At 36.0% G+C, this 144,179-nt stretch overlaps 1 protein-coding gene across 1 annotated transcript; it reads left to right on the plus strand.

Annotated features, from left to right (window-relative positions):
- Positions 1 to 4,313: 4,313 nt before the first annotated feature.
- LOC138832857 (uncharacterized) lies at positions 4,314 to 116,025 on the plus strand. The gene is made up of 13 exons (XM_070030973.1): positions 4,314 to 4,417; positions 9,078 to 9,169; positions 11,556 to 13,856; positions 19,448 to 19,639; positions 29,626 to 29,793; positions 36,309 to 36,410; positions 45,889 to 45,999; positions 58,688 to 58,866; positions 98,291 to 98,448; positions 100,606 to 100,648; positions 102,433 to 102,619; positions 112,046 to 112,181; positions 113,477 to 116,025. The coding sequence occupies exons 2-13, from the start codon at positions 9,112 to 9,114 to the stop codon at positions 113,574 to 113,576; spliced, it is 3,735 nt and encodes a 1,244-aa protein (XP_069887074.1). The 5' UTR covers positions 4,314 to 4,417; positions 9,078 to 9,111; the 3' UTR covers positions 113,577 to 116,025.
- The last annotated feature ends 28,154 nt before the right edge of the window (positions 116,026 to 144,179 follow it).

Consider the following 144,179-nt stretch of genomic DNA (forward strand, 5'->3'; position numbering starts at 1 on the left):
TCATGGCCAACCTCTAGGCCTCCTCCAGTGCATCCTATTTATATCCTCCTGACTTCACCCACAGTATCCTCCTACTCCTGCATAGATGGAGATACAGGTGTGTACTATTCCATCTACAATTATTTCTTGTTATCACTGAGATGGGGGTCTCACTGACTTTTAGGGAGCAGGGCTTTACTTCCTTTGAGCAGAAACCTCCCAAGTATCAGTAAAATATTCCAACTCACTCTTTTACTATTTTCTTTTAAAAACTTGGTGATGAGGAAATAACATATTACTTAGGCTAAAATGAGCAATGCATAGCCCTGATTTTGGATCAAGAAGTATTTGAATATTTATTAAGATTTCCTTGATATTTTTATTATTCTTTTAAATTTGGCAATGTAGTTATGTATGAGTTTCCTTGAGCTAGAAAGGAATGAAGATATTACAGGTTCTGCTCTGAGTAATTGAAAGCTCTTAGCTGTAACAGAATTGTACAGAATTTTCTTCTGAGCAGTAATATAACCTCATAGTCACAGAGGTTTCATGTTTTGGAAGAAATACAAAAGTTTTTGTATGAAGATGGAGACGCAGGATATTAGAATATTACTACTTTAATAAGGTTGAATATTTGAAAATGAGGAGGCTATCATTTAAACCCAGCAAGAGTTGACAATTCACCAATTATTATGTCTTATCAAAGCTTCTATTGTTTGGTTACTGAAGTATTATGACTCCACTTCAATAAGAGAAAGAAGACAGCATGAAAAAGCATTCTTTAATTAATAACCTGATAAATTCTTTAACAGAAAACACTAATATCTGTGACTTATTCAATTAGGTTTTTGTACCAGTTCCCTTTACAAGGTGTCTAGTAATATAGGTAGGAAGCAGGTATGTAGGTAGGTAGATAGATAGATAGATAGATAGATAGATAGATAGATAGATAGATAGATAGATAGATAGATAGATAGATAGAGATTATATGTGGGTATGTATATATATCAGTTCTTTTTTTAACTTTTTACTATTTTAATTAAGTATTGAAATGCAATTACCTCATCCTCTAGACATTATAGTCAATAGAGAATATGTAAAATTTGATGGAGGACTGAGTACATTTTAGGAATGGGTTTCTCAAGGTGCTTTCAGAAAGTCCTTTTACTGGTCAAGATCAGGGTAAGAGAAAAACTATAATTACAGATTTTTGCATGCAGTAATTTAGAAAACTCTTCAGAAGTAGCTAGTGTTCTAGTTGTAATCATAAAGTGATTCCTCCTTAGTGTGATGTTGTTTAATTCACACATCCTTCTGCATGTGAGATTAGCTAATTTGCACTATACTAGCCACTCCAGTGCCAGAGAGGAAATGAAGCAAAACAAAGTACAATTCTCTGAGACTTGCAGTTTAATAATGGCATGCTGATCTAGTATTTAATAACAGCAAGTACACAGACTATGACTCCATTTTCCAAGTAGAGAGATGTACTCTAACATTGATAAGCAAAATGATTTTGAGTAGTACAAGGTATTTTTTTATGATTATCTTGGTTTAATAGACATTATATATAAATCCAGAATAGCATATTTTCTGTCACAAAACTAAAGTAAAGCATTTAATGAACTGGAAAACTACCTAGCAAAGGATAGGGCATGGCTCACACAGATGGAATGAAAACATATCTAAATTAAGGTGAACAAGATCTTAGCATTCATGGATCCTCTACTTTGGCCTGTAATTCCAGTAATTCCTCAAAAGTTTGGAATAAACTAAAGCTGTCTACACAGGGCTGTTTACTTTGTCACACCCCAAAGTATTTCCCCTTTGAATTCCCATTGAATCGAGTCAACTGTGAATACTCAGGGATCTGGTTCAGTGCTAGCAAAATACTCTCTTTGGAGGTGCTTTCTTAACAGCATGGAGAACTAAGGAGATGGGTAGAAAGGTGTTCCACCATTAATAGAAAAATCAAAGTTTTGTTAACTCATTCATCCTTTCATCTTTGTACCCTCTTTCCACTAAACTGTAACTTGCCAAAATTTCAGTTCTCCCTTTCACCTAAAACCAATGTATAGGAGTTCTTTGAGTCTGAGTAGCTCAATATATATCAACAGAAGCACTAAAAAGAAACAAATGATTTTTTTTCCCTTCTAGCAAGCCTAGCCTGCTAATTTGGTTTGTTGGATTCTTTTTTTTTTTTTTTTTAATCACAACTCGTGGTTACGAAGAGATGAATGGACACTGGGGAGCTGACACTTAAGATTAAAACATTCTCTTTACATTGATTGGGCTGCAGAAAAAATAAAATGTGAATACTCACTAAGATTCTTTTTCTAGAAGCTTGTTTATATAGGAAGAATCTTTTCTTAAACCAAAGCAATAAAATATAAAATCCAAATCTTAGCATGCAGCACTTGTGCAATGAGAGTAAGGAAGCAAGGTAAAATTAAGTGAAATTGAATTCATAGTATATTTCCTAAAGTCTTAAAGCTTTCAAATATATTTAAAAAAAAAGCTTTCGAAAATGTTCTGAATGAATTTTCCTTCTGCCTATCCAAATGTGTCTTCAGTGGCAATTTTCTCTCCTTTTATGACACTACTGAGGCTTGAGCTTAGAACTCTGCATTCTTCATTAAAATTGCATTCTATATTAAAATGTGTGTACCTGGATCCTGAATATCTAGGATGAGGCTCTGTATCTTCATTTTTAACATATGGCTAACTTTTGGAGATACACTCAAATATGAGAATTCCAGAACTGTAAAATCCTTGAAATTTGTGTTACATTTACATTTTACATCAATCCACTTAGAACCTAGTGTATAGTTTAGCATGACAAATGTTTAGGCTTCCTCTGTTAAAAGTACGCTGTGTTTTCTATATTATAATGAAACTTCTGTTTCCAGAATCAGTCCATCTTAAAAAAAAAAAAAGAGGAAAAAGAGTGCTCCTGCAATTCTTTTAAATGTGGAGGGAGACTCTATATATTTATTAGAGTGATTTTCAAATAAATAAGAAAATTCTTTACTTTCAGAAACTGAAATGGTGGAGACAAAACTAACATTTCGGTACCTTGCCTCTGTGAATAATTTGCTATATTTCTTATTTTCCTCTGATGAGAAGTGAAGGATTAGAAGCTGTCTCTGTCTCTGTCTTTTTCTCTGTCTGTCTGACTGTCCCTCTCTCTCTCTCTCTCTCTCTCTCTCTCTCTCTCTCTCTCTCTCTCTCTCTCTCTCTCACACACACACACACACACAATCACACACACACACACACACACACACATCTTTATTCAAACAAAAGAAGATGCTTTGGAACCATAGAGATTTTCATTTTTGATTGATTCTTTTCTTCCTAGTATTACCTAATATATCAAATGCCACTAAATATAATCCTTATTTTTTACATATATTAATGTGTTCTTTAAAACATTTATATAATAAGATTCCTTACCTTACATCTTTTTTTAACCAGCCAGCATTTTCTTCTTTCCTAATCAGATATTCTGACTTAATTTACATAGGATAGGCTTCTTATCTCCAGAATTAACCTCATCCAACTAAGTTATATTTAATAAATTATAGGTCAAATAAGATGATAACATCTCAACAATTGTTATGGTATTGAAGTACTCTCTAGACTTAAAATATTATCAGATTTATGTTCCAATGACCAGCAAAGGTCCCTTTTGCAGATAGACATAAGACATACAACAGTATGTCTGTTGTATGTCAATTGTATCAGATATAAAGAATGACCTAGTGATTATGAACATTTTATCACATAACTGTATATAAACACAGATGTAAATAAATTCACTTCAGTGTTTTTCAACTAAGGGTAAGAAGTAGAATAAAGGAAAACATTCAATAGGCACTGAAATCTAAGTTTGCATAGTTTCAAGACACTAGAAAACTAAGAATTATGTCGTAGCCCCTAAATTTGAAACATTTCATTCTTACAACCCTATACAAGTTGAATGCAAGTCTGAAGTGATATATGGGTAATATTAAAAACTTATTTTCCAGTATAACTCTTCTTATGCACGTAAGTAATGGTTTTAAGAACAGAAGAACATAGTTTAAATTTCATGCTAGTCAAAATAGGAACTAGAAAAATTTCTACAGTCTAAGCATACTTTCAAAAATAAGTGAAAATTTTGGAATAAAAAAATTAGAACAGTAGAAACAATGTACTCAATACGTTTCTCACGTAACTGTAACCCCTCTGTACACTATTTTTACAATAAAAAAGCATTAAAATATTTTAAGCTTAATTTTTTTGCTATTTGTTTTACCTATTTGAATTTTCTTTTAAAATTTAGTGCAGAGGACATAAACCTTGTGTGGCAATCAAGAAAATAAAATAAGAAAAACACTGGTTTCTTTCCAATTCTATAGAAAACTGAAGCCATCTGGATTCCAAAGAACACTGGGTGAGGTGCTACCTGGAAAGTTAAGCATTTAACCATCTGTATTTATGTATTAGAATTTTAATAATAATAATTATCTACCTTTTGTGCATCTTTCTCCTTTGTTGTAATAGAACCTTATCTTTCAATATTTCCAGGAAGGTGTTTCAGCTCAGCAACACAATAGAGGATTTTTAAGCAATTTGTCAAAAACATGGCACCAGTAAAATTTTTTAACAATTCCTTTTATAAAACCTCTTTACTCCCCAATAGTTTTCTCAGAAAAAAATGGTACCACTATGTAATTCTGCAGTAGAAAGATATTGTTAGTGCTTCCTATTTACATTTTCCTCACTCTTCTCTGAATTATAGTAATGAGTCAAAGCCCACTTGGAAAAATCCAATAAAAAAGCATCAGATGTGATAGTATTTTGGTGATTTATAATAGCAATCATGGTAACTTCCCTGAGCTTTATTGCCTATTTTACAAAGAACAAATAAACATTTATTAAAAATATAAATCCAAGAAATCTGTTGTGGAATGGATCCCTTAATGTATATCCAAAAGTCTGATATATTTCATTTGTCATTAAAATTAAATCTTAAGCATATTTATAATAAAGTAAGGTGTTTAGAATTTTTTCCAAGTAAAATGAGAAGCTTTCTGAAGAGCTTTAAAGAAGAAAGGTGACAAGACTTTTAAAAATTACTCCAACTACTACATAAATTCTCAACTAACATTAATATAGAAAAAACAGGTAAAATATTTCAGTAGTCCACATTTAAAACTGTGTTCAAATGTGTGGGGGGATGGAAAGAAGAGGGACTTGACAATTGAGAGAAAATAAATTTACATGTTTATGATAAATGTTCAGAAACACATCAGGGCAAATTTGCTGATGGGTTGGATGAGGAAAGTTAAAGGAAAGAGATATGGATAATACCTGGGATGGTGTCTAGGTGTCTGATTTGAATTGATTGAATTTTTCCTGACTGAAACTAGTAGGATGCAGGGGAGAAAAGAACTAGAGAAAGTAAAGGTTATAAACAACTGCAGGCATGTAAATTTGAGATTCCAATTAGATATCCAAGCAGACACACACATGTATATGTATATACATATACATCCTTCTGGGTAGTTCCTGGAATTTGGAGTTTATACAGTTACAAGTATCAATAGTAAAATAGTGAATTTTAGAGTCATTTTTGCAAGTTATTTTATAGCCATGAACACAAGATTTCCTAGGAAGAGAGTTGATAAAGAATTGAAAGAACCGTGCAGATAGCAAAGTTTAGAGACTTGCCAAGAGAAAAATGCATTAAGAATGGCTGATGGTGCCTGGTGCTAGTGGTTCATACCTGTAATCCTAGCTACTTAGGAGCTAACATCTGAGGAGTCTGAGTGGAAGCCAGCCTGAGCAGGAAAGTCTGTGAGATTCTTACCTCCAATTAGCTACCAAAAATGAAGCTGTAGAAGTGGGGCTGTGGCTTACGTAATAGAGTACTAGCCTTGAGGACTCAGACCTAAGAGAAGATATATACAACCCTGACAAATGTAGGTTAGCATTTTAGGGTAACGAGGGATAAGGAAATCTCCTTCCCTTTAAGAATAGTAAACACAAACTCTAAAAACAAATGGAGATGGTTTATATGTTCTTTTTAAAATAATACTATTTCTGCTCCATACCTGTGGCTCATGCCTGTAAATCCCAACTACACAGGAGGCCGAGATCTGGATTGTATTTGGAAGCCAGACCAGGCAGAAAAGTCTGTGAGACTCTTCTTTCCAGAAGTAGAACTGAGGCTTAAGTGGTAGAGCTAACCTTGAACACAAGAACCCAGGGACAGTGCTCAGGCCCAGAGTTCAAGCCCCAGAACTGACACAAAACACCAACAGCAACAACAACACAAAAAGGCTAACAGAGCAGAACAAGGACCAGGACAGTGTGGCTCCACAGAATTAAAAGGAAGAAATGGATGCAGCTTGAATTGAGTGGTTATATTTTGTAAAACTCAAAAAAGTTAAAAATAAACTATTGGCTTTAGAAATCTGGAATTAATGGGCCCTTGACCAAAAGATCACTCAGTGGACTGGACAGTGTTCATAGAGTGGTTCCTGAAAGTTGATGACAGAAAGTTGATAAGAAAGTAGATGTAGAAAATATAGATAAAGCCTTTAAGCTGAATTACTGCCACAGTGAACAGAGACACGTGACCATAGATGGATTGATAGATCAGAAGACAAAAATTAGTATTGCATTAAAGGGAAGAAATTATCATATGTTAATAATAGAAAGGATGTATTGTATAATTCCTTACAGGCAAACAGTGTACTTTGAACACTTTTACTTCTTTATATTTCCATTCTCCCTCCCTCTCCTTTCCCACAATTTTCAAACAGTGGTAAGATTCATTATACATAAATATATATAAAGATTCATTATGCCTGTATATAATTATGCATATGTGTGTAATATATGATATTCTTTGGGGTTTTGTTTATTTTATTTTATTTTTGTGGGTCATGGGGCTTGAACTTGGGACCTGGGCACTGTCTCTGAGCTCTTTTGCTCTACTTCCATTTGTGTGTGTGTGTGTGTGTGTGTGTGTGTGTGTGTGTGTGTGTGTGTGTGTGTGTGTGTGTGTGTGTTTAGGATTTGTGTGTGAGTGTGTGTGTGTGTTTGAGGCATTAATTGGAGATAAGAGTCTCACTAGAACTTTTCTACCCAGACTGGTGTTGAACCATGATCCACAGATTTCAACCACCTGAGTAGCTAGGGTTACAGGCATGAACAACTGGTGCCCCTCAGTTTTCTATCAACTCTGTATCCTGCTTTTCCCCTGCTCACTCCTGCTAATCAACTCCCAACAGACCAGGCCTTTTGACATTAATACCCCATTTTAATTATTATTTCTCTCTTCACCTTCCTATTCCCATTTAATTTAATATGACTACAAATCTGATTATATTAAATTTATGTCAACTTCACAAAAAATTACACATTTCTATAAAAATATTTTTTTAAATGACCAAGCTGGGCACCTGTGGCTCACACCTGTAATCCCTAGCAACTCAGGAGACTGAGATGGGAGGATCACGGTTCAAAGCCAGTCTGGGCAGGAAAGTCCGTGAGATTCTTAACTCCAATTAACTACCAGAAAACCAGAAGCTGCTCTGTGGCTCAAGTGGTAGAGTGCTTGCCTTGAGCTGAAGAGCTTAGGGACAGTGCCCAGTCCCAAGAGTCAAGCCCCATGACCAACCAAAAAAAGACACAAAATCAAGTTAAGTTACATGATTTTACAATTTCTTTTTTTGTGTGTGTGAAAATACTGTACAGAGGGGTTACAATTACATGGGCAAGATAATGAGTACATTTTTTACCAAGCATTGTAGCCTCCTCCTTTGTTTCCCCTTCCCATCCCTTCCCATTCCTTTCCATCCTCCTCCCACCCCCCCACCCAATCCTCCCCCCCCACCAAAGTTGTAAAGTTCGTTTTCGACATAACGACTTGTACATCTCATTGTTGCAATGGGTCCACCTGTATCCCAATTTATTTTTATTGTAAAAATTCTGTACAGAGTGGTTACAGTTACATGAGTAAGGTAATGAGTAGATTTCCTATCGAGCATTGTTACCTCCTTCTTTGTTTTTTCCTTACCATCCCTTCCCTCCCCACCTCCCCAACTACACCTTCCTTCCCCTCCCACAAGTTGTAAGGTTTGTTTTCAACATAATGTCTTGTACATCTCATTGTTACAGTGGGTCATCCTGTATCCTTATTTCAGCTTTTTGTTATTTCCCTTCCCACTCCCCAAATCAGAAAAACGTATATACAAGATGCAGGGCACCTACATCAAATACAGTGAAAAAAGGGGTTATACTGTGAGAAAAGAACATACAAGATAATTTTAAAATACTTTCAAAAACAATAGCAAGAAAGAAAAAAAACACTTGTGTCCCTATCTTGGGGTTTATTTCACTTAACATCATCTTTTTGTTGTTGTTGTTGGTGGTGGTGGTGGTGGTCGTGGGGCTTTAACTCTGGGCCTGGATACTGTCCCTCAGCTCTTTAGCTCCAGGCAAGCGTTGTACCACTTGAGCTACACCGCCACTTCCGGTTTTCTGGTGGTTTATTGGAGATAAGTGTTTCATGACTTTCCTTGCCCGGGCTGGCTTTGAACAGTGATCCTCAGATCTCAGCCTCCTGAGTAGCTAGAATTACAGGCGTGAGCCACTGGCGCCTGGCTATACTTAACATCATTTGAACATAGCTTTTGACTTTTTCTGCTTGTCCTAAACTTGGAAAGACTTGGAAAGGATTATATTAAGTGAAGTAAGCCAGGCCCAAAGAACCATAGGTCCCATGGTTTCCCTTATTTGCAATAACTAGTATAAGTCTAGGAAAACTTTTATCCTAAATGTCACATATATTATTTACAAACCTGTATATGTGTATATCTACATGTTGAAATGCACATAAGAATGCATTAACTAATTGAGAGGTAAATGAAAAGGAAAGGAAAGGAAAGGAAAGTACAATTATGATAGTAAAATATTTGAAAAAATACAGAGAGGAAATCAGAGAAAAGAACTATGCTGATGAGATAGTAGATGAGTTCATTAGTAGTTTGGTCAAACCTAAATTTCTGTGTAATATGGTTTCAATTTTTATGCTTTCCAAGGTCAGTCAGAATTGAACACCCATCACTCCCCAAAATGAGGAGGAAGAGAAGAAAAGCATATAGAAAATGGAAAATGCTGAATGCCACAGCATGTAAGTCCATTTAAATACCTTCAGAAGTAAGCATAGAGTGAACTAACATCCTACCTACCTTGTCCTTTATCCTGTGAAAAAAGAAGGTAAATACATGTAAATGGTATAGAAGCATCTTGAACTTTGACTTGTTGTTACAAATACACATTCTACATTATTGGTATTATGAATAAAAAATAAATGTAAATATTTACATATTTAGACATAGTATCACTGTTCTAAGGATCTGTTTTTAGTGCAGTATTATCCACCTTTTTCAGTTCCATGTTCTTTTTATTTTATTGTTTTTATTTTTATTGTAAAGGTGATGTACAGAGGGGTTACAGTTATATAAGTCAGGTAATGAGTACATTTCTTTTTGAGCAGTGTCACCTCCATTTCCTTGTGTTCTATCCATTTTTCCCTCCTGATCCCTTGCTCCCACAAATTGTATAGCTCATTTTCAACATAGTGTCTAACGCTTATCACTTCTGCAGTTGTTCACCCTTTCTCCCACCATTTCTATGCTCCCGCTAATACTCCCAAAACAGATAAACTTTCATACAAGACAAAAGATAGACAAATTTATGGTCACATTCTAATTACTACAAATGAGAAAAACTATGCAAGCTATGTTTCTTGGGGTCTCTTTTACTTCAATTAATACATACATGAAGAAATGTTCAACATCTCTGGCCATAAAAGAAATGCAACTCAAAACAACATTGACATTCTATCTCACCTCAGTTATAATAGCCATTATAATAGCCATGTGCATATGATCATATAAAATAATGTTTATCCAAATGAACTCCAAGAAATGGAAACAGGAAGTTTTTTTGTTACTTTGCTTTTTTCTCCCCCTCCTTTGTCACTGTTTGTAATTTGTGTACCTTTTGTCTTATATGTAAGTTTATCTGTTTTGGGGAGGTTAAGGGGGAGCACAGAAATGGCTATTATAATAATAACAGATGCTGGTGGGATTGTGGCCAAAAGGGAATGCTACTACATTATTGGTAGGAGTGTAAACTTGTTCAGCCACTCTGGAAAGCAGTATGGAGCTTCCCTATGACCCAGTAATTCCACTCCTGGGCATTTATCCAAGTGACCACAAAAAAAGCCACACTAAAGCCACCAGCACTACCAAATTCATTGCAGTATTGTTTACCACAGCCAAGATACAGAATCAACCCTAATGCCCCTCAGTGGATAAATGGATCAAGAAAATGTGGTATATGTTCACAATCAAATTCTATGCTTCCATCAGAAAGAATTTAATTGCATCATTTGTAAGGAAATGGAAAGACTATATTATATAAATACAAAATTATATTAAATGAAGTTGGAAAAATTATATTAAATGAAGTTCCATGGTTTTGTAGATATTAAAGTGTAGTCAGTTGCAAAGTGCTATACAATGTAATCAGAAGAGGCTATGACTTAGGAAGAGGCTATGACTTAACAGCTCTTGGCATGAAAGTGTTATTTTAAGAACAAATGGTAAGCTCCAGTCATGGAAGGAAACTTATTATTCCATAAACTATTATCATGGTAGTCCTCTGTTGCAACGGAGCTTTAGAGAGGTAGGTTTCTATGTCTTTCCTCCTTGATTTACACATTACAGCTCTCAGATTTTAACAAGACTCACTGGAACAGCCTGCCAGTGAGAAGCCTTTCCTTCAGGCTAAAAGGGAAGCAAATTGAAATGGTTTGGTTCTCTAAGTACTTGAGTATGCTTAGTATTTTCCTTCTCCTGTTAAACCAAATATATTTACTCTCTATACAAGTATTTACAGCATTGTTTCTTATATTATATATACATATATCATATTTAAATTCATTAAATTTAAAATAAATTGATGACATTTTACTTTATTGATTTGTATGACATCGTAATTGTTCACAATTTCCATTTCCTTCAATCAGTAACCTTCAGATGCAGATTAATCTAGAAAAGTAGAGCTTTATCTTTCATTCTCTGTTATCCTCTTTCTGGTACAATCTCAAAGTTACCTGGAGTTGAAGTAGCCTGTAGAATGCTGTACTATCATGCTACAGTCTGATACTCAACCAGTCCTGACAAAGTGCTTTTTATCAAGAGTGTGCATTTAAACTAACTTGCATGTTTTTTAAACTCTCATTTTGCTCATTTTAATCATTTTATATAATTAAATTAAATTTTATTTTCTAAGCTAGTAGATGATCTTCTGTGCTCTTACAGAATTAGTTTAAAATGAAAAATAAACACGTGTGGAAATTAACTTGTCATACTAGAAATTAATTAAAACTGTTAACCTCTCCCCCCAATTCTTACAAAAGATATTCATTGCATTCCATTATGGGGTTTGGAGTATCTGCTATTTAATTGGATGGTAGAAACTTTTTTTTCTTTTTCCTTCCTCTTTAGGTACTTCTCAGCCATCTGGTCAAGCAGGTCAAAAAACCCACAAAGATTTTGACAAGGAAGTAAAAGGAAGCACTTCAGAGGCTGTGTTTCATCCGGCTAGGACGTTAGGGAAATCTAAGGGAAGTGGCAATGAACCTACATCTGCTTCTATGGATGGAAAGCAGAATTCCTCTCTTCTCCCTAAAGATAAGAAACAATCTTCATCTGACAGCAAAATACACAGCAGGAAGGAAAATGATGTTCCTTCGTTGGCTGTCTCCCATCAGCTAGAGAACATCTTACCAATGGTCATGTTTAATGACTCTGAAAAATCGTTATCAGGAAAAATTATTATACGGGATTGCCCAAGCACAGTAGAAGCTTTTAAACCTGCAAAAGGAAAATTTATTACAGAAGTCAACTGTGGGGCTTTCAATGTGCAAGTAGAAATCAATAAAAGCATTTTCTGTAAAACAGCTGCACAATTCCCAACAAAAAAGAGATGTCCAACATGTCAGCAGCATTACTCCGTCAGGCGCATTAGGAGATGCTACACGTGTAAGCGCTGCTTTCCGAAATACAAGAATATCTCAGAAGTTTTAAAACCTAAGGTGCCATTTGAAAATGAACAAAAAATTGCCAGAACTGAGAGCCCTTCTCTGAAAGTAAGCATTGTAGAAAAAGAAATAAAGGTCAAATATATGAGTAAGAAACAGAATATATTGATTAATATAATTCTTCCCAAAAGGAGGAGGAAAATAATGAAGTCCATGTACACATCCTCCAATCACAACACTAGAGAAACTTCCAGGTTCTCTCCACCGATTTGTACTAACCACCTTGAAAACCAGCAGCTCAAAAGCAAGCACCAGTATTTAGGTTGTTCTCATTCCTCTCTTCCCATTGTGTTTGCTCTCCGGGAGGAGAATTCTGACACTGATGTTGTTGCTCTGACCTCACGTCTCAAGAGTGAGAGAAATAAGCCCAATACACATTCTTCTGTCTCAGACCATATGCAGGGAAAATCTGCCATATCTCAGCAGAAGGTCTTTAAAAGTAATCAGGACACTCCAAAAAGGAAACATTCCCCTGTAGCTGGCACTGTTCTGGAAAATATTCCTGCTACTTCCTGTGACATCCTGAAGACTACAAGTTTAAGTAATACAGATTTAAATAAAATGCCATTTGAGGACGCTAAGGATGTGCATCCAGAGAGAAGCAGCAACTCCAATGTCCAAGAAATCATCACATCTGACTTGAATGTACAACCAGCCACAGAAAGAACAGATTATTTACGAAATTCTGTTACCAGCAATACTGCTCCCATGCAAGATGACTCATATTCTGATTTCTGCTCTCTGTCTTTTCTGAGCAAGCAGCTCATAGGAGAAAAAGCAGCCAGCATCTATTGTAAAGACAATAAAACGCCACCTACTGAAGACAGTGAGAATACAAATTCTCTATCTATCCCTTTCAGTCAAAATGATATACAATGTTTTACCTCAGTCAGCCCATCTCACTGGATCACTAGACATTTAGAACCTATAGAGACCTCTGGTAAAACATTTTCCTTTACCCAGTGTCCTGAATTTATGGTTGGCTGTGAGAAAAGCCATGGTGATATAGCAGGCAAAGACATTACTAGCAAAACCCTTATACATGGTGACTCTTACGGAAGCACACAGCAGCCATTGGAAAGGAAAAGAACCCAAAGCCCAATGCTCAGGCCTGCCTCCTCTAGCAGCCATGGGAGCCCACTGCATCACATTAGTCCCAGCACTGTGGAATGGAATCAAACAGAGATCCAAATAAATCATCTAGAGATAGAAACCCCCAGAACAACAGAAGTACCAGTCATGACCTGTGAAAATGATGAATTCGAGCAAAGATTAATTACGCAAAATGATAAAGAAGGCACAAATGACTTTAATTGCCCTGTGGGAATGAGAAACCCTACTGAGTCACTCCATTCTCTGGAAAAGGTTGAAAACACATGGCAAATATTACCAGTGGTAAAGAATAAAGAATTTGAAGAACCAACCAGGATAAACCATATAGAAGGCACTACTGAGTCCAGCTGTGCAGTATGTGTTAGAGAAAAACTCTTTCTGATTGAGGAAACACTAACCAGTGGTGCAGGTCAGTGTGAGAACCAAAAGAATAAAAGCCTTACATTAACCAATTCACAACCAGAGCCTGCAGAATGCCAAAGGACTGCATCAATAAGACCGAATTCTGAAGAAAACAAAAATGACTCAGATGAAATTTTCTATCACCACATTGACATATTGCTTTCAACCCCAAAGCAGAAGGCTTTGAAAGGTATTGTGAGCTATATAGAATCTTTGACTTTCATTATTTTTACATGTTTGAGCTTTGGAAAGTCTTAACATGAAGCTTTTTATATTGCTTCGGTTTTTTCTTTATTGCCAGATATATTGAGTATTAGAGAATTAGATGAATATGAACAAGCATATATCAGCCTGCTTCTTTACATTATCACCCACTCTACCCATAAATAGTGCATAGCAAAATCACCAAGGCTGCAGTTTAATATAAGTTTTAAAAAATCAATTTCTCTTTACAAGGTTGATGTATTGCCAAATCAATTTTGTAGGAAATTTAGCCTTTTGCCACCCTTAAGTAACCCACCATTTCTTTCCTTCTTACAGGATAAGCATGTTTTTAATAAAATGTGTTTTTAAGCTTTGCTGTGATGTTGCAGAATCATAGCTATGTGTATCACAGGAAGCCATGTGGAATAACAATTAAAGCAAAGGACAAAAAACAGAAATAACCATAGCTAATCCTGACTGAGCCATCCATGGAGCTTTGACCTCTAGCAGCCCTCTGACCTCACTTATGCATTGGTTGGCCCCATTCAAATAGTGATAGAACCCAGAAGCTCTCCAGACACTATGGATGTCTATGCAGGAAGTTCTTTCCTAAATATATAATACTGTCTACCTGCTTTCAATCTTGGGGCAGCATAATATTGTTCTGGTCACTTTGTAAAAAGCCCTTGGTTTTCTCAAAGAGTCCAAATAATATCTAATGTTAGCATTATTCCCTATTGTAAATGAAAATATCTCTTGAATGAGTAAAAATTGCCTTCTAAGTTTACAATAACATTCTCAGAATGTTTCAAAATGATGAAACCTATTGCAGACGCTATCTTCTTTGTTCTTGTTCTCTCTCTAAAATTTTAATGAAAAAAATGTAAGCTAGAGCAAAGATTGTACAAAACATTTCTTTAAAAATGTAAGAGTGGAAAAAATTAAAAATAATCTGTTGCATAAATGTTGGCATAAAAGGTAAAAATTTCTTTTATAAAAATGTCAGCTAAATAGTTCAAAAATAACCAATCACCTCCATATAAGCACTCTAAAGACCAGCCATCATACCAAATGCTTTCCACTCCCTACATACCTTTGATACAAGGAGCAGCAACATCATTCTCAACATTTGCCTAACTGCAGTTATTTAGAAAAGTAAGGGAGCCCATAATAAGAGCAATAGTATCTTTTATAGCAGATATTTACTCACCCTAATGAATACCTCTCTCAGATTTGTTCTCATTCTTTCAGGGATATGTGCCTTCCTATCCTGTCTCTCTCAGGAAGACTCATTTCTCTCTACAGCAATTAATAATGCAAATCAGAGTCCAACCAAACCTGAGGTCACAACTCAGTAAGCTGAAATGATCTCATTTGATAAACACTTCTAGCAACTGGTTCCTTGTATTATGCTTCATCATGTTTTTAATCGGTTGTGGGGCTTGAACTCTGGCCCTGGGCGCTATCCCTGAGCTCTTCAGCTCGAGGCTAGTGATCTACTGCTTGAGCCACAGTGCCACTTCCAGTTTTCTAGTGGTTTATTGCAGGTAAGAGTCTCACAGACTTTCCCTGCCTGGGCAAGCTTTGAGCTGTGATCTCAAGATCTCAGCTTCCTGAGTTGCTAGGATTACAGGCGTGAGCAACCAGCACTTGGCTGTATCAAAAATGTTTCCCTACAGGTCTTTCCCCTTGATTCTTTCTTCTTCTTCCCCCTCATCTCTTCTAGTCACCTTGCCCTACTTGGACCCATAGAAACTTTCCAGAAAAAAAATCCCACTTCAAGTGCTCTGCATGAGCTTATTCATGACCTTAAAAAGTCTTTTCTCTTATGTCCCAACGTTCAGTCTTTTCTCCATGTCTGCTTTAGGATTTATAGTGGCATACCACCGTTTTCAGTGAGTCCTTCTCAGACCACCAAATTTAAAACTGCACTTTGGGCTGCCATTGTCCTAGCCCAGGTGAACTTTATCCCTTTTTTATGTTTTGCTTTTGAATAGAGCACTTTCCTTTTCTAAAATGCTATATATTCTACTGGCTTAGTATGTTTGCATTCTGTCTTTTTTTTTCATTCAAATGTAAGCATCATGAGGGTCTGTATATTTTCTGCTTCAATTATTATTATATCCACAGCATTAGACAATGCCTGTCCTATACTAGAGGTACTCATTAAATACTTATTGAATGAATGCAGTGAAGTCACATCACAGTTCTCTTTCTGCCAACATATACAAAAAAATCAACAGTAAAAGAGTTCAGCAATTAAAATATATTCAGAAAATGATTCAGCTGCATAAACAACAAATATTTGCATAGCTTGCTTATCCTAAGGTTGTATTTTTATACTTTGTTTAACACTATTTTTTGCATACTGTTGACACCCCAGTGAAGGACTTTATGAATTTTTCAGGGTACAAATGCTTGAGGAACTTGAACACCTTTAAGCTATTCTACAAGAAACCATGCAGGCAGAAATTAGTCTGTATTTCATTTCATCCATGTACCTCAGGTAGGACTGGGAGTGTGGCTCAGTGATAGATCCTTTATACACGACCTAGGTTCCATCCTAGAATGATGGAACAAACAAGCAAACAAATAAAAAGCTGTGGCATGTATACAGACTGTGACATTGATGTAGTAACTTCTAATATGAGTGTCCATTTGGGAATTAACTGTAGCAGATGGCACAACCTGGACTGTTTAAAGGAGACAAACAGACATGTAAGGGAGCAAAACAGGCAGCATGGAAAGGAAGGTGGTATGTTGGTCACCTAGAGATCATCCTGAGAAAATGAGAATGTAGTTCAGTATTGGAAGGCTTTCTGAGTTTCCAAGATAGCCAGAAAAAAATACATATCTATGGATCTCTTGATTATAAAATTTGGAAATTATATTTCAGAGTAAAAAAAATGTGTGCCATATGAACAAATTTAAAAATTAAAGAGGATAGGTTGAGAAATGGGGCAGGAGGTGACAAAGCCAGTGTGGAATAAAGAAAAGTCTGAATCCTTAAGAATTAAATATTGAGTTCTTTCTATTCCAGGTAATGATATACTCTTCATTGAAGAGGTTTTTATTCAAGGACTTCAGCTACAAATGAACTAACATATGTGTACAAGATCTATGCCAATCAACCAGAAATTCTGTACCACACATACACACACAAAAATTAATGAGGAAACCAAACCTAGGCCACCCTGAGAAAACAACAGATAATGAAAAGAAATAAGTGATATTTTAAACATATTCACATTTAAATAGGTTTATATTATATGACACAAAATTTACATGAGGTAGATAATTTATTTCCCTGTACTTCAAGGGGAAAAAAGAATGACAAATTCCAAAAGCCCATGCCTAGGCAGAGAGGTAGAGAAGATTATAAATCTGAAAAATGTTTCAGGTCTCAAGCTCTGTATCCAAACACTAAGAATAAAAAAAAAAAAGAAAAGAAATAATAGAAAATGATATCTTTGAGAAAATGGCAGCTCTTGAGATAACTTCAAACACATGGACTTTTTATGAATCTAGAACTTGAACACAATTCCAGTTTTATTATCTTTATATAGTTGTATGAAGGGATTGCCGTTTTGTAAAGCAGTATATGAATACATTCTTGGCCATCCCTCCCAACTTCCCTTCTTCCCTTCTCTTTATTCATCACCCATGACCCTACCCTAGTGTTAATTTTCAGGAACTTTGACATTACTCATTGTAATGTTTCTTCATGCATTCACAAACCCAGTGTCCCAGGCCCAGCTGCAATGCCTGTGCTTTCATCCAGTGGGAAACCTCTCAGATCTTCTGTTCCTGCATCCTCTCACATTCTGGACCCTGCGCTGGCTTTCAGGATGGTAGCTTTCCACTTTGACACCATTCTTGATCAGTCCAGTCATGCTGTTATATATAAGTGACAGGGTAATCTTGAAAAAGTACAAATGCATTTCTTACAACTCTACAATAGGATAAAATTAGGATCAAGGTGCCAACATTTGTTGTCTAGTGTCTTCCTGCTGCCAGGATTTCACCTTATTGATGTCCTACCATGGCATAAGGCAAAAAGATAGAAGGGGCTTTCTAGTCCCTTCCAACTTTGTTAAAGGGCATCATCTCATTGATGAGAGAAAGATTCACGAGGCTGAGTCACCATGCTTTCTAACGGTCACACTGGATTGTACATTTTAAAATTAAAGGAGGGACACATTCATTCATACCGTAGCATTTGGTGAAATATTTGCATTTAATAAAATATACAAACAAAAAGGCTAAGATTGTTGCTCAAGTCGGGGAGCATTTTTCTAGCATTATTGACTCTGAGTTCAATCTCCATCCCCATCAAAATAAAACAATAGTGAACACTAGATATAATAAGATATATATTGTTTTGCTAACATCTTTTATTTCCAAAGTAAGAGTAAGAGTCAACAACAAAGGTAAGGAATATTACAGGAATTGGGTAATGATTCTTCTCTCTCCCCATCAATTTAGCCTAGAAAATTTAACCAATTATACAAATGGTTCATTAATAATTATGAATAATACAAAATACTATTTTTCAAGATGGTTCTGTTTATTACTTATATAATTCTGTGAATATTTTTGATATTAATAAGTTAGACTTTTTTAAAACCAAATTGTTAAATCCCATTTGTTTCTAGGAGTAAAATAAAATCAATGGTGAACCGTTGACCTGTAATGAAATCTATGCTTCGTTTTGTACAGTATCAAACACTAAAATCTTAATTCTATATATTATGTATATTCTCATTTGAATATTATTTTATCTTACTTTTTCAAGTATTTTGGGGTCTGGTTGTCATCATATATTTGTAATTTTCTTCTAATTCTTCAGAGTCAACACTTTGTGAAAACAGAAGTCAACAGTATAAACTACATAAAATATTACATGTTATTTAAAGTCTATGCATTTTTTCAATATTTTCTTTTCATCATTTTGAACAATTAAAGCCTTATAAAATTGTCTGTTTATGATTAACACAATTCAAGCCACAGATAGTAGAGCTCAAATGTACGTATTTTCCTGGGTTTTAACTGAACTAATCTAGGAATCATATTTTCTTAAAGACAATTTAGTATGTGTATATATATATATATATATATATATATATATATATTATTTACTTTGACTTTGCCTCTCCACAGAAATGCATATAGTATAAGGCATACTGCTGATATGCAAAGAATGCATGGTAAATTGAATCTACTTAAAGCATTCTTCATTTCTCTGTTTCTAATATGAATGTCTACCTGTTCATCTGCTTGTTTTCCTTTTGTCTTACTCTGTGTCTCTCTGCTCTCTAAGTTTCTCTGTCTGTCTGAGCATATCTCTCTCTCTCTCTCTCTCTCTCTCTCTCTCTCTCTCTCTCTCTCTCTCTCTCTCTCTCTCTCTCTCTCTCTTTCTCTCTCTCTCTCTCTCTTTCTCTGATTAGCAAGTGGTCCATGAAGGAACTAAATGAATTTGTATTCATTCTAATCTATGTCTCTGTTTCAAAGACTGAGTATGTCACATTCTAACTTGAAATGTTGTCTCTCATTTCTATTTAATGTATTCCAATCTAGATCAGAACTTGGAAATCAGTAGCCTCCGAAAGTTATCACAGGAATTCACTCTCAAAAGTGGAAGAGGAAGTGATGGTTCCCAAGAAGAAGCAATAGACCAGTGGGCCAGGAGGAGGCAACAATTCAAGGATGGCAAGAGATGCAGTTCAACAGGGGGCAGTTCCTTTGCCAGCAACATCACTGAAGGATCCAGTGAGTAGACTACTATCTTTCTTAAGCCACAGAAAAGGCAGCACTTTGCTAAATCTTAACCAATTTCCCTCCCTTGATTTTCAGATATATACATGTGATATATACATGTGATGGTACAAGGTTTCATTATGAAAGGTATTTTTAGAGTAATCAACTCTTTCTTTTATCCATTACAGGAAATCCTACTTGGTAAATTATATGCTTCACTAAAAGCATCTTGATAAGTTTCCTCTTTGCTTCAGATACTAAAATAGCTAACTCTAAGGCTTATCTACTAAATTAAATGTATATTCATCATGAAAGGATTAGTGTTGTTTTACAGAAATATATATGTAAAAGGAAACCGTGAACATATTTGATTAGAAGTAATGATTTTTCTTTTTATTTTAACATTCCTGAAAATCTATTTATCTATCTATCTATGTATATATGTTTTAATGAGATAGCACTTTTCTTGCTACAAGAGTCTTATTAAACTAGCATTACCCACAATCTACAATCAACTGAAAATGGAAGATATATAGGTTATCATTGAGGATATTCAACTGAACTAAAAATATGAATTAAAAATTATAGGGGGAAATGGAAGCAATGGTTCCAACCAATAATCATTGATACTTGGAAAGTTAAGACCAGAAGATTTGAGGCCAGCTGATGAAAAAAATTAGTGACTCCCCATCTTCACCAATAAAAAGATTGGCACAGTGTTATTTGCCTGTCATCCTAGCTATATTGTAGTCATAAATAGAAGGATTGTTGTCTGAGCTGACCAAGACAATAAGCTAAACTTTATTTGAAAATGAACAACAGTAAAATAAACTGAGAGCATTAGTCAACAAGCATAGACCCTTAGTTCAAATCTTAGTATTTCAAAAAGAGAGGAATGTTTAGTACATCTAATACATACCAGCCACTAATCTGGACCAGATACTAGCAATTAAAGTTAAAAGTTATTTACCCCACTAATAGGCTTTGGCTATCTACACATTATTAACAACCACAAACAAGCAAAGTTTAAAATATCCATAGCAATTGGCACTGCACTGGTGATTCAAGTTTATAATCCTAACTACTCATGATGCTGAGATCTGAGTACTGCCTTCCAGAGACAGCCTGAGCATACAAACTCAAAAGCCTCTTACCTTCAATTTAACCAGAAAAAACAATGCCTGATCTGATAGAATGGCATCGTAAATGAAGTCCTTGAATTTAAATTCCTACACCATCAAGAAGGAAAGACAGAAAAAAGGAAGGAAGGAAGAAAAGAAGGAAGGAAAGAAGAAGGAAGGAAGGAAGGAAGGAAGGAAGGAAGGAAGGAAGGAAGGAAGGAAGGAAGGAAGGAAGGAAGGAAGGAAGGAAGGGAGGGAGGGAGGGAGGGAGGGAGGAAGGAAGGGAGGGAGGAAGGGAGGGAGGAAGGGAGAAGGGAGGGAAGGAGGGAGGCCAGGACAGAGAGATGGAGGGAGAGAGAAAAAAGAGAAAAAGAAAGAAAAAGGAAAGAAGGAAAGAAAGAAAGGAAAAAAGAGAAAGGAGAAAGAGAAAGAAAAGAAAAAGAGAAAGAAAGATGGCATTATGATGAAAAGAATGTCTTTAGGAAAAAGTTAATAGTGAGTGCCCAAGGTAATGTCCTACATCCAGGCTGATAAGAAATACAGTTCATGAAAGGTAGTAGTATAGTTTACCCATAATAACTAGAACTTGAAAACAACTGTAAAAGAATTTGGAAAAGGTTCTACATAACTTAAACAATGTACTGTACTATCACCAGTACAACATTTTTCACATTCATGTGAAAAATAAAAAAGGAACTTTAAATAGTATATTTTTCCAGATAATTTTTATTCTTATTCCTTAATCAGTGCTCTAGTCTTGCAGTTCCTTCTTTTATTAGGCAGTAAGGACCAATGGTCTCAAATCCTAACTTGTTATTTTCACATATCCTATTGTGTAGGGACTTTATATTACCCTTTTATTGTCATACACCTTCAAAATACCTCACTAGTCAATCTATTTCTTTTAGACTTCCAGTAAAAGAATTCTATTGTTTCACCCTTTAGGCCTCAGGGGGAAAACAGCAATGTTAAATTCTTAAGCATTTGTCTCAAGCCAGGCTCTTCAATGGGAGATATCAGTTAGAAATGGGTTAGAATGATTATTTAACAAGTTCAGATTGATAGAATGGCAAAGTGAGGGCTGCAAGAAAACTAAAGGTGCCTGTTCATATTTTCTCTCAAAGAATTGATGGTTTGTCCAGACATGGTGATTCGTAACTATAATCCTAGATAGTGAGGATCACAGTTGTAGGCCAGCACAGTCAGAAAGCTAGCTGTTCTCTTCTCAATAAACAAGAGAGCATAGTGATGCACTTTTATTATCCCAGCTATGCAAGAGGTATAGATAGGAGCATGTCGAGCTAAGACCTGCTCAAGGTAAAAGCTGTGAGGCTGTGAGGTATAACCACCACCAAAACAGGCTGGTAGAGTGGTAAAACACCTGCTTAACAAGCACAAACCCAAGCACTACCAAAAAACATGTACTGTTTTTGAAGTTTATAAAATAAACAATAAAACATTTGCTTGGTCAAGAATCTCCTGGGAGTGTGACAGCAGAGTAAAATTGATTGGAATACAATGTAAGCTTGGGGAAATAGAATCATAAAATCCTACCTCCTTGTACAACTGATCTAAGCCTAAGGGGGGGAAAATCCCCTGGAATAGTAAAACTCTGCTATATCTGTGGAATAAAGTTATTTTCATCAACACGGGAGGATGAATGATAGTAAATTTTGGTTTTCAGTTTCCAAACTGTACAAATACTTTCTTCTCAATAATCTCTAAGTAAATACCTGAAATTTTATTCAGACATGGACCTCAAACTGGATTTCCCATATATCTTACACTATCACTCATATTTTCCTGGCCTAGCATTTGACAGACTTTCAGTCGTTATATATTTTGGTTTTCTTTTCCATATAAAGTTATAAACTTTGTGCTATGTATGTAAATTAAGTATCAGGTTCACTGTTTCTATGTTTCCATGTCCCTCAAAAGTATACTCATACAAAGGCATTAGTAAGAAATACAGAATTTCCTGAGGACAGGGAAAAAGAGATACTGGAGGGTTTATACTATATATCCCCAGGCAAACAACTTGAAATTTCTTTTCTATATTACTGTGCTTCAGAGGTGTCTGTGTGTCTTGCAGTCATCTAAGGAGTACCTTTATAGCATTGTTTTCCTTCCAACTCTCTTATTCATAAGTTTTTGTTTCCTTCTGTCTGACTTATTTTTTCTTGAACCTTGAAATTCTGTTTTATATCACAGAGAAACACAACTGCACTTCACACCTCTGAACTTGTGTAAAGAAGAATTACAAAGGCACTCAGCTGTCAAAACTACAATCGTACTTATCTTTAAAACTAAGAATAAAGAAACTGATGGGTGAATACTTGGATTATAGATATAAAAAACAGAAATAAAACTTTACATGTAGGAATAAAAATTGACTACATATAGCAACAGCTTCCCACTAATGCCTGGAAATATCTATTAAATTTATTTTAAAGGATACATAAAAACATCTTTGTAAGGCACCATGTATACATGAATATGCACTGTGCTATATAAATCATGATAGAGACATAGACTTCTTTATTGTGTTTATGGCAAAAAATATTCAAAAATCTTTTTCTAACTTTATATGTATATACATATATATATGTATATATATATTACTTATTTCTAATCTGTAATCATCCCTCTTTGGAAAAGCACACCAGATATTCTTACATTTAACAAAATAAGAAATCAGGTTAAATAGAAACTGTTTAATTTGATTACAGATAACTGTCATAAAGATTGAGACCAGTACTTTCTGCTTCACTGTGTCCTTCAGCTATCTAGACTCTGAGTAAAAGTCTATTTTGTCTGTTGTTTTATGGAAAAATCCCTAACTACCAGTAGTCTTAGACATCATGTTTGGTCTGGATTTCTTGAAAAACAATCATAGCTGTGCTAGCCAGCTCCATCGCTCAAAAAAACCAACTTGCACATTTTTCTCTCACTACAGTCCAGGAACAGCAGGTTGATAGCTTGAAATTAGCTGGAGTGAGTTTTAATATGACAGAATCTGGCTAACACTGCAAAAAAGTTTCTTGTTTTCCTTTTGGAGAGTCACTTAAAACATTTACCATTAGTCCATTTGAAATAACACAGGAATCCACTGTATAATTTATAGAAATTCAAATCTTTTGCCACAATAATATAAGTGATTTAATTAAATAATGATTGTGTTTTCTTTTGACTGGATTTTTGTTTTGAATGAAAACATGCCATTTTTTTCACATTACACACTAGAGAATTGAACTGTCTGCTATGTCTAATTTTCAGTTTATCCAAGGTATGTTATATTTCTTTGGAAACTTTTTGGTAGAGACGGCAATTCACCAAGAGCTGCTGGGGCTAGTATTGTTTAATGTGTGGTTTAAATTTTAACTCATTTATAGAGCCAGGATATGCTACTAATCCCTGACTTAAAAACTGACAGCTTTATTGAACATCATTATAGCTGGTGTTTTTCACTCTGTTAATCTCACTCATCTCTGACTTCCTACATAATAGCTGGAAAAGACATTAGGACTGACATGTTTATGAGTGTGGACACAGCCGATCAATCCATCCAGGCTGTGAGGAATGCTGACTAAAGCACACAGGTAAATAACTTGAAGGCTATAAATGAAAGGAGGAAGAGCCTGCAAAATGGACCTCCGAGTTGTATAATTTCAAATGGCTTCTGTATCACAAACACATGTGACAGGAATGTGGGTCTAATCTTGTGGATACTTGATAGCATATCTCTTCATTCAGCTATTAAAATTATTATGGAAGTGTATTTCCCAAGTATTAGTTGCCATGTAAAAGAAAGAGTGACAAGAGAAAAGAGACAGAGGAAGGGGGTGGAGCAAAACAAAAGAATTCTAACTCTTAATAACAAGAACTAATGTTTTTGGTGGTATGTTTGTTTTATACCAGGTACTACTATTATCCAGGATGTATTGTCAATTTTCCCAGTAGCAATACAGGCTAAGTACTGTGTTTTCACTCTCACTTTACTAAATAAAGTTTATGAGTCATGCAAAAGATAAGGTCAAGTGTTCAAGGTCACTAAACTATAATTAGCGGTGGGCTATGTTTCAAACTCAGACAACCAAACTGTCGTTCAAGCTTCTAAGCACTACAATTCACTGAATCTGCAAAACAATTCAAAGCATCGGTCTCTTTCTAGTAAAGTCTAAACAAGGGTCCTGTTGCATTCCATACCACTTTCTAAATCATCTCCTAATTACCTCTCTCATCACAAAGGTCTTCTTACTATATTCAAATTGTCCCTTTTCAACTCTTAAGTCTCCTTTTTGTAAATTTAGCTGTCACATGAGAAAAAAATATCGTATTTGTTTTTCTGAGTAGCTGGTTTTGTTTAACATGAGGATCTCATGCAAATGGCATAACTGATTTTTTTTTCTTTTGGATAGAATGAAACTGCATTTTGTGTGTGTGTGTGTGTGTGTGTGTTTGACATTTTGTTTATCTTTTTTTTTTCTTGGTCCCAGACTGGGACTCAAACTCTGTACCTGATATTTTTGCTCATTACCTAGCACTTTACCAACTGAGCAACACCTCCAACACCTTTATCCATTAATTTGTTGATGACAGGCTGATTCTATAACTTGTGTATTGTGAATGTACAATGAATGTGGATTTTCCTACATCTATATTGTACGCATTCCTTTGGTTATATGCCCACAAGTGGTATAGCTGGATCAGGTGGTAGTTCTATTTTTAGCTTTTCAAGGAACTTCCATGTTGATTACCATAGTGGCTGGACTAATTAATATTTCTAACAAAATATGTAAAGGTACCTTTTCCCACACTCCAGATCCTCATCCACCCCATATTTGTTGCTGATTGTTTTCTTGTTGGCAAGTCTACATTCTGACTGGGTAACATGCAATCACAACATTATTTTGATTTGCATTTCCTTGATAGCTAGAGATGTTGATCATTCTTGCATGCATTTATTGGCCATTTGTAATTTTTGTAAGGACTATCTGTCCAATTCATTGCCCACATGCTGGCTGAATTCTGTATTTTCTACTGTCTAGGGTTTTTTTTTAGTTCTTTATATATTCTGGGTATTAAACCTTTGCCAGATGAATAGCTGGGAAAGACTTTTCTCCCATATTTTGGGCTTCACCAGTTTTCTGGGCTATTTTCTTTACTTTGCAAAAAGCCTTATAATTTTTTAATTTGAAGCAATCCCATTTGTCTTTTTCTTTTTCTTTTTCTTTTTTTTGTTGGTCCTGTGACTTGAACTGAGATCCTGGTTGCTGTCTCTGAGCCTCTTTTTGCTCAAAGCTAGCATTTTACCACTTGAGCCACAGTATCACTTTCAGCTGTTTCTGAGTAGTTCATTGGGGATAAGAGTCTCATGTACTACTCTGTCTGGGCTAGCTGCGAACTGCTATCCTCAGATCTCAGCCTTCTAAGTAACTAGGCTTGAGCCACAGGTGTCTGGTTCTTTTATTTGTCAATTCTTAGCAAATCTAATTTTATTGAAAAAAAATTTGTGACAGATACATTTGGGCCTTCTTTCTCTTTGGCTCAAGATTCTATCAAGATTCCACAGCGACAGATGTTGAGAAATCTAGAAACTACAATTTTACAGCTGATGTGTGGCTTGTTGTATCCATGGATTTTAACACAAATTTTATGTCTCACTTTATATAAGAGTATGCTGATTAACTCCATCTCGGTAACCAAACGCATAGAGAAGTACTCATCCACATCTTGGTAAATAAATGCCCTGCTCTAAGGCTTCATGTATGCCAATGAAAACAATGCTCATTGTAATTTAACAAGCCACCCTCTGATCTTTCCATGATAGGGAGATAATTGCAGATCTAACATGGATATCTATTGCTGAGAGAAAAATTAGTAAAGATAAACCAATAGGTCAAGTAATTTATGTAAATTATACTTATAAATATTAAAATATAACTGAATTTTAAAGCAAAGCATATAGAAAATAAATCCAACAGGCAGTTACTTAAATACTTGGAAACTATCACTGCTGTAACTTTAGCAAATAGTACTGTAGCAATAAGATTTCATATAGCTACAAGGCTCAGAACAATGAGTGAATACATTGTTACAAATTCTTGGTTTACTTTTCCTTCCATTTAAAATCAGATATCATACATAAGCAGACTTACCCAGAATACAAAGTTTTTAAATTCTTAAAGAATTTTTCAATATATTTTGTAAAAGAAGACATACTAATTTGAAGCAGTCTCTTCTAAACTTTTCATAATTTTAATTCCAATGAGCAATACACCCCACAAAATTCTCATATCATTTACATTCCAACTTTATAATTGTTTAACATTTCCATGTTATCTTCCTCTTTTAAAAAACACAGTTTAATATTTTTTGTGTTTGTGCTGACATGGGGCCTGAATTTAGGACCTTGAGCTCATTTTATTTTTTTTTCTAATGGCTGGAATTCCACCATTTGAGCCATGTATGTAGCTCCCGTTAAATATTTCTTAATTGAAATGCTTAAGACCAACAGTGTTTGTGATTTCTGGGTTTCTTTTTTGATTCTATTTTGGAGAATTTGTATATACATTGTATTTATATGTACTTTTATTTTGGAGTATTTGCATATACATAATACATAATATATTTGGATAAGATCTAAATCTAAACATAAAACTATTTTTTCATGTATGTGTTATGATTTTATACAGTATTTTCAGTGCACCTTTATTTTGATTGAAACTACCAATTCAGTATCAAATGTGGAATTTTTCTGCTATTATGTTGTCATTCAAAAGGTTTCAGGTTTTGCCTTCTAAATTTCAGATTTTCTGGACAAAGTTGCTTGTTCTGCACCTGATTTCCCCCTCCACAGGTCATATGTCTGTGCCATGCTTACCTCCCTCTCTCATACCCCATCTTCTCAGAGAAAGTTGGATCCCTCCTTGGGTCAGGCTAATGATATTCTTTCTTTAGCTTTACCCCTCCCGCCATCCAGATTCACGCTGTCCTTTCTCTAAACTTTTACTTCATCATGAGCCCTGTCTAACTTATTGTCCTTTCTCCATTGTACACAAGATTACACCTGTACATGAGAGAATATTTGTTTTAAATCAATTTAATTCAATGAATGAATAAATGTACTTGAAGCAGCTTAAGCCACAGAATGAGTAGGATGATTTCATTTGAAGCATAAAATTTAAAAGGTCGGGCATTAAAGATATTTGAGAATTGAAAAATAATGACATTTGTATATCTTCTTGACTGCAAGACACTATATTCTTGCATACTTTGTCAAAATATCACACCTAAAAATTACTATACAAGTCAAACTTACATATAATTTGGAATCCGTTGTCCAATTTATGTGTCAGGAAAACAACTAACATTTACTCTTGTTAGTTCTCTATTAAGAAAACAAAATGAAACTATTAGGGTAAGAATAGGAACCATTAGTAATGATTCTCCAAAGAAAACTCAGTGATAGCAGATGAATGCTTCCATAGAGAAGCAGAAGTCCCACTGGGCACTATGGGATAGGCCCAAGGGCAAAAGTAAAGTATTTTCCATAGAATTTTTCTGAGGAAGGCACAGTAGCAACTTGGATATATAGTAAGTATGTGAGGAGAAATGAAAAAAGAGAAGAAAATAAGAAGATATTCTGGGAAGTGGCACTGTGGCTCAAGTGGTAATGCTCTAGACATGAGCTGAAGAGCTCACAGAGAATGCTCAGGCCCAGAGTGAAAGCCCCATGACAGATGTCCTCCCCCCCAAAAAAAAATGAATCAAAGAAAATATTCTGTTGTATATAAAGAAATATTGTAGTTATCAAGTCCTGCGCTTTCCATGGCATTTAAGAAATTCATGCAATGTTGGGCAATGTTGGATCATGCCTGCCTGTAATCCTAGCTACTCAGGAGGCTGAGATTTGAGGATCACGATTAGAAGCCAGCCTAGGCAGGAAAGTCCACGAGACTCTTATCACCAATTCAACACTTTGAGAGACAGACTTGAGCGACAGAGTGCCAGACTTGAGCAAAATAGCTCACCCCCATAATTGACAAAAAAGAAAAGGAGAAATAAATTCACACAAATGGCTCTATCTTTTCTTTATATTGTGGTGTTGCTTCTTTTCTCTTAAAAGACTGAAAGGCTTAGAACATAACATTGTTTAGTTTTACAAGCCACAAAAGTAACAGAAATTCAGTCTTACTTCTCCAGCTGATCCAGGTTTCCACACTATCAAAGACATTTCGGCATAGAAAACCCAAATTGCTATGTTAAAACAAAACAAAACAATCAAACAAACAGCAATACACCAACAAAACGAAAAGATCAGTTGAATCAAAATTTACATGACTCCTTGTTATTTATCTGCTTTTCTTTGTCTACTTCATTATTTATCTATGTTTGTGTAAGAACACAGTGAACTTTCTAGGAAATGCTTTTGCAGTACATTTAGCCCAAAGATAGGGATGGATTTCCCATTTTGTTTCCTCCATTTAAACTTAATCCTTTTTCTTATGCTTGATGTTTTAAAAAAATGTAACAGCTAATTCTTAGATTCATATTGTTTCCTATTTACTCCTAAATACTAATACATAGACTTTTTTTTTAAAATGTACCTTTCCATATGATTCCTCTACTGAAGGATTTATCATGCAGCCTCTTCATGGTGCACAAACTCCCATGCCTTAGGCTTATATCAGTACTGGCTTAGATTTACTTATATTTTTCCCAAGAGAAAAGCCCACAAATTTAGATGCTTGTCATGAGGCTTACACTCTTCATTAACACCATCTTATTGGCTGCTCTCTCACTTTGCTCAACAATGTGCTGAATCTTCTTTCCAACTAGTGCGTAATTTATACTGTCACATTTTCTGCTTCTCAGTCACGTCAGATGATGGTCGTTCTATGGATTTTGGCTCTCGGGTTGATATTCAAGACAAAGGATTCTACACAGAGAATTTTCATTCGGCAGCATGGGTTTTCCGAGGGGATGATGGGAATCCTGAAGATAGTCCCAGATGTCTGAGTAAAAAACCACGACCAACAGCTGGTAAGGATGCTACAATTACTGTAAAATAGTGCAAGTCTCTGAAACTGTTTACCTCTAGTTAAAACTAGGTGGAGAGTTTGGGGAACTGAAGTATGTATGCAACAGTACACTCATACACACAGATTTATATATGTATGTATATAAACACACATATAGTATATTTCTTTTGTTTGCAATACTGAAATTTGAAATCACAGGCCTTATGCTTTCTAGACAGGTGCTCTACCACTTGATCCATCCCCCCAGCCCCATATAATATGTGTCTTAATATCATGAAGATATCTGAAACCATTAAAATGAAAACTTTTAAAAGGTACTCCAACAGGATAATAATTCCAAAATTGGAAAAAAGATTGATGTTAACAGAATGAAGAGGAGTTGTCATCCTACCAGTAAAAAAATACTTACTAATTTAAAAGAATATACTTATGAGGAAAAAACAAATATGTCATATTATCCTGACTGCTCTAGATAACTATTTTTTGTTTCTGCATTATCTTTTTATTATGCATACTTCTTATTTTTAATATATAAAATATGTATATGACATGTATATTGATTTTGATATATGTAACATTATATTGATTTTGCAGTATGTAATTTTATATGCTTCTGATATGTATTTATATAGATTTCAATACATGTTATTTTATAGCCAGCTTTTTTTTTTTCTGGTCATGGAGCCTGAACTCTGGGCCTGGGCCTGGGCACTATCCCTCAGCTCTTCAGCTCAAGGCTATGCTCTACCACTTGAACTGGAGAGCCACTTCTGGCTTTTTCTGCTTATGTGGTGCTGAGGAATCGAACCCAGGGCCTCATATATGCAAGGCAAGCACTCCACCACTGAGCTACCTTCCCAGCCTCTATAGCCAGCTTTTTATTTATAAAAATACAAGCACATACTAATATACCTTTACATAGTAATGTAATTATAAGATTTGAAAACTTCACTAGTATTTTAAGGTTAATGTTCCATGATATTTCTATGAGAGCAGTTTTAGTAAGCTAAAAATTAATTGATTGTGACTTAAAAATATAAGAATATCAATTCTAGCATGTGAAAGATTTATATTAGTCTCAAACAGGTGCCAAGCTCACCTGGATTCAAACTCAAAATCTTAGCTACTCAGGTGGCTGACATCTGAGAATCAAGTTCAAGCCAGTCCAAGCAGTCAAATCGAAGATACTCTGACCCAGCAAAAAGCTGGGACTGGAGGTGTAGCTTAATGGTAGAGAACTAGCCTTGAACAAACTAGCTAAGCAAGAATCCAAGGCCCTGAGTTCAAGCCCTAACACTAACAAACACACAAAATACTTGGTTTAAGTCTTTATTATATAATTTAAGGAATAGAGCTTTTGTGTGTTTTTAACTTATGGATACAAATAATCTTGATAAATAAACAATTTCATTCAACAAATCCATGCTCAAAGTATTGAAAGATAGTTGCTAAGATTAAACAGAAGTGCCCAGATTGCAAGTATGGCAAGTTATATCAAGACACATATTAGAGTTTAAGCATATTAAGTACAAGCATCAGAATATGCTTGGTTTTAACTTATCTCAAATTATGTAGAAAAAAATGCAATTATTGTAACATTGTTTTATTGAGAGTAAAATAGAACTTTTCTTAGTTCTTTTCTTATAAATATTATGAAATTCAAGAAATTAATAAGGGAATATTATAAGTCTAAGTAATTTCTATGCATAAGAAACCATGAGTTTTATATTTCCACACTTAGAATATTTATTTACATCATAATATACTCAAATTAAGTTTAATTATCCATCAATAAATAAGGACAGCATTGTACTCCCATCCTTAAAACATTGATATTAGGGGTTTTGAAAATTAACATAGTTTGTGAGCCTTAAAGTTTGAGTTAAAAAAGATAAATAAACTTGATAGAACTGCTATGCATTGAGCCTATTGCCAACAATAGTCTGTTGCACAGTTTAAAATGTTTTTGCAAGAGTAAATCTCACATCACATTCTTACCAGGCTAAAATATTTTTTTCAAAAAGAAGGAAAACAACAGCAATAAAAGATTAATGATAAACATATAGAAGTAGCCTTGAAAAATACATTTTCTATACTTAAGTTTTGAATAATGAAATAGAACAAGAATCTAGAATGGAAAGATATTTTTAGGGTCAGGAACTTTATTAGTTCATTGATGTATCCAAAACACTTAGAACAGAACCTGTTTCATCATAAGAAACTAATACTTATTTGTTGAATAAATGATTGAGGACAAGATAATAAGTACTACTGAAAAAATAACTAGCTGTTAATCTCCACCCTGACATAAAATATCATAAATAATAAAAAAAAATATAAAGGGCTCTTTCTGCCCATCTTGACTAATTTTGTCTTCCTCAATTACTTTTCTTAATTTTTATAAAATTTTGCTTAATGTTAACTAACATATAAATAAATACTCAAATGTATGACTATGTATTCATACATAATTACATAGAAATTATATACAATTTATGTAATACACTTCCAAATCAACAAGAATTAAATGTTTCCTGTGGAAATCTAAGAACATAAAGATTAATAAAATACAATTCTTGTCACATTACTGTAGTCAAAACCTAGCATACAATGTCTATGAAAAATGAAATTGAAATGACTAATATTGTTAATAGTCATTCATAAACAAAGATTTTACTCAATTTAGTATCATTTACATTGGAAAAATTCAAATAGAATAGTTTTCTTTTGTGTGTATAAATATATTTGCATACACAGTGGATATACATATATTAATGTATTTGTGTATATGGGTATCGATGTGAAAGTGTTGTAATTTTACAAATGAATTTCATGATACTATTAGTTGTATGAAACCAAGTTCAAAACTGTGATCCATGTCCTTTCTTATTGCTGTAAAGACTTCAAGTATTATATACAGCCAATGCATGCATTCTTGACTATGGTATAAAGAACAATAACCAAAAAGAAAAAAGAAAAAAAAGAAACTTGGAGGAAAAGTGAGCTAACGCAAATGTACCTTTTTAAACTAAAAACTTTACTAACTAAATACCAGATACTATTATCTGCTAGAATGTATTTTGTGAAGATAAATTTGGCATTGTATAAAGAAAAATTCCAATCCTTAATTTCCTAAGGATTCTCTTGAGTTGGAGAAATAGTCAAGTAAAGGCTCCATCACTACAAAAGGTATACATGAGTTATATGATGTTTATGGAAATATTTGCTCTTCATTTGAATTTTTACAACCAGCAATATGATTCTAAGAAAGTGTTATCAATGGGATAAATTACTTGATACTATACCCTATGGTCTCTGAAACAACAAAAGTATTCATTTCTAGTTTTTAAGCAGCTGTGTGGCACTTATAGATTATCCACTAGAGAGTGTCAAGGGGAAACAGGACTATAAATCCTTAAAATCTGAGAAAATTGTGTTCAGAATGGGAGGGAAACATGTTGCAAAACATTTTGATTGTGTTTCTCCCCCAGGAGAGCTCTACAGTTGAGCCTACCCGTTAAAGACTTTATTGAATTGTTTATTCTTTCATAACATTGTTGACATTCAATTTGTCTGATTGAAAAAACAAAACCAAAGAAATACAGCCTCGAAAACAAAAGCTATCTTAGCAGTCCCAAGCAATAAAAAACAAACAAAACAGCAAACATGATTTGATTTGAATCAACACAGTAAAAATATTCTGATAAACAAATATCTGTTGGGTAATCAATCTGTCAAAAGCAGAAGATAATATCAAGAGAAACCTAGAGGGAGCAAGAAGTCTTGACAAGTAGAGATATTAGAAATTATTTTTCAGCAGTCAGAAATGGGATTTCTGGTTTTCTTTATGTCGTGATTAGCTGCCAGCCTATAACAAACTGCTGAAATATTAATTCCAAAGTCCTTAAATTTCCCTGTCTGCTCCTTAAATTCTGATACCCAGTAAGTGGCAGATCAGTCATACCAAAAAAGTTTGTATTAACAAACTGGAAAAATTATTCTAGAAGAATAGAAAGAGGACTTAGATTTTAGAGATGGAATACATCAGACATAGTGGGGTTTTTCCCCAAATAATAATAATATAATAATAATAACAACAACATAATAATAATAATAATGCAATGTATTTTCTTCACATATTTTATTAAGTCAAACATTCCTTCAGGAACTCACAAAAAGAAATTTCATCCTTCCTTTCAAATATTTGCCAAATTTGCAGCTAATATCTACTGCATCAAGTCCAGGTGAAGATGACCTCTTTATCTGTTTTTTGCTAGAGTCCCTGAATCTAGGAAAACAACTAGGGACATATTAAGTACCAAATAAATGCTTGTGAATGCATGACTTCTGCAATCAGACTGAAAATGACCCTTAATGAGATTAATACCTGTTTGTTTTGCCAGAATTTTTTGCTCACTATCTAAAGGAGTTGACTTATTTCTGATCATGTTTGAGTAGATGGATTAACCTGTGTAATTTCTGCCATTCTTCATTGGACATTTAATTGGAAAAGTATTGATTTACCTTATAAAATCTTGTAGAATTTTTAGTAAAATAAAAGACAAGTGATCTTACAAATGCCTCAATTTTCATATATGGCAAAATGAGGCGGAAGGGAGAGAAGAGAAAAAGGGAGGGGAGGAAGAGGAAAGAGGAGGAGGAGGAGGAGGAGGAGGAGGAGGAGGAGGAGGAGGAGGAGGAGGAGGAGGAGGAGAGGAGGAGGAGGAGGAGGAATTATTTCTCCAGATGTCAAGCACACAGTCACCTATCTCCTCCTATCAGATGGTCAGGGATTCCACATCAAATGGGAGACTAGACTGAGGTTCTTCCCCACCCCGTTAATATCATTGTCCAGCATTTTAAAAATTTCCAACTTTCTATTAGTTTCTTAAATTAGTTTAGTTCTGGTATATTTTGCCTATATTATGGCATTCTATAGCAGACTCTGAATATAGACTTAAAGAGACAATCCCTGCAATGAAGCAATGCTTTTGATTTTCAATGTGGAGAGCAATAGCAATATCTCTGAGAAATAAAAGTGGTAAGATATAAAAGAAAAATTGAAACAAAGCACCAAACATATATTATTCTAACATATTTATATTCTAATATATTTATATTTCAGGGAACTCTATTAGATTTTAAGTTTAAGGTATTGATTTATCTTTCTCCTTTTAATAGGTCGGCATTCTTATCTTATAACTAATTTTCTGACTTTTTCCCAGAGAACTAATACTACACTTATCAAACATCTACTGATGGATATTGGAAAGCTTATCATTATACTTTATTATTATATACTCATTATTCTCTTAGTATTATGTTAGCATTTTGCTCCAGTGGACTTGTCCTGAAGTTTCACAAAATACACATAATTTTGGAGCCTTGGTATAGTTTTTCACTCAACATGTTTATTAGTATTTAAAAGTGAATCTTGTGAGATCAATTACATTCTTCAGGGGTTTTATCGTAGTCTTGAGCTATGGCATAAATTGAGTTTATACTTTTTTAAAATAGGAATTGAAATGCAATTATATTTTAAAAGACAAAATACTTACTGGGAACATCTCACTCTATAGAAACTGTCCTTCCAAAAAAGAAAGGAACAGGTTTTAGACAGTTCTGTTCTACACCTCTGAAGAGTAATGACTTAATAGAATTCTGAACATATTTGTTTTTATACTTGTGAGGCTTTCCCCTTCTAGAATTCAAACTGGGAAATTGTATTTAGGAGTGGTTAATCAGATGTTAAAACATCTCAGGACAGAGGAAAGTCAAGAAGACTCACTAATGAGCTGAAGTTATGAATAAGCTGAACTCACTGACAAACACAAGCTGTGAGAAAGCAATACCGCTACCACACCTCCTGGACACACATATGCATGCCCCTATACACACATGTACAGGGAATGAGGTAGCAGGAAGAAAAGCAGATGGAGTCTTACAGAGCCACATTAATTAAAGATTGCTAGCCTAGTGTAAAAAATCTGTGAATACTTGCTGTGAAGTTCTTGGAACTCTATGACTTCAATCCAGAGCAATGCAAAACTTAGTTTCTGCTAGACTGAATTTCCTTGTTTCCTTCTGAGAAGACCCAAACTTCAGTCTTACTTAGGTTCTGATGAAATCTGAATATATGAATACAGATTCAGTTTTCTCACTTGCATGTATAAACTTTGACTATAAGTGACTCCAATGTGTACAGCTCGGATGCTTTCAGGTAGCTATGACAGATTGGATAGGAAAGAAGCCTCAATACCACGCTAAGAGTAGTAAGTACTATTTCTTAGTCAACTTGTAACAGACAAGTGTTTAACCTTCATGAATAAGTTTCCTCCCGCCATAGGGGAAAAAATAGTAGATCATTGTGAAGATAAATTAGATTGTACTTTCTTCACAGTAATTATGTCTGGCATGTAATACACAGCAAGTGAATATTATCTATGTCCTAAACATAATTAACTTGTACCACCTAAAAATTAACCCAAAACAATGCTCTCTTTGCTTTCTTTTCAGTTCGTGAGCGAACTGTGAGACTATTCAAAGGAACTGGAGATTATCCCTGGGGATTCCGAATTCAGTTCTCCAAACCAATCGTGGTAACTGAAGTAGATACCAGTAAGTGGTCTCACAATAAAAGATGTAACTCATACCAGAACAATCATCTCAACCTTAGCAAAATATGCCAAATAGCCTTCATTATCATAATTATGTAAAGATTATATATGCAATAGAAGCTTCCTCTAAACCTCAATTTACCAAAAATTCATGATGATTGAGAACTGCTCACATCCTGAAAACTTACTTTTTTCAGACTGCTTTCCTGATGGAATTTACATCTGAAAAACGTGGATATTAGTTGATCTTCCTACTACAGAGGCCTACTTGTACCTGTAGAACTGAAACTCAGTTCTGGAGATAAGAAGGATCTTTTAGGCATATGCCCATTTGTCAGTATTTAAGAGTTGCCAGGAGGAGTCATATTCTCTCTAAACTGTTTTCCCTATGACTTATCAAAAATGATTACTTCCTAATATGAAAATTAGGAATTCATAAACATTTGATACAATGTGCTTATTTGCTAATATGCAAATTAGAAAGTCACTTATATAATGAAAGGATTTTTGTCCTTCTGATTTCTTATATGAGAAGAATCTGAGATCAATGCTTTGAAAAACTCATAGTAAGAATAAGGTTGGTAAGAGTAAAAAATAAGTATATCATAGCCAGTATGATGCATTATGGGAGAAGTAAAAGATAATCACAGAAGAGACACGGGGCCACTTGGGAGCATTTGAATTACCTTATTACTAGTTATTTTTCTGTTTTCTTCTCTGGTCTTAGTTTCCCAAAATCAGACCATGCTTTACCTGCCATTTTATCCTCAATGCTTCATGCAATGTCCAAGGAAAACATTGTCAGAAAACAATGTCTGATGAGTAACTGGAAGTATATCGATTGGTGAAATGTAAAGGTTCAGTTTCCTCTATGCTGCAGAGGACTATCTGAGTACTAAGAAGATATCTATTTTATATTCATTTGTGTTTGAAGGATAAATTTACTGATTGATAATATCAAGTAGGAATCAATTATTTTCACATGGTATACAAAAGTACCACAAAGATACCTATTCTAAAAAGAAAACATTTGAGATTTATTCTTTTTGGTCATCTATATAACAGAACTTTAAAACCTAGTATTTTCACATCTATTCAACAGAAAAAAAAACATGCTAAAGATTACAAATTGCTTAAGTTGTTTTAATTTTTTTAATCTATAACCATGATGACAACAAGAATCAGATGTCAGAATTTCTGCCTTAAAAACCTGAGTTCTAGTGGGGAGAGGGTGGGCGGGGGGGGGAGGGAGGGAAGATGGGAAGGGATGGGAAGGGGAAACAAAAGAAGAGGCAACAATGCTTGATAAGAAATGTACTCATTACCTTGCCCCATGTAATTGTAACCCCTCTGTACGGTATTTTCACAATTAAAAAAAAACTGACTCCTATCACAACAATTTATTTCATTCAGGACTTTCTGTTGCAAATACTGTAACATCTGACTCAGAGTGTTTTAGGTAATGAAGGAAACTAGTTAACTGACAAAAGTAGAAAGTTCTGAGATGACACCGGCATATGATTTATTTCAGTGGTTCAGCTATTTTATGAAATACATAAATTTTCAGACCCTTCTTGTGATGGGCTTCCCCTTTGGGTCCAAACAATCTCAACACTTGTAGCTCTCCTATTACAATTCACAGTGTTAAAGAATGAGTAGGGGGAAAGAGACGTGAAGACTTCCATACAAATATCCTTAGCTTGCTATGACTCCTGTGGACCACGAAGGCCAAAGGCAAAGAGAATAAGAGCATTTTGACTGAATTTCAGGAAAAGCAGGGTGCTCCCTGGACCAGAATCTTTACCTTCCACAAGCTTTCATACAAGGCAGTAATGTGAGATCTAATGGAACTCTATAACCTCCCAGCCTCAAGCCACACTGATTCAAGTTACGCTCCGTACCCAGGGACTCAAAAACAAGAATCACACAGATAAGCAAAGCTTCAGTAGTTCACACTGAGGGCTCTTCTTGATCTGCTAGTATTTGACACCGAGTGGTTTTCTTTAAAAATCCTTCTGTACATTTTTTAATGACTTTGAATTTGTTTAAATTGTGTTGTAAAGGTTATGATGTACACAGGGGTTAGTTACATAAGTAATGTAATGAGTATAATTCTTTTTGAACAGTGTTACCTCCTTCCCCATTTTTCCCACTTCCTGCTCCCCAGCTCCCCTCTCTCACATATTGTAAAGTTCATTTCCAACATAGTATGATCTTGAATTTTTATGGCTTGATTTTGGCCTCATTTTTTCTCAAGCTAATATTAAATATGTGAAAGTACCACGTGGATTCTTCTTAGCTACACACTTGGATCACTTTGTTTTTAATACTAAAGTGTTTATAGGATAAGCAGAGCTCAGTCATTTAATGATATAAAATAACATTTTCAGTTGTCTCTATTCAATTTACCTTACCAACATATCTTTCCCTCTCACATTGAGTTCTGAATCAAATCCAAATTTTTGTCTTCTTTCTTAGCAATAAAGACACCTGACCTTTTGTTTAGGCACTGTAAGTCCAATCCAGTCTAATAATCATAAACTACAAGTTGATCCAATGTAATCATCAAAATTTTAGAATTCTCTTCCAATCTACTTTCCTACCTCAGCCTCTCTCAGACTTCTAACAATAGATCATCTTTACTATTTTCTGTTTTCCAGAAATCCCATCACTGCACTTCCAAATGTACTTGAGCTTGTATCTTTTCTTTTTTTCCTGCTCCTCTTTAAAGCCAGACCTTCCTCTGTGTTGTTGATCCCTTTAGTTCCAATTAGCTTCAAATACACTTAAAATAAATGTGCAAGAGTTTGGAGGAAATCATTGTGACCAGACAAGGAAAGAGAGTGTTCTGAGAACAACAGTCTTCAGATCATGCACCTGAAAGATGAAAATAAGCAGGACTGGATAAAGGAGAGGCTCAAACTTCACAGTCCAATTGTGACAAATTCTGAGGCAGGTCAATTAGGAACAAGTATTTGGTCTAGAAAAGCATATCCATTGAAGGACACCACCCTCCCCTTCTTTTCCACTTCCCAATTAGCCCCAATACCCATTCTCTGCCGTCCCTCCCATGGGTAGTCTCTGGCTGGAAGCAATCCTGTGGAATATGGTCTCAATTTGAGATCAGATGGGTTAAAACGGGGGGGGGGGGCAACTAAAGGCTGTATGTCTGTTCTAGTCCCCACAACAAGTATTTCTGGGCTATGTGTGGAAATTGTCATAAAGAATATGGATAGGAAGCCTTGGGGAAATATGAGAATTTATAAAATAATTCCAATAAAATACAAAGATTAGTACTTCCAAATTTTCAAGATAAAAGAAGAAATCAGAGGACACCTAAATTAACAGAAAAGCGTTGTCTTTTTTTAAAATGTCAGTTATTTCCTAAATTTATCTATAGGTATAGTCAAAATAACAATTCTAAAAAATTCTAATAGTTGTTTATGTTTTAGCACAATTTTTTTAGAAAATGTAATCAATTATATTCAAAAGCCAAGGGTCAAATTTAAAATAAAAGTTATTTTATTCAAGAGAAAAGCATTTTATTCTATAATGAGATATTCAGATGCAAACACATGTTATATTCTTCCTTTGGTGTGAATGAGTTTCAAATAAAGTTTAGTGTATCATGTATAAATATATGAAATATATGCGATACACATTTATACATATTTTATACATAGTTGAGCATATATGCATATATTATAACTATAATATATGTGTATTTTTATTAAAAAGATAGTAACTAAGGAAAGGATCTAGTCTTCCTCCACCATTGTTGGGATTCAGGGCTGAAAGAGTAAACCCAAACAAGTGAGCACTGAAAGTTACAGAAGGACTTGGTGACAGGGCTCAGATGTTAAAAGATAAAAATTGTCCATTTTGTTTAGGGTCAACTTGTCCCCTTCGTGCCCTTCAAATAAAACAAAATAATTGTGCATTATCTTGCTTATATTTTATACACACAAAGACAGGCAACTTTTTAGCATAATGTGGCTTCAGAATGCTTTACTATAGTTTTAAAGAAATTGTCTTAAAAATAACGAATGTTTATTCATGAAGAATGTATTAATAGACCTTTGACAGGTTCAATTCTACTTTCCACATCCTCTCTCCTCTCTTTTCTTTTCCATTACCAAGCTTTACCCCTCATTTCACTCTCTAACTTGACTAGATTAGTCTTCCAAGAAACAAAGGAATTTATAAGTAATATATTACACTTTAAAAATCAAATAGGCCTGACATTATAAGTTCAATATTGTTTTATCACAAACTTATGTGCGCTTTTTATACCTGCCTTTCTATAAAAATAAGTAAATTTGGTTTAATAAAATGTATGACTTAATTTCTGATCCTTTATATTAATTGTTCAGCTGAGGCACTTAGCTGTATCTCCATCATTCAAATGTGAAATAAGTAATACAGGAAATAGTTGTTTTGTTGGGAGATCTTGAGGTTTGTGCAGTAGGAAAAGCTGAGCACATCTTTACTCTAGCAAAAATGGTGCAATACATGAGGTTTTATTCAACAGAAGAAAGTGCAGTCCTGACAAAGTCTCACATAGCTGCTGAGTCTACTTCTCTTCTTTAAATGTAGTCTTCAGTGATGAAGAGCATCCTCTGAAACGCATTGTCTACTCAAATCTACTAAATGAGGGGTTAAGGGACTTAAAAATTATACATATTTTCAGCCCTTCTGAGGATCTTATTCACACGATAAAACATTGTTCTGGATGCAGTAAAGAGGCTTAATTATACACTGTAGATAAAAGATAAAGCGAGGAGACCTGTAGGTGGGATGGAAATGATTATCTGTAAGTATATAGAGACTGAGCTTGCTGTGAGCTTACATAACTAATTGCCCACACCCGGCTGGCATTTGCATGAACATTTTCTATGAAAACCTAAATGCTTGCGATATCTGTTGGCACAAACAAAAGAAACAGATGTTTCAACTTTGATACCAAGCAAACTTGAAAAGAAAACTATACATTTAAGGAAAGACAAACCATAGAGGAAATTATAACTGAGTCCCATCTTTTTAGAAGCCCTAGAATTTAAAATGCTACTCTTAAAGTATAAGTGTTTTAAAATAGAAAGTACCAGCTCATTTTTTTCAATCATATGGTTTTCAGATTTTTCATTATATGCAAATACCATGAAAAGATGAAGTAACAGCATTTAGATCTTCATAGTAAACTTAGACCTATACACTTGAATAGTCTTTGTGGAGAAATGTAAAATTACAAAACCATTGTCTTGTGTTCTTCCAACTACATTCATTCCTGAATGCTTCTGTCTGCTTCCAAAGCCAGTACCAAAAATAGCAAACATCTGTTTGGTATGTTATAGTATTATCTTGAAACACTTCCTCAAAAAGTTATGTTTCAAAGTCCAACTATAATTCATAGGTAAAAGAAAATTTTGTAAGTTGTATTACAAAATAGAGTAACATAATCAGCTTTATCTATAATTAAAGTTAACATCAATTCTATCCAGAAGAGTTACACTTCAAGAATAATTTTATTCACATAACTCAATAACATAAAGATACCACAATTATAAAATGAACAGAATCTTTGATTAACTATTTTTTGGAAGAATAAATACAAATAACTAATCAACAAATGAACAATATTTGACAGCAGTTGTCATCAGAGGAATGTTCATCAAAACCACAGAAATGCCACTTTATAACCACCGAGATGCCTATAATAAAAGGCCAGATAAATTCTGGCAAGAGTAAAATTCTGATGATAATATTATATTCTATAAACATTTTGGAAAATAGCCTAACTGTTTTTTGAAAACTTACTTCTAGTGTTTCCATTTGAAACAGTAATTACATTTCTAGAAACACAGCCAAGAGAAATGAAAATATATGCCCACAAAAAATGAATCTAGCCAGGTGCCAGTAGCTCACACCTGTAATCCTAGCTACTGAGATCTGAGGGTCACAGTTCAAAGCCAGCCCAAGCAGGAGACTCCCTAAGACTCTTATCTCCAATAAACCAAAAGTGGCACTGTGGCTCAAGTGGTAGAGCGCTTGCTTTCAGCTAAAGAGCTGAGGGACAGCACCCAGGCCCAGAGTTCAAGCCCCATAACTGACAAAACAATCAAAAATTTAAAAAATCCAAACTTTTATAGACATTTATAAAAGATGTATTTCATACCCAAGAAATAGAAATAAACAAAATATCCATTAACTGATGAATGGAAACAATATGCTATATTCTTACAAGAAAATATTGTTCATCAATTAAAAGATAATATAGAAGAGATGACAACATAGAAATATGGAAACCATTATACAGAATAAATAGAACAAAATACAAAAGACAGCATATTTTATGAATCCATTTATAAGAAAACTCCAGCATAAGCAAGTCTAGAGAGACAAAAAGCAGCCTACTAGCTGCCTGGTACAGAGTACTTGGAGGGGAAATAGGGAGTGAACATGACTAATTATGGACTTTATTTCTGGAATAAATGACAAAATGTGTTCTAAAATTAGATTGGGGTGGTGATGATTGCATAGCTCTACAAATAAACTAAAAACACCAAATTGTACAGCTTAATGGGTGTAATATATGATATGTAAATTCTATAAAATTCAATAAAATTTTTGTAAAGAAATACTTCCATATTGACAGATCCTTTGAAGAAATAAAAACTGCTTAAAGGGAAATTTTACAAGGGAGAGGAAACTACACACATGCAATGAATAATTTATAACTTTAATCACCATCTAACATATTGATCGGCACAACTGTTCAAATTGTCTTGGATTAAAAATGCTGTTATTATCATTACTTTGGTGACCCCAGTAGAGTCCTCTGGATATCCTCTTTTAGTCAGAAATTTTTCTCAGTAGCTGATTTTAAACTCTTAAATCTATTATCTCTATGATCAATCTGTTTCTTCTTTATGTTTTTTGTTCCTTTCCTGCCTCCTCTTTTTCTCCATAAAGGTGATTATTCCTCAGCATTTTGTCTTCAGTAATCTACACTTCTCTGCTCACTTTCGTGTTCTCTTCCATAGTTATTTTTGTACATCAAAAACAAACACATATATCCAACCAACTTTTAAACAACCAACTACCATATGTCAGAGTTTATGCTAGCTAAGTATGGGAAATTCTAAAATAAGAAACAAATTGTATTGTCTATGAAGTGCTTCCAGTTCATAACTACAATGAAATATTTCAGGTCCTATAACCAATGCCTGTGCCTTCTCCTCATTTCTACTTTCCATTTCCAGAGTCATACTATATAGTTCCATATCAATGCAGTAGTAACGTCAATGATGCCCTGCTTATATCTCTCCCTATTTTAAAACCCATAGCCTCTGTATTTCTGTTCATAATCATTAATGGCTCTCTATGGTTGAAGAAACAAGTACAAAATCTGCATTTACACTTTTATATTCCTTCTACTTCTGCAACATTTCCTACTTATCATAAATGCCAACTCTATTTGCCCACAACCGCTGTTCAGATTGAACTGAATCCTTGACTTTTCGACATTCTACATCCTTACCTTTGCTCAGAATACTTTTCTTGCTGGACTTGCGGATTGTTCTATTCTAAATTGATAACAAAAGAATATTGAAGACATAAGGTGAAAAAAAAGTTATTAATAGTCCAGTATGGATGTTCTTGGTTGGTGTGTGATTTTTACCTCACATTTTTCATGATTTAATTTTTTTCTTCATTTGTAAAGTAGTGATCCTTGATGTGACACACTTCACTTCTAGTCACAATCCAATGGTTAGCAAGCATTTATAAGAGTCTGAAAATAACTGTCTTACTGTGAGCCTGCATAGAAGAGCCTTTTGTAACTATTACAAATGATAGTGGAAATTTCCTTTTTGGTATTTCATAATACTTATTGTCTTTGTTGTTTATTTTGCACTTGTCACTTGCTGACTTACAAATATATTTTTCTTTTGAGGTTACAGACATATTTTCCTTCTAAATGGGATTTAAAGTTTCCTAAAACTAGATATTACAACATTCTCTGCATATATGTTGTCGTTTTAGAACTTAGTCCAAAAAGCATTGTCATAGCCAAGTTCTTTATACCCTTTGAAACTATGGCAAAAGCCTGGTGCCAGTGGCTCATGCCTGTAATCCTAGCTACTCAGGAGGATGAGATCTGAGGATTGCAGTTCAAAGCCAGCCCAGAAAGGAAAGTCCTTGAGACTCGTATCTCCAATTAACCACCAGAAAACTGGAGGTAGCACTGTGGCTAAAGTCGCAGAGCGCTCACTTGCCTTGAGCTGAAGAGCTCAGACACAGCGCCCAGGCCCAGAAGTCAAGCACCACCCCCCCCCAAAAAAAAATCAAGTATTCAACCATACCATGAGACTTTACTAAAAATATGATATTATGTAAACAAATGGAAATATCAAATATTACCCTTTATTTGCCTTCCTATACTGATGGACCATTGCTTGTCAAACAGAGCCTTTTTTCCTATTGTTCTCCTCAGACGAACTATCACCATTACTTAAAATATTCTAAGTCATGTTACCTCACCAGTTGAGTAATGCTTAAAACTGATTTTAATTTTAACATTTTCTAAAATTTCTTTGAGGTTTATGATATTCTAGAAAATGAAATTCTGTAATCGCCACATTGTACGCCAATGAACAGTGCAGTACACCTGCATTCAACATTATTACATAAGAAAGAGAAAATGGCTTACATCTAAAGGAAAAGAAAAGAAAATATAGATTTAACTTGTTGCAAGAGGAATGTTGGGCAAGTGTATAGAAGGCCTGAATAAAATTAATGCACATTCAAATGGCTTATTACATCTTTTTAATCCCTAGAGAATATTAGATGTGTTTCAGGAAATCAGTGTACATGCTAGAAATCCAAGGGATAAAGAAATAACCTCTGGGAAGGTCCTCCTCAGCTTCCACAGCCCAGGTCCTAGGATTTAAGTTATTTTTGGCTTCCCTTCTGAAAAGGCTCAGGAAGACTCTAAACAATGAGAGTAAAAGCTGCTCTTTATTTCTTTTTTTTCCCCCTCTGACCACCCTAGATCTGTTTTTGCCACAACTTCATAAGTATTTCAATTACTTGTTCCTGCAACAATCCTGCAAAGAAGCTCTGCCCCACCCTCTTCTTACAGATGAAGATACTGAGGTTAAGTGATTTTCTCAGGGTTACAAAGATCCTTAGCAGCAATGAGGGAATGAGAACTAACGGTTCAACTCAATAGATTGGGTTTCTGAGCAGCTTGACTATTATATTGCAAAGGGGCCACTCAGAGGCCTGGCTGAATGTGTGAGTCCTGGGAATGAAAAGGAGGCTGAGAGGAAAGCATTTTCCTTCTTATAAATGACACAGGCAATTGTCTAAAGTTGGAAAGAAAGGCCCTTTAGAGAAAGAGACTTTTTTAAAGAATACAAACAGCAGGACACTCAATTCGGGACCCTCCTTCAATGAGACCATTGTCTATGTACTTGCAGACAGTGCCGCGGAGGAAGCCGGGCTCCAGATTGGAGATGTGGTGCTCTCTGTCAATGGCACGGAGGTCACCAGTGCAGAGCATGCAGAAGCGGTGCACCTTGCAAGGAAAGGTAGGTGGAGCCAACAGACAGGGTCCAGAGCCCAAGCATGCAGGAATTTCAAATGTGAGAGCAGCACAGCACAGAAAAGCTACAGATGTCCTTTTCTCCCCAGTATCCCTTTAATGCATTGTTATCAACAAAATTTGCATAGGAATTAAATCACATTTCCATCCCATATACCTTTTGTTTCCATGGTCAACCACAATAATGAACCCAGAAAAATGGTAGTGAGCAAAACATAGTTTTCTATCAAAATAGTTGTTTAAACTCCTTACACAAAAATACATGTTCTCCTTACAAGAATGTATTTATTTTGTCTCTTCCTTTCTCCCTACATTCACTCCTTCTTCCCTCCCTTCCTTTTTCCTTGTCTTTCTTTCCAGAAATTTGTAGAGTTAAGAGCCTCAGGTTTTAATGTGAAAAAGTGAAGGGGAGAGGAAAAGTGGAAGAAAGGCCGAGTAGTGAATAGAGAGAAAATTTTAAAGCTTGAGTCTAAAGCTTCTACAGATCCTCTTACATCCACTTGAATCTTTCCCTTAAAGCAATTTTAGAACGTTTCTTGCCACCACGAGAGCAAGCAATAATGTATAGCCCTGCATGCTTGCACCCCTTAGCGGTAAACTTTGGAAAGATTAATACCATTTTTTTTTTCCTCTGGAAAACAACTTACTCTCTTTGTCACAATGTCACAAATCCTTATCTCCCTGTGGACCTCAAAATATACAGCTGGTAAACACTATGCTCCATCATAGGATTATTTGGTATAGTATCTTCCTATCCTTGGCTTCCTGGTGACCGAATGCATACTGCAGTAATCTGAAATATATTATTGGACAATGACATTTTAAAGAATGGACCTTTGGGATAGGCCACCTGTACCAAGCAGTAAGTATAACTTGCTGAACAGTAAGTTATCACTTGCATTTTCTCAGGCTTAATGATTAGCAACCTGGGAGCACTTCTCTAGTGGAGACTAGCATGAGAAAATCACTAAGAATGGTGTTCCTTGGTAAGTTTTTCTGAATATTTTCTAAAGGATCTGACTTGATAATTTGCTGCTCTAGAAAACTTGTACTAGGTACACAAATATTTAAGACATTGTCAGTCAACACGAACAACAACTGCTTGTAAGTCTCACACAAACATTTATCTTTGTGCAGTCTGACTCACAAACTGAAGTAATATAGCAATGATTATAGTAATGACCTGGTTTTATCTCAAGCTTAGGTATTACAACATAATTCTTTTACTGTTTTTTTTTAGTTAAATGGATATATAATGATTTTTTTCTGTTAACACTTTTATTTTTCCTCAAGCTTAGTGTTCTTTATAATATTGAGCCATTTGCCTTACTAAATCAGTTAACTGAAGGCAAAGAACACTTCTAAAAGTTGAATAGAGAAAATTCTAACTTGTGATAAAATGGTGAAATCATATTAGGAGATAACTAATTCAGCATAATAGCTTGAGCTGCTTCTGGGAGTACTTATAGAATGGGTTTTGTTTGCTGTTATAATCTGGGTTCAACTACCCCGTGTTTTCTGCCTTTAATCCCCTCCCCAGAGGAGACCATGACCCTCTGTCTTTACAGATCCTCAGCCCAACATAGAAGGTGCCTCAGAAGTAGAAACTGAATTCTAGATCTGAGATGCTAAAGGATAGAGAAAGACTTTTGGTAAACTAAAATCAAGTCATACTTCTATTTGTTGAGGAGAGTGGTAATTACAGCCAAAAGAAGAAGAATGAATAACATGCCATGTAAGAAATATGCTAAGGGACTTGGTTTTATCATTTTCCTCACATGCATGACCATGAGTGCCAAATTCTTCACCCCAATATTACTGAAAGCTAGGAAAATGGCAGGACGCATTGTGGACAATCTGTACAATGAGCCCAGGTGGATCAAGGAGCCGATCATTCCTTACTTTGACAGTCTTCTGAGAATCCCTAGGACTGATTAAGTATAGCAAAGCTGTACAAGACAAACAGACTCCCTGAAATTCAGTCACCAGGTCAAAGGGTAAACAAAGCAAAAATACAGTGTCTGCACCAAGAGGGCAACCCAAAAGGCCCCCTCCCTGGTGAAATTACTCTCAGCACCTTCTCTATCCCCACCAATAGGGGCAGCAGCTCTGATCTGCATTTCAAACCTTCACCTTTGCACATTATATGTATTCTCTGGGATTAAAAAGCAAATTCCAATATAAGAGAATTTACCTAGTAAAAACAAGACATCTGAGAAACAGCATTGCAGGTTAAAAGAAAAAAGGATGTTCTATGGTACAATTCATAATAAGAAAATAACTGAAGAGATTTGAGAGAACAAGCATTTGAAATAAAATCAGCAAGTGTCATAAAAGTGGTGAGGGTAGACATTTATAGAATATTGGCAATGGAACAGAAAAGCCAATGTAAAGAGGAACCAATGATCAGTTGGAGGTATGAAGAAGATAATAGTTGAAATAAAAAGTATGTTAGATAAGTTGGATAACAAAGAAAATATAGTAGGAATAAATGTAAATTATCCAAATTATTTCATATAAAAACTCTCATAACTAGATACCAGTGGCTCACATCTGTAATAGTACATACTTAGATGGCTAAAATTGGGATAATTGAGGTTTAAGACCAGCTTGGGCAGGAAAGTTTTTGAGAACACCCCCTCCCCTACCTTCTGAAATTTAGATGTAGTGTCATCTACCTGTTATCTTATCCATAATGGTAGGATACAGCCCTATAACAGGATATACCTTGACAGGAAATGAGACTCTGTCTCAAAATAACCAGTACACCAAAGAGGGCTGGGAGTGTGGTTCAGCAGCAGATTGCCTGCCTTGCAAGTGAAAAAGGCCCTGGGTTCAAAATCTAGTACTGCCAAAAATGGAGGAGAGCAAGAAATCCTCACAGAAAGTATCAGGGAGAAGGGTAAAAAGAAAATATATTAAACCATTAATAAGCACAGACAATAACATCAGAAAAACCTGGTGATAATGTAATCAAGTGCCTAGAAAATTAAAATCAAATAGGAAAGAAAGTTGCTTTAAATGACTTTTCTAGAAATAATGAAAGAAGAAAAAACTTTAAAAATTCAGATTACCAAATGGATGGTAGCAAACCCCTCAAGTTGGCATATGATAATGAAATGTAAGAATATCAAACATGAAGAGAATTATTTTTATATTTCAAGAAAGAAAAACCATATAGCCTCTAGAGAAAATAAAATCCAATAGACATCAGACTTGCTAATAGCTATACCAGATGCTAGGGTAAAATGAAGTAATATTTTCAAAATCAACATAATAACTTAAATGTAATATACCTCAAAACTTTTACTTAAATAGAACTTTACAATAGATTAGTTTCATTTATATCTTTAGAAAAAAGATTATCTTGACATATCAGATAGATCATTGTATCAATAAGAAAATATAACCCAAATGAATTTTTGTTAATCATAAGAAATAAAGCTAAAGAAAAACTACCTTAAAGTTTTTCTGTTGTATTTATGAGCCTCTCCCCAGATCAAAAATTCAACTCGGAATTTATCAGTCTTAAAAAGTGGTTTTAAAAAGAATGTTATAAACTATAAGCATCAGAAAAGGATAATGTCAGCAAGTTTACAGAGTAGGAAGACCTGGATCATCCTCTCCCTTCCTCTGATATAAAATTTAGCAACAATTCACCCTTAAGTTTCTTTTGTACAAAGTACAGAAACTAATGGAAATACTTCACATCCTAGGCAAATAATAAAGTAGACTCCTTGAAGCCAGAATCCTTATACTCAACATAGCAACGAAGAGAAAACCCATGTCTACCACTTTCTCTGAGATAAGGGAAGATGCTGGGGCACACATCCAGCACTTCATGTTTTCTACTTGGGTCTCCAGAAGATTGGTGGTGATTTTCAAGTCTTACAGTTCTCATGGAGAACAGAGATGGGAGTTTGGGATGTTGAATGTCACGATTTCCTCATTCTCAGCATATCATAAGAAGACCAAAAGAACAAGAAGACAAAAAAAAAAAAAAACCTAGCTCAAAATAGTAATTCAACTTCTTCATGGCTGGCAGCTCATTTTCTAGACAGGCACCTCTAAATCAAATGTAATCCAATTCTTCCTATTTGTAGGGGACATGATGTTATATAGAGAAAAACTAAAGATCCCCAAGACAATCTTTTTAAACTAATAATTTGGTAACATCGCAGTCTATAAAAATCAATACACAAAAGTTAACTTGCTTTTCTACACACTATCTGTAAAACAATTCAGGAGAACAATCCCACTTCTCACAGCAACAAAAGAAACAAAATACTTAGGCTTAAATCTTACAAAGGAAGTGAAAAACTTGTATACCAAAAGCTAAGAAACATCAATGAAAGAAATTAAGAGGATACAGTGAAAGATACCTTATGTTCATGAATCAGAACTTGTATTACTATAATGTTCATAGCACCCAAAGCAATCTATAGATTTGATGTTAAGCCTAAGAAAAGTCTAGTAACATTTTAACATATCTGGAAAAATGATGCTAAAATTCATATGGAGCCACAAAAGACAACAAACAACCATATCAGTCTTGGGGAAAAAGAGCAAAGGTGATAGTACCACACTTCTTTGTTTCAAAATCAATCACAAAATTACAATAACAATAAACAAAATAATATGGCTCTGTCATTAAGGCAGAGAAATAGGCCAGTGGAACATAATAGCCAGATAAATGAATGCATGTAGAACCAACTCTTCTATGGGGGTACCAAAAACTCATAATGGATAGGGGACAGTGACTTCAAATCTAGTCTTGAAAAAGTATGTGATAGGATCCTTACTTGGCATCATACACAAAAATTAACTCATTTTAACATTAGTAAACCCATAAACCAAACCCAGAAAAACGAAAGGGGTTGGTTTTAGCAGTAATTTTTGGATATGACCCAAAAGCACAGTTAACAGCTAGATCATACCAAACTAAACCACTTCTAATAAGGAATGTGTCTTTAAAATATATTTAGAACCACAATTTCAAACTATAAAGCCTAATAACACTCTTGAAAAAAGGGGTTAAGGAAGAGACATGTCTCTAATGATACAGAAATAGCCAATATATATATTAAAGTTGCTCAATGTCACTAATTATCCAGGAAAATAAAAAGTACAAAATGACTTCAAATTTATCAACATCACTGTTATCAATGCTAGACAAGTTGACAAGGAAGTAGAGAAATTAGAACTCTTATGCACCATTGGAGGAAATGAAAATGTATACCTGCCATAGAAAAACCTTCAGAAAACTTAAGGAAGAAAAGCTATGACCTAATCACTTGTGGATATTCATCCAAAAGGATTGAAATTGGGATCCCAAACAGCTGTCTGTGATTCCATCTTTACTGAAACACTATTCATGAGAGACAAAGGTAGGAACAATCTAAATGTACAATCTAAATGAACTGATAGATGAATTAAGGAAAATGTGGTGCATCTGAACAACCAAGTTCAATTTAGTTTTAAAAAGAAGAAACCATAAGATTTAGTGGAGAAATATTAGAAATATCTCTTTTGAGAAGGAGATGATCTATGCTGTTTTTCATGATGTCAAGGTCTTTACTAAGCCAATAACAGGAAAGAAATAAAGGGACACATTCTGTAAGGAAAGAAACACAGCCATCCTTATTTTTAGATTCTATGACTAACAGAATCAGCTAACCAATGCTAGCTCCAGAAAAAAGACTTGCCAAACCAAGTTCTTCTTTTTAAAAAAAACACAGGGAATTTACAATGTCCTGATTTTATATATGCAGCATTTGTTTGTACCAGCAATAAACTACAAATAATAAAATTATAAGGCAGTTAAGAACCAGTCTAAAAAAGAATGCAAAAGAATGTCATAGCAAATATTTGTGACTCCATCAAGGCACATGAATGAACACTTAAATGTCTACTCTCCCCAAATTAAAAGCTCAGTGTACCAATAAAATTGTTTAAAAATATTTATTCAGAAATATAAAATAATATGTATATCAATATTTTTACAAATTAATACCTATTTGGTAATACATTTGACAAGTGATAGCAAAAGAGCTCTTTATATTATTTATTAAGGCATATTACAAACCCATAACAATAGCTTAGTATAAAAATGTGGTTCTTCCATAGGTACAGATATTACACGTGTCCAGGAGTGATCTAGAGAACTCAGAAACATATTCAAACATTGCACTTTCTATATAATAACGTTAGAACCACAAAAACAATAAAGGACAATATGTTATTCCTTTATTTTTACAAAACACTGGGATGCCTGCCTTCTACTTCACATGACATACAACAAATGCAGACTTCAGCTGTATTAAAAACCTCAATTTTAACGTGAAAAGAAACATCAAGAAAAGAAATTGGAAAATAACTTTGTATGTAGTTATCAAAGAAATACAAATGATAAACAAGATGACATTTTAGATACATTATTTTAGGGGAAAAATGTCAGATAATAAATAGCTTTGACCAGCATATAATGATAAGGAAATGAAAATCATCATCTACTCTCATTGGGATGTAAGTATTTCAGAGAGCAATATGATAGTTCTTGTAAAGTACTAATAAATCTCATGTCCTAGCAGTGGCACTTTAGAGCAGATAAGCCCAAAAACTTCTTAAGAGATATATACAAGGACATTTGGAGCAGTCATCTATGTGTTAAAAAGGAATTAGAAGTGGTGTGGGTGACCATTACTAGGGAAATGGAAACTAGATCATAATAAATAAACAGCCTGAACTTATGCCTCATTTAGAAATTATGTGTGTGTGTGTGTGTGTGTGTGTGTGTGTGTGTGTGTGTGTGTATCACCATGGATAGATTTTTAAATTGTTTTGAGTTGAAAAAGAAAAGAGGAGGAGGAACAAAAGGCAGAGAGCTAAGAGAGAAAGAGAAATAGAATTCGATTTAGCAGAATAGAATGTATGTAAAACAAGACACATAAAATAGGGTAGTCACATTACTATACAAAATACATTTTGTGGATATACACAGTAGGGGCAGAATGCATAAGGAAAGATAAAGCAAAATAAAACAAAATGAAACAAAACTGGGTCCTTGCACTCCAAAGATAATCATGTGCCAACATCCGTGTGATATGATCTGCTTCCTGCATCTGTGTTTAAAAGCTACAAACAAAAACTTGCAAACAGGACCAAGCATTCAAAAAATGTATAGGCAGAAATGGTGAAAGTAGAACAGAACAAAACAGGACTCCTAAGAAGCAGTGGGTCTATGAAAAGAATATGAGTGCACATGAAACTGATTTAAATTTATAAATGTCAAGTCACTTTTCACAGGATATTGAATACTAAATCAAAGTGTATGTCAGACTCACCAGGATATTCTTTTACATATGAAATTTGTAGTGGTAGCCTGCACATTTGTAATTTTCATCAACTCTCCCTGGTGATTTTTTCACAACCAGCCTGGTGTTAGCACACAGCCCAGCCACTTACAGATATGCTACAGATACAGCACTAAAATCGGAAGTCTGATTGTTAGCCTCCAACGTAAATACTATACTATGCTATGCCAGACTAGCATAATAAGTCACTCATTACAGCATCTAATGTGAGTACCATTACTATTCAATAATAATCAAACACAGCTGTACAAAGTAGCTTTATTCTATTGATGGGAAAGCCAAAACACATTTTTTAAAGTACTCTCTATCAAATTAAGAATGACAACATGTGAGCCTTTGGGGGTTGGGGAAGATTGTTGATGGCAATTTTTAGAGGTGGAGGTGGTATGATTTTGTTGTTTAAGAGAGCACATGAGTGCATGCATGTGTGTGTGTGTGTGTGTGTGTGTGTGTGTGTGTGTGTGTGTGTGTGTGTATGTATGTATGTATGTATTTCTTGAGACAGGATCTTAATATAGAGCTCAAGCTGGCCTGGAGCTGAAGATCCTCCCAACTCAGTTTCCTAAGTGCTGGGATTGGAGATGTATGTTACTACAACCAGCTGAATCTTTGTTTTAATGAGGGTTCCCTCACAGCCTGGTTTTGGTGTTTATAGGACTGAATATTTGGAAACCTAAAGAGAAGATTTAATTCCAAGTGAAGAGAGTAAAGGGACATAGTACAGTTTGATCAGCTTAGAAGTCTTTTGCCCTATTAGGATGTCTTTGCCTTACTAAATGTAAGTTTTACTAAAATCAAGCACCCCAGAGCCTCCAGGGGTCCTGCTCTCCACTGCTGAACGCAGCGTGTGCCCTCTGGGATGAATATGTCTTGCACATTTCTTGGTCACATTTGTGAGGGTGGCAGAGTTTGTCTGACAGCAGAGGTGTGACTCTGAGACAGTTTAAGATTGGTGACATAGGAAGAAAGCAGTGAGCCAAGGAAAGAGTGTGAATTAGAAAAAGAAATTATTTTTCTCTTTCTTGAAGCTGTAAATAGCCTCACCACAACTCCTTACTTCCAAACCTCCAGGCCAAAGTATTTGGGAAGAAGTGTTTACTGGCTTCCTTTTGTTTTGAAGGATGCTATCACCAAAGAATTAAGTTAAACATGTAGGTCTTCAAACTCCTTCATCTCATGAAATGCACCTCTGGCAGTAGACGTCCATCTTTCAGCTCCCTACATTTCACCTTTCCTCAAAAGCAAGCAACATCCAGTAAAGGAAGGCAGTGTTTATGTATTTCCTTCCTCCAGGGTGGGAAGATAAAATAAGTTATATGAGGGAGGGGGAAGTAATCATTTTATTGCCAAGAAATGTCGAGGTAAAAACTAAAGCCAGGAGAAACTAAATCATAGTCAAAGAAAGGAAGAAATACCATAGTTAAAGGCAAAGACTGTAAACTAAGTAATACAGACTCTTGAAAAATGAGAGAGGCCTAAGGACGTGGAATTCTAATTTCTATCCAACATCACCTGAGCACGTTTTGCTACTGTAGACTCTGAGACCACATGCCAAAACCACTGAACAAGGCTATACAGTTAAACAGACCAGGTGATTTGCATTCCTATTTAGATGGAGAGGTATTGAACTAAGACCCTTTATAATTTTAGATCCTAGTAAGTTCGTAAGTCATAACAAAAATAAAGTTCTAAATATTTGTATTTGTCAAGTTAATTTATCCAACAAACACTTAGGAAAAGTATAGTGACTATACAACTAGTATTTTTTAAAGATTTCACCCAAAACGTACATATCAAATATGAGCACTGTCAAAATTGGTTAATCACCTGTAGAAAACTAAAGCTAGATCCTTATATATCACCCTGCACCAGAATCAAATCCAAATGGATCCAAGATATGGGAGTCAAAGCAGACATCCTGAAAACAGGATGGAATAGGAGAAACCCTAGGTCTCCTTGGCACAGGACAAAATTTTCTTAATAGAGACCCAGAAATATAACAAATCAAAGAAAGGTTGGACAAATGGGATTGCATGAAGCTGCAGAACTGCTGCATGGTAAAGGACATAGCTAGAAAGATCAATAGAAAGCCCATGGATTGAGAGAAGATCTTCAATAGCCAAACAACAGATAAGGGTCTCATATCTAAAACATAATTGGAACTCAAAAAAGTAAATCCCCAACAACAAATCCTCAAAGAAGCAACTGCCCGATAAATAAGCGGACTAAAGATTTAAAGAGAAACTTCTCTGAAGAGGAAATAAGAATGACCAATAGACACATGAAGAAATGCTCAAGCTCTCTAGCCATAAAAGAAATGCAGAGCAAAACATTGAGATTCCACCTCACCCCAGTTAGAATGGCTATAATCAAAAACTCTAATAACAACAGATGCTGGAGGGGATGTGGACAGAAGGGAACCCTACTGCATTGTTGGCAGGATTGTAAACATGTTCAACCATTTTGGAAAACATTATGGAGGTTCCTCAAAAGACTCCATATAGAGCTCCCCTATAACCCAGCAATCCCACTTCTGGGCATTTACCCGAATGATCACAAACAAGGCCATACTAAAGCTACCAGCACAACTATGTTTATTGTAGCATTATTTACCATAGCTCAGATATGGAACTAACCCAGATGCCCCTCAGTAGATGAATGGATCAAGAAAATGTGGTATATGGAATTCTATGCCTCCATCAGAAAGAATGACATTGCTCCATTTGTTAGGAAATGCAAAGAGCTGGAAAAAATTTTATTATGTGAAGTAAGCCAGGCCTAAAGAAACATAGGTCCCATGGTTTCCCTTATTTGCAATAACCTGTATATGTCTGGGACAAGCAGAAAATGTCTAAAGCTATATATATATATGACCAGATAAGATAAAGTTAAGTGAAATGAACCCCAAGATAGGGACACAAGTATTTTTTTCTTGCTTGCTATTGTTTCTAACATATTTATAAGGTACCATGTGATTTTTTTTTGTTGCTTTGTATGTTCCTCCCCCACGGTATAACCCCTGTTTTCACTGTATTTGATGTTGTTATAATTTGGGGAGGGGAAGGGAAAAACAAATTGTTTAAGTAGGGATACAGATGGACCCATTGCAACAATGATATGTAGAAGACACTATGTTGAAAAATGAACTTTACAATTTAGGCTGGGGCGGGGGAGTGTAGTTGAGGAGGTGGGAGGGAAGGGATGAAAGGGGAAAAACAAAGGAGGAAGCAATATGCTTGATAAGAAATATACTCATTACCTTGCTCATATAACTGCAACCCCTCTGTACAGTATTTTCACAATGAAAAACTTACATTAAAAAAAAATGAGCCACTGTGAACGTAAAGTAACCCTCTGGACCCTGGTAGGACTTTGTAATGGATAAAATACCACCATTGCACAACAGCTATTTAGAACCCAGTAAGTCCCAAGGCAACAGGCTCATGTCTTCACCCTGAATGTGAAAAACTCTTCGCTAATAAGATAGATGATACCAGCAGGCTACAGCAGGGCCATCTGTATCGCTGTCCTAGAGAGCTTTTTTTTTTCCTCGTGCACCAAGTTATGTGTATAGCCATGCTGAAACACAAGCTTTGCCTGATCAGTATCAGAGAAACCCACATGCAGTCTGTGTAAGCAAGAGGAAAGTGACCCCGGAGGCGTCCCCCCGCTGCAGCGGTACATAAATAAATTGGCAGATGTGTCAACTATGTATATTAGTCCAGGAGTACAGTTCTTTGGGGACTGAAGTGCAAAGACAAAGACATTTGTGGGTTACTGGTCAATCTGGAGTATTTCTTCTAATTTTTTGGGATGTGTTTTGACAGGAGCTTAAGGGCAGTTCAATAAATTAAAATGTATTTACATGGCAATGAAGAATTATCTTGACACACAGAGAGTTATTTAATTACCAAGGTGCTTTGCGTGCTGCTAAAGCTAAGACTGTGTCAGCCTTTTCTGGGACAAATCTTTATTTTCGGGGCCATGTGGCTCAGCCAGGAATGATCCCTTGGGCTGGTGCTTGTCATTTATAGAGGAAGAGTCTCCCCCCTGACCCCCATTTCCATAGACAGCTCTAAACAGATCGGTAATCTCAATGTCAGACATCATGATGAAGTCAGGCGCTGCCAAGTCAGGCCAAATGTCCCCCTTCAGGGATGTGGCCTCCCTCTCAGAGGAATTGTAAATGAAGTCATACCCCATTTGCAGTCTTCAGAGCATGGCAGGGTTGCTGTCCATCTGAGTGACATTCAGACACTTGTTTTAAGCCATCAGAAGGTAGGTATGTGATAAAAAAAAAATCTGTGTCCATGCTGGCAGCATCAGAACACAAGTGGGAAAATAGTGACCTCATATTAACAGGAGCAGGGTCAAATTCCTCCAAGATATACCCCATGCCAGACTTAAGGGAAAGGGGAGACCACTTAGGTCCAGGCAACAAAGAGGGCATTCTCACATGGAAAGGAGGGGAATCTGGAAGCCCAGTGTTAAACTCACAGCCTAAGTCAGACAGACAGAAGAATTCAAGTATCTCTGCACTTGTGGAACTTCTGTCTCCTTCTAACTTCAAGAACTGGGGGAACTGGGAAGGTGACTCGGTGGTAGAGCGCTTGCCTTGCATGCATAAGGCCCTGGGTTCGATTCCTTGGCACCACATAAGCAGAAAAAAGCCATAAGTGGCACTGTGGCTCTGTGGCTCAAGTAGTAGAATGCTAGTCTTGAGCTGAAGAGCTGAGGGACAGAGCCCAGAGTTCAAGCCCCACGACCAACAACAAATAAAACAAAAACAAAAACAAAACCCTGGAAATTGAGTTGGAGAGAGGGGCAATACTGACAAAAAAAATGAGCAGTGACTTAGATCCTGCCTTGGCTAAAGAGGCTAATTATTTTTAAACTAAAGTGAGGTAGAAAAGGCAAACATTACTCATCCTTTATTTTAGGAAGTAAGTCACTGTATGTTTAAAAGTACAGCTTCTGATTATTACACCCAATAAAAATGAATGGACTTAAAGGGTGCATTACTAGAAAACATATGGCAGTATTGGGTAAGTAAAAGAGCTCTCCACCACGAATCAGAAAACCTAGGTCCCAGTTCATCTCCTTATAACTTTATCCCTCCAGTTTCTATTTTTTTCATAATCTCAAGGTTTTGAATTAGTAAGGAAGTTGATTTAGTCAGTACTAGGATTCTATTTTATCCCATTTCTAAAATCTGTAACAATTACTCATTCAGTCTTCATTCATTGCCTGTGATTCTAAGAGTCTTTGAATCACTGAACTAGCCAAAACTCATGCCTCTAGGTCCAGACATCTTGACTCTGGTGGTGGGATCGGACATCAGCCGCTGCCCCAACACACCTTGGCCCACCTGCCGTGGCTACCTGCATAAGAGGACTCATTCCGGCTTCCTGAAGGGTTGGAGGAAGAGGTGGTTTGTGCTGAAACATGATGGCTGCCTCCACTACTACAAACATAAAAAGGTAAACTGAGGGAAGGGGATACACACAATAAACCTTGAGAAGAACAGTCCCAAGGATTACTTCATGTCCCAGAGGGTGTCTAGTATGGTGCCATGTTGAGGATTCTGGAATCTCTCTCTCTCTCTCTCTCTCTCTCTCTCTCTCTCTCTCTCTCTCTCTCTCTCTCTCTCTCTCTCTCTCTCTCTCTCTCTCTCTCTCTCTCTCTCTCTCTCTCTCTCTCTCTCCCTCTCTCTCTCTCTCTCTCTCTCTCTCTCTCTATAACTTTTCAGGAACTTTTCGTACTCAGGGGGTTTTATTTTCTCTTCTACCATATTAATCAAGACTGGTATAAGTTTCCATCTCCTTTCTATTTTCAATTCCTCTGTGAAATCTTTCATATCAAAACCAAGAAAATAAGAACCAAAGTAAATTCCTGGTACCAGAGAGAAATCAAGGTGGGCCTAAAGCAGCAGGGCTGCACTGACTATACACTATTTCCTGAGTGGCAGGATTCAGGTCTAGTTTTCTTAGGCACAGTACCAAAAAAGAAACCTGGAACAGTTCATTGCATTTCCCAGATTTTTTTTTATTTAAGAATAGTGATCTAACAGTAAGTGAAGGTTGCAATCTCATAGGAGTCTTATGAGATAGCGTCAAAATCTGCAATCAGTACTCTCCCCAGATGGGTCTCTTTGGGCCTGTGTAATTGGGGAAATCTCTTCCAGTGATGTTAATATCTCACAAACTCACATGTTTCCTTAGCCATGTGCAATCCAGTACTATGTTGTGAATCAGATGCAAACATAATTGAATCAGAGATTTCACACAGAAATCTCAATTTCCGACCTCTGGTTCATTCGGTAGCAGCCGGAAGCTGGTGGCTCACACCTGTAATCCTAGCTACTCAGGAGGCTGAGATCTGAGGATCATGATTCAAAGCCAGCCTGGGCAGGAAAGTCCATGAGACTCTTATCTCCAATAAACCACCAGGAAACCGGAAGTGGTACCGTGGCTCAAGTGGTAGAGAGTGCTTACCTTGAAGAGCTGAGGGGCAATGCCCAGCCCCACAACCTACCCCCCAAAAAAATCTGTAGCAACAGTTTGTAAGCATTCAATAGACTCCCTCTCCCAAGGAACATATGCATCTGCCATCTAACTGAGGACCCACTGTGTCCCACTGACTTCTGCCCTAGTGGCTTAACTGTTAACTGTGAGCGTATTTGTGACCTCTTATCAAGGTTCAAAGCACCAGCTTTCAGTCATTAGCCTCATTCATGATGCAATCTTATTTTCTGGCCTTCATTTTACATTTCTCTAGTTTCTTAATTTTAACTTTAATAAATATGTATGTATGCAAGCATATAAAAAACCTTAATCTCTTTCTGGAACAAGTCAATAAAGAAATCAATACACTTTAAAAAAAAGAGGAATGATTTTGCATAGTGAATTATTGTGAAGAATTTCTGTTCCTAGATTATAGAACATTTATTTGTGACACGGACCATGGAATGCTTTGTCTTTTATAGCAATGGAGCTGTAGAGCTACTTGGAAAAACTTTGTCTCCCCCCAGTGCAGGAAAATAGGATTCTCTCTAAACAGAATAAGAAATCATAGTTTGTCTATGATTTCTCGTTCTGGGGATTGAAGTGGAGCAGACCTGAATTTATAAACTAGATTTATTTCAAAAGCACCAGAGGAGTTTCCTAGAACACACCTGCAAACCATGTCCTTTGCTTTACCTCCTGAATCTCCAACCGTGTGATCCTGCAAATTGTGTGTGGTTTCTTTAAGCTTTCAGGATAATTCTGATTTGTAACCCAGTGAATTTCCATCTAGTCAAGAGACAAACAAAAAAATAATAATAATAACTAAGATAAGCTAGATTTTTCTCGAGATTGGTATCTTGAGATTTTTGTCCTTCCTGCCTTTCACTGAAAATGGTTGTTACCTCTGTGAAACAATGATAATAGTAGATGATGGCTTTATTGTCCTTGAGTAAAAATAAATAACCACTTTTAGTCAAGCAACTTCTTGTTTTAAGATTCCTGGTCCTTGAAATTTAGAATGATCCTTGGAGCCAATATTTTAGGTATGGGTTTGCCAGGCAGGTGACATTCAGATGAATGGTGCTGCCTCCAGATGTTGTGTTTGGCTCATATGGTATTGTCATAATTTTTAATTAAACATATGCAGGTAAAGCATGCACAGCACAATTTTTCATAATCCCCACCACTCCTCATTTCCTAATACTGAGTCTGGTCATTGGAATTACAGACCAGGCCTGTTAAGTGAAATTTATGTGAAAAACTAGAACTATAGTAGTAATTCTAGTTAGTTTTTAAATATTTGCAGCGGTCTTTAAAAAAGAAATATAGATCAGGCTGGGAAGGTGGCTTAGTGGTAGAGTGCTTTGCCTTGTTCAATTCCTCAGCACCACATAAGCAGAAAAAGCTGGAAGTGACACTGTGGCTCACGTGGTAGAGCACTAGCCTTGAGCTGAAGAAGTGAGGGACAGCGGCCAAGCTCAGAGTTCAGGTACCACGACGACAAGAAAGAAAGAAAGAAAGAAAGAAAGAAAGAAAGAAAGAAAGAAAGAAAGAAAGAAAGAAAGAGAGAAAGAGAGAAAGAGAGAAAGAGAGAAAGAGAGAAAGAGAGAAAGAGAGAGAGAGAGAGAGAGAGAGAGAGAGAAAGAGAGAAAGAGAGAAAGAGAGAAAGAGAGAAAGAGAGAAAGAGAGAAAGAGAGAAAGAGAGAAAGAGAGAAAGAAAGAGAGAAAGAAAGAAAGAAAGAAAGAAAGAAAGAAAGAAAGAAAGAGAGAAAGAGAGAAAGAGAGAAAGAGAAAGAGAGAAAGAGAGAAAGAGAGAAAGAGAGAGAGAGAGAGAGAAAGAGAGAAAGAGAGAAAGAAAGAAAGAAAAAAAGAAAGAAAGAAAGAAGGGAAGGAAGGAAGGAAAGAAAGAAAAGAAATATAGATCTTATGATTTGGCCATAACTAAGAAAAGAATATTCTAAGTAACTACAATTGTGACCAGGATTATTATATATTGTTTAATATGGAGATGGTAAAATATTTTTTTAAAAACATAGCTTTGTTTTCAAAGAGCTAAAATCAGATGTGTGTAGTACTTCAAATTCCAGAATATATTATGTCTGATCTTTAGAGTAGATAGCAATGAAAGAAGAGTTAATGAGGCACAAGAAGAACATAACAGAATAAATTAGCAGAAAATGAACTCAGACATACAGTAGCCATTCATGCAATAAATACTTATTGAATACATTTTTATAAGCCAGGCACTCAGTAAGTGCTGGAACGGCAACAAAACACATGTGATGCCTGCCCTGTTTGTACATACAGTCCCAGGGAGGAATGAAATGAGTAAATGAATTTACACAAAACTACATAATTGTGATTCTAAAGATGGAGCATGATAGCAGTCTGGTTGGACTGAGAGGTAGAATCACATAACAGGTTGATTAAAAAAAAAACATTAAATTATATTTATTGTGAAAATACCATACAGAGGGGTTACAATTACATGGGCAAGATAATGAGTACATTTCTTATCAAGCATTGTTGCTTCCTCCTTTGTTTCCCCTTCCCATCCCTTCCCATCTCCCCTCCCATACCTCCCCTCCCACCCCCGCCAAAGTTGTAAAGTTCGTTTTTCGACATAATGTCTTATACATCTCATTGTTGCAATGGGTCCACCTGTATCCCAATTCAAACGGTTTGCTTTTGCCCTTCCCCTCCACAAATTATACCAACATGAAATACAGTGAAAGCAAGGGTTATATCGTGGGGGAGGGACATACAAAGCAACAAAGAAATCAGCTTATAAATATGTTAGAAACAATAGCAAGCAAGAAAAAACATTTGAATGTTTATCTTGGGGTTCATTTCACCTAACATCAATTTTTTAAAAAGTGACTATGGCTATGGCATCAGGAAAGCCTATTCAAGGAAGGAGAAACTGAGAAAGCATACCCCTCTCAAAGGCCAGGAATTCAGTTCTCATGGAAGAGACTAATCTGGTGGATAGAAGAACAACTCACTGCTTTGCCAAGTTAGAGTTAATCCATGGTCACAGGACAACCAGGAAGCAGCACTTTGGGGTACTAGTGGGGCAAGGAAACATCAGCTGTTTGCTGAAACATAGTTATGTTATGAGAATGAAGAGGTAGAAGGAGGCCTTGAATAGGAGACATTCCTCTCTCAAAGGGCCTGGCAAAAGTGATGTAGAAAGCACTGTAAGAGAGGAAGGGAGAGAATAGAGAGTCAAGGTCTCGGGATGGGCAGGAGGACCTGAAACTTACAATGCTTATATGGAAAGAGTCACAGTAAGATGCTGGGGAGGCCATTGTAAGGTTGCAAAGGCTCAAGGGAATACGTGTTCTGGGTACATGTCTAGGTCAAATCACCCCCTGATGTTCACAGACCCCCCCACCTCCACTAGCCCTCCCTGTAGCACTTGGAAAACACATTTTTGCTCACTGCAGTGTTCCTTTAGCGCCCTCTACTGAGAAATCTCAGCACCATGCTTACTGTATAGGAGGACATACAGGAATGCAGTTTGTTTCTACAAAGCATTTGCTCAGGAGCTGAGAGATACTGAGAGCAATAGGTTGCTAACTGGGAAAAGAATGAGCCAAAAGTTTTAGGAAATTTAAAATTAGGAGGAGTGTGTAATGATTTCCTTTTCAAGGAAGTAATATTTTAACAAAGACCAGAGGATTGAATTGAAGTCACCAGATAGAAAGCTGTGATGCGCACTTATGTAAGCAGAGGAAACAGCATGTATAAAATCTCCAAGCTGGAAGAAAAAAGGAGTGTCACATTTGAGGAAATTACAAATATCCATTATGGCTTAAGTGAGAGTGAAAGAGGAAAGCAGAGATGGAAGGAGTTTATACCTAGAAGGTAAACAGGAGGACAGGATTTGGGATCTAACACAATAAGGCCCTTTGGGGTGTACTTCTTACTACAGTAGAAAGCCTTCAAATGTACTGTTACATTAAAATGCGAGTGGAGAATGGGAATCCTACAGAGAGTGGTAGGCCCCTAGTCTGACAAGACTAGGAAATAGTCCTAATGTAGATGAGAGTAGTAAACGAGTACACTCACCTCCAGGTATGTTTACACACCAGAATCAATAGATTTGTGTGAGATAGAATTTAAGAGAAGGTGGTGGCCTTTAGGGTTGCGTTATAGCAACCAAATGCCATAAACTGCATTATAAGCAATGGATATGTGTTTCCCACAGTTCCGAAGAGAGGGAAGTTCAAGAGCAAAGCACCAACAGATTTAGGTCCAGTCTGTGCATTTTCTGGTTCATAAACAGGCAGACTTTCACTGAGTTGTCACACAGTGGAAGCGACAAGACAGTATTAGAAGTCTCTCCTTTTTAAAAATTTTATTTTATTGTAAAGATGCTGTACAGAGGGGTTACAATTACATGAGTAAGGTAATGAGTACATTTCTTGTCGAACATTATTAAGGTCTTACCCCTTAGAGATTGCTTCACCTTCCTGAGCCCATCTCCAAAAATCTTAACTTCAAGTGTCTTCACATTAGGTATTAGATTTCAACATATGAATAGTGGGAAGCATAAATATCCAGTCTACAGCACAGAGGAAGGGTAGTAATGAGAACTCTGAACTTTTTGGCCAAAGTGATTGCTTATGTAAGTCATCATTCACAGAAATAGGAACAGATTATAAGACAATAGAATAGAGAGAAATAAGCAGTAAAGTCGGAACTAATATGAGATTATGATTGATGATGTGATTGGGATTTCTCTGTAAGCATCTGGATATTTATTCAGGGTTGGAGTAAGGATAAAAATTGAAAATTGATTTAAATATGTATAATTGTTTCATATATATACACACATATATATTCTCCTTCCTTCTTTCCTTCTTTCCTACCTATCATCCCTCCTTCCCTCTTTCCTTCCTATTTCCTTCCTTTCCTTCTTTCTCTTTTTTCCTTTCTTTCTCTTTCTCTCTTTCTTTCCTTTCCTTTCCCTTCCTTCCTCTCTTCTTTCTCTTTCTTTCTTTCTTTCTCTCTTTCTTTTTTCTTTCTTTCTTTCTTTCTTCTAGGAAATCAAACCCACAGCCTTTTTCATGCTAGTGAAATGCACTACTGCTGGTTACAGTCCCATTCTATGGATTTTTTTTAGTATGACATACAGTAAGAACATAAAGTCTTTAAAGCTACAAAAATTGATAAAATTACCAAGGGACAGAATACAAAGGAAGACAAAGACAGTCTTTAACCAAAGCTCTGAGGATATAGAGGAGGAGCTCAGAAATGCGACTAAGTGGATTGACCAAAGAACTATAAACAGAAAACATGTAAGATGTCATAAAGACAAAACAAAAGTAACATATTTTATTTGAGGTGTGGGCATGGCCAAGGTAGTAGAGAACCTTCCTAGTAAGTGTAAGTTTTCAAACCCCAGTACCATCAGTTTAAAAAGTTTCACAAAAGAAAGTGGCTAATTTCCCAGTGCTTCTGACAGTCTATACTATGGTGAATATGACAAAGAATCCTTTCAGTTTTGCATCATGGAGGTCACTGGTGACTTTGGCAAAGGCAAATCCAGGCTACATAGAACAAGTTTAGAAAGAAACAACACATCAATGTGAGTTGAAAGTTAAAAGTAGTTTCCCATCTTTTGGAGACACATTATATGGTTTTTAAAGAAACTAGAGAAAAGAAACTGAAAAATATATAGTCCATTTATAATTAATGTGATTACTAATACCATCAAGTCTAAGTATGGTATAATTAAGTTTGTTTTTAATTTATCTCTGCTAATTTATTTTTGCGATTCCTTTTATTTCTTTCATTTATAAAGTAGATCCATTATGTTATGTAATGGTTAGCTAAAAGATTACCATGTGCATAGATTAGAGTCTGAGATAAAATCATACATGTACTATGCTATTGACATTATAGCACCTAAACAATGTCCAATATGTTATGCTCATATATTTCAATTCTATAAAGATTGTAAAACTATGAGATAGTATTACTATTCTTTTATACATTTGAAATTCATTTGCATTTACATACATATTTGTATGAAATTATACTAATATTCTTATCTTTCTACATCTTCAACACTTAATGTTGGATAAGTTTTCTCCTACCAGAACACTACTAGTGGCCAGCTTAATGGTGATAACCTTCCAGTTACCATTAATAGATATCTTCATCTCTCCTTGATACTTTAGCTACAGCATTCTAGACGTGTTTGTTGCTTTGCTTCAGGATTTTAAATGTATCTTTCCATTCTCTTAGACTTTTAATTGTCATAATAAAACCCTCAGCTAATGTCTTAACAGAAACAGTGAAAATAAGAACACACTCCTTGTTGCTCAGGTGTTATATATCTTATACCTCCAACTGCAAATTTCCTCTACAAAGTTGGTACTTTCGCTACTTACACTTTTACTTCTACTTTCTCATGTTAATAGTATCCTGTTGATGCTGAAACTGTCCATTTCTTTGAGTATGTTAATCATAAGCATATTAAAATCCATCTCAAATGATTCCTTTACCTGCATCTCCTATAGATGCAGATACTCTGTAATTTCTGCAATTGTTGTTCATGGCAGAGAATGCATCAAGGTCATTCCAGTTCCATCAGTGCTAAAGTAATGATGTCAATCTTCAGTCCCTATGAGAATTGCTCTTTGCCCCACTCACCTCCTTCAGGGTTCTAATCCGAATCATTTCTTTGTTTTGTTTTGCTTTTTCAATTGTAAAGGTGATGTACAGAGGGGTTACCGCTACATAAGTCAGGTAATGAGTACATTGCTTTTTGAACAGTATCATCACATCCCCCATTTTCTCCCAATTTTTCCTTTCCCAAACCCCTCCTCCCCAAGTTGTATAATTCATTTCTTTGGTGGAATCTCCACTGCCTGAATCTGTTTAAGGCTCTGCTCATTTCTCAGCCTCTTGCAGGTAGAAGGCCCCCATCTTGAGCTCATTTTTTTTCCTGAATTTTAAACTCAATAGTCTTCATTACCCTTCTCGCCTGGTGATGTATTCCAAGAAACATTTATATACTTACACCTTTCCATTTTTTTCTCAGCAGTAGAGTTAATGCTTATTAGCTAGGCTTCCGTCATCAGAAGGAGAATTTCAGTGGCAGCTGAGAAGGAAGCTGTTGAAGGAAGAGTTGTTTTTGTCACCGATTTATAAGATGTCAGGTAGAAGTACAAGTGTGAATGCTTGAGGGAGACAGAATGAAGCAAAGATTAAAACTTAAAGGAAGAGGAATCGCTAGTGGATATGTTTGCATCTGTCATCAGTTTAGTTTTCCTTAGCCAGTCAACGCCAGCAGCAGATTGAACTTTAGGAAAGTACAACCAGGTTAAAAACAAAAAGAGGCATTCTGTGTATTGCAACAGAACAAAGCAGTTTTTGTTCTGTTCTATGAACCTTTGTATACAAGAACTTAACTGTGGGTGCGAGTGTGGGAGTAAGAGGCACTTCACACACTGGGCTGTACATATGCTCAGAGAAAAAGGCGGTGTTGTGCTCAAAATGCTTGCTTCTGTTTCAAAAGTTTTTGTGTTTACTCTGCTGTGAAGCCGGAGTTCAATGAATGTCATGGCACACAGCCAAGAGAGAAGACCTCACTTTGAACACAGAGGCGTATTTGGAACATGAAATTGTATTATTTATTTCAGTCCTTGATCTTGAATCTATTTTATTACTATGACCTGTTCATCTTATTACCTGTTATCATAGAAAAGTGAGGAATTTTCCCTTTGAAAACTGCAAAGACGCTAAAATTCACTTATGGTTTTAGGTATGGAAATCAAACCAAGGGCCTGTAAACTTCTAGGTAATTGCTTTGCCACCGAGCCTCATACCCAGCCTACAGTTTGCTTTTAAAGCTATGAGGTTCTAAAACTAGTCAGAGGCAGAAGGAAGAAATGCGATAGAGTGTGGCTTCTAAAGGTCAATCTACTTCTACTGCCCAAATCTTAGAATAAAGATTTATGCCACATCTTTGCTAGAAAAATGGGAATGATTCTTAGGACATGTAGTGAAACTGATCCAAGAGACAGAGGAAAGCCAATTCCAAAGCATGACCTTGAATGGTAAGTAGAAGGAAACAATATAGTCAATTTCTGAGTGCATCTCTGCATATTAACCTAATTATGCCTACTAGATTCAAAGATGATGTTATATAGACAATGCTGGAGCTCTGGAGAGGAAAAGCTCAGCTCTAGTCTTAAATTCAGATGTAGCTATCATTTCAATATACAGATGACATTTTAGACAATAAAGTCACCCAAGAAGAACATAAGTTACAAGACAAAAGAGGTGAGGATCAAGCTCTTGACTAGAAAACAGAAGCAGTGAGAAGTCTGGCTCAGAGATGAGGGTTCAGCAGTAGATCAGTAGATGCTGAGCATGAAGAGCTAATGGAGCAAAAGGAAGATCAAGGAAATCTGTCTTTGTCCCCGGGGCCCAGAAAAAAATTGTGTTTCAGGTTGTATAGATTGTGAATTATAGAGTGAAATTTTGTGATGAAGTGAACATCCACTAAACAATTCTGTTAGTGTGAAAGTCGACTTATCTTCCTGTGTCTAGGCTATTTCTGGGCTTATTTATACATTTTATTTCCCACTTTCTCAATCTAAAAACATATTTGTTCTTGTAATCCAGGGGATGGCATTCCCAGAAAAATCTCTTTGAACTCATAGTTTTTGTAATCAACTTTGTATCTCTCTTCTCCTCTTCTAGTGCAAAAAATTTCAAAAGATCCATCTAACAGTAACTTTTTCTTATCCACTGCAATCAGGTATCTACTTTAGCAATACAGGTGATGGTTGATATTAGAAGTATGTCCAGATTATTCAGGAAAAATATGTAGGAATGAAAAGAAAACAATGTGCACCAACATTTCACACAAAATTATGTCTATCTGATAAAAATTTTACTCTGATTAAATTAGATAACACGTAAACTGATCATAATAAATTCCAATAGTATACTAGGTTCCATCTCCTTTCTCTATTTTACCCCATTGTCAGTAAGTTGCCTCTGGTCAGGTAGCCTGTAAGTGAGAACTTACTTGATTTCAGGTATGTTTGTCTTCCTCTTCTTTTGTTCTACAACAACATCATTCTATTCTTGTTTGCCTTTGTTTCCACTTGTGTTTCCTACCTGTGGCCCATCTGCAGACCTGTCTTAGACCTGCCTTCACCCCCACCCTGAAGTCTGCTACTACTCAGAACTCAGCTTTCTCCAGCTGCCTAACTCATCTGTTTTTATCTTGAGTGTTCAAAACATCCCCAAGAGACAGATGTTAGGCTAAAAAGAAGACAATGAAAGGTACTACTTTGTATTTAGTTCATAGGAATAAAGCAAAGAAATACCTGATCTGTGGAAGAATGTACACTGCTTCTAGAAAGAAGAGAACACGCCAATATATGTTTGTGCTCAAAGCAACAGGCATTTCAAGATCCAAATTTCCAGGGCTGGGAAGGTAGCTCAGTGGTAGAGCGCTTGCCTTGCATGCATGAGGCCCTGAGTTCGATTCCTCAGCACCACATAAGCAGAAAAAGCTGGAAGTGGCACTGTGGCTCAAGTGGTAGCGCACTAGCATTGAGCTGAAGAGCTCAGGGACAGTGCCCCCAGGCCCAGAATTCAGGCCCCAGGAAAAAGATCCAGATCTTCCTGGAAATTTTCTTGTAATTTAAGTAGTCACCAATAGGTGGAGCAGCATACTCACAGTTAGTTTTTCACAGCTCACAATTGTTTGAATCAAGTGAGGTTAGTGTTGGGTGATGCATGAGAAACAATTTCTAGACTAGAATGAGAACTAAATATTCTATCATGTATATCACATGATCCAGGACTTCCTTCTAAAACAGCCTCTGACTATGGATAATTTCCCCATGAAAGTCCTGCAATGGCTATGCTAGGGTAAGTGTGAAAGGTTGTTGTAGAATGACCATATTTCTTAGGATGTTACTGTCTTGTAGCCTCTTACACAATATTAAGAATATTTCCCCTAAAATTGATGTTCAAGAATGGAATTAAACCTACCCTTATGCTATTTTGATTTCACTCACCCCTTCAACTTTTTTCTCTATAACCAAGTTTTTCCTGACAAGTATATGTTCAAGGAGTAAATTAGCAGCACGATAATTTTCCAAATTAATTTCCAGGTTTCCCAGGTGTTTCTGAACCCCATTGGCTGTGTCTCCTTTCCCTAGTTTGACAAGAGTGGACAATTGAGTCTATTCTCAGGCATGAGTACATACCAGAATACTAAAGGGGAGGAAGAGACACACTAAAAAAGAGACTCATTGAGGGGCCCAAGTACAAACTATAGCTACTTAAAAGTAGCTCTTTAAATATCTTTTTAAAAATAACCTACCTTTCTCTAGCTCTAGCTCTGAAGAGGCTGAGATCTGAGGATCACAATTTGAAGCCAGCCTTAGGATATATATATATCCTAAGAAACAAATTGGAACTACCAAACACTTGTCAGATTCCCAGGCATCATATCACATCCACCAAATGTGACTGGGGGCTCTATTGTGTTTATTATGTTTTTAACTGTACTTCAGCTCTTCAAACACTGGATTTCTTTCTTCTTGTGTAGTTCCATTCCTAAAACAGACAGAAGTTGAAATAGTTATGAGGGAGAGTCTTATTCATGCCCCAAATTTATAAAACCCTAAAGTTGTTCAGAAATTCTTCATATTTCTCAGTTTGGAAAAACGTTAGGTCTTTGGGTCTTTGGCAGTGTGTGTGTGTGTGTGTGTGTGTGTGTGTGTGTGTGTGTGTGTGTGTGTGTCTGTCTGTCTGTCTGTCTGTCTGTCTGTCTGTCTGTCTGTCTGTCTGTACGTGTGTGAAATCTATTGCAAGGTACTTTTCTTTTTGGATTTGCAATTGAAGGTCCTTATACCTTCTTCAAGGAATAGTATCCTTTTTCTTATGGGTGGTATAGTTTGGGGGGGCAGTAATGTGATCTCCCTAATGAAGAGCCATGAGCCTCCACTTCAGCCTACCATGAGGAAGAGGATGTTTCATGAGAGAAGGTGTGGATTGGGAGAATAAAACAGCTACCTATCATGACATGGTAAATGCATTTTGAATAATGAATAATACTAGTATATGTTACTTGTGAACACTTTTTGTGTTTGACTTGGAAAACTATACTCAAGAAAATACATTTGAGCTCCTTACCTACTACCCAAGCTTAGTTAAGCAGTTGAATATTTATTAACATTTTCAATGACTAATGTCAATAATGAAAAGATCAGTATTATTCACATGTCTGGTTGGTTGCAGCCAAATAAATTTAATGTTCTCTCCCTCTGTCCCTCATACTCTCTCCCTCTCTCTTTCTCTTTCTCCCCTAAAAACATAAAAGGATATGACTTCTTTCTTGCACAGAATTTTCTAGTACACCTAGCATTAGTTGCAGAAATTACAGGAGTAGATTCTTTACAAAAGATGTTCAGGAGGCTGGCAACCTTTCCTCAGATTCTATTAAACCACTCTTCACACTTTTTCAAAGGCCTTAGCCAAAATGTCATCAAGCTCTGTGATACATTTTTTTCCCGGAAATAGGCTTATTTCATTTAAGTAAAGTATCTGCTACATCAGCAAAAGGAGAAATCAGTCTATTAAAGTGTCTTTGTTCTTCACAAGAAGTTTGGGGGGACAAGCTCAAGAATGGACAAGTAAGATAAATTATTCATGAGGTGAAAATATCCTTTACGTTTTTGCCTTTGGAATAAGGTTGTTATCATTGCTTAGATGAAGGCATTTGCTTGTACATCTGCCCTTTTGCTTCAGAATTAAGACAATGTTTCCATTTGAACTGAGTCATCGTTGTCCTAAATATTGCTTAATGGCTCAATCTGCCATCTCTTGTTTGCTTTGGCCAAACACAATAGCAAAGAAAACTAGGCTGTGGTTTTTGAATCTCTTTATAGTCACTGCTACTTTCTGTGGTGGTCAGATGCATTTGTTCTATTGCAAGAAATTATAATTACTGAATGAGTTGCATAAAATTCAGCTCAAGAAGTCTTAAAAAAATAGAGTGACTTTCCCAGCTCTGAAGAATGTGTTCTGAAAGCTCAGAAGGAACATTTACAACATGATACTTTTCATCAGAAATTGAGAGCTCAAGGTCAGTTTAATCCGAATCCCCTCCCATGTTCTTTCATCTAACAGATATCAAGTTGCATGTGAATCTGGCAAAGAGATGTGAATTTAGGTCAGTTTAGCCTTCAAAGGACAAATCTCTGCAGTAATACTCTGTATCCATATATTTAGTGTTGAGTAACCTTAGGTTACTTTAAGGTGAAAATGATCAAAACTTGCCCTTTCATAGAAAGAGAAACTCATTTCTGGTAAGTTGAAATTGCTGTTGAATAATTTATAGGGAATGGAGAATTGATCAGCTCTGATATCATCAGCAGCCATGAGATTGCATTGTTCCATAATGGGTGCTGTGGGAACTGGGAAGCTAAAGAAACTCTCATGGTAAGCATAAGAATTTCAATTCTGAATCTCATATAGGTCACAGGCAGGCAATGTTTAAGAAAAGGAGAGCCTAAAAAAAACTGTCACAGAAACCATTTTAATAATACTCTCATTGTAAAAGATATTCTGAGACTTCCCACTGTAATGCTTGGTATTCATTCCAACTTTGTGGAATTGGTTCCAGCCAGTGTGCTAGGACTCTCTTGTTTGTTGTTGCTCTTTTTTCATTCAAATGTATTGTTAGCATTGTTGTTTTTTGTTATGCTACATATGATTAGTTAAATCTTTTCTAAATTTTGAGCATTAGGTGTTTGAATACAGATTTTATTAAACAGTATATTTAAGTCATTGACCTGTGTGTGTACATATAATATGTATATTTCAATGCGATGTTAAGAAAAACATGTTAGCTATTATGGACTATAAAACTATGATTTTAAGGTAAGAAAATGTAGATCATTGACAGAGAGCCCTTGCATAGCATGTACAAAGCCCTGGGTTCAATCCCTAGTACCCAAAAAAATTATTTCTTAGGCTGGATGCTAGTGGCTCACACCTGTAATCCTAGCTACTCACTCAGGAAGCTGAAATCTGAGAATCACAGTTCGAAGCCATCCTGAGCAGAAAAGTCCCCATGAGAGTCTTATCTCCAATCATTTTATTTTATTTTTTGACTCTCTGTAATATCACCACCATCTCTTCCTTTCTGTTAGGTAGAGAAATAATAATGATTGCAATAAGATAAAGAAACAACTCTCAATCAAGTTAAAATATGCTAACCCACATTAAATAAGAAGAGCTTTCCTATTACCAATCAACTACTTATTTCTTCTATTCAAACACTCTGAAATTCTTTCTCATACCATTTTAGACATGATGCTGAAAGAGGCTATCTGTAATCACATTCCCCATCCTCCAATTCATGATCTAGGAACTTCTCCAGTACAACATGTATACTCTTATTGTTCATTAATTTTTAAAAGCTCTTTTTAGCCATCTTTTATGTACAATGGGTATTGCTATTCATTATTTTAGTAATCTAGTTGAATAAGACCAAGTTCTTAAGTTTGATAATGGGTGTTGATTGACCCAAAACAATATTTAACATGGATATGATTCGCACACATAATCTGGGATGGAGAATTCCAACTGGAAGTAACAGGCTGAGGAAAAGCTAGACACAACTGTTCTGGGAGCCAGTGAGGCACATGTAAGTGGACAAATCTGCTTGTATGCTACATAGGGTGTACTATATAAAGAGGAAACTAATGGAGACTTGGACTATAAAACCAAATCACACCCTTTTGGGGTGTCAGTGAAGGACCACGGAGTGGTTTTGAACCCTAGAAGCATGTGAATTTATTCTTTAGGACTATGGAGTGATCCTGGGATCTTGGGTTGTAGGAGGCTTATCCATTTCAAGGAATGACTTCAGATAATACATTAGTGAAGAAAAAAATACTACCATATCACAACTTTAAAAATATTTTTATTTAGAGACTACTTTATTAGCTTCTGTAATCAAACCCATAGTTAAGACCTTACATATTTAACACAGTGTGTTTACCCTTGTACAAATGGAAAAAATAAGCTTAATGTTTCTAGACCAATATGGCTATTAATTTCTGTACAGTACCAACTCGTCACAGTAAACTGACAGCATCGCTAAAGTTTCCAAAAATTCAACTTATATATATGTATATATATGCGTGTATATATTTATATCTATATAAAAAGATCAATAATAGCAGTATGTTATGCATCAATAGCAGCAACAGCTTCTCCAGGTTCTGCAGTCATCTGAACAAAATTAGACATCCAATAATCCATTAATAAAAAGAAAAAAAAAAGAAAAACCAAAACCCCAGAAAAATGTGAAGTTCTGTTACTGTTTTAGAACCTGGCACTATTTTTTCCCTCAATCATCATCTGGAAAGAAAACATTCTTGAGGAACATCATTAAAAACAGCTCTGATAAAGCACAGTCACTACATATCATAAAGCAGGTACAAGGTATTTAATAGTTTGATAGTGACATTTCAGTACATTTGGTTTGCTCATATATTTTCTTTCCTATGGAGAATGTAAAGTTAAAAAATGATGATATGAATATAAAAGGGGATGGCTTAGGAGAAAACCAGCAGATAGGGGGACAAAACGAGAGTGTGCTGGGGATAATGAATATGAGTGGGCTATATTGTATGGATGTATGAAAATAGGAAAATGAAACCCACTACAGTATAAAAATGGGTGAAAGATAAAAACAAGTAATAACAGGTGTCATATGATCAAGGAACATTATATGCACACACAAAATCACAATAAAATCTTTAGGGACAATAATAAAGCACTAAAATTAATAAAAGTAAAATAATAGCTACGTGAAAGTTTTTCTCGAATGCTATTCTGAAGTTTCCAAACTTCCAAAGACCAGAAGTCTTTGTAGAAGAAGCCTGTAAAGATCCAGATCATTGTTTGAGTCCATGGTTAACAGTCTACAAGATCTCCCTCTATTCTCAAGAGAAAGCCCTTCATCCCTCACTTTCTGAATGGGCCTTGCCTTTGTCAATCACCTGCAGACCAACAATGCTGCATTCCTCATTTCATTATTTCTCCTCCTCTTTCCTTCCTTTTCTTTTTCTATTGTATGAGATTCTTTGAAACACCTTTCACTTAAATTTCTTCCGTTACTAAGCCCGTATCAATACCCGTGTTGTTCTAATTTTATTTTAGAGTAGATAGCATGCTCTCTAATCTTCTTGGATCTAGGACCATTTATTGCTACTGCATAACAGAAGCTGACCACTTTCACAAGTGATTGCCAAGTCTCTGTTGATTCAGTTCCTTATAAGCAGGCGCAAGAGGCAAAAGCAGTATTTCTTGATGGGAACCACAAATGCTTCATAAGGCGCTTTGACAAGGTTGTTATTTATCCACTGATATGTAGAGAGAAGGTGGAAAGAAAGTTGTTAACAATAGGGAATGAGGATATTTTTGGAGATTAAGGGTTTACCTCCAACTTCATCTAGCATTTACCCTAAGTGCTCCACTGAATGATCTCATGTGTTAAGAATCTTGGACTCTGTGCACAAACTGATAGCTTCTGTTATGTAACTTTGCAAAGGCCACAATTTTAGGTCAGAAATGCTGAAAATGGAAGAACAATAAATATACTTTGTTGTCAGTGTCAGCAAAATGAACTAGATAACTGTAACAGATTTTGTTTTCATGAAACTCCTTCCAGTTTATTTCATTTCATATGAGTATGAAATAGCATACTAAAAATTTGGTGAAAGAAAACACATACTGTAGAACTTAATGGAGATTTCAATGTGGTTTTGTTTCCATTAGTTCTCTTTTTTTCTTTTAAAATAACATCAAATGACAAATGGACATGTAATTGGATAACAATTTTACACAAACTTTTGTGAATATTTTCTTCCTCTATTGGAAGTAAATAAGTCAGTGATATTTTAGGACTTGTTTCTGAAAGACAATAATGGTATTTTGGGTAGTAATCAAGAAAACAAAAAGATGAAGTTCGATCATTAAGTTTAGCACAAGTGCAAGGGTATCTAATATTAACAAATGTGAGCCTAGCTTTTAAGTTTTTGTCGTGAAGAAGTAGAGAGTAGGAATACATACTGAGGAAAGGGGAGCCAATTGGATGTCTGAACAAGACCAAAATTTCTATAAGGTCAAAGTGGGTCAACAATATCTAGAAAGCAAAACTAAATTATTGAATGTAAAATGCTCATCCGACAGCTGAATAGTCACTGTATTGGTAATAATAGTAAACCCAGCAGGGCCTTACCCAACCATACCCAGAAGTGGGGATAACTGTTGCAGGAATGGTCACAAGGCATGTAAAGAAATTTAAAAATTAAAATAAAATAAATTAAAAGGAGGATGGACTACTACATTTAAGAAAAGAGAATAGAAGGATTCAGTATGTATAACTAATATTGCTCTATTATGGTATTAAAATAGTACATAACAAAAATAAATAATTATTGACAACATGATAAGTTATTAATGAGCAAATAGTTTTCAATTTAATAGTGTGTCAATTCTCCAAATACATGGCTCTTGGTTTTCTGGTGTTAAACCATATTTTCTTTTTAAATACAAATAGTAGATGGTAATATATTGTCCTGAGTATTCCTGATCAGGAAAGTATTTTTACCTAGTATTGAAAATTACACGCTAGCACCCCACAAGTTTATTTTAATTTTCTTAGCATGGGTAGTCCAGTATACTGAATCTTGAACTCATTACACAAAAGTTTTTATCACCTCCCCCAATGTATGGTACTTTAGATACTGCATAGGTATGCTTTGATAATATACAGAAATATTAGTAAGATGTTGTCAGAACAAATTTTAAAAGTGTACAAAGAAACATTGAAACTTATTTTATTTATTAAAAGTTCAAAGCCCCTGGTTTCCATCAACTTGAAAATAGTGAACCACTTGACTGATTACTTCTCAGTGTTTTTTTAAATCTTGGTTTAACTCTTTATAAGAAAGGAATTCCAAGGACTATTTGAGAAATCAATTTTTTCCCTGTATCATTTTTATAGCTGTCATAAACTAAATCAAAGACTTCGTATAGGAAACAGAGATTTGTATTTCATTGGCTGTACTTCCTCAGTCATGGTACAATCTCATTCACCAATTATGCAAATTTTCCCTTTAAATTTGGCTACTAAATTTCCATCTGCCCTGGTGTCAATCACTCACTCATGCAAACTAACTGGGCAGTGGTGCATTTTATTGTTTTCACCAAACAGATGGAGAACATCTTATGTGGCAGATAGGAGAACTCTAAATTCCTTTAGTTTGCAGATGTGACTTTTTTATACTTAAAACCCACTATTTATGCCAACTAAATCAATAGCAAAAGAAAAATGACCAAAAGTATTTTCTCCATTGGTTTCTTTGAAAAGCAGTTCTTTTTCTCATCTGTTATTAAAATATGACCTTTATTTTGAAGGAGGAAATGAAGTTTCTATCAAATACCTGCGCTGTATCATTAATAGCTTTCTGTCATCAAACACACACACACACACACACACACACACACACACAAATGCACAATTAACAAAGCCAGCAAAGTTTGATTATTGAGTTTTTGTATTATCAATATAGAAAGTAATGTATGATTCATCCTTAAATGTGACATATCTCTCTTTAAATCAGTATACCTCTGAGTTGTGCAAGAGACTATTCTTAATTCAAATGTGTAATGTAATCAGAATAACAGACTTTCACTGAGAAGTGATAATAGGGAAGATTTTTTTTACTACCCTGTATTTGTTTCAAATACAGGTTTTATCGTAACATTTTCAGACAAGTAAACAATGTTTGTAATCAATGTTCACCCATGTGTTGGGCCCTCTATCATTTTTTCTTCATCCTCTTCCCTTCTTAAAACAATTTCAACAAGTTTCATCATTCCATTCTCATACATGCAAAATAAATGATGTGGGCCTTATTTGTCCTCACTCACTGTCTTGGTTAGCCCTCCTCATTCCTATTGGTGACTAACCCACCATTTAACCCTTTTTTGCTTTCCTGTCAGTGGCATTTTTTTTAATTTTTATTTTTTTAATATTATTTTATTTTATTTGAGAACATACTGTACAGAGGGGCTACAATTACATGGGCAGGATAATGCATACATTTCTTACCAAGCATTGCAGCCTCCTCCTTTGTTTACCCTTCACCTCCCTTCCCAGCTGTCAATGGCATTTTATTTAGTGTGTATTAATTATATCAGAGGCTCATTATAGTATTTCATACATGAATGTATTGTGTTTTTCTCAGAATAATCCTGTATTGCTTTCTTTCCCATCCACCAGGAGTCCTCTATTGATCAATAGTTTTCATTAAGGTTCCTTATGTCATATGCATGTCTAATTGCACTGTATTTTGAAATTATTCTCCTGCCATAAGAAAAACGTTTATAGTCACTGTCCCACACAGAAGTCATTATAAGGACGGTTTAGAAAAACTTTAACCACATATAATTTAGCAATGCCACCGCCTGAAAGTGAAGGCATGATTGAGGCAGGTCACTCAGCATCTCCATGTTATAGAGCTCACATTCTGTCTCTCAGTATCTTAGGTTTAACTTGTGATTGCCTGAAATATATATTACACAATGAAGAAAGGGATATGCTATATACTAAATTAAGGATAAATTATTATTATTTTTTTATATTCTTAAGCAAAGATTTTAAAAATAGAAGTCTTATTACTTTCTTCTTACCACTCAGTCTCTGAGGGGTACTTGCCAATAATACAAGGATTAACATTATCTGTTAATAAATAATCCATAAATAATAATAATAATAATCCATCAATAAATAATCCATACTTTAAATAATAAGTTTCAGTCACTAACATTTGTTGTCTTTGTTAATATAGTGGGCCATAATATACAGTGGGCCCATTATATATTGCTTTTGCATAGCTGTGACCAAATAACTAATAAAAACAAATTCAAGAAGGGATGATTTAGTTTGGCTCACAATTACAGAGAGTTTAGTCCATGGTTATTTAGCCCCAAGCACTTGAGCTTCTTTACTACATTATGGATAGGAAGCAGGAAGTTGACAAGTGCACAAGACAATATACCCCAAAGACCTGTCTCCAGTGACCTTTTTCCTCCAGCTAAGCCCACCTCCTAAAGCTCCCTCAACCTTTCAAAATAGCACCAACAGAGGGGGACCAAAAAGAGTGAACACACAGTTGTGTGAATATATCATAAGGAACCTCAGCACATGAAATCCCGTGTTTGAACTATAACAAGACACATTTTAAAAACAAAAATAACTGGGTGTGAACAGATTATGCCTAGAATCCTAGCTACTCAGGAAGCTGGAACCAGGAAGATCATAGTATGAAGCTAGCATGGTCAGTAAAGGCTGCTAGATGCCATTCCCAATTAAACAGCAAAATGATGGACTGGAAGGATGGCTCCAATGGTAGAATACCAGCAGTAAGCCAGCAATCCTAGCAAGAGCTTAGGTATAGAGTTCAAGACACAGTACCAGCACAAAAACAAACCAGCCAAAACAAACAAACAGGAAGAAATGATAGGGAAAATATTTCCTAGAGATCTTTTTCTGAAATATAAAGCCAACTGAGATGAAAAGAAATCCATATTACAACATTGTGCTGGGTTATAAATATGTAGGCAAATGAGATATCTAAGCAGACCATATAAAGTTGACCTTCTCAAAATATTGCTAGCAAATCTAAATTTTATTTTCATGTGTGCAAAGACACATATTCTCTCAGTGTATGTTTATTAATTTTAAAACTATCACACCATTTAATATATTTGCTATTACAAAGACATTTTCAGAATATTTTGATTCTCATTATTCTTGTTAATTTATATAAAGTCACATTGTAAACTCGAATTAGTGACTACTGTACCATTGTTCCTTCTCATTGTTGGTAACATATATAAAATCATTGCAAACCCTGAATTAGTCACTACTAGATTTCTTAAGTGAAATCCAGAGTTCCTACAAGCCTCTAGTCACATTTATATTACCCAATCATATGCAACCTGTTTTATGTGTGTTTATGTTGAAAGCCACCTCATTTAAATGTGGTTGTGTAATTCTATTGGACTCACAGCCTACAGTACTATAACTCATGGCTGAATGAATGTTATCTAATACAAGCATTTTCTGCATGAAGAGAAGCCTGGCCTTCTTGCACTTAGGAACACTAGACTGCATTTTAGTACTACAGTTTGAGTATTTTTTTAAAGTGAAATCATTACTGGCAACAGTAACAACAAAAAATTGAAAGTGAAAAAGGAAACTATGACACTAATTAGAAAATTACATTCATTGTATGAAAGATGAAATCAGAAGGCAGGGTATTGTCTTGCTCAAGCTCAGCTGGGAACATGGGTGGTGAGTAATATTCCCATTATGCACATGTTCATGCATGGCAATGAAAACACTGTGAGCACCCATTTGTGGATTTACAGATAAGTTTTAGAAAATAGTAAGTTTTAGCAAATATGGAATCCACAAATGATGATTAGTACCTACCCCTTATAAAAATGAAATACTAAATTAACCACTAAGGAAGTGAATTACAAGAGCAGGTTATTCTTTCATGACCAGGTTCAGCTAAAATAGGAGGAAGGTATGATGATAGAAATAGCAAATATATATTCAGTTTATAGGATTATGTGAAGCACTCAACAACTTTTAATTTCAACAGCCACTAAAACACTTAACCCTACTATCCCCATTTACAAACTAGTAAAGAAATTAGATTCAGCTCACTTGGCTACTAGTTAGCTGAGCCAGAGCTCAATCTAGACTCTAAAGCCAGTGCTCTTGTAACCTTTTGTCATGTGGCTTCCTCACTTAAAGCTGAGGCTATGATTTATAAAGCAATTGATAAAAATAAAAATACATATCATTTGTGGCAAGAACTCAGATACATTTTTAATAACATAACCTTTTCTCAGGTTCCTAAAAATATTCCACTTAAATTATTAATTTCAATCATGAGCCGTCATGACAATTCTTGTAAACTAAAACATGAAAAAAACAAAATACAGACTTACAGATAACACAGTACTTTCTTGTTATGTTTATTTAGGAATACACTTTTGAATTTATAGCCTTTTCTCAAATGAAAATTAGAAAGTAGGTTGTTTTAGGAACACAGATAAGAAATACTTATAGCTTAGAACTATGATTGGTTCTTCTCTGTATTTTCTTTTTTCATATAAAGAGAATCCTATCTTCAGGTCATGTGAATTTCTTCTTCATTCTTCTATATGCCCTTGTCCCTAAGAGAATACCTATACACAGTATAGGTACATGACAAATGTTAATTTAACTAAAAAGAGTCATGTATATCCAGGAGTTATCTCTGTGAAACAGAGATATCTCTTTTAGCATTGTTTTTAAAAACTGGTTGAACTTTCTACAGGGTTTTTGGTAATTAGTCTGTAAATTAGAACTTTAACTACAATTTTCAAAAATGTTTATTTTTCCCCTTGCATTCTCTAATCTACACCATCCTACCTGCTTGTAAAGATATTTACTACTCATAAAGTTGGTCCAAATCTTTGGTGATAAATAGGTTTAAATGATGCTCTTCCAAACTGCTACGATGTTTTAAATCTCACTTATCATATTCTTGTGAATGTGAAGGTGTGACTAGTTCCTTCTCCATGAAGTGGAGGGTGTTTGGAGGTGATCATAATGGAGAAGAGTGCCAGGAAATGTTGCTCGCAAGCTACATCCAAGTGGATTGGACAGTTTGCACTATATTCTGAAAGTCATACCGAACTCATTGGGAAGCTTTAATCAGATGTGACACCCTCCTGGTTACATTTTTAAAGATGCGTCTTTTAAACATGGCAACATAAATCATTGGCTAGGAAAGATTATTGGCAGAGAAGCCTGAACTATAGGCATTATTTGGTCTCCTGAGTTGCTAGAGAATGGGTAGCTTTCTGGAAATGTTCCACTAGGAAAAAAATATTATGAAGATGGAAAGTCATTTACTTTCACCCACCTGGAAGACTTCCAGCTTCCTTCTTCATCTTCAAATGTCCCAAATGAGTTGTTTCCCAAAAGAATGTTTCAGCACTAACAAATTTTGTCTCTTTCCTGACCGTCTTGGCTAAGTTACAAAATATTACTGATGAGGAAACTTGTTTCAGTAAATGTGGGGTTCCAACCACTTATGATAGGAAGAAGCAGTGATGAAACATTGACACACTATTGGCCAAGGATATTTATTACAAGTGTCTCACTCATGCTTCATAATTTCACTTTTTCTCATAAGGAAGTGGAAATGCCTCTCTTCTTGAGTAGCAGCTTTTTGCTACTTTAGGTCTACCACAGGTTATGCATGTACTGGGTGTGCAAGACATCTAGAATATCTTATTTCATTTACTCTGCCAAACAATATTATGATCTATAGAGTCTAAGCTTTAAATACTGAGAAAGCTTTAGGTCAGGTAAATACAAAGTGCCATGGTTAGGACTTAAGTCTAGGCCCATAGTCCTAGGAAGTTCCTCCAAGCTATACTACCTCATAAACAGGTACATACAACCATATCAGTACTAGATACATGTGTCAGATAGCTTACATTCAGATATTCTTGTAAATCTAGGCAAGAATTTTTTTAACATAGGCCTTGGTTGATTCAGTTAAATAGCACCTAGGATGGTTGACTGCCACGGCCATTGTAGGATTAAGTTATAAATGGTCAGAGATCAATTACCCATACACAATGGGCAAAAAAGCCTACCTTGCAATAAATATGAGATTCCATAACTGGGAACACCTTTGCTCTACACCTGTCTATCTGGTACAGTGATGGGCACAGTGATAGTTTCTTTAAGCCAAGTCTAAACAGAGAAACCAATGGCATATAAAGGTGTGACACTTTATGATGCCCACCCTGAAAGCCTCACACTGTCTGTGTCAATGAATAGATATGTATGGATGACAAATTTTTGCCAGACATCACAATAGCATTGAGTTTACTATTGGCAAAAATGGTGTCTCCACTCATTGAGCATTCATTTAAGTGAGATGTATAAGAAATCCAAAACCTCACTCAGAGTAAGGACATAAGCTGTGAAGTGATATGTGACCAGTACTGGGGATGGAACACAGGGCCTTGTGCCCTCGGTTCTTTTTGCTTTTAGCTTGTTTTTCAGATAGGTTCTTGTGCTAACTTTTGCCTGAGCTAGCCTTGAGCTCTCATCCTTCTACCTCTGATCCAGAGTAGATAGTAGTTCAGGTAACTGGATATCACACCCAGCCAGATGATGGCTTCTTCAAACAGGATTTCCCCGTAAAGGTTTCTCAAAGAGTGTAACCTTTGGCCAAAGGCCCAAACTAAGAGGCCAGGCAGTAGTCTGAGGAGTAATCCAACCAGAGAAAATAACCAACTCTAACACTTCCAATAGGAAAGAGTTTGATGTTTCAAGAGAAGCAGCATCTAGTACAGCAGGAATATAGAGAGAAAAGAGAAGACTTATTTGAGAAATGATTGGAGAAGTGGACAAAATCTTGCAGGATATGAAATGTGGAGTTTACCTTACAAACAATGGGAAGTCACCAATGGGTCAGAACTTATGAGTGGTGTGATGCCTGTACCAGGTGAATAACAATCCCCACTCCCACAATTATGTCCACAATTTAGTGCTTAGAGCCTGTGAATGTATTATCTTACATAACAAAAAGACTTGTCCACATATGATCCATTAGAGGTGTTGAGATGAGGATATTGTCCTAGATTATCCCAATGGACCAGTGTCTTCTCTAAGATCCTTACAAGGTGGATGCAGGAGTGTCAGCATCAGAAAAGGATGTGATAAGGGAGGCAGAAGATGAAGTGGTCGGGGCTGTGAGCTGAGCCTCGGAATTAAGCAGTCTCTAGATTTACGTATGGCATAGAAGTCCATTCTGGTCTCAGTCCTAAAGAAGGAATATGTCTCTACCAATACATTGATTCTAGCCTGAGAAGAATCTCAGACTTCTAACCTCAGAAGAGAGGTTAAGAGAACTAAGAGTTGTTCTTTTGAGCCAGTAGATCTGTGGCATATATGTTACAGCAGCAATAGGGCACCGATGCATTGCCTGTGACTGCTTAAAAAAGAATAGTTTGAAGGAGTTGGGGGTGGAGCTAAGAGCTAGGAAAAATGAAATTACAGTAATCCAAAACTGACCTTGTAAATGTAACAGTAGCACCAGAGATGTGAGATAAGGAGACATACAGGAAATGTATTTTGGAGACACGGCTGATTGGACTTGCCAGATTCCCTTAGCTCTTAAACCACTCTTTGTTTTGGCAGGAATTGGAACCCCTGGGTACTATTTGGCATGCTGGAGCCATCACTCTTAACAAATGCTGCTTTACTAGGTGACTGGCTTGATAAATAATTACCAAGTAGAAGCATCCAGCCAGCCCCCAACCCTATCTTATAGCCCATAATGAACCAATAGAAAGTCAAACATTGTAGGAAAGCAAGGTCAGTGGTGGCAGCTGTTGTAAAAGTAGATGACTTGGAGATAGGAGGATGTGCTCTGGCAAGAACTCTAGGCTACACAGAATTTCCACTTCATATGAAGTGAGAATGATATTCTGTATAGTAGAAAAGGGAGCAAAGTAATAACTTCTTTACCCGTAATCATCTGTTAACCTCTGTTAGTAACATTTCACACTGCCTCCACTCTACAGGCCAGGACCTTACCGGGCTGGCTGCAGGAAAGCATTCCCATGTGCAAGATTTCAGGGTATGGCCTCTACCTAGTCTTCACACTGCAGCCCACCACAGCTATCTAAGATAACAGCTGGAAGATGGAAGTGAAACAGATTTGTAAGAAAAGAGGAGAACCCGTAGGAGACCAGCAGGGCAGCCTTTGCCACATAATGGCAGGCCACGTAAGCTTCCTGAAGAAATGGCTGACAAGCAAATATGTCTTGAGGCTTGCAGCATGGTCTCATTTTTGCCAATTTTCTGGGATGTTACATTTTTATGTGCATGCCATGTACTTCTCCCCTTCTCTGAACCCACTCACGTTCCCCCAAAAGAAACTCCTAGAGCCTGATCACCAAGGCTTCTCACCACAAGGGTTCTGCATGGTTGAGGGAGGAGAAAAGCTATCTGCATTTCCAGCAAGAACAAAATGAGTCCCTGTGAGGAGCCATAATTGGGGTTTACCAATGAGGGGCTAAGCTGTGCAAATGAGTCTCAGAATCTTCTTGTTGCTGTCCTGTGCCTGGGCTCCAACTCTGAGTCTTGCATACAGCTGCTTTGTTTTCTCCTACTTTGGGGTCCTGGTGCAGCCCAGGCTCTATCACAGAACATGAGGTGCTGTGCGTCACTGTAACTGAGCTGATCAGTAAGTCTCGTGTTTTCCTTGCCTGGAACAACCACAACAGATGATGACTCATATATTTGTGTGTGTGTGTGTGTGTGTGTGTGTGTGTATGTGTGTGTGTGTATATATATATATATATATATATATATATATATGAATGATCTGTAGATGAATACCTTTTGTGTCCACAATGAAAAACAAAATGCTTAGCTAAAAGACCAACAGCGATGTCCAGAGTTCATAAGAGAGCTGTCCTCTCACTCTCAAATAACTCAACCTCATCCCTGAAGTTTATGTTGGGAAACTGTTCATCCCACAGATCAGAAAGGTAACTGATTGCCTGAAGAGAATGACACAGTGATGAACACAGAGGTCACTGAGGACAGTGTGCTCTTAGTTGGTTACATACTTTCCCAAGGCAATCCTTGCTGCAGGCCTGCCTGCTACATGCTGAAAGGCATGTGCTTCTTGTTCCAGCAATTAGTTTTGGTCTCTCTGGCTTAATGCTGTGTCTAGTTGTTCTGTAAGAGAAAAGAAATGCTCAGCCTCAGTGCCAATTGTTTATATATATTTATTCAAGAAGAGCTATGGAAGCCATATATATTTATATTCAATTATATAACATATGAAATAAGATATTAAAATACACATTAAATATATATTAAGATATGCAGTAATAGTTACATATATAATTGAAGGGTGAATATATTTATATATATAATATATATAAATTGAAGGGTGAAAGTGAATCATTCCTTGCCCTCAAGTTAGCAGGAGAAAAGGAAAGAATGAAAATGAGAAAAACATGACACATACACTGCAGTGCTCAGGAAAAAAATGGTTCTTTTTTTTCTACAGATGTATATTAGCCATAATTTTGAGGGGCCAAGGATACAGAGGTAAAGAACACAAAATATCTTCATGTTCTTGTAGGGAAGTCCTTCATCACACCAGTAAAACTCTATATAATTTTTTTGTTATTAAAAAGTGTCAAACACAAGAGCACAGGATTGAGATGGAGGTTAGCAGTAGACCTTTCTGAAGAGGTAAACTCTGAAGGACAAGACAGCTCTATCTGTTCAAGTCCTAGCAAAATTGCAATGCAAGCAGATGAAGCAAGTGTGGAGGCCAGGAAGTGACCCAGTCTGGGAACTCCGGGAGACAAGATAACTTCCAAGAACGGGTACAAATGGCACACAAAAAAGCACAGCACTGGGAAAATGTGAATTACATTTAGCTGGAAGCAACAATGGATTCAAGTCAAAGTCTGGTGAAACCTGAAATTCACAAGACAAGAAAAGGCTAAGTTATTTATGGAGATCCCCTAAGGGCAACTTTAGTAGAGACTGTGTTCTATAAGCAATTTAGAGTAGTGGATAAGAATGTGCTGTAGGAAGATTTCTCTGGCATTAGTAGGAACTGCTTTCATCTCTGACAAACAAATACTTTTCTGAGGTTTCTTATTTCCTGATAAATATTTATCTTCATGACTAAATTTTTTGGTAAAAGGCTGAGCTATAAAATAGTTTTAAGTAGGCCTGGCAATACAATGTTTGTAGCCCAGTGCAAATGGAACGTGTGGAACTCTCATTCAATATGCAGCTTAAAAGCATTTTCCCTTCCTCTACCCACCACCTCTGTCTTCACTTGTCATGTGTTTTGCATTTGGGAGTTTATGATGTGATTCCGAGGGCAGAAGGTTGTCTGTCGGTCAACAGCATACCTTCATGAACACCCGCTATACCTTAAACCCCTGCATCACAACTAGCATCCTGCCAAGGATGGCAGGCTTCATGTCACTAGACAAGAGCCACAAAGCAATCAGTTGAGACAGTGCCAGGGAGACAGAGAGGAGACTGGGAAATCTAAAGCCCACATCAACTGTGACTACAAGTATGTCCATCACAATGCATTGTTATTAAAACAAATTCAAAACATAATTAAAAGGTCAGCAGAAAGCTCATAGCATTCTATCTGTGGAGCCTTGTATTATGGCAACTGTTGGCACCCCTGCCACCTGCCCATACTTTATGTCATAGGACAAAATAACTGCATGTCAATATAGATTTTTTTTGGCCTTCTCAACCCAGTGAGTTGCTACTGTATTTCAAAAACACTGGTGCCATTATAGCTGTGTAAAATGTGACCACTGGGGAAACTGAGTGAAGAGTTCATAGGACCCCTGTCCATTACCTTCAGCCCTCCATATCCTTGGATGAAATTATCTGCAGAGAAAAAAAAGTTTGAAAGAAATTATGTCTGTGGCGATAATGTCTCCATGCATGGCATTTAGATTTTATTAGGTAGTATAAGTAAACTAGAAGTGATATAAAGTACATATTAGAGTTTCCATACATATATACATACTACATCATTTCTAAATGATGTAGATGATATAAATTCCAGATTTTGGTAGCTACAGAGGATCCTGAAACTGATCCTGACAGATAGGAAAGACAAGGGTTTTTATTTTCTTTTTTGCTTCCAATGAGCCTAAAACAATTTGATTTTTAAAAAAAAAAAATAGGCTTTCAGGCATGTGATGATCTTTGAAAGAAAGAAGGAAATGTAAAGGGGAGAAAAAAGAGAGGGAAGTTAACAGGAAGGGAGAAAAAGAGGGAGAAAGGGAGAAGGGAGAAAGGGAGAAGGGAAGGAAATATTTGGAAGTTAAATTAATGCCTCTTATTGACACACAGCTGGACCCAGAATGTTATATGCAGCTTCATCTGGAAATGTGAACCTCAGCCATGAGTTAGAAAGGGATAAAAGGAGAGTAGAAATTTTCACATTTCAAAAATTAGAGAACTAGCCAGTTTCTTTCTGATCACACTTCCTTTTTTATCTTGTCCAAATCTACCAAATAATCATTTACTGTTATTCAGAACACAGAAGGAATCCACTGTCCTATGCTTTATTGGGTTGTAATAAAATAATTGCATATAAAAAACATAATTCCAAAATTCTGAGAGAATTCATGATGAACTCTGAGGGAGACCAGCAGGTACTTCAATTATCAGTTTAGGGAGTGATATCCATGGCAATTAAATAAATGAATTTCTCACATACCATCTGTTTTAAAATACTTGTTGATTTTCATCCCTGAATTTTTATTTCATTTATCGATACTTACCACATTGCTTTATGCTTTGCTTAGTGTTAAATTATTGCATAATACTATTCCACATTTACCTAAAAGTAGAATGCACAGATTATATGTAACCCAGCATATATAAAGCAGCCTGTGCAGCCCTCTAAATACAATAGACAGAAAATGAAAGGTGGCCATTTTTGTTGCTTTTATGTTCTACAATATTTTCAATAAATCATGGTCTCCAATCCTAAAATGTGTTGTGTCTCAGCTACAAAACCAGAGCAGGGTATCTTGAGTATAATAAAAGAATAAAAGTATTAAAACACATTAAAAGAAAATACTCAACAAAACAATACGTTGGAAATGAACTGTACAATTTGGAGGGGTTGGGGGAGGGAAAGAGAGAGAAAAATGAGGGAAAGGGGTAACAAGTTCGACAAGAAATGTACTCACTGCCTTACATATGTAACTGTAACCCCTCTGTACATCACCTTGACAATAAAACTAAATTTACAAAAGAAAAAAATATTTTTAACAAATATTCAAGAAGTAAAAAAAGAAAACACTATTTAGCTTTGAGGTTCAACATGTTTCTGACTGAAAAGAAAATATGTCAGTTATTTTCTGCTTCTGTGCAAATGTAGAACAGAATAATAACTGACATATTTTCTTTTCAGTCAGAAACATGTTGAACTTCAAAGCTAAATGGTATTTTCTTTTTTTCTATTAAATACTAAACTAGCAGATAATTATAATTTTGAGATTTACAAAGAAATATCTCATTAGAGTTTAGCACATACATATTTTTCTACCCACTGTGTTTATATACCTATCTTTTGATGAGAAGAGGTTATAACCTGAGATTTTTGTCTTAGGAATAATAAGCAATACTCCAGTTTGCCATCCTCATTTGCTTCCTCAGAGAAACAAGAAAATCAAGAACATGGTGATTGTTAGGGGAGTTCAAGGGCTCATATATCAAGTGTTTTATGAAGAATTTTCCAGAAAAAGTAACCAAATGATAATTACTAAAACAGTATGTTTTAAATATCCTCTCCACAGAAAGTAATAGGTGAGGTAATATATGTTAATTAATTTGAATTATCCATTCTACAATTCATATATATAATTATATATGGAAATATACATTATAGTTACTTATTTAGAAACAATAAATTTTAAAAGCCATGTGAATAAAAAATGGACAAAGGAGTTGAGTAGAAATTTCTGCAAAAAAGTTATACAAATTGCCCATAAGCACATGAAAAGATACTTGTGTCACTAATCATTAGGGAGATGAAAATCAATGCCACAAGATATAACCTCACACCAATTAGAATACTCATTATAGGAAAAACTCTGGAAATATTAGAAAGAATGAGGATCTGATGGTTAGAATGGACAATGGTACATTCTCTATGAAATGAAGGATAACAGATTTTTTTAAAATCCAGCATAAAATTACTATACAATATATTTGACAAAATGAAAACCGGTATTTGGGAAGTTATTTGTACACCTGTAGTAGTAGTGTTCACAGTAGGCTAAGCATTGACAGAGAGGTGACAAAAAGTTATATATATATATATATATATATATATACACATATATAATATGTATATATGAATATATACACACATGTATGCATATAGTGGAATATCATTAGTCTTAAAAAGGAAAAAAATCCAACACAACCTGTAACATAGGTATTCCTGGATCGTGTTACATTAAGTGAAATAAGCTAGTTACAAAAGTGTAAATATTATATGATTCTACTGTATCAGGCACTTACACAATCAAATCTACAGAGATGGAAAGCAGAATGGTGGTGTCTAGGGCCTGGGGTACAGGGTCTGAGGAATGATGAGTTATATATGAGCACAGAGTTTTCACCCTTGAGAAATGAAGAGGGTTCTAAAGGGAGACAAGAGTGATGGCTGCCCCTAAAATGTTTAAAATGGTCAATTCTCTATAATACACACTTTACCACAAGTTTTACTTTAAAAATTAAAAATTGAAATTTGTATTAGCTCCCTCAATTGGTTCCTTCACAAACATTTATGTGATCAATACCCATGATCTAGTAAAAAAGAAAAAAATAGAGATCACTGTGCTGATCCTGAGTTGAATTCCTCTACCCAAAACTGTCTTAATCTCACAATATAGATAAAAAATACTCTGTATCTCAATCTCAGTTTTCACATCTACAAAATATGGACAACAGCTTATATTACAAAATCTTGATAAATAATATTATTAACATTAAAAATGTTAAAATATCTGGCAGGTACTTGGCACTTAAGAAACAAATTATTCGTAGCATCCTCATTCATCAAGATGGCCAAAGCCATCTTGAAAAGTAGCATAGCATCAAGCCTGTTGTACAGTAAGTGTTCACTCTAAAACATATTGCAAAGAAGATCCATACAAGACAGCAACTGAGTCTGTGGGTACAGTCAGACTTTGTAAGAAGAGAAAGTTTGATGATGGATGTAGAGAAATTTGAGCAGGTGACATTGAAGGGTGGTTACAATGTGAATGAAGGAGAAGAGATGGCAACATGAATTATAAGGTGATCTTGAGCTGAAGGAAGAAACTGGATTTGTAAGATCCTGAGATAATGATAAGTATTAAAGAAATTTGATAGACATGGTAGGACCTGATGATAAAAAGGGATTGGGAGACAAAAAGAGAGCTTTGATTTTGGATATTTTCTCAATGTATCCATCTGGGTCTATACAGAAGACAGAAAAACAATATGAGTCTTTGGTGTAGCTCAGTGGCAGATCCCTTGGCTAGCATGCACCGGTTCTAGGTTCTATATGCAATACCACAAGAAAACAACTAACACAATGTTTGGTGTGTCAGAACTAACTGTGAATGTATATGTGTGTTCATGCATGTGTGCATGAGCAGAAACAGAGGAAAGCATTTTAAGGAATTGGTTTATGCTTTGATAGGTCAAGTGAATCTAAATTATTCAGGCAGGCAGCATGGAAACCCAGGAAGAGGTGACACTGCAGCTCAAGGTTGTGTTCCTAGAGGGAGTCTGCAGGCATAATTTCTCCTTCTAGAGGCCTTTAACTGACTAGGTGAAATCCATCCAAATGGGGGAGGCTAATCTGCTTCCTCTTAGTGTACTTACTTAAATATTAATCATGTCTGAAAAGCACTACTACAGCCACACTTAGAATAATTTTGAACTAATACTAGGTGCCAAGTTAGAAAATTAATCATCATACAAAATTATTTAAGCAGAACATTTTTTTTTATTTTATTGTATTGCAATGGTGGTGTCAGAGGGGTTACAGTTACGTAAGTAAGGTAAGGAGTACATTTCTTGCCAAACATTGTTACCCTTCCATTGTTTTCTCCCATTTTTCCTCCCCTCCGAGTTCCCCCACTTTCCACCCCCCCATTGTAAAGTTCATTTCCAACGTAATATCTTGTGAGTATCTCTGTTGCATCAGGTCATCCTTGGTCCTTTGTCTCATCATTTGGTTTTCCCTCTTCCTTTCCCCAAATCAGATGAAAGTATATATAAGACACAGGCTACCAAAATAAAAAACAGTGACAACAGGTGACAAACCAAAGGGAAAATAAAAAGAAAATGAAAGAAAAGAGAAACAACCTCACGCAGTACATTGAAAACAAAAGCAAAAACAAAAAAAAACCCTCTTCTTTCCATATCTTGGAGTTCATTTCAATTAGCATCATTTTATATGGTCGTATGTACATAGTTTTTGAGTTATTGTGATCCTCAAGAAGAGGAAATTCAATACAAAAATTACAAAGAACAATAAGATAGCAATTATAAGTATACAAGAGAACTCTAAACGATACCTCTACGCAGAAAATGCATATCGAAGAAAAAACTAATTTGTAATGGGGGCACAGACCTCATTGGAGAAGTTTGGCTTAGCTTACTGGGACATAAATATGACATACAATGGGCTTTGGGTAAATGTACTTTAAGAGAGATTAAATAGAAGTATGATGTGGATGTTTAAAAGGAAAAAGAACCATATTTTCCATTCAGATTATCAACAAAAGCAAAACAGTGGTAAGATCAGAAAAGAGAAAAGGGAAGTTTTGTTCCTCTTCTGAGATGGTAGATAGTGATTAAAACATCAAATGTATAAGTAGACATCCACATCCACAGGAGCCAGAAAAACTTCTCTCAAAGAATCAGATATAAGGCACACAGTAATGGACAACTCCAAGGAACAAAGATCATAATCAGGAAGGGGAGCTAATAAATTGTCAAAAATAAGTACCTTGGGCCTGGGAAGGTGGCTCAGTGATAGAGTGCTTGCCTTGCATGCATGACACCCTGGGTTTGATTCCTCAGCACCACATAAGGAGAAAAAGCCAGAAGTGGCACTGTGGCTCAAATGGTAGAGCGCTAGCCTTGAGCTGAAGAGCTGAGGGACAGCTCCCAGGCCCAGAATTCAAGCCCCACAACCAACAACAACAACCACAACAAAAGTACCTTGTAGCTCAATGGCAGAGCACTTAAGCACTATTATATAAAACAACTTGGTTCAATCTCCAACAACAAGAAAATTTAGAAAACAATGAGAAAATGAGAAAGGTCTCACTAGGATATCAGTCAAAGACTAAAGGCCAGGTAGTGCTGGAGTGCCAGTACAATGTCTGACACGTGCTAGAGACATCCTCAGTTAGCGGGGATGGAGGTGAAGGGAGAGAAACCCACTAGAGCCCATTTTGCTCCAGCCCAGGCATGTAGAAGACAGGGCTCTGAGCAGTAACCACAAAAGAAGGGAGATTCCAAAGAAAAGGCTTGGTGCTCTGTAAGAACACCTACAGGTTTTCAGACAGGTGCTGAATCCTCCACATCTGCTAAGTGTTGGGAGAGGGCTCTGCCACCTGAATTACAGAAATTCAGGTATAGGAATCTGCCAGTTAGATCTTTACATCTCCTTTCCAAGACAGAAAAACACCAAGTCTCCCAGCCTCCATCCCACTCTCTCCTCAGTCCGGCCCTAGCACAGTTTCCCTCCCAATCTAACTGTGCATGGCTCTGGAGCAGGATATTTTCTAACACAGCCCCTCTGGCTCTTAGTGAGATTGTGGTGATGCTTAATTTACACTTAAACTGATAGGGAAAGAAACAGCTTTCTCTGAAAAGTTGTTATGTGCCAAACACTTGACCTATATGAGCTCATCTATTTTCAGGAAGGAAGATGTTGTTGCCTTTCTTTATTGTACAAATGAAGGCACTGAAATTCAGAAATTAAACCTGATCAAACAGTCTTTAATTCTTAGAGGAAAAAAAAACCCATAGCTATAATGAACTTACTTTAAATAGTTACCCTACTACTAATATTAAAGATTCTTGGTTAATTGCTTTCCTAGATTCTCACTCTTCACTTTTATCAGCATCTCTGTAAAAATAGAAGCTTGGATTTAAATATCACTTATGAAGCGTTAGGCAGTGTTCTGAACACTTTACATAATCCTTATAGAAATACAATTTTACAATAAGAAAACTGAGGCATAATAGAAATAAGATTGGAATTCAACTAACCTGGGTCCGCTACAGGTAAATAGAACAGTAGTTCCCTCTTACTCAGTTTCGCCTTCTGAGGATTCAGTGTTTCATTTCCCATGGTCAGCTGGCTTCCAAAAATATTAAATGGGAAATCTCAAAAATGATTTCCAGGTTTTATTTTAGGACCTTCTGAATGATGTCATGCAATCTCACAACATCCAGCTTTATCCCAGTCAGATGGTGAATGACTTCTCTGTGCAGCATTTCTGTTCTGTATTTTCCACCTACTTATTAGTCACTTGGTTAATCAGATTGATTTTCATGGTACGACAGTACTTCCATTTATTATTTTTATTTTTGTTAATTATGGCCATAAAGTGTAAGATTAGTGGTGTAAAGGAAATTTGAAGACACAAAGCATGGAGGGATGGATTAGCTCTAGTACTGTGTGAACACTGAGGACATAAAGAACCATGGCCGGTACAAGGTTCAGTACCATCTGCCTTGGATATTCACAGGGATCCTTCAAAGATGTCCTCTGAATATAAGAGAGAACTACTATTCCTTATTTCAGAGAGAAACCTCCTAGGACCGCACTTAAAGAGTTTAAAGATGCAGAATGCTATGAGAGACAACAAGGTCATGATTGTGTCTCAGTTCCACTTCTTCACAGTCTTTCTGTTTGGATAAAAGTGCTAGAAGGTGTAGTTATCCTCTAAGGGGTAGTGTTGGAGCCAAGGAAAATGTTGACAAATGAGCCATGTGATTGACACCAGAAATTTTTCTTCAAAGCAGTAGATGTCAGGCAGCCCATGCTTTAATACCTCTGGCAGCTCCCTCCCTTGGCTCACATTCCAGGAAGCCTGTCTGACTGGGCACAGCATCCTGGTTGGTCCAGTGCAGACAAACTCCTTTGGTTGTAAGAGCTGCCAGTGTTTTCTGGAGTCTCTTAGTGCCAGGAAACAACATGGTTCAGCCAGCGTGTATTTATCACTTCTGAAAAATGATTTTCCACACCAGGAAAACTGCAAAAGTACACACAAAATTCCAAGTTTGCAGCCAGTTACCTCGGTTGATACCACAGATTCAACCATGCATCTTCATGAAGAGCCATACCATATTTAAATATGGAATCTTTTATTTATGTTCTATATTTTATTTATGTTGTTGTAACTTTGGGGGCAGTACATTCGTCTCCAGCTTAAATTTTCTTTCTTTGCTTATAAAGGAAAAAAAAAGAAATACCAAACTCATGGAGCCTTGACAAGGATTCTGGTGTTGTTCATGAACAAAAGTCTGATTTTCATGTTCATTTCATTTTTTATTTCCTGTTTATTTCCATCCTTTCTTGCATTCCTAGAGGGGAGATAAAGAAAGCAAATAAAGAAACAAATCAATAAACACATGCATACATAAATATTCTGCTATAAGTGGTACAGTGATTGGCTTGTAAAGACCAAATTTCTGTTTCCTCACAGGACAAAAGTAGCAAAGGTCACTACGGGGAAATTGCTCTTGCTTCTTTCCTTCCTTCTTAGCTATTCAAGTTTTCTTCTCTCCTGGTCCTATCATCTGCGATATGGACAGAGGCCATTGACCAGAGGGAAGAGTGTGCTGCATCTGTCCATGATAAACAGTTCCCAGCTCACTAACAAGGCTATATGGGGCACTTATTCATCAATTGTGCTTCAACTTTATATAAAAAGCATTTCTAGTTCTATATTTCATGTTCCCTTTATGTGTTGTTTTGCTGTAGGGCATGCTTTTTTTTCTCCTTCAAAATTATCTTGGCTCTGTGTTTTTCCACTGAGAATTAGCTCTTTCTTTCTGGACTCCTGAGTGTGTAGATTTTCATGGCCACATCTCCAGATAAAATGAAATTTATTGCTATCATATTCCAGGCTCTTCCCTTTTCTTAGACTAGGAGACTAGCAACCACACACAAAAACTTCCAGCATATTCAAATAAAAATTTTAACTAAAGCAAATAATTGAAAAGTATCTGTAAGTAATGTATTTCAAAATTTATTTCAAAAAGACACAAATGTCTTTGTCTTTTTATTCATAGAAATGATTTGTTTTAGAAGTATATTCACTCTGAGTTGAGGTTCTATGATTATTATTACTTAATATTTCCTTTTTCTGAGCAGTCTTACCTTTGGAAATACATCTGTAGAAATACTGCTTCCAATCTGATAGACAATATCAACATTATCCAAGGCTATTTGGCATAAATAGCTCAAATTTCTTTATTCTCAATCTATAGCTTGTGGACATCACTAAACTATTCCTTGTTAAATCTCTTCAGCATCCCTGCTATTTTAATCAATCCTGCACACATGAAGCAGCTGAACCTATGAATTAACTCAGAATAGAAAATGCAGCTAGAGATTTTTTTGTGCCTTGGAAAGGAGAATATAAAGTTGTGTGGAAAAGAGTATTCATTGTTCTCAGCACTGCCATAAGAGGGTTTTTTGGCAGAATTGTACAGAGGGAACCAAACGGAAGCAATTTAAGGATCATTGCCAAACAGAGGGATTGAGTTTTGCTTAAGGCAGTAGTTAAAAAAAATAACACATGGCAGTAAAATAGAATTCCTAGTTGTCCTTTATCTCAAGAAAACATGTGGGACCATAATGAGGACAGTATTAGGAGTACTACAAATGAAGACTTTTCCTACTTCTCGATCTCAAAAGTGGAGTTTAGAAGTTCTTGGGCTGGTGAACCTTAGGAAACAGTAAGATGAGTAAGCACAGATGTAAGAACGTCCACACCTGCTGCATGGGCTCTGTGACCAAAGCTTTTTGCAGCTGTTCACAGGGCCACAGCAAGCTCACTACCAAAGAAAATGAGGCAGTGACTGACATTAGTGAAAATGGAATCTGGCCCATGATGAAAACCAAAAATCCAGACATCATTTGTTCTCACATACATGTAACTTAAGCAGAGAGGAAAAAGCCTCTTAAGTGACTTCAGTTACAATTCTTGATTATATGACAGGAGTCATGTAAGTAAATTCCTTTGAATTCTGTTATAACACATGAAGCAATATCCAACAGCTCTGGCCTTAAAGGAAATGCAAATCAGAACAACACTGAGATTCTACTTCACTTCAGTTAGAATGGCCATTATCAAGAAAATTAACAGTAACAAATGCTGGCATGTATGTGGCCAAAAGGGAACACTGTTAGTGGGAATGTGAGCTTGCTCAACCACTTTGGAAAGCAATTTGGTGGTTCCTCAAATGATTAAACATAGAGCTACTCTATGACCCAGCAATTTCACTGGCAATTTATCCAACAGGGCATAAACAAGGCTACCCTAAAGCTACCAGAACAACCATGTTCATTACAGCATTATTTACCATAGCAAAGATATGGGATCAAACTAGATGCCCCTTGACAGAAGAATGAATCAAGAAAATGTGATGTGTATGTGTGTGTGTGTACACATATACATACAACAGAACACAATGCAGCCTTGAAAATAATGAAGTATTGATAATACTACATCATACAAGAAACTATGGTATGACTGTATTTATATTAAATGTGGAGGAATTAAAAATGTATTAAGACAAAAAATATAATCTTTGGTTGTCTGTGATGGGGAAGATAGTAGCACAAGATTGCAAACTGACTCAAAGAAAATTTTGTAGTTAATGTAAAAATTCTTCAACTTAATCACAATGAGAATTCTCTAAGTCTATGAATTTATTACATGCACAGCAAGTGACTTTGTGGTACATACACAAATTATCTCAGGTAATTTACAGAAAAGATAATAATGGAGGGAAGGCTTTGAGAAATAATTATAAAATAAATAACAGAAAAAGTTTTTGCTTATTAAATTATTTTCATTTTATATGGTATGCAAAACTACGGTGCTTTTCAGAAAGGAATTCTCTCAAGCTACATGTTTCTGATGTATAAAATGAAGATGTTAAAAATAATGCTACCTCATGAGCACTGGTGGAAATTAGTTCTTTAATAAATGCAAAGAATTTAGAAGAAGCACTGAAACACAGTAAACATGGAATACATGTAACTGTAGGTACCATTTATAAAGGTTATATCACCAACAACAATGTGTATTTTGTAGTATCAATTTCTTTTGATCATGGAAAAATGCAAAATAATTTATTTAAAATGCTTCATGCAAGCATAAATGAAACATTAATAAAGTCTATTCAAAAGATGCATTGAAATATAGCACAATTGGGAAATTTGGAATTACATGATCTATATTAAGGATAATTTAATCTATAAAACCTCTTTTTAGCTTTATTTTTATTCAGAACTAAATCACTACTAATTTAAAACAATAATTTGTAGTCTTTTTCTTCTCTGATTTTCTCTTACCTGTTTAGTTTTAGAGCAATACTAAATATCTTCCTCATCAATTACAGGATGAAGGAAAATGGCCACCTCTAGAGGTAATAAAATTAGAAGGAGCAGAAGTTAGCATTGATAGCAGCTTGGGGAAACCTTTCGTGTTTAACTGTGTTCCTCAGTCTGGAAGTAGAATGTTTTGCCTCTGTGCAACCTCAAACCAAGAAATGAAAAGGTAATTCATCCATCTTTTTCCTCGCCAGTTTTGCTTTCAGTAGTGCTTGTCCATAGCAACTGTAGTAGATTCTTGAAATTGGAAGTAGGAAATAGTGCAACAAATCTGTAGCAAAAGTCAATGAATTAATTATCTTTCCTGCAGGTACAAGAAGTCTGAGTCTTCATAATTCTTTCAGGTTTTTTTTTTTTCAAAAAGATATTCCAGAGTACATATTCTGTTACCTCTCTTACCTCTCTCACTTTAGATCTTTATCATTTCTTTTTCAAAAGTTCAACACTGCTACAGTTCACACCTGGAATTCCCCAAAGTTCCTGCACGTGTGCACGCGCGCGCGCACACACACACACACACACACACACACACACACACACACACACACACACACACAATGTTGCTTAGATGATTAATCAACCCAGTTTTTTGTGGGTATATAACCCAAATGAAAGGAGAAAGTACCTTATGATCTCTGATCACTAGCCTCCACAATCTGTCCTCATTAATTTCCTAAGGAAATGGGATCCTGGGTCAATTCAATCAATCAACTGAGAACTATTTAAAGAACTGCTAAATTGCAGGGTGCCAGTGGCTCATTCCTGTAATCCTAGCTACTCAGTGGGTTGAGATCTGAGGATTGTGGTTTAAAGTCAGCCCAGGCAGGAAAAGCCATGAGATTCTTATCTCTAATAAACCACCAGAAAACCAGAAGTAGCACTGTGGCTCAAGTAGCAGAGCTCTAGTCTTGAGCTGAAGACCTGAAGGACAGTGCCCAGGTCTAGAGTTCAAGCCCCATGACCACCACCACCAACAACAACAACAACAAAAAGAACTGCTAAGTTGCAACAGTGTGCAGGAATGAGTGAAGGGTAGCAAATTGATGACAAAAAAGTAGTAGCATCTACTTTCAATGACATATCTCTTCAAAAGAATCTGACCAATCTTGAAGTGACCAATAGACCTGATATCTCATTGACAAACAAGGTACTACCCCTATATGTGGAACAAATTTTCAAATAGGTATTATTTTATTACTTGACACACAGGGAAATATGATAACGAAATATTTGTGGGGTATCTTGCGTGTCCAAGACACTCTTATAAGATCTCTATGTGTTATCTATATGACAAAGAGACAGTCCTTGCCTTTAGATAAGACCTTTCCAAAATAAGAAGATAGGGTGTTTATTCCATTATTTGAAAGAAAGTAAAAGTTGAAACACTCTTCAGGAGAAGATGAAGTGGTATAGGAATTGAGAGGAGAGAGGGGGGTGGTTTGCTGTGAGAATGAAGGAATTATTTATGGCAGGTAGACTGTAGGTTTGGATAACATACAAAGGAAGAAATTAAACATAGGATGGAAGGGGGAGTAAATCAAGCTTTGTAGAGGACAAAAAGTAGTGGGGTTTTTCTTACAAGTCAGAAAATCTAGAGGTGGGAAGCTGGCTCAGTAGTAGAGTGCTTGCCTTGCATGCATGAGGCTCTGGGTTCACATAAGCAGAAAAAGCCACAAGTGGTGCTGTGGCTCAAGTGGTAGAGTGCTAGCCTTGAGCTGAAGATCTCAGGGAAAGTACCCAGGCCCAGAGTTCAGGCCCCACGACTGACAAAAAAAAAAGGAAAAAGAAAGTCTAAAAGAAAACTGTGAATGATTGACATTGCGGGTGCCTACCTAAGGAGCAAGACTAGGAAAACACAGTCCTCAATAACAGATGCTTATCATGCACTAAAGTTGGCCAGGATCCAAGGAACACTTGGGGAAAAGATTTAAGACAGTGATTACTTAACAGTTTTTCCATATGTTGTAGCCAGTTCCCTAGAGTTAATATACCAATTGTTATCAGCTCTGATAGTGCAAATAAATTATATATGTTAATAAAATAGTGAATGAATTTTCTCTCAGGCACTAATTAAACTATGAAGGACAAGGATAAGAAAATTGTATTTTAGATATTCCTATAGGGATGAGGTTTTGCCGCACAGCCTCAATTTGGAAAGAACATGTTGCCCTTCACCCAAGAACTTAGAGAAAAATCATAACATCTGAACCTCACCTGCCCATTCAGACTACTCTGTCTGATGGGTTTAGCAAGATCAAGCCCCTCAACATGACACCCTACCCAATCTGTAACAGAGTCCCCTTCTTATTTTACTGTCTTCCAGGTGGCTTGAAGCAATGGACAAAGCAGCCCATCCTATTCACCAGGTAAGTTCTCCTTGGTGCTTTTTCTGCCTTCATTTTGGGCAAAATCACATTAGATGTCATTCAGTCCACACTGGGACATTTTAGACCTCTGTTTTGTTTTTTTGTTTGTTTGTTTGTTTTTGTCAGTTGTGGGGCCTGAACTCTGGGCCTCAGCACTGTCCCTCAGCTCTTTAGCTCAAGACTAGTGCTCCACCACTTGAGCCACAGTGCCAATGCCAGCTTTTTCTTTATGTGGTGCTGAAGAATCAAATCCAGGGCCCATGCATGCAAGGCAAGCACTCTACCACTGAGCCACCTTCCCTGCCCCAGTTTAGATCTGTTTTAAAAGCTGAGAAAAATGATTTTTTAAGTTAACAGGGGTTTTGCTCAGATCCTATATGGAAGCTTCCTTTCTGCTGTTCCTTTCTATCGTCTGAGGTTTGTATGGCGTTGCTCCCAATCAGATTTCATAGGGAGTCAGAACTGGGGATGGAGATTCTGCTACACACAGAGCAGACCAGTGGCTCCCAAAGAGGTTACGGATCTTGCTAGTTTTTAGTCCTATACATAAAATCTGCATTCAGCTATCCTGAGCTGGTGCTGTTGGCCAAGCAGTTTGTTAGAAAATCAATCTTCGTACTTAGGTGCGTGTCTTTATGTTCATGTGTTTGTTGTATGGAACCATTCTCATAAATGGTGTCCATTGCCAATGATATCTTCATACGTAGTCTAGATTGCATACATCAGGGGAAATTCACATTGCTTGAGCAGGAATGATGTACCTTGCTTTGTAACTGCCCTTTCATAACACTCACAAGCAGGACAAACAGCAGAACTTGTTTCATGTTTCCTGGAACGTATCATTCAGTGCACTCATCCTTCCTTCCAATGCATCGGCTTAATGAGCCTGGATATTTTTAAGAAGTATCTATTCAACAAATGCACTCAGAATGTCTGCAACAAAGATGAAAAACATGAACACCAAACTCCCAGCAGGCTTCTATTTCACAGAAAAAAAATACAGCAATCATAACAGTCTAGAATCTTTTTGCACTGCCTTATTAAGATGAAAGAGCAAGAAAAAATAAAACTAAAGGAAGAAGAGTAACTGGCCAACACAAGCAGGGTGCTCTGATGAGAGAGAAAGAGCAGTCCCCAGCCACAGGTCAGAGTTCTCAGAAAAAGCCTCTCTCCCAGGCTTGTGGACTGAGGGCTGCCCTCAAGGGTAGAGGACCCCCATTTATCATCAGTCTTCCACATCACTGACCATGAGAGCCTAAGGCTTGAGCGGGTCTGGTGCATTTAACTTATTCCTTTGCCCAAGTGGGAGTTCCTGATAAAGAAAAGCATGAACCAGGGGCTGCTATTAGTCACGGTGGACATACCAGGAACAGGCTAAGGAGGTCAATCTCTGTGGTGAATGAAGGAGCATTTCAGGCCAACATTTCTATAAATGAGGGCATTAAAAATAGTCTTTGCTGAGCAGCCTATTTCCATTTCATTTCTATACCTCATCTCCTGTTCTTAGGCTGATGTTCTTTTGATTTTTTTTTCTCAGCATATAATAAAAGCCAAAAAGAAGGGATGTGGATAGACTTCAAATGGGATGAGGGTTTTGTATGGATGATAGATAGATCTGAGTTTTCTGGCTACTCAGTCACTTGAGCCATAAATTATCTTAGCTATAAAACCATTATGCTAATGACCTCCCTAAACACAAGTAGTATGAGTGTCACTGGCTCTGAAAGTCCAGGCAGTTAGTTCAGGATGACAACTCGAGTGAGCCCTTTGTGCTCTACCTGCAGAATCACGTCTGGGAAGATGTTACTGCTCACAACAGCAACCTCCCACCCTTGGCTATCAAAAATCCAGAGTGTCTGGGCCTTCTGCACCGGCTGGATAGAAACACAGACACATGGGTCCAACACTATTGCATTCTCAAGGATGGCTGCTTGTATTTCTATGCCAGCATTCGTTCCACCCAGGCCTCAGGTAAGGAAAGTTTTTGCTTGAAATCACAGAAAAGACATTACCAATAGGAATGGTCTTTTCGCTTGACTGAGCCTTCACTAGGAACTGTAGGGTGTGTTTCCCCTGAATTAGCTCATTAGTTCTCCAAAGAAAAGATACTATTAATGTTCTCATTTTACCAATTAGAAAACTGTCTTCAAAGCTGGGATTGGTAGTTCAAGTTTATTATTTTAGCTACTTGGGAGAGGGAGACCAGGGAATCATGGTTCAAGGCCAATCCATGCATAAAAATGAGCACAACTCTATCTCAACCAATGATCGGTGATGGTGGCACGCAGGAGTTATCCCAGCTATGGGATTAACAATAGCTGGATAGAGGAGCACATGTTTGCTATCCTGACCAACATGGCGAAGCTCAAGTAGGATGAACACAGCCCAGACTTATTTGTGCATAAAAGCAAGACTCTACCTGGAAAATAAGACAGAAAGAGGATAGAAACATGGTTTGAGTGGTGGAGTGCCTGCCTCATGAACATGAGGCCCTACAAACAAAGCTGGGTACAAAATCTGAACAATGTGACATATAGTATGCAATAAAGTACATAATGAAGCTAACATTTGACTCTCATGCTTTTGCTGCCTAGAAATTAAAACATAAATTCCTTCATTCTTTTGGTCCTGGGTGACATTCAAAGTCAATGCCAAACATATTACAAAGTACTAATTCCATTGTTTTCTCATGGTCTCTCTACTGTTACAAATGAATAACAATAATATTTGCTATTTCTAGCTTCCTAAAACTCACTTTCTTCATTTCTAAAATATAAATACCATCTATCTATTTTGCAGAATTGTTGTGAAGATTAACTGAGTCATTGTTGTTAAAGTACCTTTAGCTTTAAACATAATGGTATGTGAATAAAAAGATCTCATAGATATTTATTTATAATATACTTCATATATATTTCTTATGTGTATTTTCAAGTTATATATAGTATGTTAAGCTACATATATAGGATATTTTATTAAATTTCAATTGGCATTCTTGTAATTCTTTACCAATAAATTATTGGTGTCTTCCTTATAATTGAGTTTGATAATCTTGTTTTGTTTTTTTGGAGGAGGTTTGGTAATAGTGAGCTTTGAACTCTGGGCCTCATATTTGTTTGCTTCATTGGTGTTCCATCCCTTGAGCCACTCTTCTAGGGTTGATTTTTGCTGGTGATTATTGGTACAGAATCTCACAGACTGTTCTTCAAGTCTGGTTTCTAATTTATTTGGTGAGTCTCAGCCTACTGAGTAGTTGGTAATACAGGCATGAGCTACCAGCACAAGATTTATCTTTGATTTTTTTTGTCATATGAATAATCCTTAATTACCAGTTGTAATCACCATGAAATATGACTCATCTAATTTCTATTTTAGTCATTCATGCTTATATTTAATTGAGCTAGGTAGACATGTCAGGTGGGAAGGAGACATTTGTTGACATTTTTTTTTTTTTGGTCAGTCGTGGGGCTTGAACTCTGGGCCTGAGTGCTGTCCCTCAGCTCTAGGCCAGTGCTCTACCACTTGAGCCACAGTGCCACTTACAGTTTTCTGGTGGTTTATTGGAGATAAGAGTTTCATGGACTTTCCTGCCCGGGCTGGCTTTGAACCACGATTCTCAGACCTCAGCCTCTTAATTTGTTGACAATGTTGAATTTCAGAAGTCTGCAGGAGGTATAAAGTGAGCATCATTGGAAGGCCATTTTTTATCACTCAGGATGAACAATCCAATGACTCTCCCTTGTTCAGACTTTTATTCTAAAATGTGACCCAGATTATCATACTACTATGAAAAGAAAGGCACCACACCCTCACACTTGGAGAACAGGCTGTGCCTATGCATCTTATATCACCCATGTAAGCCAGGCTAAAAATCAAGACAAAGTAATCTAACTTCCGAAGTAGTCATTTACTAGGACTCTTATTACAAAGTACCATTACAAAATTCTGATCTCTTCATTGTTAGATCAATTAAGCTAAATTTCAAGAGACTGTTTCCATAGATAGAAAGGAAATGTTTAAAGACTGAATTCACAGATTTCTCCAAATGGAAAAGTTGATAAAGTACTTCCAAACCCCCTAGGGTTCAGAGACTGTTTCTGATTCCAAGAGTTAAAAATAGTAGTGATTAGATGGCTTCTCTTGTTCCTAAAGGTCAAGGGGTGCTCTGTTAGGATAGGAATGTCCTACTTACAGAGCTGCATGCAGATTGCTATGATTAAATGGCCTGAAAATATGAGTGGCTGAAGCATCCACTGCAATTTAATGAGGAAGACTCTTGCATGGTTACTCAGCTACATGTTTTACTTACAGTTGCTTTTCATTTTTAAAAGAACCCCAAAGGTAAGTTATAATTTCATCTACAGGCTTAGAAGCTGCTTTTGTACATTCAAGTCATTGATCTCCTGGCTAGTTCATGGTGAAGACAGAATTTAAATTTAAAAAAAATATTGATAAGTAGGGGGAAAAAAATTCTTTTTCATTGAAAACCTCTTTCCAGAACCTCCTATGGTTGCTTCCTAATTATTCTTAGAGGGTACATGATCTCTGCCCAATAGCCCCTGTATCAGGCTTTAGCTTTCACTGCTGGGTAAAAGCTCCCTGCACTCCACCCACATAATGGATAATCTATTTTCTTTTTATTTATTTATTTATTTATTTTGGGGACTGGTCGTGGAGCCTGAACTCTGGGCCTGGGCGCTGTCCCTCAGCTCTTCAGCTCATGGCTAGTGCTCTACCACTTGAGCCACAGCTCCACTTCCGGTTTTTTCTTTTTGCTTTTGTGGTGCTGAGGAATCGAACCCAGGGCCTTAAGCATGCAAGGCAAGCGCTCTACCACTGAGCCACCTTCCCAGCCCAGATAATCTATTTTCTTAGCACAGCCACCTCTGTGACTACCTCCTATATCTTTGTTGGTATTACTTTATTTCCTCAAAATCCTTGCATACCTACTGAACTCTCAGTATAAGTTGTTCTCAAATGTTTGTTCAGATGTGCTCTATCTCTGCTATAAAACAATACCAGATAGTCCCACAAGCAGATTTCCATTTTCTGAGCTTACCTGTACTGTGACAATTATCACTTGGTATTTTATCTCACAAGGTATATCTTTGGCCTTTTGTTGTTGTTGTTGTTGGTCACAGGGCTTGAACTCTGGGCCTGGGTGTTGTCCCTCAGCTCTTCAGCTCAAGGCTAACACTCTACCACTTGAGCCACAGCACCACTTCCGGTTTTCTGAGTGGTTTGTTGGAGATAAGAGTCTCATGGACTTTTCCTGCCCAGGCTGGCTTTGAACTTCGATCCTCAGATCTCAGCCTCCTGAGTAGCTAGGATTACAGGTGTGAGCCACTGGTGCCCAGCTCTATCTTTGGCTTTTCTAAGGAATCATTTGCATCAGAAATGGCTTTATCTCATAAACACTAAATGAAACAATAAATGAATGCTGGAATAAATATTTGAACATTCAAATGTTCTGCACTACTTACTGTATGTGTAAATTATTAATAGTTTTCATGTGTTCATTCAGTAATAAAGATTAGAAGATTGCACAGCAAACTCAAAAGCAAATCTAGAACTTGATCAACCTCATGCATGGCCAGAAGTTATATCACACTCTTTTCAACTGTAAGAAATTATCTCATTTTAGTCTCTTTTACATTCTTCCCTTAAAAATATAAACACTGTGATTAATAGCATACCGTCTTTCCCAAGTTTACTTCTTGAATATTCCTGCCTCCACATAGACTCAGTTTTACAGCCAGTCCACAGTGTGGATTAAATCTCTTAATCAACATAGATCAGAAGATTTGTTTTCTGAAAATCAAACATAAAATTTAGATGTAGGCCATGTTCTAAAATTAAGTCCTACATTCTGGTTATTCTTTCTATGTTTTTTTACTCTCCTCTGAATGCTATTTGCCTGTACAGGCAACTTGCTCCAGAAAGCAAATTTCATTGCATTTCCTTTCCCACCTATTGACCAGTGCTGAGTGCAGAGGAAAGATCTCTTGGGTCTAAGAGCTGAACCTTTCTTCATAAATATGAATTTTAATCTAGGATTTGTATTCTTCCTCCAAGAGTTTAGCTCAATCCTTTATGCATTTTAACCTGAATCTTACTCTAGCCTGGTATTCACAGACAGTGATTCAGTGTAATGAAACCAAGTCCAAGTGGAGGCATACCCATTCTCTACCCTCTCATGAAGAACCTTGCTGAGCCACATTCATATCCAGAAGGCTAGAATATATGAATTTCAGTGTTCTGAATTTAGAGTTCTTTACATGCTACCTTTACATGCTATTAAAAGGGAAAATGCAGGACAAAAATTAGCATATATATTGGAAGCTTGCTATGTGTTGAGTAGTATCATAAGCACTTAATGCTCCTTTCCTAAGTCTAATTTTTACAAAATAGCTATTATTATTATTATTATTATTATTATTATTATTATTATTATTATTCCTCATCATAGATGAAACAGAGAAGTTAACTAATATGGCAATAATGACCTAAGAATTGGTTAGAGACATCGTGGGAACAAATGCTATCTGGATCATGCGTCCAAACTCTGTCATGGGCAATGTGTATTGCATATTAGCAAAAATTTCTTTTTATTCTGATAATGAAGTTTGAGCTCAAGGTCTTCGGCTTATTTCTCTTGCCAACTCAGCTGATGCTCTGCCACTGGAGTCATGCCTCCACCCCAGCTTTTTAATTGGTTATTGTGGAAATTGGAGTCTCGTGTACCCTTCTGCCTGGGCTGACCTTAAACTGTGATCCTCAGAGTTTTAGCTTCCTGAGTAGCTGGAGTTACAGGAGTGAGACACTGGGATCCAGCTAAAATTTCTCTTTTTAAAGCAGCACTGGTAATACTGTGAGCCTATTCACTCCACTCTAGACATCAGCACACTGAATTAGCCAGGGTCTACCCAGTCCATCTATCATAAAAGTCACAGAAATTATAAAGCAGAAATTTATTGAGAGTGGCTGAGCCTATACTAAGGCATGGCCATTACAGACATTAAGATGCTCAATTTAAATTAGTCATTTTAATATGCATGAAATGTGAATGCTTATTGCATTCATAAGGATTACGCAGAGTTCCAGTACTCTTCTTAATTCTTCTAGTTAATGATAAGTAAATGAATTTCAAACTGTTCTAACTTGTAGCTGTTCCATTACTTGTATAAAATCTGTCTGGCTCTTCCACATCCCACCCACAATGTTCTGGCTCTTTATTTTCCCATCCTGTGAAGGTCATAACCTTGAAGAAGGTCTTGCTTACCATTTACACCAGTGCTTTTCAGAATGCTCCGTGAATCATGCAATCAACGCAGTAGGTTATAATTAATATTTGAAAAACATGTAGAATTTAATCGAATAGAAACATCAAGGTACATCACGTTATTTCACAAAACGTTTTAGCAATGACATGAAAATGGGAGGAGATCTGCATTTGTTACATTTTTTTTGGATTATAGCTGAAATTTATAAAAGTCCTGAAGTAAAATGTTAATTTCCTGTATAAGTACTTACTTATCAAACAGTCCATTTTATGTTCAGAATCTCAGAAACAGCATATACAAAAATGGTGCTTCTTTTCCAGTATTTTTGTGCTTGCAAATCTCTGCTTTGTTCTTGAGAGACAAGCTTCTGATATCACTACTTCACGTGGCCTCCTGTCTGTAACATCCTAGTTGCTTTGCTAATTTATATATTTTTTAAATAATATTTTAGTCCATTACTTTACGTTCTTATTTGAGATGTGGGCAAACACATCTATTTCCTATTTCTGAAGGGATCTGTAGTATTATTGGCCTGACATATTTTTTTAAAGCGTCACCTACAATGCTAAGAGGCTACTAAGTGCAGCAAAGGGAGGTAAGAAATGTGAAGGGAGACAGCCCAACCCTGGGTTCCTGTAATAGCCAGATTAGACATCAAACCCACTTTGTACTTTCAGCTACAGAAATACACTCTGGCATGTAATGTGGGAGTTAGAGAAATAGCCTCTTCGGTTCCCGGAAGGCTTTCCTCGCTGTCACAAGAAGTGTTAGCACTTACACAATATGCATTGCGGGCTCTCATGCGCCTGCTCACATTAGGAAGCCACTGTGAGGATTCCAGAAGCACCTCAGTGAAGTGCCTTTATATGTGCCTGAAGGGCTTTGTCATTCACCACACACTTGAGAACATTCCCCGCCCCCCCTTTATCTCTCTTAGCAAAAGTTGGGAGTAACAAATCATGACTGTTGACTATTGTTTTTTAATAAATCACCAGTCTAAAACATGTCTCAGAAAGACATGTTTTACAATATTGTAATAAATAGGACTCATAATTCAGCTTTCTTTTTTTCCTTCCTTCCTTCTTTCCTTCCTTCCTTCCTTCCTTCCTTCCTTCCTTCCTTCCTTCCTTCCTCCTTTCCTTCTTTCTTTCTTTTGTCTTTCTTTCTTTCTTTCTTCCTGCCTTCCTTCCTTCCTTCCTTCCTTCCTTCTTTCCTTCCTTCCTTCCTTCCTTTCTTTCTTTCTTTCTTTCTTTCTTTCTTTCTTTCTTTCTTTCTTTCTTTCTTTCTTTCTTTCTTTCTTTCTTTCTTTTTTCATTGTATTTCTCTTTGTGTGTCGGGGGTGGTTAGAAGTGGATGTGTGCCAGTACAGGGGCTTGAATTCAGGGCCTGGTTCTTCAGGACTTAAGTTCTTGCTCTACCATTTGAGCCATAGCTCCACTTCTAGCTTTTTGGTGGTTAATTGGAAAAAAGAGTCTCATTCTCACAGACATTTCTTTTGGAGCTGGATTTGAACTGAGATACTCAGATCTCAGCCTCCTAGGAAGCTAAGATTACAGGTGTCAAACACTGACACTGGGCTGTGTTGGCTTTCTAACACTTGTTCAGAATCCAGTAATAGAAAGCCCAAACCAGTAAAATTGCCTCAAATGAGGTACTGGAGTTGGTTATAACTGGCTGTCTTTACCAGCAATCACTTATACCACTGATCAGAAAATAGGTCAAAACCTTTGTTGTTTATAGAAGACCTTATTAAGCAAAACCTTACATCTATTCTCAAGAATGATAGGTAGAAGAAGGTGATAATACTTGTTGAGATATATTAAAAAAGACCTGAAAGAAATAAGAAAGGTCTACAAATGAATGCAACAGCAGGCAGAGGCTTGTGCTATTGTTAAGGCAAAGAATTTAGACAGAAGAGTAACTATGGCATTTCATTAACAGGTAAGTATATTGTCTAGCACCAGGAACCACAGAAGACAGCTGGGGACATGCTATTTCTTCTTGAAGTGAGGAAAATATTGTAGAATTTGACTATGGTTATGATTGCACAACCCCATGATATAAACTAAACAGCTGGATATGTTTGATGATGTGTAAATTGGACTACAATAAGGTTATTATAAATATTTACTTTGTGGGCTGGGAATGTGGCTTAGTGGTAGAGTGCTTGCCTAGCATTGCCTAGGGTTTGATTCCTCAGTACCACATAAACAGAAAAAGCCAGAAGTGGCAATGTGGTTCAAGTGGTAGAGTGCTAGCCTTGAGCACAGACAGACTCAGAGACAGAGCTCAGGCCCTGAGTTCAAGCCTCAGGACTGGCAAAAAATATATATATAATATATAAATGAATATAAAATATAATAAAACATAAATATAATAAATAAATAAAATATAATTAAATAAATATTTATCTCTCCATCCCTATATATCTCAAGGATCTATCACTGTGATTTTGATAAACAACATATTATTGAAGTCTACCAGGGGTGCAAAGTCTGTCCACTTCTAAAATGAATGCTAAAATATTCTAAAATAGACTCATTTTAAATGAAATTAAAGGGGAAGTTAATATTACATCTAACCCCTCCAGAATTAGAAAGGGGTTTCCCCTAATTTTTAAAATCCAGAAACCAATTGTTCTGTTTTAAAAGAAAATTCTCATCTTCCTGACAGTGCACTGAGTGCTGAGTGTAACCAGAAAAAATAAAGTCAGCCATTTTCAAAGGGGACAACTTACAGATCAGCTATTGACAGAGGGAGGAAAATGATTCAACAGATTTTATTTTTTGGCAACGCTGGGTTATTAATTGTGGGTCTTGCACATGCTAGGCAGATGCTCTACCACTTGAGCTACCCCTCCAGTCTTTTTTTTATTTTTAGTTGTTGTTTTTTTTCAGGCAGACTCACACTCTTTTCCCAAAGAGTGCCAGCCTCTGAAGTCAATCCTCTTAACTATAGCTTCTTGTATACTAGGATTACACTCGGCCTAGCTTATTAGTTGAGATCTTAACTTTTTTGCTTGGACTAACCTTGAATTATGATCCTGCAGATCCTAGTCACTGAAGTAGCTGGGATAAGCAGCATGGGTCACTGCACTTGTCTTCAAGAGTTTGTTTGTGTTTTTGCTTTTGTTATTATAGTACAGTCCAGTGGCTCCTGGAAGTAATTAGGGAATGAAAATAAGAGTAAACAGGGACAGAAATCTTTAAATATCTTTAAATACTAATATTACCTGGCAGGGATATGGGTCCTTTCTTCTTCCAAGGGCCATTTGGATATGAATAACTTTCAAGAGCCATACAAAAGTATCAAAACAGGCAGCTAGTCAGAAGCATATGTGTCTGTCCTATCATGTACCAGATAAGTTCATGGGTCTCATATGGCCCATGAGCCAAATGTTCATCCATGATTCCTAGGTCAGGCTGCCACTGAGCATAGACACCATAAGATATAAAATGTGTGGATATCTCAGAGCCTTGTGCTATATTGAGATTCTTCTGGCCTCTAAAAAAACAAAAAGGAAATAAAATCCAGGCAAAGTACATACAGTATAACCATGAACATAGATTCAGGAAGGCAATTCTTATTTTTCAAGTAAATCAACTAGTCTCATGGCTAATTATAGTTATCTTTTTCATATCATTCCTTGGGTTCCTTTTATGAATGTACTTTGCATATGCACAAGGCAGGATATGTTTTGGTTTTTAGAACCTGACAGCAATCTCCATCATTCTTCAGGAAGAATGCTTTAGTGATTCTGCCCCAGCAAATACAACTTAATTTCCCTCTAACAATCATACTTTGATACTGAATTTCTTTTTAAGTGTAAGATGTATAGTCTGAGCAAAAAAAAGCTCATCACAGAAAGCTAAATTTTGATAATGCAGTAAGAAAATTGCACAAGTGGAAACCAATGCCAGCCTTGATACTAATTGCTAGTTGCCTGCGTCTTCTTTTGAAGTCTCAGTTTCTTCACCTGTAAAATGAGGCTACTGAACCATGATCGGGGGATTCCTTCACATTCAAATTGTTCTTGTCACCTTTTAAACTTCTGCTCTTTACAGTTTCTTCTTTTCATTTTTTTCTTCATTCATTATTTCTTTTCACACTTTAGGAGGCCTATATCTCCATGGTTATAGGGTCAGTGAACAAACCCATGGCTTCAAACATGCGGTAATTGAACTCAAACCCTCATCAGAAGAGTTCAAGACTTTTTATTTCTGTGCAGAAAATGAAACCGAAAACCAGCGGTAAGGCAAAGTTCTTCATATCTCTCTCTTTTTTTAATCCGTCTAGATAGGATTCTTGGCAAACTCTTATCCTTATGATCCAGCTCCACATCTTCCCTTAAATCCTTCCTTCCCTTTCCAGTCTCCATAGGTGATGTGTTCTAGAGTTTTTTGTCTTTCCATGCTTCCTCAGATGATGTTTCTGGAGATAAAGTAATCCCAATTCTTCCTAAGAATTGGTATGTAAGATTCCTGCTAGCATCCCAGAAAAAGGTATCAGAGTTAGCTCCACTCTCAAAATTATCTGGGAGGTATAACAGGTGGGTCTCACTGTTACAGGCTGCTTTATCAGTAAGAAACAATATTGAGCTGCTTGATAAATATTTCAATGGACACTAGAGAAGTGTCAGAGTGCGTGGAACTCTGGATCCACAAGACGCTTACATTTATCCCTAATGCAACTTTCCCACTTAGAGAATAACAAAGCATAAACCTCAGTATTTCTGAGACATCATGCTGGAGATATTCCTGGTTAAATCAGTTGGTCATTGTTAATGGGGGCATTTTGTTTTTTGCTTGTTTTTTTGCTGGTCCTGGGACTTGAAATCAGGGCCTGGGTAGTGTCCTTGAGAGTTTTTGCTTAAGGTGCTCTACCACTTGAGTCACAGCTCCACAGCTTTTGGGTGGTTGATTGGAATTAAGAATTTGATGGACTTGCATGCTCCTGTTGGCTTCAAACTGAGATCCTCAGATCTCAGCTTCCTGAATAGCTAGGTTTTCGGGCATGAGCAAACAATGCCAAGATAGTGGTGTTTTCTAATTAAGATTTTTTTCTTGAAATCAATGTTATATAGATATGTTTTGTAAAACATTGTTTAAGAAAATTAAAGGAAGGGAGAAGAAAGGATCCTTAAGTGGAGAGTTTGTTGTGGTTTCCAGAATTTAACCAGGACATATTTTCCCATATGAAAATATTTGATTATTATAAATGTGATCAAATAAACTTTAATGTCAAGCAGAAACAATAAAATATTAATAATTTTAAAACTGTATAGCTTCATTAATCAGTATTCACAAGCATCATATTAATTTTAGATCTTGTTATTTACATGAACAAATTTAATCATTACCAGTATGAATCCCACATATGCTATTTTACCTTCTTATTCAATACATAATCTGAGCATGCTTTATACTCTTAATTTCAAACTAATAACCCAGAGATTCTTTAGAAAATAAATGAAAGGATTTTGTCACATTGACATTCCCATAGTCTCCCATGTTTAATGCAATGTGGCTCTTTTTTTTCAATGCAGCTGGATTACAGCTCTGAAGGCATCTATCAAAAAATGGCTTCCTTTGCATGAGGCTATTCAGGACTTCATGAATCGACCTCTAGAGGAGACCAGAATGTGAAAGAGAAAGGCTCCATGAGTTCACCACAAACCTGTAAGAAGAAACAAAATGCTTCTATTCAATGTCATAAGATAGAGATTTTCAAAGGAATATCCCTTCACTGTTATAACTGTGATACAATTATAATTTTTTGAACCAAGGCACCAATATCCAGTATAATTATCAAGCATTTCACTTCCCATATTTCTCCATCAGACTATATGTGTTTACCATCAAAATATACTGAATGCTCTACTTGCATCTTTTAAAGTGTAAATACAGTGAAAGCTTACTTATTTTGTTTTGCTTTTCATATTGTTTATAAGATGTTCTGTTCTAGCTTTCTAGAGTGCCTGGAATATAGGATTCTTGACAAATTCAAGATAGTGGAAATGAAATGACTAAAATCATGAGTAGTAATATTTCAGCCAAACAGGACATTTTCCAATAAACAGTATCAAGTGCCTCCTAGAACTCTTCAGAGTAAGGAAAATAATAAAAAATTATTGCTAGAGAAACAATTAAGATAAGAAATTGGGTTGAATTTACTGGAGAAGACTCAGAAATGGGTCTGATTTCCTGAATTTCTGTTACACCGCATCCACAATCTAAGTCAGGAATGCACTTCTCTTGAGCCTGAATACAAAACTTACTGATTCAAAAGAAATGTTATAACATGGCTTCATTTCTCAGTGGAACAATCTGGATGTGCAACCAGGAGTTAGTGATACACTTGGAATATGGATCACAGATTTCAAGTGGTTCAGTTGCAAGATTCAAGGACTCTAGAAAAACTCACATAAAATGAAAGAAATCTTGTCTTTTTATAAAATGGTAGTGCTGTAGAACTCACCAGGACCCTAGAGCTCAACTTTTCTTCTTGATAGCCGAGGCTCAGAGAGGTAATGGCCTATTGGAGATCACCAGGTTGTTAATGGAAGGATTAGAACTAAACTCAGGTCTTTGTCTCTCTGTCCTGTGTTCTCTGCTCATTGTGCCCAGGAAAATCTGGAATGGTTTCAGAGAGACAACAACACCAACCACTAGCAAATTGTTTAATAGTTGCCATTTCCAGCTGAGAATTGGGCCAATAAACTATGCTTATATTTCTGTCATCTCATAAGAACATTTTATGGTTGCTTAGATTATTTTCTTTTCCAGACAACTTTAAATATGAAAAGGTATCAAAATTCATGCCATTTTTATATTCCTTAATTCTTCTTTGCCAGAAAGAATGTGATGCTCTCAAAAAAAATGGTGAAAGCTTGTATCAGATAAAGGAGTATTGAGTCTGAGGATGTGCTCCTTCATTCATGCTGTAAGAAAAAGCTGCCTATATGAACTCAGGCCAAAAAGACATGCTGCAATACACTGACCAACTTAATACCATAACCAGAAAATATTCAATGAACACCAACAGATAGACCTCTGTTCTAAAAAAAATGGTCCCTTTGTTCTCCCAGTATCTGCTGTGTTAATAATGAGGTCTTTCAACAGCAGCAGCAGCAGTAATGTTCATGTCAGAACCAGGGGAGGGGGAGGTGGTCATCATACCTCCACTCCCTACCAGTGTTCTCTGCCTTTCTGGAGACTTGCCATGGAATGTACAAACTGTGCTGTTTCCAGGCAGCCAGTGAATGACCAGAGCCAACTGTAACACTGACACAGAGCTCTCCCCTGAAGGAGAAAACAAAAGCAAATACCTCCGTAAAATGTGAATGCGGTTTTCTCCTAATTAAACACTCATATAAATTGCTTAAATATGAATACTATGAACTCCTAACTGTAGAGGCCAAACTACAGTTGTTATGTCTGGAAGGGTCAGATTATCTTAACAATCTTAGAGAGTATGCAAAAATGTTGGTGGGAAAGCATTTTTATGTGGAGAAGGTTCATAACTTGTATGTGATCCTCAGAGATACGAGTCAAAAAAAGTTCTAAGACTAAGAACATTTTCCGAGATCTACCAGGTTTGCATATCTAATAGACATTAGAAGGAGAGAAAAGTAAAATAAATAGTATACAAATGGATTAAATGTCTGCACATTTTAGGCTTAGCCATTTGACAAATCGAGAAAAGCTCCACTGGAAGAGAGCAAGGGAAGGGGTGATATTGTGCAAAAAGAAATGTACTTTTTTTTGTCAGTTGTGGGGCCTGAACTCTGGGCCTGGGCACTTTCCCTCAGCTCTTCAGCCCTACCACTTGAGCCACAGCACCACTTCTGGCTTTTTTTGCTTATGTGGTACTGAGGAATCAAACCCAGGGCCTCCTGTATGCAAGGCAAGCGCTCTACCACTGAGCCACCTTCCCAGCCCCACAGTTGAAGAGGTGGGAGGAAAGGGATGATAGGGGAAAAACAAAAGTGGAGGCAACATGTAACTTGCTCATGTAACTGTAATTGAACACCTCTGTACAGTATTTTCACAATAAAAAACTTATTTTTTAAAAAAAGAAATGTACTCTTTACCTGACATGTAACTGTAATCCCTCTGTACGTCATCTTTATAATAACAATAAAGATCTGCAGAAGTGAATCCAAGTTAAAATTTCAGCTCAGCTACTTTTTGCTAATAACCTTAAGTAGCTTACTTGAACATTCTTTAGTTTCTTCATAAAACTGCCTTGTACCTTTATAAAGTTTCATTGAGTTGGATGCCAATAGCTTCTACTCAGGAGACTTAGATCTGAGGATCTCAGTTCAAAGCCAGCCTGGGCAGGAAAGTTGTGAGACTCTTATCTCCAAAAAAAAATCACAGAAAAAGCTAGAAGTGGCACCGAGGCTCACGTGGTAGAGCACTAGCCTTGAGCAGAAAGAAGCTGAGGGAGAGCACCCAAGCCCAGAGTTTGAGCCCCAGGACCAGCATTTTTTTAAAAGTAGAGCGGTGGCTGAAATAGTAGAGCTTTAGCCTTTAAGCAGAAAGCTCAGGGACAGAACATAGGCCCTGAGTTCAAACTCCAGGACCAGTACCAAAAGAAAAAAAAATAAATCAATAACAAAAAGTACCAAGTACCAAGTACTGAACAATGTGTAGTCCCAGTGAACCCTACACTTGCCTTTTTAAATATCATTAGCTCATATACAGACTTGACTTTACATCTCTATGAACAGATGCAGAGAAAAAGTATATCTTGTCTTCTTCACCCCACTTCCTGCAGGTGGAAATGATGGAAGATAGATTTGTCAGAGATTCTGTTTTAACAGGACCCAAGAGAGAAGTCCAAGAAGGATTTCAGGCTTTCTGGGTCATATATCTCAAAACTACTTGAAACCTCAGAGATTGTCCAGTCTACAGATTGCAAAATTTTGCTAGCTCAGCTCTTTAGTAAGCTTGAAAGACTTTCCATCCATATTCCTAGAAGCCCTAACTTGAGGCCAAAATGTTCTCGCAGAGTCCCTGCAGCACCTAGCAGTGTTTGCTTCCCTACCCTTCCTGTTTTGCTTCATCTGCTAACACTGAGCACAGTACAAGGAAAATCCCTAGACTCTTCTGCACATGGGTTTTTCAGGGAAGGTAAATTAATATGTAAATATTAAAAAACATCTAAAAATACTAAAGACATAAAAATATTAAAAGCACAATCATTGTCTCTCTTAAAAAAGAGGATACTAAAAGCAATCAATTTTCTTATTTTTCTCACTGCAGAGCATAACAAAATTTCCTTGGTAACTTCCTTGCCTCCAAACAATAATGAATTCTATTTTCTGATGTGATATTACAAATAAAATATGAATTGACTGATTTTGAGTCTAGACTTTAGGTTGAATTAAGACTTTGAAGACTGGTAATTTTACAAGGAGCTTTTACAGAGAATTTAAGCATAAATTCATGATGACTATGAGGAAATGGTGATTTGCCCCTCAGGTGCAGCCTGAGCAGGATTGGAGGATAAGAAAGAACTCAAAATATCTTTGTGATGTTTTTGTTGTTGTTGTTGATGATGATTTATTTTTTTCATTTTCTGGGGAGGGGAGGTTTGGCAGTAATGGGATTTGAAATCTAGGGCTCACATTTTCTTGGTTTGCTTTCTTAATTGGTGCTCTACTACTTTACCCACATCTCCAGCCCCACATTTTGCAAACTATTTGGAGATTGTATCTGTCATATTTTTTTCCTGAGCTAGCTTTAACTGTGATTCTCTGTATTTCAGCCATCTAAGCAGCTAGCTTTACCAGCACCAGGTTCAAAGCATCTTTTAATGTTCTGCTCCTCTTACTCCATTTGCTTTATTTTCTTCCTTCCCGAAAATTGATGTCAGTATACAGCATGAATTGTTAGTATTAAATTTCACTGATAGTCATAGTATCTTATCAACATTCACACATAAATATTGCTTAACCTGTATACTCACAGAAGATAGGAAAACAGAGTCTTTATTACAACTAACTTGTGATCACTATGTTAGATTAGCTACTCTGCCTAGCAACCATAATAAGAAGGGTGTGTAGCATTTCATACCAGAGACCCAGTTTCAGAAAGGCAGTTTCTTCCTTTTCAAAGATGAAAGACAGGAACATTTATAGTTCATAGTTTTTCATGAAGGTAAACTCTATCTCTTATACCAAATACTTGAAAGGTAAGCCTCTTGACTTGAATAATGGGACCAGAAATCATATCTAAACAGCTCAAGTTGTGCTGCTTTTACTTCTCATCAAGGGCTTGAAGTGCTAGGGCACCCACAAAACTTCTAAATCTGACACTTTTAAGATAAGATACAATTAATGATTATATTGAAACAATAAATATAAACATGGAATGATCTAAGCAAAGAGGGACCTATAGTACTTTATGAATGATGCACAAATTGGTATTCTCTGCTTCCCCTTCCATAAATAGAAATATATCATTTGATGAAGGTTTTGAGTCACTATGTTATCAGGCCCACATCCCTGTGAGAGAAAATATTCTCTCTTTCAATCCCAAGGCCAACAAATGAAGAAAGTAACTACACATGACCAAGAAGGTGGGAAGAGGACACATTATTTTTAAAAATTAGATTTGGAAGCTCTGTGGCCCTTGCTCTATATTTGTTTGAGGTGGAATAAAGGGAAGAAAGGCTGTGGTTCCAAAATATGCAGTCTTTAAGAAGTTGATTATTGAAATTTTAACGTACTTACTCATATTAATGGTGTAAAGGAGATCTTCACACCAAATAATTCTCATGAAAGTAATCCCAATTTGGGCTGGGAATATGGTTCAAGTGGTAGAACACCTACCTAACAAGTACAAAAATCTGAGTTCAAACCTTAGTACCTCAAAAGTAAATTGACTTTTTTAGAGGGTTTTTTTTTTTTGCCAATGAGTTTCTTGTTCAATGAATGCCTGAAGATGATACAAGACGTTTGTACACATTACACACAATGAATGCAACCATAATCCACTCCTGGTATGCTATGGCTTGTGATACTGATTCTAGCACTGACATCAATTTGCCATATTGCCTGAGCAAAGTCATCTGACATTCAGATATTTAATTTTATCACTTTCACTTTTATACTAACTAGATCCAATTAATAGATTTCAAAATTAGTTTGCTTTAGCAAAACCTTTTGAGGAAATATTGCCTCCTTTAAGCTTTTAAGATAACTACAATTATTGTATAGTTATAAAAGGCTACTATAATGTAGTTTGAGATTATAAGGAAGGTATAGTGATCTCCAATTGCAATTATAAGACAAGATAAGGTAGGTATAGTTCAAATAACACAGAATTGAAAATTTGATCCTTAATAGAACTAGGTTATTATGTAGAATTGGCAGCAAAGCAATGAAGTGTTATGTTGTCAACGTGAGTTTGAAACAGGAGCCCACTTGGGTAACTGTCACTGAACCATACCAAATCCTTGACTTTGTTAAAAATCGCCTTCCCCATCTTTCCAACTGATTATACATGCTTATCCTCATGCTTCAGTGCATTTCTCAACCTGTAGATGTAAATAAAATATATTGCCCAGTGAGTCTATTCAGTTGTTGTCACTATAATTACGACTTTGTTTTGAAATGATCTATGCTGTAAAATGAGCTCAAACTTTATGACTAGAAATTTTCTATTCGGGTCTCTGCAAAAATATAAGACAGCATGGCCCAATAGCTTTCTACTAGTCTCACATAAACTTTTCATTCTGGCTTCTTTCCTCTTCCTCTGGAGGGTTAATTGGCTATGAAATCTCATATCTATTGGACAAATATAGTTTTTAAAAGCCTTACTTCTTCCAAAATATGTCATGAATTAGTTATTCAAAGGTTTCTCCCTAGATGTATTGACTATTTTGTTTTCATTTTCATTATTATGATGAGAATATCTTCCTGATCTTTCAAAGAAATACAAGTATGTGTTGATCCTTCTTTCAGAAAATATAAATTTATAAGCTTTGAAGTAGCACAGATACTTTAAATTTTTTCATGACAGTGTTTTAATTGAACAAAAATGTCTTTGGAAGGTCTTCCATACCTGAAGAGAGAAGTATCACTAAAAAAAAAAAGAAAAACAAAAGCAAATTCCTAATTCCCCCTATAGCATCCTTTTGCCCATTTTTATCTGTTATGTTTTTAATTTGGGAATATATTGCATTTGTATCCACATGAGTAGAATCACATGTATCAGTTCTACCAAAGAAGATTGTCGACAGTAATAAGCACATTGCTAGAGAGATGAGATTTTTCCACATTTCACTGAGAATGAACAAATATGTCATATCAAATAAGAAAATCACTCCATTATATCCTACTTTAAAATCTAAATGCTTGAGAAACCACATAAAATAAATGTAGACAAGCCTATGAGGAACTTATTTTTTTCTTATAAATACCAATAATAGTAAGGATAGGCCATTACCCAATTCTTAAGTCATAAGCTTATCTGATAAACATTAGGACTACTGCAACAATATATTTAGCCAAAAGTTGTTTCATTTATAAAAATGAATTCAACTTTTAGCCTCTATCATCATTCATTCATTTAATCATCCTCCTCACATGCCAAACACCGGAGACTATTAATCTTGTAGACAAAATTTCCAATCTCATTGAGGAACTGATCTAGTGGAGAAATCAAGCTGTAAATGCTCAATACAATAAGGAAATGAAGTAAGTATAAAGATGTTAAATGCAGGGAAGAAAATAGCCAGCATGTTAGGAAAGAGAAACATAATATTATTAGCATGAGCAAGAAAAATCCATCTATTAAACTATGAAGAAAAGAAAACATTTTCAGAATAGCCATATTTCTGATGGAGCAAAAAAACAAGTAAACAACTGAAAAGAGTTTGCAGATGAAAGTGAATTTTTAGATCAGAAGAGTAAGAATACCAGGGTACCAAGGATAAGTGGGAAATGACTTAGACTGACTAATATACTGACATTAAGAATGAAAATGAGGCTAGGAGTAAAGATGAGCTAGAAATCCTAGGCTTCATGATATCACAAAGGTAAACTAGGATGAGAGGCATGATGGAAGTCAATGTGAAACAGTCATACAAAAAGTAGACATTGGTCTAGCTTTAATTTTTTGCTAAGTGTAGAATTTCTACAAGAAATGGCTATTAAAATATCATTGCTCAAATTTGCAATTGAGAAACATTTTTTAGCAGGTCCTGGGGCTTGAACTCAGGGCCTGGACTCTGTCCCTGAGCCTCTCTGTGCTCAAGGTTAGCACACATTGACTTCCATCATGCCTCTCACCTAGTTTACCTTTGTGATATGAGCCACAGTACCACTTCCAGCTTTTTCTGTTTACATTGTACTGAGGAATTTAACCCAGGGCTTTATGCATGCTAGGCAAGCACTCTACCACTAAGCCACATTCCCAGCCCAACATTTTAATACCTCATTATAGCTTCAGATCAGATATAATAGATAATAAATATTATAAATAATGAATATTTATTTTTATAAAAGATACAGTGTTTTGACATCTAATTTCTATAATTATTGGCAATATCAACAGCAACATTCATAGAGAAAACCCATGGGTGCTAGTTGATTCTGATTCTAGTCTTAGAATACTTTTAGTATAGTAAAGTATATGATAAAATCATTTTCTCTTTATTTCACAACTATTAGCTTAGGTTGATTATTTGTGAATGGTAATGAGTCTTTTAACTTGTTATATGCCTTCACAATTGAGTTATATTTGCTGTCTTTCAAGATCTCCCTAAAGGTCAGCTTTCTACAAAATTGTTTATTTTTTTGAAGGAGGTAGTTGTTTTTAAAAAAAAAAAAAAAATCTGTCACCAGCTACCAGTGGTTCATGCATTTAATCCTAGCTAGTCAGCAGGCTGAGATCAGAGGAATAGGATTTGAAGCCAGCTCAGACAGGAAAGTTTATAAGACTGATCTCCAATTCACTGCCAAAAACCCAGAAGTGGAGCTGTAGCTCAACTGTCAGAGTGCTAGCCTCAAACAAAAAAGCTCAGAGAAAGTGCTCAGGCCCTAGTTCAAACCCTAGGCATGTATGTATGTACACACACCTCCCCAACACACACACACAAACCCTTTCAATACAAAAATGTCTTAAAGTACAGTTCTTAAATTCACAGAAATGTCTTAAAGTACAGTTCTTAAATTCACCGGCCAATGATGTCATACACAAATAATATCCAATAGATCCTTTTCTTTCTAAAATTTTTGCTTCATGTAAAAGCAGAGATATAAAAAATGACTTGCTGAAATTATAAAGAAAAATTGTGATTTAAAAAAATAAAAGAATATTGGGCTGGGAAGGTGGCTCAGTGGTAAAAAATAAAAGAATACTCAGGATTGATGGCAAAAAGTACGGAGTCTCCAATTATCTTAAAATAGTTCCTACTGAAAGATCACCACCATAACCCAGAAAGAAACTTCCTTACTTACAAGGGCAAACGTGATAGAATAAGAGGGAAAAAGCTGTAAGACAATCAGTTCATTTGAAGTTTCCATCTTTCTTTATGAAGAATAAAATAAATGATTTTTATACTCTCATTTTTAAGACAAATTGAAACCTACTAAAATCTGAAATATGTGCTAGTCTGCAAGTTACATGAAAATGATAGAATTAGAGATACCAGCACCTTTATAACATAGAAATAGTGATTTAAGTGACATAGATTTATTTAGAGAAACCAATGGCATAATGGAAATCTCCTTTAAAAGGGGACGATCTAGAGAAGAAAGAATAACAGGGACCCAGAGAAAATCATAAGGTTCCTTTTCTTCTCTTTCAAAGTCCTGAAGTCAGGTCACTCAGACAGAGCCACCTCAACAGACTGGGAACTTAGTCTCTAAAAAAAATAATGAGTAGGCCATCAGAAACAAGAATTGAGACATGGAAATGTCGATACTACTTCATATGATAAGTGATCCAAAAATGTTAATTTTTGAAAACTAAATGTCATTATCACGTTGAGTTTTACAGAATGACAACAAGGAACTGAGAATAAGAAAACACATAACATTTTGGGTAGACATAATCTTCTGACCCCAAATGTTGCTTTTAAGACATAATTGACAATAATGTCTTTTTACAATTTCAGGCAGCACAGCTGGAGAAAATAATAAATAATAAATGTCTAGCTCCAGTGAATACTGGACTTCTGTCCAATGAAAGAGGAGCAAAAAGAACAGGAATAACTATTCTAAGCAGAAAGAAAGAGAAATTTTAGGCTTGCTGAACCAAGGATTTGAAAGTTTCAACATTTCAACTTTAAAAAAAGCACATCTACTAGAAAAAAATTCAGTTTGTATATATGGCTTACAACTTATTTCTATTGGATTGTGTTGACTTAAAACTTCTATATGTTACCAAGAATGAACAAATAGCAATGGAGACATGTTTCCTCATCCAGGAAGACTTGATTAGAAATCAAGCACTGCTATGCAACCCTTATATCATGAAAAGGGTGAGAGAGAAACCATGGAGCCTATGTTTCTTTGCATCTGGCTTACTTGACTTAATATGACTTTTTTTCCCCAAATCTTTCCAGTTCCTCATGAATGGGGCAATGTCCTTCATTCTGATGGAAGTACAGAATTCCATTTTGTATATACACTATACGTTTTCTTGATCCATTCATCTACTGAGGGGCATCTGGGTTGGTTCCATATCTCAGTTATGGCAAATAATGCTGCAATGAACATGGTTGTGCTGATAGCTTTAGTATGGCCTTGTTTGTGGTCATTTGGGTAAATGCCCAGGAGTAGGATTGCTAAGTCACAGGGGAGCCCTATGTGTAGTTTTTGAGGAACCTCCATACTGTTTTCCAGAGTAGCTGAACAAGTTTACACTCCTATCAACATTGTATTAGCAATCCCTTTTGGCCACATCCCCTCCAGCATCTGTTGTTATCATATTTCTTGATAATGGCCATTCTGACGAGGGTAAGGTACAATCTTAATGTTTTGATTTGTATTTCTTTTATGGCCAGAGATGTTGAGCATTTTTCATGTGTCTAGGGGTAATTCTTATTTCCTCTTCAGGAGTTCAATAGCTATGTACATAGGACCATATAAAATGATTCTAACCGAAATGAACTCCAACATACGGAAACAAGAGGTTTTCCTTTGTTGTTGTTGTTTTTAATGTACTGTGTGAAGTTATTTCTTTTTTCTTTCCTTTTTTTCCCCTTTGGTTTGTGCCCTGTTGTCACTGTATTTGATTTTTGTACCCTGTGTCTTGTGTATAGGTTTATCTGATATGGGCAAGGAAAGGGGCACAACAAAATGGTGAAACAAAGTACAAAGGGTGAACCAATGCAACAGTGATACTCACAAGACAATATGTTGGAAGTGAACTTTAAAACTTGGCAGGGGGGTGGGGGAGGGAAATTGGGAGAAAAATGAGGGAGGGGTAACAATGTTCAACAAGAAATGTACTCATTAGTACTCATTACCTTACATATGTAACTGTAACCTCTCTGTATATCACCTTGACAATAAAATTAAAGAAAACGACTGAGATATTAAAGGTTACACTTTCTCTTGTTAATAAAAAATAATTATAACAGAAGGGCTATAAATAGAATCACTATCTTACAAATAACAACACAAAAGCAAACAAACAAGACATTCTTTGCCACTGAACTCTCATGTTAGTGGAAAATGTTAAAGTTTGAATCCAGTTATTATCTAAGACTCTATTGCCAAATTGATTTATAAAGGACATCATTAATTAATCCTATAAATGGCTATGAGGCTTCTGTGTGCCAAGCTTTGGGCCAGAAACTGAGAATGGAAAGTTGGAGAACACCATAGCTTAATTAGTGAGGGATGACAGTAGTGGAAATGAGAAAAGAGTAGCATCTGAGTGAGAAAGTATCAATCTTGAGAGATAGTTCTCAGGGTGAGTTGAAGTCAGTGGAATAATTTTTCTGTAAGTTTATATACCTCCGTCTTGTACTTCCTTCAGTTTTCTCTTATATTCTTCTTTGTTCAGGAGAGGAACAACAATCAATGCTACCAGCAGTTTGGCAAAACTTAGATACGCAATTTTATTTGAGAAAAGGAAAACAACCAAACTCTTGTAACCTAGAACATTGAAAATATTAAGAAATTAATTAATAAAACAAACCACCTCAAATTCACAGGAAAACTGAATATACTACACCAATAAATTTATTTCTGAACTATTTAAGGATAAGTTGCCAACATAATGCACCAGCACTCTCAAATGAGTTCATGTGTATTTCCTAGAAACATAGATGTTACACTTCGCAATTATAAATATAACCACTAGAATCACAAAGCAAACATATATATACTAACAGTAACTATTCTTCAGCTCCTATTCACCAGATTTCCTAGTAATATTTTTTATATAGGATCTCCTTCCAAATCACATGCTGCATTTATTTGTCAGATCTGCTTTGTTTTCCTTTTAGGACAGTTCCTTAATGTTCATAAACTAGGCACTTTTGAGTATTGCAGGCTAGATAAGTTTGGTTACCCTAATATCTACTCACAATTAAATATCATGGAAGTCCAGCTGTATTCTTCTCTTTGCATAGTATCAAATAATGAATAATCTGAGTTTGCACCATTATAACTAACATTTGTGTGGTGTCTTCTAGGCTTATTCTTTATCTCCATATAATTTATACATCGATACTTTTAAATCATACAAATATCTCTTTCTTCATCAAATTTTCAATTCATCCTTTTATTATTTTTTGTGTAAGTATAAATTGCATTTTGTGTAAGTATAAATCCGTGATTTTACTCAAGGAATAAAAATCCATTATTATCGTTGCTTATTTTAATGCTCAAATTATTTTAAATGTCTGTGTCATTTGATATGTCCTCATATCTCCATTACTTTCTGACACATAAAGATGCTACAGACATACCGCACTTCCAACTCCAGCCTTGAACCATGCCATTTTATCAAGAAGTCTACTATAAGGTCATCATTCAAGTCTAGCCTGGGGGAAAAAATAACAAGACTCTATTTCAAAAACAAGTAGGCAATACTTCGGAGGTACAGGGAATAGTGGCTTGTGGGAATGTATAACACAGTACATGAAAAACGAGCTAAAAGTAAAAAGACTGGGGCATGGCCGATGGTAGAGCTAAGACTGAATTTCATCTCTCACACTACAAAAAAAAAAATTATTTCTTACACTTGCAAGTCTTGCTCAAGGTCCCAGTCTACTCAAGGCCAACTAAGACAACCAAAAAACTATCTCAAAATACACTTTCCAAGAAAGACCAAAATACAATGAAAGCCAAGGGTAGACACTACTCATTTGTTACGGACTGTATTTTAAAATTCAGTAGATGAACTAAATTAGAAAATTGAGGGGTTTTTTCCCATAAACTAGAAGTAGAAGGAAAGCAAAATTAAAGGCAGAGATATAAGGGGGAAATCTGGAAAATCCTGTTGCATAACATCTAACTTATAGGACATACAGAAAGGAAAAAAAATAAGGAAATTTATCAAAGACACAATACAAAGTGTATTCTATCCAGAGAAGATGAATGACATAATTCTCCAAATGACCTTTTATAGTGATACAATACATAAAATGGCAAGAAGATAAAAGATTCACAAGACATGCTATGGTGAAATTTTAAAATATGGGAGTCAAAGAAAATACTTCATAAACGTTATAACTTTATAAATTTCAGCCAGAAAAATTAGGTTCCATTGAAAACAATAAAAAATTAGAAAAGCATCCAATTTCTCTATAATCTAGATTGCTCCCATCAGTCAAATTACTAATCAAAGGTAAGGGTTGAATAACTGTTTTCAGATTGGAAGTACTTAAAAATGCATTTCCCATGAGTCCTTTTTGTATAAGCAATGCCAAAATTTTCAGTTGTTTACTGCAACTAAAGTTTATGTCATACACATCTAGAATTTGTATGAGACAAGGAAATTCTCCAAGACAAGTGTCTTCCATGAATATTTAGCAAGTCAGGATTAGTTTTGATCTCAATAAGAAGGGTTTCTATGTGGGGAAAGGAATTGCTTTGACTTATAACAGGCATGTGCTATTTCTACTCACAATCCATTGACCAAAACCAGTCAGTGACTCTAGAATGAGAAGATAAAATGGTGAGGAGGAGGAAGTATCACCCTCCATTCATCCATTAAGAAAGGAAAGCTAGTTATGTGGTGGGAACTGCAAATGTCTACCACATTTCTCTTTGAAAGATACACTCAAGCAAAACAAGGGAGTTAATGAGCAACAAGTTACAATGAGATCACAGAAAGCAAGGATTTCTCATCATTTAGCTGGATAGGAGTCAGTCCATCTTAAAGCAGGAGGATCCAGGGCTAGAGATAAAATAGCAATTTAAAAGACTGTATGTATGTGCGGATTTAGCAAAATATCATTGCCAGTTAAAATGCATAAAGCCAGAACAAGTACTTAGAAAAACAATGTAACTGCAAACATGATAATTTGAAAAAAAATTAAGAGTTACATAAAAAAGAAATCATAATTACATTATTGCTAATACACATAATTTACCTAGTCATAATAATACAAACTTTGGCTATTATTTAAAACACAAAATTGATATATAATTCCAGTGGAGTGAAAAATGGGTTGTAAGAGAGTCATAACAGTCACCTCCTCACATTCAAGGGTTCCAAAGCTATAGAATAAGCTGTATGGATCAAATTATTCAGAAATAATTATATCTGTATTAAACATGCACAGACTTTTTCTTGCCATTATTCCTTCAATAATATTTTATCAAAACTATTTGCATAGTTTGTATTTTATATTAAGTATTACAAGTAATCTAAAGGAAACTCCTCCACATCAAAAAAATCAGTAAAACTTTTTACTCTAAATTTTTATGTTTATAAATGTATATATATATATGTGTGTGTGTATATATATATATATATATATATATATATATATATGAAGAGAGAAATAGCATACTTGCTTTTTTACTCATCACCAAAGTTTTGAGCTTCTGTTGTTGACTCATATAGACATAGGGAAACAGAACTCATAAGTTTGGCAAGCAATCCCTCTGTTTCTTTCTAAGAAGTAGAACTAGTCAGTAAATGCATAGGGATAGGAAGATGTGCATAGGTTATATGCAAATACAATGCCATTTTATATAAGGGAGTTGAGCATTTGTAAATTTAGTAACTGATTTTCTGGAACTTTTGTTCCACAAATATTAAGGAATAATAGCATTCATTGGCTCATATAGAAGTATATTAACTTGATAATTAATGGAAAAGATGTATGAATATTGTATAGTTCCTTGTATTACCCCTACAGTCCTTTTTCTGAAGCTGCTTTCTATACCTAGGGTTGAATTGGGACCCATACCTCTACCAAGCTTCCCAATGAGCAGGAATAAAATGAGATTTAGATCCCGAATGACCCATCCACCCCAGTGCTAAGCCTGGTCATGCTAGGTTCTACTTCTCCTCCTGGACTTCAATGAAATGCAATACCATAAGGAGTGGAATAAGTCATTCTGTGAGACAAACACAGCAGGGGACTGGATGTCATGATATTCAAGTATGGATTAGACCTAGGGGCAAAGGAGACACGGGAAGGCACACAGACCATTCTTACTTTTACCTGTGGGTGGTGATAGGCATCACAGCCTGAGTGGAAAAGTCCACATGTGAAGGTAATGTAATATTAGGCATCTGCTGTGGTGCTTCATTGCTGGCATTACCTTACTTTCCTTTATCCTCAGCCTCCCTTCCCTTAAGCTGATCAAATAACCTATCACATAGGTAAGTCTGTTTTAGAAGATTTGCACTAAGACAGAATATGAAAAAAAAAAAATAAAGAGAGATGTAAACTTGAAGAAATAGATGCCCCTAGCCAGGGGGACTAGAGTAGAGGGAGGATGAGACAAAAGAGTAATAATTCTCTTAGCAAGTCTTATGATTTCAAATCATGATTCATTACTCTCATAAAATAAAAAAATATTTTACAAAGTTAATACATGGTAACTAACATGCATTTTAGATTGCTCATGTCTTTTGTAAAATTTCCTCAAAGAACAGACAAAAAAGTCCATTAAGTGTTTTATTAGTATTATAAGAATATGTGACATAAACCTCCAGACTCATACGCATTATAAAGGTTATTCTAAAAAGGAGAACAAAAACAATCCCTCTCCTTTTATGAAAAGTGAAAGAAGATGTCACCTTAAGATCAATACCTCTTTGAATCCTGCTTAAAGTACTATCCTAAAATATCAGCAAGGGCACTGTGGCAGAATAGCAATAAGTCAATCTATAGACGCATTTTAATGAATTATGAAGGAGAGAAAACCACCTAAAATAAGAAACCTTTTCATTTTTACATTGAGTATCTTTTGAAAAATGAAACTGAGGGTAGAATTAATGATTTAATTAAACCACTTAATGTTTTATTAAAATCAATATGGTCTAGAGTTCCTGCACTACATCAGCTTATCAATAAAACCTCATATTTGTTTTTGCCAAAGAATTCACATATATTATTAGATGTGTCTATATTGCAGAACCTCTAATTGTTTTCAGGAAATCACATATAGCATTGTCCTCCAAACCCCTTCTGTTAGAACACAAAATTTTACTGAAAGGAAAATTAGGTCATGTTTCAAAACCATGATTTATTCAGTGTGGTTTCTACTCTCCACAGGGCACTCTGTTTTTGCTCTGTTCAGCTTTAATAGCTGCTCACCAGTACAAAACCCACTTAGTGTGGTAGCCATGTTCACTGACACACCAACAATAATTTCTCACTAGCTCTTGTTAGTTCCTTCCCTTGCTTTGGAGTATCTACTATCTCACCCCCAGTTCTCCTAATTCTATATCCAAACTTTATTATTCATTGGAAACAAGAGCCAGTTAAGGGAAGAGGAAAGTGGGTAGGAAAGACCTTCAAGATAATGTATACATGCAGACTCATCTATTTTCATTCGAAGCACTAGGATGAGATGCATAGAAAGGAAGAGCCACAGAAATACAAAACCTAAGAATCAAATTTGATCTAACAAATATATGTGCTCCCTGCCCGACCCGCTTCTGGCCTCACCTGGCCTCTCTTATGTGGCTTTTGCTCATAATAGCTAGGACAGCCTGAGACTATAAACCAAGGATCAGCTACAGAAGCTACAGAAACTGGGACTTTGTGCCCTCGCCAATCCTATTAATATTTTCTCTTTAGTCTATGTATTGCTAGAGGGGAATTTTTCTAGACAAAAGCTGTGTTTTAACCAGAAAGGAGTATCTGTTCCTGTATTGCTGATGTCTAGGTTCACACATCAAAGCCCCTGTTGGCAGGTCATGTTCCCACACCCTCTGAGTCAATGTCTTCCCTGCACACTCACTTCACAGTAAACACACACAGAAGAATGTTCAGCTAAGTCCATTACAAAAATGCCTCAGATCAAGCCGATGTTACAAATTCATTTTCTCTATAGTCTTGTGTAATGCATTTTTATAACATTTATTTGCTTTAAATTAAAAATGTTTAATACTTGCTGTGCATGATAACTGAAGATACTTGCAAGATAACTTGAACGATACTAAAGATAATGTAGTCGATTTGCCTTGGGATATGAAATATGCTTTTGACTGTCCATATTACTCTCTTTGCTTACAATCTCTTCAATCAGTTTTCCCTATATCATTTATCTCTTCTGTGTTTTCTTCCCAACTGTTTCCATATTCTTACTCTTGTCCTCATCAATCAACTATAGATTTGCTTTGTTTTTCTCCTTCTGATCTTCACTTATGCTCTTGCAAGGAATACCTAGTAGATTTATAAGTGATCAATGGTTGTAACAATACTGACCTCAAACACAGTGAACATTAAAAGATAGAGAGATATAGATATATAGACACATACACAGTTATGTATGCAATACACACATAAATATATAGTTTCACTTAATTATCTTTCCCCTAGATATATGTAAATTCAAGCACAATCTTGCAAGCAACTTATGTTTGCATTCGTTAAGAAAGGAAGAAAGAGAAGGAGAGAGGAAATAAAAGAGAAAATAAGACAAGATCTGAAGCTTTCCTCAACAACTCACAACCTCATTTCTTAATTCTCTTTATTCTCTGCCTCACAGGCACCACCCTCTACAAGGCAAGCAATAGCATAATACATGTTTTTCAGATTTTTCATACTTATATAGACATCCAGAAATAAGATACTATACATATCTTTCTGCCACTTGCTATTTTATTCAACATTAAGGTTTTGAGGCATGGCCATGATGATTTATACCTAGGGAATTATAACTCATAATTTTGGTAAAAATTTCTCTAGTCCTTGTTATGGTCTATTTGCTAAGCACATAGAAACTAATTCACTTCCCCTCTATACAATCAGTATCTTCATAAATAAATTCACTAAGAAAGAGATGTTATTTTAGAAAAATCATATAAAGACAACATTACAGTTAATTCCAGATTTAAAGCCATAATTAAAGAAAAAAAACATTTCTTTTGAAGGCTTGAATAATTTTATGCTCACAACGAGCATTTCTCCAGCTAGCTAAATTAAGGCATTATGAAAGATCAATCCAAGAATACTCCTTGGCTTTGAATTGGTCTCCTTTTCTTATGGATAGAAATCAGGCACATTTTTCTTCCAGAGAATCTCTTGCCAATGTACATTTTCTTCTGTGATAGTTAAATAAATGTCAATAGGCAGGTCAGCTTTCTTAATAACATTTCCTTCACTCATGTGACCTATTTTGGGTGAAGTTTTGCATACAGAGATACTCATAGTTCTTGACACATTTCTAGAAAATACGAAAATAATGTTCCTATCCTTCTAAAGTCATTTACTCCACTCATGTTTAATAGGTAAGACTTCTCCCTGCTCCCCCAAAGCCTCCCTGTTCCTTGATTTTGATGCTTTCAGAAGAAGGAAAATGTTTGAAAATTTTCTTTTTCTTCCATCCCTCCCCCTTATCCCACACTGATTGCTTTAGGAGTCATTTTCAGATAGGACCTACCTGGTTTTCTTTGTTTTGATCATTTCAGTGCTCCCTCAAAGCCCACCATTCCACCTAGAATTTTAGTACAAGCTCATAGGAAGGACTCACACAAATACAGGAAGCATATGTGCATGGATGGGAAGGACAGGGAGCCGGGAACTGGAAGGTGCAGTGTCCTGATACTCACCTGAGTGCCAAGTTCAGGTCCACATTACTGTCAGCCTTTGGCAATCAATCCTTCCCTCCACTGTTGTTTATGAAGCTTCTCACTGTCACACCCAAAGGGCCTCTTTTCTTGGTGCTCTTACTTTCCTCCCACTGACTTAACCACAAAATAAGCAATTCTGGTTATAAATGCCGGCAAGATCACTGTATGCTATTATTTTTGGAACCCTGAAATCTGTCCTTTACATCTCAGTAGAAAGTCATGTTACCTTTAAGTATTATAGCATAAAAATAGTCAGTTCCTGATGAGAAAAAGAAAGAGGCAGAGTAAGTAAAATAGGGAATCCACCAAAAATCTTAAAGCACATCTTCCTGTTTAGTTATAAACACTGGCGAATGCATTTTCTCCCAAATGTTTATTGTGTTTTTGTGCCATCTTTTCCCTATCTCAAAATACTTTATTCTATTCCTTCTACAACATAAACTTCAGTGCCCTGAAATGTCCAGAAGAATGTTCATATTGAGAGAAGAGTTCTCATCATGCAATCATCGAATCAGCTCACACCAGATACTTTGCAAAATTCAAAAACATGAACCAGAAACATGGCCTTTTTGTCTGGGCACATCACTTGTCCTTTGTATTTTTCTTTCTAGTTCTGCCAGGGACAAATTGGTGAAAATAAATTACCTGTACAGACTCAGTTCATGTCTTGGGATGACATACTTCATTTCTACCATCTGTGCAATAAAAATGAAAATTGCATTTTTTGATTATTCATATATAAACATATATATTATCCTGTAAAATAGTTGTTTAGGCTAATAAGAAATTCCTCAGTCACAAACTTCCTCATTCTAAAAGAATATACACTTTTAGTCTACATAAAATCCATGGCAGAAGGTAAGTATATAGCTTAGAATTGCCTATTTCATTCCCTAGTCAAGAGGACATAATTTAGGCATAAAAAGCCTTTTTACATCATATGTACTTTTACTACTCTCTGTTTGGGTAGCTAAATCATATTGCTCAGAGTGCTTTTAGCATCACACATACAGATGTGTGTGTGTGTGTTAGCATACATCCATATATGGTCTTGCCACATATAATCTTTCAGATAGGGTAAGAGATAGTAATGTAGAATATATTCAATGGCTAATTATTTGTCACTTTTCAATCACTACATTTCAGATGACCCACCTCCCACATATCTGCCAATCAATTGGACCATTTTGCTTCAATTCTTTAATCGCAGCTAATGTTATTATTGTTACCATCTTTGCCCTCTTCCAAACACTGTTAGACTAGCCACATCATTTAGTCCAATCCAATGAGCTGTTGAGAAAACTTCCACTTAGAACAGTGCATTCATCTTGTCAAGCTTTCCCCCGAGGTCTTTTGCTGGAGAGCAGAAGCTGGATGATGAGACAAGTTATACCCAATGAAAAAAGAAAGAGAGTTTACTTATATAATTATGACTACAGATTTTGGAACATAGAGATGACCTGGAATATACTGGAAGGCCCAGTGGAGTCACACGAACCCTGACTCACATAAGGCTGACTAATCCACTCTCAGCTCTTTTCCCTCTGAGTACAAAGACAGGCTTAAATTGCCATTTAGTTTGAGGGAGGGGTGCTACTGAGAGTTCTATCTCATAGCTTTTCACTTGCTCACCTGGCACTATCTCACTAGATCCATGGCTAGAACTCCATTGTGTGTCTGTCTGTGTGTGGTAGTGTTGAGGCTTGACCTTATGGCCTTGTATTTTCATTTGCTTTTTCACTTATGCTTAGTGTTCTACCACTTGAGCTACACCGCTATTTTCTAAGCTTTTGATTTCTGTCAGCACAGACTAAGATTTGTACACAGATCTTATATTCTTTAGAGACAGGAGCACATGACTAATAAATTTGAGGTCCTGAGGTCAAACTCCAGTATTACCAAAAATAAACTCATAAGAACAAGTGGAAATAATGGGATACAGTTGATACCTTACTTGATAGAAATTAATAATCTTAAATTCATGTATTAGGGGAAAATTGAAGATTAGTGAGGTAACCCTTCAACTCATGTAGAAGTTCATGTAAAATTTTCAATAAGCTTTCCCCCCCAAAATGTAAAATTAAGTAATACAGAAAGAATAAAGAATGGGCTGAAAATAATATTGTAGATGGGATGATAACAATTAGACTCTCTAAGGAAATGACATTGAGAAATAAATATGCAAGAAATATGAGCCAGAGATACTATTTTTTAAAACACTGACAGCATCTTTTGCTTTCTGTTCCACCCTAGGAGCGAGGAAATTTTCTTAGCAGCTTTAAGAGCAGGTGTATATTTGGAGTGGAAAAATCGTGCATCTCTTGGCTCATGCATCCTCCCTAAGGGATAAAGTCATGGATGATGACAGAGTGTGTCAGGGGAGCTCCTTCTCCTGAAAAGCAGAGGCTCTCTATTCTGCCACCTCATTGCCTGTGAGAATCTGCATCTACACTTGGTATTGTAACCCAGATAACTTTGCACCTTGTAGAGGAAAGTCTTAACCTGGCTTCCTATCAGTGGATAAAGGGACTTCCCCCTCATCCACTGGCAGAGATGGCCTTCAGTTCCATTCAAGGCTTATGTTCCCATTCCTAAGTTTATTTTTTCCTTATTCCCTCTGCCCTGTATACCTTGTTGATCACCTTCCAGATTAAACAGACTATGCAATTCTCCAAGGGCTGGCTGACCCCTCACAATAACACCACTGTCACCAATGTGGGTCATCCATCCTCGCTCAGACTTTCCCTCCTCACTGCTGTTGTGTAGCTCCACTAATCATATCCAACTTTCCACCTGACCACTCTCCAGTCTGTCCACAACCCTGTCACATCGCATCATGCCATTTCTGTAGATATTTCTGACCATTTATTTACCTATTTCTTTCATTTTATTTGTTCAACTCTATGTCTCTTCCACTTTATGAAGATAGCATTTCCACGAGAGCAAAGAATTTCTATATCTTGTTCACTACAATATGCTCAAAATTAGTGCCTGACTTCACCCTCTGAATTGCTTCATCTGGCTGTACCTATGGGCTCTATATTATTTCTTTGAATAATAAAACATTGATATAAGCCAAGTGTTTCTCTGAGTTCTATGGGATACTCACAGAAATGAATACAACCTGGTAGGATATCCTGAGAATTCTCAATTCATAGCTACTTGGTTAGAAGCAAAGAGCATAGCCAGAAAGCTATGACTGGCATCGGTTGCAGGGGCATTCTTGTGGCAGTGAGCTCTTCCCCCTAGTGATCTGCCTCATACCACTGCCTCTTACCACTTGCTTGAATGTGAACAAATAATCCTAAATATCTGGCATCAGAGATGTAATGCTTCCTGGTGTATGAGCAATGGGATAAAACATTGTTTTGTTTCCCCTCTCATCTGCTGTAATGAACTCTGGTTCATTGCCCATTTCAACTCACCCCCCATATTTTGTCCATATTCTGTTGTAGACAGTGTGCTCAGCTCTAGGGACATATCAGGAAAGCAAGACAGGATTGTCTTCAAGGAACTTTCATTGATGAAACAAGTAAGTTCATGAAAATCAGCAAAATTCAACAAAATAATGAACAATAACCACAACAGAAAGCAGATACTTTATCTTGGAAAAGCCAGGTATTATTCTTTCTAAAAAAATCAATATGTGAGTTAGATCAGAAAGGTCATCAGGGTAGCCACTAGAGATCATTGTGACAGGTCCTAAGGTACTACATAAGACCTATTTGGTCAAGATTCTCACATTTATACCTGCTCAAATCCAGCCTTCAGCATTTTCTACAAAATTCTTATTGTGTTACAAGCAGTTTTCTGCCATAGTTTGATTATTTGGTAAGGAAATTATTGGTTGATTAAGATATTTCCATTCCAGGATCAAGAAAATGTGGTACATATACACAATGAAATTCTATGCCTCCATCAGAAAGAATGATATTGCCCCATTTGTTAGGAAATGGAAAGACTTGGAAAAAATTATATTAAGTAAAGTAAGCCAGGCCCAAAGAAACATAGGTCCCATGGTTTCCTTTATTTGCAATAATTAGTATATGTCTGAGACAAGCAGAAAAGATTAGATAAGATAATAAGTGAAATGAACCCCAAGATAAGGACACAAGTGATTTTTTTTTCTTTTTTGCTATTGTTTCTAATGTATTTATAAGGTACCACGTGATTTTTTGTTGTTGCTTTGTATGTCCCTCCCCCACAGTATAACCCGTTTTCACTGTATTTGATGTTGGTATAATTTGGAGAGAGGAAGGGGAAAAAACAAATTGTTTAAATAGGGATACAGGTTGACCCATTGCAACAATGAGATGTACAAGATGCTATGTTGAAAAACGAACTTTACAATTTAGGTGGGGGGGTGGGAGGGTGTAGTTGTGGAGATGGGAGCGAAGGGATGGTAGGGGAAAAACAAAGGAGGAGGCAACAATGCTTGCTCATTACCTTGCTCATGTAATTGTAACCCCTCTGTATAGTATTTTCACAATAAAAAAAAACTTATTTTAAAAAAGAAAGAAAAAAAAGATATTTCCATTCCATTGCTGTCATCTCTTAGGTATCATTTTTTAAATATTTTGACTGTATGTTCACCTTTGCTGGAAAACCAAAAATAACACAATAAAATAACACAAGTTTTGCTAGTTGTTGAACTTTAGGTAGCTTTGAAATCAGCAAATGCCAAAGAGAAAAATCCTTTAAGGAAGCAGCATATAATGAGGGGCTGCAAACTGGTTTCTTGCTGCAAGGGTGGATTTTCTAGGTTAGTCTCAGCTGGGATTTGCGCAACAAGCAGTTCTGGCTGTTGATGTCATGTTCCCGAATGCCCAGGTGCAATCTCCCACAGAGCAGTCTCAAATGGAGCCCATTTAGCATCACTCACCACTGAGAGCAGCTTAAGCTTGCATATGAGGTGTCACTTTCTGCCTACTGTGGGAAATTCTTCCCAAATGGTCTTTGGTTGGCATCTTGCCCTGCTAAAATCGATGTCGTACAGTCCGTTGAATCTGGGCATGAGGCCAGCTTAGCAGGAGCATAATTCTCATGTGTCAGAGAAAGATGGACACAGGGGAGCTGCATAACATTATCTCTACAGTCACTTACTTACAAACTCTAAATGGCAAAATTATACCAAAGTATGGACATTAGTATTAATGACATTCCCTCTTGCCATTACCTAGAGACAAGATTTGGGGAGACGTTATAGAGAAATTCATTCATTGCTTAATTAATCTTTTAAAAAGTATTTAAATTCCCACAATTCATAGATACATGATAATAGAGGGATAGGTAAGATAGGTAGTATAAAGAATGGCACAGGTAAGATAGGTAGTATAAAGAATGGCACAAGAGATATATAAACATGAACACAGATATGTGAGAGAAGATATATTGGAGAAATCAAATCACATAGTTATGGAAGATAAACAGTCCCATGTACACTGGAGATCCAAGAAAGCTAGTAGCTCAGTTCAGTGAAAGAAAACAGGAACTTCAGTGGGTAACTCAGAGGCTAAAGGCCTGAAAACCTAAGTCATTGCTAGTGCAAGTCCCAAAAGTCTGGGGATATTTTCAGAAGTTCAAGCTCAAGAGAAAAGGGATGTCCCAGTTCCAAAAGAGAAACAAGACAGATAAGAAAAGAGTGCTGTTTATGAGCACCCAAATTTATCCAAGAAACACAACTTTCCTTAAAATCTCACATAGATCTAAAGACATTAATTGTTGGGGACATTAACACACCACTATCCCTACTGGATACATCAACCAGGCAAAAACTCAACAGAGAAACCACATATCTAAACAACTGCACAGATCAACTAAACTTAATAGACATCTACCGAATATTTCACCCAGCACCATCAGAACACATGTTCTTCTCAGCAGCACACAGAACATTCTCCAAAATGGACTACATTTTAGGTCACAAAGCAAATTTGTCCAAATTCAGAAACATTGAAATTATGCCCTGCATTCTGTCAGACCACAAAGCAATAAAATTAGAATTCATCACCAAAAGCCACCAAAGAAAATCCTGTAACACATGGAGGTTGAACAACATACTGTTAAACCACCAGTGGGTCATGGAAGAGATTAGAAAGGAAATTCAAGTGTTCATGATATTAACAACAATGAACATACAAGTTACCAGCTCCTCTGTGACATAACAAAGGCAATACTCAGAGGCCAGTTTATATTTCTGAGTTCCTACACCAACGAATTGGAAAGATCTGAAACAAACAATTTAATGAGGCACCTGAAGCTCCTTGAAAAAGAGCAACAAGCAAAACCCCAATTCAGTAGATGGAAAGAAATCATTAAAAGTAAATCATAATTAAATGATTTACAGTCCAAAAAAAAAGAACTAACAAAACAAAGAGTTGCTTCTTCAAAAAAATCAACAAAATTAACAGACCCTTAGCAAATCTTCTCAGAAAAAGAAGAGAACCACCCAAATAAACAAACTCAGAGATGAGAATGGAAACATCACCACAGAAAAAACCAAGATTCAGGACATTATAAAGGAATACATCTCAAACTTTTAAGTACTAAGTTTGGGAATCTGGTAAGAAATGGACGAATTTCTAGCAAATATTAACATCCCCACACTAAACCAAGATTATTTAATCCAACTTAACAAACCCATATCAAGCATCAAAATAGAAACAACAATAGGAGACCACCCATCCAAGAAAAGCCCAGGACCAGATGGATTTACAGCTGAATTCTACAAGGCCTTCAAAGCAGAACACATATGAATACTCCTCCAACTTTTCAATGAAATTGAACATGAAAGTTCACTACCAAACTCTTTCTATGAAGCCATCATAACCCTCATCCCCAAACCAGGTAAGGACTCATCAAAGAAAGAGAACTATAGAAACATTTCTTTGATGAACATCAATGCAAAACTTCTCAAAATTTTGGCCAATCAACTTGAACAAGTAATGAAAAAAAATCATACACCATGATCAAACAGGATTCATTTCAGGGATGCAAAACTGGTTCAATATACGCAAATGAATTAATATAATTCATCAAGGATAAGAATCACATGATTATCTCAATAGATGCAGAAAAGGCATTTGACAAGATCCAACACCCTTTATGATGAAGGTTCTGGAAAAACTAGGAATCCATGGAACATTCCTCAATACAATAAAGGCTGTATATGACAAACCTACAGCCAGCATTATACTTAATGGTAAAGCTAAAACCATTTCCTCTAAATTCAGGAACAAGACAAGGATGTCCACTCTCTCCATTCTCTTTAATCTAGTATTAGAATGCCTAGCTAGAGCAATAAGACAAGATGCAAACAAAAGGGATCCAAATATGAAAAGATGAAGTAAAACTCTCCCTCTTTGCAGATAACATGGTCTTGTATTTAAAGAACTTCGTGGAGTCCACACCCAAGTTACTCGAGCTGATCTGAAACTCTGGAAAAGTAGCACAGTATAAAATTAACCCTCAAAAATCAATGGCTTTTCTGAATGCCAACAATGAGAAGAGTGTGGCTGAAATCAGGAAAGCAACTCTTTTTGTAATAGCCCCACAAATAATAAAATACCTAGGAGTTAACAAAAGAAGTGAAGAACCTCTATGATGAAAACTTTTAAAAACCTGAAAAAGGAAATTAAAGCAGAACTAAGGAAGTGGGAAAACTTCCCATGCTCCTGGAAGGATTAACATCGTACAAAAGGCAATACTGCCAAAGGCTATGTACAAATTCAATGTGATACCTATGAATATCCCAACCTCATTCTTCAAGGAAATAGAAGAGGCAATCCAAGAATTCATATGGAACAATAAAAGACCCAGAATAGCAAAAACGATCCTTAGCAGAAAGAACAGTGCTGGAGGAATATCAATATCAAATTTCAAACTCTACTACAAAGCCATAGTAATCAAAACAGCTTGGTACTGGCACAAGAACAGACTTCAGGACCAATGGAATAGAACTGAAGACCCAGAAATGAACCCACAGACCTATAGCCACCTAATATTTGATAAGGGAGCCAAAAAAATTAGAATGGAAGAAAGACAGCCTCTTCAGTAAATGGTGCTGGCAAAACTGGCTTAACATCTTAGAAAACTAAAGCTAGATTCTTATCTATCACCCTTATCTATCAATCCAAATGGATCAAAGACCTCAAAGTCAAAGCAGATACTCTGAAAAATTACAAAAAGAAACTCTAGGGCTCCTTGGCACAAGACAAAATTTTCTTCATAAAGGCTCAGAAACACAACAAACCAAAGAAAGGTTGGACAAATGTGATTGCATGAAACTGCAGAGCTTCTGCATGGCAAAGGACATAGCGAGCAAGATCGATAGAAAGCTCACCAATTGGAAGAAGATCTTCACTAGCCATATAACAGACAATGGTCTCATATCTAAAATATACTTAGAACTCAAAAAATTATGATATCCTAGCACACCTAGGATGCTGAGATGACAGCCAGTTTCCATTTTACATAGCATTTCCATCATCATGTCAGACATGGAAAAGCAAAGAAAATAACAATAGCTGTGTTTTATAACTGGCTTTCAAAATTCTTAGAAACAAAAATCAATTCACTTTCATTGGATAGTTTGAGTAAGCTCTAGCTTACTACCGAGAATGGAGATAAGACCCCTTTTCACCAGAAATACCCTTCACCATGGCCGAGTTTATCATAATTACGTTTCATTGACTCAAAAAATTAAATCGCTCAACAACAATCGCCCAATTAATAAGTGGGCTAAAGACTTAAAAAGAATCTTCTCTGAAGAGGAAATAAGACTGGCCAGTAGACACGTGAAAAACTGTTCAACTTCTGTAGCCATAAAAGAAATGCAAATCAAAACAACATTGAGATTACACCTCACCCCAGTTAGAATGTCTATAATCAAGAACTCTAATAACAACAGATGCTGGAGGGAATGTAGCCAAAAGGGAAGCCTACTGCATTGTTGGTGGGAGTGTAAACTTGTTCAGCCACTTTGAAAAGCAGTATGGAGATTCCTCAAAAGACTCCACATAGAGCTCCCCTATGACCCAGAAATTCCACTTTGGGGCATTTACCCAAATGATCACAAACAAGGCCATACTAAAGCTACCAGCCCAACTATGCTTATTGAAGCATTATTCACCACAGCTAAGATATGGAACCAACCCAGATACCCCTTCAATGGATCAAGAAAATGTGGTATATATACACAATGGAATTCTATGCCTCCATCAGAAAGAATGACATCGCCCCATTTGTTAGGAAATGGAAAGACCTGGAAAAAAATATATTAAATGAAGTAAGCCAGGACCAAAGAAACATAGGTCCCATAGTTTCCCTTATTTGCAATAACTAGTATATGTCTAGGACAAGTAGAAAAGCCAAAAACTATGTACATATGATCATATAAGATGGTGCTAAGCAAAATGAACCCCAAAGTAGGGACACAAGAGGTTTTTATCTTTCTTGCTGTTGTTTTTAATGTACTTATAATGTACTGTGTGATTTTTTTTGTTTCTTTTGTATGTTCTACCACCATGGTATAACTGCTGTTTTCACTGTATTTGATGTCGGTGCCCTGCATCTTGTATATACATTTTTCTAATTTGGGGAGGGAAAGGGAAATACCAAAATGTTGAAATAAGGATACAGGTTGACCCATTGTAACAATGAGAGGTATAAGACACTATGTTGAAAACGAACTTTACAACTTTAATGCGGGGGAGGGAGGAGTTGGGGGGTGGATAGGGAAGGGATGGTAGGGAAAAAACAAAGGAGGGGGTAACAAGGCTCAATAGGAAATTGACTCATTACCTTACTCATGTAACTGTAATCCCTCTGTACAGTATCTTTACAATAGAAAATATATATTTAAAAAAGAAATAAAGAGAGGGGAAGAAGAGGAGTGGGATGTGGAAAAGAAGGCATGTATTCCCTCTGCCTTTTGATTCTGAGTCCTCAGTTGATTAGGTGCCACACTTACTCACCTCATATTGAGGGCAGATTGCTTCTATTTCAACCATAAATTCAAATGATAATCACCTATGGGAACATCCTTACAAACAGACTCAGAAATAATGTAATTCTAGCTTTCTAGGTTAACCCACTCTAACTGGCACCTAAAATAACCCATCACAATAAGATGCTTTATGTATAAGGCATGTATAAGACCACTGAGGGTCAAATGTGTTGTCCAAACCACATTTATTTCCTCTTCCACCCAAGAATGGAGCTACTACTGACTACACAATTCTGTTTTGTGGCCTTGGAAAACACTTTGTTGATGCTATTAAGTGCCTATGTATTCTTCAATACATATACTTCCTTAAGATTAAGAAGTTAGTAACATTTATTCAACTCACAGGATTCAAGAGAAATGACTGAGTACATTGTGAAGAATCAACCTAGAGATGCAAGAATATTAATCCAGGTTAAATGTCTTATATCCTGTCCCCATGCTATTTCAACGGTGTCTATATTGAACTATTTCGCCCATCCACCTAATGAAATAATTATGTTTACTCTATAACTTCCTACCTTCAAAGGGGACTTGAATTGGCTGTAATGTAGGGACTTGTAACCTAATGATGGATAAATGCACAAAAGCCTTGTAACAGGAAGATATAAAGTATGTGGACCTGTCATAATTCAACAAAAACTTTAAGCTCATGAAATTTCTAGAAACTGAGAAAAAATGATACATAATGATTGCTATGACCTATATTTTTCACACTTTAAAATGCTTAAAAATCTTGGGGAAAAAATCTGTGTCCTAAACCATATAATAGATTTTCTCTTCAAATTTTTGTAAAAGCCAGGTAAAATGGCAATTGTCTGTAGTCCAAGTTTCTCTAGGAGGTGTAGATAAAAATAGTTTTTAAACCCCAAAGTTCAAAGACCAGCTTGGGAAATCCAGTAAGAACAAAACAAAAGAAATATCAAACAAAATAAAAAATTCTATACAGCTATATCTTCTACCATTTTAATTTTTTTTAATTGGAGGGGAAGAATCAAATCCAGGGTTTTGCACATGATCAAAAAGCACTGTACCCATTCCTGCCCCTATTTTATTTTATTTTTAATTTTTATTGTGAAAATACTGTACAGAGGGGTTACAATTACATGGGCAAGGTAATGAGTACATTTCTTATCAAACATTGTTGCCTCCTTTGTTTCCCCTTACCACCCCTTCCCATCTCCCCCCCTCCCAAATTTGTAAAGTTTGTTTTTCGACATAAGGTCTTGTACATCTCATTGTTGCAATGGGTCCACCTGTATCCCTATTTAAACAATTTGTTTTTGCCCTTCCCCTCCACAAATTTTACCAACATCAAATACAATGAAAGCAGGGGTTATACCGTGGGGGAGGGACATACAAAGCAACAAAGAAATCATCTTATAAATATGTTAGAAACAATTGCAAGAAAGAAAAAAACGTTTGAATCCTTATCTTGGGGTTCATTTCACCTAACATCAATGTATATGACCTTTTCTGCTTGTCTCAGACATATACTAATTATTGCAAATAAGGGAAACCATGGGACCTATGTTTATTTGGGCCTGGCTTACTTCACTTAATATAATTTTTCCAAGTCTTTCCATTTCCTAACAAATGGCCTGCCCCTATTTTAATGTATTTTCCTATTTGTTTAAAAAATTACTGTAGGACTGGGAAGGTGGCTCAGTGGTAGAGTACTTGCCTTGTATGCATGAGGCCCTGGGTTCAATTCCTCAGCACCACATAAGCAAAAAAGAAAAAACCAGAAGTGGCGCTGTGGCTCAAGTGGTAGAGCGCTAGCCTTGAGCTGAAGAGCTTAGGGACAGCGCCCAGGCCCAGAGTTCAGGCCACACTAATGGACCAAAAACCAAAATTACTGTAAAATATGATCTCATCTCCATGTTACTCTAGCATGAGCCTCATACCTCTCTCTCATGGCATTAAAAGGCCACATCAAATGATTGGCCTACACCAGCTAGATTTGTAAATGCTCTATGATGTCCACACAATGGTGAAAACATCTAACA

This window comes from Dipodomys merriami, unplaced genomic scaffold, assembly GCF_024711535.1.
Source record: "Dipodomys merriami isolate MVZ:Mamm:240054 unplaced genomic scaffold, mDipMer1.0.p SCAF_20, whole genome shotgun sequence".
Taxonomy (NCBI): domain Eukaryota; kingdom Metazoa; phylum Chordata; class Mammalia; order Rodentia; family Heteromyidae; genus Dipodomys; species Dipodomys merriami.

Coding starts and splice junctions, on each gene's coding strand:
- LOC138832857 (XM_070030973.1), top strand. CDS start 9,112: ATGAGGAGGAAGAGAAGAAAAGCATATAGAAAATGGAAAATGCTGAAT. Junction 19,640..29,625: donor CAACATCACTGAAGGATCCA/GTGAGTAGACTA, acceptor TCTGCTTCTCAG/TCACGTCAGATGATGGTCGT. Junction 46,000..58,687: donor GGTGCACCTTGCAAGGAAAG/GTAGGTGGAGCC, acceptor TCATGCCTCTAG/GTCCAGACATCTTGACTCTG.